This window comes from Aphelocoma coerulescens, chromosome 17 (genome assembly GCF_041296385.1).
Source record: "Aphelocoma coerulescens isolate FSJ_1873_10779 chromosome 17, UR_Acoe_1.0, whole genome shotgun sequence".
Classification (NCBI taxonomy): Eukaryota; Metazoa; Chordata; class Aves; order Passeriformes; family Corvidae; genus Aphelocoma; species Aphelocoma coerulescens.
Window position 1 is genome coordinate 5,405,055 of NC_091030.1, and position 123,073 is coordinate 5,528,127.

Below are 123,073 nucleotides of genomic sequence, written 5' to 3' on the forward strand. Positions count from 1 at the left end.
AGGCTAAATTTAGTGCTGGCATAAGCAGGCACAGATGCACCAACTTAAGTGGAGTTATTCCGGCTGTTGCTGGGAAGGAGTCTGGCTTGTGTGCAGGAATCAAGATTGCAGGGTACAGAGTAGGAGCTCAGCAGAACGGTTGTAGTGCTTTCACCTCTTGAGCACATGTGAGTCCATTTATATCAGAGCTGAGTGCAATGGCTCTTCTGAGGAATTTAAAATACGACACAATTAATAGTGAAGTAAGAGTCCCTAAAACGCCTGGTAAAGAACTCTTATAGCCATTTTACAGACAGTGAAACTGGAGCAGAAAGAGGTTCAGTGGCACCTCCTTCAAAAGCAAAAAGTCTCAGTGGAACTGAATCCTCCAGAATTTCAAATCCTGGCTGGGTATTTCCTGTGATTCTTCCCCTGACTGGTGTGAACCATCACGATGCCCTATAGAAGAGCCAAGAACATAAAAGCATAAACACTCCTGGGCTGGACTGATGGCCCTTTTAGCCCTGACATCTCTCTCTGATTAGCACAGGAGTTAATCTGAATTTCAAAAGTTCAAGTTTGGCTCCTCCAGCAGCAGCTGGTTCATGTGGAAGTGCAAGCAATGTCCGGATGTAACTCTGAGGACTTTCCCAGCCTGCTTCTCCTGCAGACAGGCTCCTTGTTTTGGGTCACTGCATGGGGCAGCTTTTCATGTGTTGAAAAACTAATACTAAATATTTGAACTCAATAGCAGAGTGGTTTTCCTAAGGTGGTCTTCATAGTTAAGATTTATCCTCTATAAATAGATCATCTTCAGTCATCATTAAATTATCTTTAATTGGTATGATTAGAACTGCCAAGGCATATTACTCTTTAGTAGAGGAGTAAATATTATGAGTGTGAATTAATATACAGGCTGCATCATCATAAAAATGCTAAGCACAAACTGCAACTTAAAAACTTTAAATAACTTGTTGGGAGAACTTAAGGAGAAAAGTCTGGGGTTTTTTGAGATGGCAAAGAGATAAGAAAACTGGAATTTAAGTATGTGAAACAGACCAAAATAAATCCATTTTTTTAGTGAGTAGTATGCAAAGTTACTGCAAATGTCGAGCACGTTCGCTGTACCGTGGTGCATGTCTGGGCTTTTTCTTCCCTGAGGACGAGAAAGGAGCAAACAGCTCCAGACAAGGACTGTTCTAAGTAACTGCACTTTGATCCTTTATTCCAATTTCTCTGGTTTGCTGGGGTTTCAATATATCAAAGGTATTTCAAGAAATGTTATGTTGCGCTTTTTTTCTGACCTGGCAGTATCAGATATATGGATGTTTTTGTCTTCACATCATAACACATCAGAAATAAGGCAAAATCGAGGATAAGTGGGGGAGGGCTGTTACTTGCCTGAGGCTACCCAGTCTCTCTAAAGTGGCTGCTTTTACTGTGCTGATCTGTGCTTTTTCCTCTCTGTTTCATGAGACAAAGTGTATGAAGTTTTAACTTTCACATAATGGAGCAAATCAGCATCAGAAAACAACAAGAGAAGGTTGAGATAAAGAGAAAACAAAACAAAAGCGAGGGGGAAAGCATCGGGAAAAAGACTGAGCCGTAACAAGAAGCTGCACGCTAGCGTGTGATCGCTGTGACCTGAGCAAAAGAAATACTCTGAGCTGCATCTCAGTAAAAATTTCCCCACTAGTGGGTGCAGTCGCTGCCCTCGATTTGTGATAAATGCAACTATTCAGTTCTGTTGAGGCGAAACAGCAGATTGTACCCGAACATGGAAAGACATAACTGAGCCTTCTCCTTTTACACCTTCCCCTCCACTCCTTCCACCCCAAACAGATGCGCGTAAAGATGAATAAAACAACATGCACAGATCAATCCGGCCGTGAGAAGGAATCTTGGACTTAGTCTGGCAGGGAGTGGCTTGACAGGGGATCGAAGACATTGCCTTTGGTGATTGATGACTGTTCAGAGGAACAGAACTTTTTACATATTCTCGTTTATTCAAAGCCAACCAACAAAACTCTTTAACCAACAGCAAGGGTTTGTTTCAAAGAATTGTCACTCCAGAACCTACTTGTTTCTCCAGCTTGTATAACCAGCAAGACCTAATTCTATTTCCTAATTGTTCCCTTCCTACCTGTGCACTGCTGAACAGCCCAAGGTGACAGATGTGGTCTGGCTGAGGTCTGGGTACTGAACTATTGCCTTTGCATTAACCAAAGGATGTAATCTGGAGTTTGAACTGGCTTTATGCTGACATTTTGTGCTTGTTATTTGGGTATGGACAATATCTGATCAGTTACTCCCATGTTTCTTTTTTGTTAGAAATTCATGATTTTAAAATTCACCAAATCTTGAGGGAAGTGAGGTCCCTACAACTGTCAGTGTTGAACCCACGCCCATGTACCCACCAGGTGCTCAGTAGCTTGATGAGGGTTCAGGTCCTCGTGTGGACTCCGTGTGTTACCTCAAGCTGTGTGAATCCCCCAGCTATTTCTTTTCCAGTGCCATCTGTAACAGGCTCATGCATTTTCTCTAAGTTGTTACCTCCTTTTCCCTGTTCCCCCTCCCAAATGTCCCTGCAAATACTGTGCCCTTTTTGCTTTGAAAACCTATTTTTCCATCTCAGCATAAAAAGTCAGCTCACTTCTGAAGTCCTGTTACACCAAAAGACATGATACATCATCAAAAGGATCCATCTCCATTAAAATCGTGATCTACTGTGCTTTGCAGAATTAGTCGGGGGTTCCTTATAAATATGGGTGTGGTTTCTTGCCCTGTACAGGTATTGTTTATCCCCTATTCCTTCCTTTATGTAATAATAAGACAAAGACTTTAGTCAAGTGTAACCAGACCAGGAAGGAGCAGGGGGGAAGCTCTGTGGCAGGTGGCAGCAAGTTACCGCCACAGGGGCACAAAGGCACTGCTGGCAGGGTTGGAATGGCAAGCAGAGCTGGCACGGGGCCGAGTGCCGTGGATTGTCCAAAGAGGCATCTGTGAAAGGCTCAGTATCCTGAATCCTGGCTGCCACGGTGCTCTGAACTTGGTGGCAGCTGGGAGTCTCTGCCTTGGGCAGGCGATTGCTGCTGTCAACAAGGTGATTGGCAGTGTCTCTCTCCTTTTGGTCTCAGCAGCCTCTAGTTCCTGCTGAGTTCGTAGCAGCACGTCCAGCATCTCACCTCAGAAATAAAGGTACAATCTGCTGTGCCACTTCTCACAGGTGCCTGACCCTTTGCAGTGCTGACAGCATGAAAGAAAACAGAGATCCCTTAAATTAATCCCATATTCAGTAACCATGCATGACTAAAAATTAGTTATCTGTTCTGTACATCACTTCATCATCTCATACTGTGTCTGTAGTATCTCAAACAGTTGTTGGAATTTTAACTGCTATGTCTAAAGCCAATGGCTATCTCAGAAAGCAATGAGGACAGATATTAATCTTCTAAACAGAACTGGGTCTCCTTTGTAAAAGTGTGGTTTCAAAAAAGGACATTCAGAAATAAGTTGTTACATTCCACTTGGTACCATCAGATTTGTGCTTGTGTAAAACAAGCAAGCAGAATTTGCATGGTAGTTCTGGGTTGCTCTTCAGAAATCTCTGTATTTATTTAATTTCAAGCATGCCACTTTCATTCCTTAAACATTATTTCTATGAACACTGAATGCTCAATAAATACATCTTCGTTTTACTGGGGTATGAATATGTAATTTAAGAGTGGAAAACAAAATAACGTTTCTACCACATTAGCTAATGCAGCAGGAAAGACAGATTTGCAAGGACTTATTTTACGGATATAAATTTTATCTCCATTTAGAGAGTTTGCATATTGACAGGTTGGTTAGACTAGCAAAAGCACTTACTGTGAAAGACACTTCTTAAACGGCAAATAAAAATATCTCATTTGATTTTTTTTTTTATCCCAAGTATAATAGGGATTACAAAGAATCCTGGAACGTATTCTACAAGCAGACAGAGAAAACTTTACAAAATTATGCACTGCAGAAAGATTATCACCTTCTCAAAAGCAAATGGAAGATGAAGGGAAGCAGAGTATCTTGTACAGACAAATTGGATATGTCAGTGTGAGTGTTTTAACTTCTCACAGAAAATGCCAAGTGATTTGTAATGATCACTTTCTTTTTATCGCCTCCCTTTATCTTGTAGCACAGTGACAGTCTGGTACTGAGAAATAACAGAATGAACCACCCATACAGCCCGTTTCTGTACCTTCTTTCTTCAGTATATATGTAGGGTTCCCAACACAAGTACTGATCCCAGTCCAACTTGAAAAAAAAAGAAGAGGGAAATCATGACAAAACAGGGCTTAAGCAGCATGAATGTGGCTCTCTCTGGAGAAGTGCAAAAGACAATTGCAGCACTTTCATGCTGGTTTTGGAACTCCATGTAGCCTAAGCCTATTGAAATATATATTTGTGAGCGGGAGTGGAGGGGAAGGAGGATGCTCTGGAATGAGGCCTGGAGCTGGAATGCTGTCGTAAAGGCAGCAGTAGGAGGGAGAGCTGTAAGCTGGCTGCAATCCTCAAATTTAAAAAAAGGTCCGGAAATATTTTAATGCCAAATTATGTGACACCTTTCATTCCTGTTTTTTCTTTTGTCCTTAGTTTTCCATTTAATTGACTGAAACTTTTCCTATTTATGCCACCAACTGTGTAAGCTGGGCTGACTAAAGGCATTTTTATTTTTCTCCACTCTAGCCTCACAAACTGGTTATGCAACAGCTTACACCTTTAATAACACCAATAAAACTGCATCAGAACTTTAAAAAAGGCCCAGATTTCTTAGCATCAAGGCCTGAGAGAACTTGCCGCAGTGCTAGGATGTGACAGGAGGCAATTTATAAGGAATTAACTCTGACAGTCACTTTATACAGCTGATTTTCAAAGATCTAGGCACTAAAGATGTGTTAATGAGGGTACTGAGGCTTCATAATTAATTATATTACCATCTCTTTGTTACTCTCTATAACAGTAGTGCCTGGTTGACATTTCAATGGGAGTCTGGTGGTGTTCTTTGTGATTATTATCCAGGAGTACAGTTATACCTTAGCTCCCAGAGAGAAACGTTGCATGTAAATGGCGCTGTGAATTGCAGGGGCCTTTGGAGCTCAGTAAAAGCCCTTGAAGGAGACCCCGCTGGAATCTGAATGGATGTCAGTAACATTTCTCTAGTCTGGAGTCTCTCTTCAGATATGGACTCTCCTCCCCTTTCCTTTCCCTCCCCCCTTCCTTCCACTGAGCTGGTCCTTCTTACAAGGCTTAAGAACAGCAACATCCAGCCCTTGCTGAATGTTGAGTTCCAGACCCCTAAAAGAAGGAATACTGACCTGAACAAAGCAGTGAACAAAGTAATCTGAAAATAGGGAATATTTTCACAGACTTGAATTTTCAGTGCAATAAAACCAGAGCTGCCAGAAGGAGTCCCAGAAGTGGTGAGTCAGATAATAGATGTACAGCTGTGGTGGGAGGGAAATGGTCTCTACTTTGTTTTATACCACCCCACCCCCCCCTTTAAAAAAGGCAGATGAAATTATTTTCCAGTCATACCACTGCAAAAACAAACATGGAGTCTAAAGGTTATTTCCTTTGTGTCTTTCTGAGAGACATTAATTTTGACTCCAAAGGGGAAAGGAAGATGTTTTGTCAATGACCTCAAAGTCTCCTCTGAAAGTTTTTACAGTATCACCTGAGGTAGCAGAGCTGCTCTTTTGTTTACTGATATATTCCACTTGTTTGCGTTAATTTAAAAAAACTTACAAAAACAAATTGTTGTTTTTTCACACCAGTTGCAGTTAGAACCTTGTCGTGGTTGGGCTCAGTTACGGGCACAGTTTGACAAACACCCCTGCTAAGTGAAACTTGTGCAGTCTATTCCTCACTCTTTCATTCCTGCCTTCATGGGTCTCTCTTTTTTGTAACATTGTTCCTGCATCTGCACCAGGGAACCAGATCAGAGTACTAGTCTGTGTTTTAAAAAAATTGTTGTGGGTACTATTTCTAATTGAAATCAGATTCAGATTCAATTTAACATGGGGCTACACACACACACACAAAAAAAAAAAAATCACTGGCACAATGCAGGAACAGTGTAAAGGGGAAGAGGGGAGGAATGCGTGGTGGGGAATGCATAAGTAGGAACTTTTACCAAAAACTAGTCTTGAAAGACTTTACATTCTTCCAAGCCAGAGCCACTCTTTCCTGTGTGTGCAGGTAAAACCTCACACAGGGATTACAGTTGCAGGACTCTCAGCGTTATTGTAATATCAAAAAATAATAACTGTTCCTACACACTGACACAATTAACCAAATTCCATTCACAGATCATTGTTGGCAACTCGTGCAGCATTTTATGTAGCTGAAGTTGGAGACCAGTTCTATTCCTGAGTTCCATCTCCGTCTCTAATGAGCAATAACTCTGAATAACTCTGGCATGCAGTTCACCTACCAGTAAAAGAATTACTTTCCTCACAGAGCTTTTTACATTTAACCAGATTTTTTTAATGAGCTTTGACATTCTCAGATGAAAAGAATAATGTGCACAATGTATTATTATAGCAAAAACTGTATATGACAGATTCCTACATGTTTTCCTGTCTTTTGTCTCACCTTTCCTGTCACCATACTCCTACACGGAATTCAATACACACCGTAAATGTTTGAGTAATGCCAACTTCAAACTAATGAATTGTAATTAATGTACTCATTCTTTGCTGAGCAATGTTGTGTGTGTTTATTTTTATCTGATACTTTTTGGATAGAGACAGAGGTTACTCCCCCTGAGAGTTCAAATATCAATAGTGCTCTACATAACAAGGGAAGTTTTTAATGATTCCCACAAAAACCACTGCCAGTTGGTAACAAGACCATGGATGAAATACACAGAGTGTAAAATTTTTGCCTCTAGTGTTATTCCTAAGGGGCCAAATCTAGAAGTGATATTCAACTTTGCCTAGGATTCAGCAAGAGTTTTCCAGTTGAGGAGATGATAAATAAGAGTTTTAAGAATTGGCCAGAGTTAAAATCCTGGAAAGCAAACATTTATAAACTGACTCTGTAGAAATGTAGTCTCCCTTTTAATTTCCCTATGAGTGGAGAAGATGGAGAGGATCTTCTATATCTCCTTGCAGAAGCACAAAGTATAGTTTTATCTAGTCCTCACCATGTCTGAAAAGCTTATGTCTCATGATCAGAAGTGTCCAAGGTTTCACTGACTTTCAATTTTATATTTTAAAGAGTATTTTGACTGCCTCTTTGCCTCTAGTATCTGGCAACAAGCACAGGTGTTATGTGACTATACATCTCTTCATGGATTAGAAGCAGGTGCTCTGGTAAGTTAAAGATGTTGGTGTAGGAAAAAATAAAAGTCAGGTTTAGCAGCTATGTCTAACAGAAATTTAATAAAAAATAAAAGTAAAAACTAGTACAAATAGGATTACTGTATTTATTCAATGACATATTGTTAGACACTGCCTGTTGTCTGTGTTACTGAATTGCTGTCCTGCTTCAAGGCAATTATCAGCCCCGAAATATTTTCATCCAAAGGTTTAAACTGCAACAACTGTGAGGACATGTGGAAGATTCTTCTATCATTATCTCACCCTTCAGTACTAACATGAGTTCTTGACTGGGAAGCTCTGTGGCTAGTGGAGATGAATAAACACTTGGAGCTGGTATTTGACTGGTTAATGTATGTGCTAAACTGTGTGTGTACTGCCTGGGAAGCTCAGCAGTTCCTGGGGGCTGTCAGACTGATCACACACAGCAAACCAGCCCCATGTCTCTGCCTGTGGCTCCCAGCAAGCCTTGATGTGCCAGTCAGGCTTTGCTATCAAGTACAAGCTTGTGTGTTCTTAAAATGTGCCTTCAACTCACTGGTGTACTCAGTAACTTGAAAGCTTTCATATACTCTAAAAATTTGTCTTGCACTCCAAGGGGGAATCTTTGTTCTTAATACAGAGCCCAAACCTGCAAGTTCTCTGTGGAAAACCAGGCTCCCAGCATAGATGTACAATTGTTAAGCAGCTGGTTGCATTTCAGCAATGGTAAAATGATCCTTGTTTTGTATTTCTCTACAATAATTTCTGATTCTTCGGGATGGAAGGCTGTGAAACCATGAGTTGCTATTAATTACATTAACTTGCACGATCGTATATATGCCCATTTTGCCTTGCAGAAATACTTAGGGCAAGATGTACTCTTCTTTTTTCACACATCATTGTATTGGAGAGGATTTAGCACATTTTCTGATTTCATTTGCCAAATTGGGAATTTGAATTTAAAATTTACAGCTGACTTGACATTCCGGAAAGTAAATATGATTACCAGTTATGTCTCTGTCTTGTAGTAATGTATCTAACCAAGGAAAGAAATACTGGAGATCTGAACTTTAACTTCAAGGACCAAATATGAGATTTCCTTTACAAAGACGTTTAGTCAATTTAAAACAAGTCTGTTTAGTCAATTATTGAGGAAAATGTACAGTTATAACTGGACATTTAAACCCGCAACAGTTATTCAAGGACTAAAACTACCTTAGAGGTTAGTTACAGGTCATGAGAACATTAGAAAGATGTGAAGGGAGGTAACCGAATATTTATCAATAAACCCTCTAAGTTTTTGGGGGTTCTTTTGTTACTGTTTCAGGGATATTAAAATCATTCTTTTAATATTTATATGTATCTATATTATTTTTAATATTTATATATAATCAATATGTCCTTTTTTTGTTGATAATAGCTAGTTTTAGGGTAGTAAAAACATATTGTAGAAATGTGTTTTTAACAGTACAGAAGTTAAAATTAATGATTACTTGGTTTTAGATATATCAGTGTATCACTATGATCATGTACTTCAGGAATACCTGGTAATTTATAGACTAAACAAGGGGTTCTAGTAGGGAACTGACAGGTGCTACTTGTTCCTGCTTGGAACTGGCTTTCAAACTTGCTATCTGTATTTCAAATTATAGACCTTCAAAGACTAATCTAGAGAAAGACAATATAGTAAATTACAGGTGAGAAAAGAGGAAAAAAACCCAAGCAGATACAGCAGCATAGTCAAGAGACCCAAACGAAACAGAAGGAAGAAAACCAAACTACACACGAGTTTACCTTGTCTGAATTGGAAGATATCAATCTTGGGAGATGCAAACAGAATATGAGAAGAATTATCTTGCTGTGATGGGCTTCAGGAAGGCCTTGAGGCATTCCGCCCCCCTGCCTTGGGAAGGATTTAATAATCTTGCATTTATAAAGTTGTGATGCTTTGCTTACCTTTTATGCCCAGCAGTTACAATTGCTGTATGTGAAACCAGAGAAGTAAGGGATGGATGGCAGCTCCTCTCTGCTGCTGTTTGTACAGGGAAGCCCAGTACAAACCCTGCATATGCGGCAGCCGCTGTGGGTGGCAGTGGAAGCAAGGACATGGCTGATGGGAGGTGACAGCTGGGAATACAAAAGAAAAAACAATTGGGATTTGGAAGCAACAGGTGGGAGCAGGATTCGGAAAAGTATAGTCAAGACTCCTGAGGAGGCAGGAACTAATCCAGGCCTCACGGAGTAGGTCCAGTAGAAGGGCAACTTGAAGAGGCAAAACAGGAAACGAGCCGGAAGAATATGCTTATGTGGTATGACTGGGAAGCAAATACAGGCAGCAAATTCCTACTTCATCAAAGCTGTACTTGTTTCTTAGCCTGATCTGTATCCTAACACTCATCTGTGAATGATATGCTGCTGCTTGTGATAGAAAAGAGTGAGTGATTCAGCTATTCCTTTAAGAGCAAACGCGGGTGAGCTGTGGCTGTGGAGCTGCACTGAGCTCTTCCACGACAGGTGGACAGGAAAGGGACAAAAAGGGTTATTTAAAGTCTGCCTGCTCTCGGTGCAGTGGCAGGTGTGCTGGCAGGCAGCTCTGTGACCTTCTGGAGTCGAGCTCCCCAGTAGCCGAGCTGGATGTGACTGACAGGGCTCTGTGCCCTCAACACAGAATGTCCCAAGTTATTTATATGGGTTTGTTTAGTCTCGAGGAGGCTCAGGGGGCACCTCATTGCTCTCCACAACCACCTGAAAGGAGGTTGCAGTGAGGTGGGGGCCGGTCTCTTCTGCCTTGCCTGCTGTGAGGGGACAAGAGGAAATGGCCTTAAGCTCAGACGGGAGATTCTGATATTTGAAATAGATTTTCCCCTGCTAGGGTGGCCATGCATTGGAATAGGAGGAATCACCATCCCTGGAGGTGTTCAAGAGGTGTCTGGATCTGGCACTGGGTGATGCGCTTTAATGGTTTGGGGGTTACAGTGGCAGTACCAGGTGGACATTGGACGTGATGTTCTTAAAAGTCTCTTCCAACCTTGATGATTCCATGATTGCTTTGTGCCACGTCCCAGCTAAGGTAGCAGTGCAGGGAGACGGATGCCACATCCCCAGAGCACGGCAGGCTGGAAACGCGACCTCACCCCCAGCACGGGAAGCGCTGAGGCTAGTCCCGGAGGAACGCCTCAGGCAGCGGGACCGCAGCCTTCTGAGGACCGTTTGGGGATGGATGGTCCGGAAATCCATTCCTGCCCCTCGATCTCCCCCGGTCAGGGGAGGGGATGGGCCCTGTCGCCGCCCGCACCGAGGGGTCGGTGCCTCCACGGGCCGTGAGGGGACGGGGCGGATGATGGGGGGGGGAAACTCAGGGAGCCTCGCGCGGGCCGCCACAGCCCGAGAGCGCGGGCACGTGCACGGTGCGCATGCGCGGCCCCCTGCTCCAACACACACAAACACACACACACACCCCGCGCGCGCCCCCGCCGTCCCGCGCGCGCCGTCCTCTGTGTCTCCGCGCCGCGGCCACGCCCCCCTAGCGCGCTCTGACCAATGAGCGCCCGGCTTGGGGCGGTCGTGGGGCGCGGCCTCTCTGCGGCTGCGCACGCGGGGTCTCCCCGGCGTGTGAGTGTGTGCGGAGCGCAGTGCGCCTGCGCATCGCACGGCCCGCGGCACAGCGCGCCCGGGGCGGGGGGCTCGGTGCGCACGCGCGATGGGGCCGCCGTGGCCCGGCCGGGGGGGGGGGGGGGGGCCGCGCATGCGCGCCGCGTGCCCGCCCCTCGCCAGCAGCAGAGGAGGAGGCGGCGGTGGCGGCTCTGGGTGAGAGAGCGTGAGGGGAGTGAGAGGTGCCGCTGCCGCCCCGTATCCGGCAGGACCGCGCGGAGGAGGCGGGAGCGCCCCGGCGGCGGAGGGACCTGAGTGACGGCGGCAGCAGCAGCAGCAGGAGGAGTCAGTGCCCGGCCCCCCCCCCCCGCGCAGCCCCGTTGCAGCCCCCCCTCCCTCCCGCCCTCCGCGCTCCGCAGCCACCAACATGTCGGCGCCGGCGGCCAAAGTCAGTAAGAAGGAGCTGAACTCCAACCACGATGGGGCCGACGAGACCTCAGGTGAGGCCGCGCCGGGGGCGGGACGGGAATGGCGGCAGCCGGCGCGGCCTCCGCCTCGCGCCGACCGCCATTTTCCCCCGCCGCACGGGCCGCGGCCGCGCCGGGGGCGGGCGGAGCGCGGGCCCGGCCGGGCGGATGTGCAGGCCCGGCGGCGGCGGGAGGAGGCCATGTTAGCGCCCTTTTGTCTGCGCTGCCGGCCCGGCTTCCCTCCCCGCGGGGCCGGGCGGGGGGCGCTGCGGCTCGGCGGAGCAGCGGGACCCCCCCGCCGCCCCTCCCGGAGCAGCATCCGCGGAGCCTCATTGTGCTCCGCCGCCGCCGCCATGATGCGCCGCCGCCTCCCGCGCCGGCCGCGGCCGCGTGGTGCTGCCGGGCCGCGCGGGGATGGAGCAGCGGAGACACGCGGTGCTAGGGCCGCCCGCGCCGGCCCCACGTGTGATCTCGGCTTTTAAAGGTCGGAGTTGGCCCCGGCCGCAGCGCCTTCCCCACGTGCGTCCCCCGCGCCCGCGAGCGGAGTGGAGAGGTAGAGCTGTCTCCCAGCGCGGGACGGACCGTGCGGAACGCGCACCGGGCGCTGCTCCGCTCCAGCCGCTTCCCGCTGCCGCTCATTCATCTCCCGCGTGGTGGGTAAACAGCGCTCCGTAACCCAGGCCTCGGCCAAACTTGGTCCGGGGGAAGTGCCCATTAGAAAATACCTCCCAAACGGCGGCTTTCGCGTCTCGTTCGTTTGTAATCGTCCCTTCGAACGGTCTTTTCGGTTTTTGGAAGGTGGCATGTGCCCAGATAGGCTATTTTTATTGATGTTCCAGTGCTCTGTAAATTACTTTACGTTCTTTCAAATGTGTTGGTCGTAGCAAATGTGGCTTCCAGCTTTTTAATTAAATTGTTATTGACTTACGATTTAAGTTGGCTTATAAAACTGTGTAGCGGGATGTGAGCTGTGGTTTCTAGGGCTGAACTCACTTTAAGGGCTGTTTTGTCAAACTTTGGTGCACTTCAACTGCAGCACACCCTGTAAAACTGGAGCTTTGAGGCCTTGTAACTCTTGTGACATTTAATAGAAATACCTGAGAACTTCTACAGTAGGTCAGTAGCTTCAAAGAGAAGCTCCAGGTGGTTTGTTGGGCTTGTGAATGAAGGAATATTGACGCGTTCTCATTTGTTTTTCAGAAAAAGAGCAACAGGAAGCAATTGAACACATTGATGAAGTACAGAATGAAATAGACAGGTAAACATTATCTAACTTTTAAAATATTTTAGCAGAAATTGAAATGTAACTGACAAAAGTGAAAGTGTTTAGTAAAGTGAGCATGCAGTAGTACTTACTGTCTTTGAACTCCACCAAGATATACCTGTGTTCTGACTTGATTAGAGGCATTAAAATAACAAAGAAGTGTCCTGGTTTCTTGCTTAATTGTGTATAATTAAAGAGGTAGAACTTGAGTTAAAAATTTTTAATTAATTGTGGTATTTTTGATAATATAAATTTATTTCCCACTGGCTTCTCAAGTTAATGTGTAAGCTATTTGGCTAAAGTATTTCCCTGTTAGCAAGTAGAACCAAACACTTGGCTGAAAAGTCAGCTTTTATTATACACTTTTATTATAATATTAATGTGCTGGTGCAGTAATACACAGAAAATGTCTCTGAGATGTTAATTTTGTATGCCAAAGCTCTTGGGGCTGTGGGTTCTGTGTCAGTCCCTGCTTGCAGGTTCTTTCCATGCCCACTGTCCTACAAGGAGTGCAGGTGACTGTTGGGGCTGTGACCATGTGACACTGTTGTAGTATCAGAGCTTTGCCTTTTTACAACAACGATTCAGTTTTAAGGCTTCAGATTTTACTTGCACAGGGTGCAGAATTGCTTTGCTGTAGCTTTGTTGCCTGCCCAGAAGTTAGAGGGAGCAGGTGGTAGGGCTGTGTTACCCATCTGCAGGTCTTATGCAGACAAAATGTTCAAGAGGTTAAACACCGCTTTGCTTTGCGTAAATAAAGGTCCATCCCTGCAAGATGTTCAAGGTGTTTAGAAGGTTCCATTCAGACCAGTGAGATTGCTTCTGGCAGAGTGTTTTCTTATAAGTTGTTACAGCTTTGAGCTTCTGGGGTTTTTGGGATACTTCATCTGCAGAATATGGCAGACTGGTCTTATCAAACCCTTTCATCTTTTAGTGAACTGCTCTGATGTGTCCTTAGATCCCAGTTCTCTCCCTGTGGTTAACATGGCTGTTTCTATTACAGACTGAATGAACAAGCCAGTGAGGAAATTTTGAAAGTAGAACAGAAATACAACAAACTCCGCCAACCATTCTTCCAGAAGAGGTCAGAATTGATCGCCAAAATCCCGAATTTCTGGGTAACAACATTTGTCAACCACCCACAAGGTATATTCTTAAGAGCCCTCTTCTTTTCCCCTGTAAATTCAGTGTTTGCTTGCTTGTTATGTGAGTGTCTTGAAGCTCTGAGGGTCTTATAGAGTTGTTACTAAGCATACAAAACACTTCCTTTCTCTCCTAGGTTGCATTTTTAAAGCTTTTTCTGTCTTGCACTTGTTGACCAAAGGAACATCTTGTTTACTAAAATACTTCAATCCTAAAAGATCTTTCTGCATTTTAAATTGCAAGTTTCCCACTTTATTCAATTCATTGGGAACTTTAAGTGAAAATAAACCAACAAAAAATTATTCTAGTTTGTTTTTAAGTGAGCTCCTTGGGACTCTTGACAATAAGCTTTCTACAAAAATTCGTAGACTGCTTAGACTGGGCAAACTACGTGCATGAAAATCTGTTTCAGAGGGAAGAGTGGGTATGTGTGGGTAGGCTGTTGGCTGGTAAATTGAGAAGAAAGAGCTGTGGGAAGTTGGCTTGGACAGATGTGTTGCTTTTTAGATCTTCCTGGCTATCAGTTTCCTGTGTTTTGCCTGCCTGACGCATGTTTCATGGCTTTGTTAATGTGGGATTCCTCCTTCTCTCTCAGTATCTGCACTGCTGGGAGAAGAAGATGAGGAAGCACTGCATTACTTGACCAGAGTTGAGGTGACAGAATTTGAAGACATCAAATCAGGTTACAGAATAGATTTTGTAAGTACTTTAAATGATTCCTTCACTTGAGATTTTAATGTAATTTTTTTAATGTAATTGCATGTTGGGTTGTAGTTTATAACTTAAATCTTTTCAGTTACCCGTTTAGTGCCAGGTTTGACTTGATATGTGCATTTCCATTCTGTGGGTTCTAACTCTTGCTTTCCACTCTGCAGTATTTTGATGAGAATCCCTACTTTGAAAATAAAGTTCTCTCCAAAGAGTTTCACCTCAATGAAAGTGGAGACCCATCTTCAAAATCAACTGAGATCAAATGGAAATCTGGAAAGGTCTGTACTGCATCTGGGAGAGCATAAGTGTGACCAAGTGAAAACATTACCAATTGCATTAGCTTGTCTCTTCCTTGGCCAGGATCTAGACTGTGTGTGTTGTTTACTTAAAAAAACTATTAAATGAGGAATTCCAAGGACAACAGGTTTTGGGGATCAGATAGCAGTGCGTGATCTTGTTTTACTTCTTCCTCTATTTCCTCAACTTCATTTCCAGATGCCACATCTTTTGTAGAATTTGCAGCCACAATAACGTGGGCATACCTGTCACCCAGGCAGTGTTCAAGCATCATTAATTTACTGCTGTTCATTTCTGTAAAAGTTAAAAGTACTTTGGTGTTATCCTGAAGATTCTGAACTGAGTATTTAAAAGTAGAGCTGAGGGTTGCAGTTACATTGCTGTTTGTTTTATCACTCTCAGACCAAGGAGAAAATGTAATGTTTTACGTATGGAGAACTAGAACTTTTCTACCAGAAATTGCATTCCTGTACAGACCAGTTGAGTGAGCTTTACCATACACCACTAAATCAGTGTGAATTCTGCTACTGTTCTTCCTTAAACAGTCTAAACCTATAAATGTTGTCATTCTGTCAGGAGAAAAAAAAAACCCTGGAAGTGTGGTGTAAGCATATGGCCAAAGAAATAATTTCTTTAATTTCAGACTTAAAAAAAGATTGTTGCAAACTTATTAAACTTCTGGGGTAAGGTGATAGATAGACCTTACATGTGTTCTTGTGACCACGTGTTTCAGTGGTTTGTGTGGGGTTTTTTTCCACTTACTACAGTGAGTGGCCTGAAGACTTCAAAGTGGGAAATGTTAGGCAAAAAGGCCTAGGCAGGTCTCAAACGAATACAGAGCTTAGAGGTGTGGAGACTTTCTTAAATTGGGTGTATGTAGTAGTTACTGCAATTACAGCTACTCTGTGTGGCATTTAGGCCTTGTGAGTTCAGTGTGTCATTAAACACTTGTCACACTTGTGTTTCCCTGAGACAGGGAAACGTAAATCAGATGTGAGATTCTGGGAATTTTCAGTGTCCCAGTGGAGGCTATTTCCAGTTGAAAGAAACAAGTGGGTTTACTGTTCTCTCATGTTGATGAGAAATGCAGTATCTTCTGTCAGTTGTTTGGGTTTGAGATGTTTTTTACAGACTTACCCTTGAAGAGGGAGGGGGAAAGTGACTTCTTAGGGTTGTTTAGGCAAGTACATTTTTAAATGGTGCTTACAGGAAAAAAAAAATGCCATAGAAAGATGACTTTAGGGAACTTGTTAACTTTCTTTTCAGGACCTGACAAAACGTTCAAGCCAGACACAGAACAAAGCCAGTAGGAAGAGGCAGCATGAAGAGCCGGAAAGCTTCTTCACCTGGTTCACTGACCACTCTGATGCAGGGGCTGACGAACTAGGAGAAGTCATCAAGGATGACATCTGGCCCAATCCCCTACAGTACTACTTGGTAGGTACAGCCCTGAGCAGGGCATCTGCACCCACAACAGCACTGGGAAAATAAGAGTGAATTTGATCACCGTAGTTGATGTTGCAAATGTGTCTTTAAGGTTCCTGATATGGATGATGAAGAAGGGGAGGGAGAGGAGGATGATGATGATGATGAAGAGGAGGAAGGATTAGAGGATATTGATGAAGAAGGAGATGAAGATGAGGGGGAGGAAGATGAAGATGATGATGAGGGAGAGGAAGGAGAGGTGAGTAATGTTGCCCTTCATGCCATTCATCTGGTGTCTGAGAGGGATCTTTATAAGAATACCAAGCCATTGTGACAAAGGTGAACGGGTTCTTTTCTGCACCCCAAGGTGTTTGGAGGGGAGAAAGAGAACTGTCACTACATTAACTTGAGTGGTTTCAGAGTAGTAATAAGTATGTTTGTGTATATGAGGGACAGTGGAAGTACATAGTTTCAGAAAATTTGTAGGGGAAGTGCTCTAGAAGAACTAGGATGTTAATGTGACAAAATTCTTAATTACTGAGGATTCTAGCAATGCTTTACATATAAATGGCTTTTGTTGATGCATCCAGTCATCCTTCCCACTTGTTGGTTTATTTCTGCTTATGGCCAGCCTAGCTAAGACTTTCTGTTGGGTTCAGGAATTAGAAATTTGCTTTAGTAGTAAGTGGGATTCCAAGGTCAGCATCCAGGCTGATGGGAACTTAGTTTATAATGTCTTTGTTTCTCAGAACTGGGCGTGGTGTGTTTGACTTACAGCAGCACAAACTACTCGCAGTGAGAGGAGGGCTGTTCTGGGCTCTATTTTGTAATCTAGAATTTGGCATGTGAAAGTTGAAGCATTTTGTTCTTCAGAGTTAAAAATGAGGGGGAAAAAGATGACCCCTTCACTTTCCACATGTTAAACTCATGTCAGTGCTTGTAGTGATTCTAAGTCATGGTTTCTCAAACCTCTGATGTGTTTTCCTTGGGACACCCAGGTAGTGAGTGATTTCTGTGTGGTTAGCTGGGCACTCAGGGCAAGTGTTACTATCATTTAGTGAAGAAGGGAAGAGATGATCATATAGCACCATGAGTAACACTGTAAAAAGGTCTGGTCACTGCATTTGCTGTCTGAAGTTTAGTGATTAGATATATTTAATTGTTGCTTATCTTTCAACAGGAGGATGAAGGAGAAGATGACTAATTGAACACTGATGGATTCCAAACCCCCTTTTTACCTTTTTAATTTTTCTCCAGTCCCTGGGAGCAAGTTGCTGTCTTTTTTTTCTTGTGCTCAGTCGCCTTGTTCTCTTGAGGTCTCTTTTTCTCTCCTCTACACCATGAATTCACAATTTATTTTGGGCAAATACCTTGAGCAGAATACAGTGGAAAAGAATCTACCAGTTTCTGTTTCAAGTTCATTTTTATCCCTTTCTGTCTCAAAACAAAAACTGTTTATGAATTCAACACACCATGTTCTGTGGGAAAAAAGAAAACCTTCTGCTCCCTTCACTCTGCTGGAAGCTGAAGAGTGCTAGGCCCCTGTGTAGTAGTGCATAGAATCTAGCTTTTTTCCTTCTTTCTCTGTATATTGGGCTCAGAGATTACACTGTGTCTCTATGTGAATATGGACAGTTAGCATTTACCAACATGTATCTGTCTACTTTCTCTTGTTTAAAAAAAAAGAAAAAACTAAAAAAAAAAATAAAAATAAAAAAGGGGTTATAGAAGGTCAGCCGGGGTGGGTTTCAGATGTTTGGGTGGGTTAAGTGGGCATTTTGACAACATGGCTTCTTCTCCTTTGGCATGTTTAATTGTGATGTTTAACAAACATCCTTGCAGTTTAAGATGACACTTTTAAAATAAAATCTTCTCCTAATGATGACTTTGAGCCCTGCCACTTGATGGAGAATCAGCAGAACCTGTAGGATCTTATTTGGAATTGACATTCTCTATTGTAATTTTGTTCTTGTTTATTTTTAAATTCTTTTTTTCTTTTTTCTTTTTTTTTGGTTTTGTTTTTTTTGTTGTTTTTTTTTTGGTTTTTTTTGTTTCACTGGAAAGGAAAGAAAGATGCTCAGTTTTAAACGTTAAAGTGTACAAGTTGCTTTGTTACAATAAAACTAAATGTGTACACAAAGGGGCTGGTTGGTCTTCACTGAAAGAAACAGTTTTTATATCCTATTTAGAACTTGCTGGTAGCTTCTTGGCATTTTTGGGGGCATTTGGTCAGTATTTCGATAGTGCAATGCAGCCTTGTGGTTGCGTGGACTGAACCAGTTCATGTAGTTTCTGCTTTTTCAGTACCTGTAAACTGTTTCCTTTGGCAGTTCCTACTGCACGCTGTAGGGCCGTGTGCTGTGTGTGAAGACACGGGTGTATATTCATGTTTTGCAAAAAGGAAAGTCACTTGATTTGTAGAATTCTTAGTAATTTGCAGTACTGTATCTCCATTATATCATTTTGCATGAAAATACCATGCAAGCTCAGAATAAAAAGACCAAGGGGTTGTCTTAAAATATTTGGGTGATTTTTGTAAGTCTTTCCAGTTGAACACAAATCTTAATTGCAAGCTAACTTGGGGGCTATTTCAAAGAGCAAGATTCTTAGTAAAGTTCATGTATAAAAAGTTGCTACTTCACTGCTTTTTTTCCTTGGTAGCAGCATGTATATGTGCTTTAGATACACTGTACTCTCATTTTAAGAGACTGCATTTGAGAAACTTGTAACAATTTCACATAAGAGGTTGTTGGAACTGGTATTCCACAAAATGTAATGGAAGTTGTTTTAACATGCTTTGCTTTTGAAATATTTAAAAAAAAAATGTTGTATCAGCTCATCTGAAATTCAAACAGCTCTTTGGATGTGTAGAAAAGACTGTCTTCTGGGAAGACTTTGTTATCTGATTCCTTTTCCTCACAGAATTTGCTGTAGTCAAATTCAGCTTTTTTTGATGCTTAAGAATGCACTTGGCAGAACAAGATCAATGTCTGGTTGAGACGTGCACAAATAACATGTGTGAGGGAAAACATTCTGTAAGTGTGTGGTCCAGCTTGGATTCAATCCAGTTATCAGAGACAATGCAACGTCCAGTCTCATGTAATCAATGCAAAAATAAGACAACCATGTACTTTATTCCATCTCAACAAAAGCTTCTGCCCTCATCCTGCTTTGCAGAGCCAAGTACAACGTTGATCAGTAATGGTTTCTTACCATCCATCTAGAGAGAGAAGGAACAAAACCTGTGAAGTCCTATAAATTTTAGTGTCTCTAATTTGATTCCTTTTTGTTGTAAGATTGAAAATAGCTTTCTGTTGTGATAGAGGGTCGATGTGCTGTTACTTGCCATGATGCCTCATTACTTAATTTTTATGTAGTCCTAATTGTAGTTCCTCAAGGAAAATAATCTTTTGCTAGTCTTGAATGCTTTAGGAAAAATATTGTGCCATTTTTGTTCCATCCCTGTTGGTTGCTAGCAGAAAACCTATAAAAACTGTTTTGAAAGTAATCAAAGGTTCAGGCTCTGTAAAGTCAAATACCAGGAACAAGAAATGAGAAGTCTGGATAATTAAATGCTACTTAAGAGATTTTTCTTGCACATTCTTTAGGATTTTACAGGGTGCCAAAATACTTGCTACTGTACTGATAATACTGAATTTGCTGTGAAACTTGAGGGTTTACTCCTGGCAATGGCTAAAGAGTAAACTGACATGGTAAAAGAATAAACCATATTAGTTAAGTGTTATTTTTTTTTTTCTAGCATGGAAATGATTAGGGATTAACACATTTCTCTGCAGTGCTGAAGAAGTACTACAGCTGGCCATCGTATGCTCTGACTGTTCACTTAATGTCTAATTTGGCTGAATACATGTAATGGGTGTCCATTTTTTACTGTTTATTTTATATGTGTATAAAGAGCTTTTAAAGAGACATCCACCTTAGATAATAATGGGAGATTCATTCTTATTAAATATCTGTCTATCATTAATTCCTCACTGCTTGAGCTCTTCACATCCAGTTAATCCTACCATGTGAAATTTTTCACAGGTGGAAGCTGACTTCAGGTTTTTTAGCCTGAATTTCCAGGGTTAGAACATAGAGTTGGCAGCAATTTAATAAAGGTGAAGCTGCTGTGCTGGGGCTATATGACCTAACTATCTCAAAGGTTATATTTAAGTTTAAAGTTTAATTGCTATAAAATGGAATCTTTTGTCTGTAATTTCTAGTGCCAAAGGAAACAAATACATCCATGTGTGTAAATACAGTTAGAAAGGTTTGGGGTTTTTAAAGAGATTATCTGTGTACTTATTCATACTTGTCAACATAGTTTCTGTCCCTGTAAACAAGCATTATCTGAATCGATTTCTCAGTCATTTATGACATTCATTTGAATCTGTAAGCTCTTTGTACCACACTAAACCAGGTGCATAAGGATAGTACTTTGTTTATTGGATACTGTTCCTGAATTTTGAAGCCATGTTGATTTTGGTTTGGGTTTTTTTTTTTGGTTTGTTTTTTTTTTTAAAGAGAATGAAATCAATGAAATAATTTCTCTGCTGTACCTTCAAGCTATCCTTCTGTTTGAAGGAATTAAAGTACATTTAACTGTTACTTGACGTTACCATTTCTAAGAGTCTTTTTCAAAACAATCAGTTTTTTAGTCCCAAACTCGGCATCATCTCTCATGGGTGAGGTGGACAGTGTTTGCCTCTCCTTTATGGAGAAGAGTGAGGGGATGTCACGAGTGACTAGTACACGACACTTGCTTCCTCCGGGAAACAGATATATGCTTAATGTCCTCCCTCTCCTGGATTAAAAATTGAAACTTTTAAGACTTTTGGTTATCACCTTCTCCGCGTGAATGTGCTCCAGGGGAGTGTCCTTTCTCGGGTATGGTGGAGGACAGGGGTTGCCGGATCAAGGTTAGAACGCACCTTAAGTCCCGCCTGGCTCCGGGAATCCCCAAAGAGTCCGCGCAGCTCCCGGGCCGGTGCCACTGCCCCTTGCCGGCTCCTGGGCAGGACCTGCGCTCGGCAGCAGGGGAGGATGGTGCCTTGCGGGACCCTGGAAGGGCTGGAGAGGCACGTCGTGGTCCCAGTTGTGACGCTTATCTTCCCGTGGGACGGGGGTTGCCGAATGGGCAGGAACTGCTGATCCCACGTACCGGCCCCCTCTCTTCGCAGGATTTGCGGGACGCAGCTGAACCACGCCCGGGGACTGGGCTGGGATGCTGAGGAGCCAGGGACACGTCCTCTGGGCTCACCCGGGAGCTGAGAGCCAGCCCTTTCCCTCCAGGCTGGGGAACTCCAGCTCCGCAGCATCCCTGACCTGCGCCCTGCCCTCCCTCTGCGTCCCCTGAAGGGTCTGAGACCTGAAGGAATTAAGGGGAAGCCGCTGTATGAGCCCCGAGCGCGTGGTGGGCAAAGGAGCCCTGGAGCCACCGTCCCAGCCAGAGCTGCCCAAGCACCTCCCCAACGACAGAGCCAAACACAGCCCGGATCCCGCCTGCTGGGCCGGATCTGCTGAAGGTGTGGAAATGTCCCTGCTCCTCTGGAACTCAGTCTACACTTACTAGTTTGATTTTCCCCTTTCCAGTATTTCCACTGAATGAACAGTCAAATTAAAATAATTGCTTAAACACTAAACAGGGCCTGGACCATGTTCTAAATAGCATCAGGTTTCCTGAAGGGTTTGTATTAATCAAATGCAGTTGCTTTATTAACAACAGGGGCATATTCAAAGGTTTTGTATTTGTTTAAGGCTTTATTAATTCAAGTCAGTTAAGCTAGGTCCAAATTTTTAATTTTCTGATGAGTTCCTTTTATTAATTATGCAGTTGCTTACAAAATGTTTAGGCTAGAAAAACTGTTCTAATTAAGTAAAAGGAACACACTTCTGTTTATTAGTGTATTTCTAAATTTGTATGTGGGAATACTATCACCTCCAAATGCCTTCTGATTCACAGTTGTGCACTGCTCCATGACTGAAAAGCATATTAGTAGGGTAATAACATTATGTAATACTGCTGAGGAACGTCTTTAAACACCTGAAAGCAATAAGTATCTTTTTAATTTGTTTTAAGCACTAGGCCTGTAACACACTGTTGGTTCCATGTGATGCTGTGGCAGTACTGCAGCACGGTGGTTTTTCACTACGATAGCTGGGGGATTGCTGCCAGCCTCGCCAATGCATGTGGGATATTTTTTCACTCAAATATATTCAGTAGAAACCCCAGATCCTGCGTGTGAAGGGGCAGTTCTGCAGGAGAAAATTTCCCCAGAGCCCAGCACTGTGACCGGCATCGCCCCGTTCCAGGGATGGGATCCAGGGATGGGATCCAGGGATCCCGTCCTAAGGAGAGCTGCACTTCGCTGGTTCCCCTACGGATAAAGGCCGGTCACGAGCCCATCTGGAGAACTGAAACCTGGGAACCACCCAATGGCCTCAGCACAAAGGGCCCCGGCCGGGGCAACCCGCGGGAATTTCTGCTCAGGGCTCCCAGAGGGACGGAGCGGGGGATCTGCCACTGTGCCTCCCGTCCCCTGCCTTCGGCACGGACCCGCAGCCTCTGTGCCACCCCGGGCACTGACCCCTCCAGCCTCTCCTTCCCCGGCGGGCGATGTGCGGTACCTCCGCGTCCGCGCGTTTCCCCTCGGGGCGCTGGTACCGCCTCAGCCGGCGGCTGGAGCGGCGGCTGCCCCGGGGCCGTGTGGGGAAGGGCGGCTCCCGCTCCTTGTGCCGCTCCCGCTCCCGAGGGCCGCCCGCCGGCGGCTCCCCAGGGCCGCCCCCGCGAGAGGGCGCTGGCGGCGGCCCCGGGACCGCCGAGTTTGAAAAGTGCCGGTCCGGGCGGAGCAATGGCGGCAATGGCGACCCCGCAGGTGAGCGCTGAGGGCTTGGGGGTGACAGCGGGGCGAGCTGCGCCTTGAGGGAGGGCGGCCCCCGCGCCCTTTGGGGTTCCCTGTACCCTTTGGAGGTCCCTCCATCCATCCCCCGCCGGGAAAGCACCGCACCCGGCTCCGCCCTTCGGGGGTCCTTCGTCTGGAAAGCACCGCTCCGCCCTTCAGAGGTCCCTCCATCCATCCCCCCGCCAGGAAAGTACTGCGGTCCAGCGCCCTTTGGGAGTCCCTGTGCCCTTTGGGGGTCCCTCCCTTCATCCCCCGCCGGGAAAATCCTGTGTCTCGCTCCGCCGGGAGCCCCCGCAGAGGCGGCTGCGGTGAGGGGCTTCACGCCGCTCCCCCTCCGCTGGCATGGCCGCGCCCCAAGGAAGTGGGAGAGGGTGTGGGAAGCTGGTGAGATCCCCTAAAAATGTCCCTCTTCGCCTCAGGGAAATGGAGTTCGGGCCAAGCTGGTGTCCGCTGAGGAAATCTCTCGGTGTCGAGGAGGTGTGGGAGGCGAGGCGGCTGCTAGGGCTGGCGCGGGGCCAGGAGGGCAGCCAGGCTCCGTGCTGGGAAAACATTCGTGTCTGGAACAAGCTCCCCGGAGAAGGGGAGATGTCCTGCCCTCTTCCCTTGAGACGAAAGTTTCAAGCCTAATCTGGGAAAGAAGGAACAGAGGGACCGACACAAAGAGCGCTGGCTGCCGCCAGACCGGGTTCTGCCCATTCCCGTGCTTCCTAGGCTCGCTGCTTCCCACCCTCAGCCTTGGAGCTGGGAGGGCTCCAGGCAGGACCACAAGTGCCCTTTTCCTACGTTAGCCGTGGCTTTTTCTTGTAAGGCATGAACGTGGCTGGCACAAGGCTCCCCGACGTGGGCCTCATCCCTACGGCACAAAGTTGCTGTGAAAGATGGGATTAAAGATGTCCTGGGAATGTTTGGGCTGCAGGGAGGATGGCATCCTCACCACTGGCTTATTAAATCAAATTATAAATCAATTTCTATGTTAGTAGTGAAAGTGTAAAGGCCAGGTCTGCTCTGGGCTTTGTGCAGGTGAAACTCATTTCCAAACTGGGCATAATTGATGGGATGGGATCTCCCTGGCTGCAATCCAAAGGATTAAGTGTAGCTCTGATACTGCTGGAATTTTTGCTAGTTAGAAAGCAGTCTGGACACTTCTGCGTGACACAAGCCTAGCAGAAGCCCTGGGTGAGCTCCGGCAGCCCCACTACAAATGCCAAAAGCAATCCAATTTCAGCTACTTTGGGTATTTCTTTGCAAGCTGTAAATGCGTTTCAGGATTGTGTTGGAGAATGATCTTCCCAGGGAACCCAAGAACAGCTGCAGCACAGGCTGTGGCAGTGTCCTGACACCCCACTGAAATTCCTGAGCCAGAAGGCAAAATGGATCAACCCAAATGCAAATTTGTCTTTCCCATGCTTCTCAAAAATGGAGTATTTTATCTTCCTGGTGCAAACAACACTGACGTTATGGCACCCTCTGATCCACAGAGGGGAAGATGGGGAAGTGAAACGTCATGGTTACATTCTAAATATATTTCGAAATTTAGCCTGCATTAACTGATATTCAGATTAGCTTTTGGCAGAGACTGATGGGGAGGAAAATTGACCTGAGAACTGCTGAAACTGTATCTGTTCTCTGAATCAATACCCACAGCTTCATATTCAGCACCTTTTATTGGTATTACTGTTGTACCACTGCTCATTCCTTTGCTCTGAGTGGATTCAGGGGGGGAATTTCTTACACCCATTTGCACAGTTTGGATAGAAGATGAATCTATGTGCTTTTATTAGTTATTTAAATGAGAATTGTGCCAGTCAAACTCCTTTTAGTAACTTGCTCCAGGCTGGATAAAGAACTTTTTGATTTTTCCAGCTTAGGGCTGGTAAAGGTTGCCTGTGACTCAGGAACTCCATGATTCAAGTTCTTCCTCACAAAACTTTGGATGTTTTTCAAAGCTCTGGCTTAGTTCCTGGCTTTACTAATTGGGCGAGAACTTCCTGGATTCAGGATGTTAATATGAACCTTTTTGTTTTGTTACCAATCTGATCAACTCCTATTTTGGCTATTGTGGCCAAAGCTTGTATTTAGGCCAACTTTTAAAATGGATTTTTTCCCTTTTTCTATGTGCTATTGGACTGAAATTGTAGCAAAAACTAATCAAGGATGTTTGGTTGGGTCTTTGATTAAGTAATTGTTTCTGGAGGAGGCTTTGGATGCACAGCACACTCTGTAAGTGTACTAATGTACGTGAGTAACACAAAGCCAGTGTGGTTTGTTGTTGGAAATGTGGTCAACCAGTGACACAGTGTGAAAGCAAGTCGGGGTTCCCGAACCCTGTCTTTAGGCACTGATGTGCTCTGTGATGTTGAGCCAGTTACTGTAGCAGTGCTTGACCATTTCTTTTGCATTTAAGCAATGGGTGTGAGTCATTAATGTGAGGTTATGAATGCCTTCATTGCTTTGGATGCCTTAGAGCTCCTCTTCCTGTTGAAGAGAGAAGCACAGGCTCTTGCTTGAATCTTTTCTGGTGTTGGGCAGCACCCTTAGGGATGCTTTGCAGCTCCTGTCTGAATCCAGTGTTTATTTGGGCAGTGAGATAAAACTCTGCTCTGCCCAATCTGGGTATGTCCAGAGTCTGTGACAGAGCAGCTCTGTCCAGAGCTGTTGCTGAGCCATATATCCCTAGAACAAGTAATATTGGAAATTATGTAAAACAAAGCCCAGGACAAGAGTGAATGCCACTAATGCTGCTCAAAATAATCAGTGTTTAACGTGGCATTTAGAGAACAGAGATCGAGATACTGCTCACCTTTCCAGGCACAGCAGACAGTCAGACTTACTCCTTTGCTTGTGCATTTGTAGAAACAGCTGTAGGGCTTGCATATTTCTTCTTCAGAGAGAACAGCTGAGGGTTAATACATGCTTGTGGCATTCCTAAAAGCTCTAACAGATTAGCTGAGATGTGTCTTTGAGCAGTCAGCATCAAGGCATAATCAGATAAAAATCTGTCTCTACATCATCATACTGGTAAAAGTTACTGTTGATCAGAACAACAGCAAATATTGGCTGGGCTTTGATACTTGAACAAAGATGTGTGTAGACATTAAATAACAAGGGGGACGAGTAAGATGAAGGTTTTTCTCCATTATGGTTTAAAACCAAATTAGGGCATGTTAAGATCAAAGTTGTGTTCTGTCCTCTGCAATTGAAATGTAGGTTTGTCTTCTTGAAAAATTGGTGAAAAGATTGACTTCAGAATTTCTGAGTGAAATGAAGGAGTGGAATCTTATGAGGATATTTCTGCTGTGTCATAAAAATGGTTGGCCACGTGTTATCTCTGAAATCCTCTTGCTCAATGCTCTTGGGCTGCAGGGCAGCTCTCTCTTGCAGCTGGGCAATGGAGTGAACTTAATGGATCCAAGCTTCCAGCAGAAACTGGAGGGTGAGAAGGAACTGCTTCGCCGGGCTATACAGAAAGAACTGAAGATTAAAGAGGGAGCAGAAAACCTGCGCAAAGCGACAACAGACAGAAAGAATCTTGTTCACATCGAGCACGTGCTCAAATCTTCCAACCGAAAACTGGAGCAGCTGCACTGGGAACTTCAGGAGCTCAATGCAAGGATTGTGATAACAGACAAAGAGGAGGGTACAACAGGTAGGTCTTGGATCATGATTGACTGGAAAATTCTGCTAGAGTGCTTCAGTCTCTATAGATACTGAATTGATATAGTCGTCTATCGAGGGCTCATGAGTAGTGGGAGCTTCTTGGTATTTAGCTGATGAAATAATCTGGGGTGTAAAAAGTTCAGAATGGGGCAATAAAGGTGAAAGGAGATGTAGGGAGAAAATCAGCTGAGAGTGGTGGGCATGGGCAATACTTAGGAGTAGGTTGTAGGTGGAATTGAGGTGATTTGAATAGAGTTTCTGGGCAGTTGAACATCCAAGTATTTTACAGGATGAATGAGTATAAAATTGGAAGAGTGCTTGTTAGGACAGGTTCACTGATAAATTAAGAAATATTTACAGATAGGAGTTTGAGCTTCATTTGAAAGTGTTTCCCAGTCAGTTTTGTAGACAAGACCTTTTTGTATCTTATTTTATAGCCTAACTTTCCTTTGCAGAGGAAATCTATAACCCAGTGAAATGAAACGAGACAAGATGACTAATGGTATTGATTGTGTTGTTTGTGCAGATGGATCTGTATCTCCAGATCCCTGCCTCTGGGAAAGAAACCCAGACCCCATGGCAAGGAAGGTGGAAGCTTTGAAAAAGCAGCTGCATGTTGAAATGAAAGTGAAACAAGGAGCTGAGAACATGATCCAAATGTATTCAACATCCAAGGTAAGCAGGAATAAAGAGCCATTTAGGAACATGGATTACTGGATCAGAATTTGTATTTAAAGTCCATACACAAATCTCTCTCCGATAATTGATGTGGGAGAAAAATTAGTTTGCAAAGTTTGTTTGCCTGAATCCTAGCTCTGTACTTTGATTCTCAGCATAATAACAGCACGTAAGGGTGGTATAAGAGGTACATGAAGTCACTGATGAGGAAAGAAAGCTAAGAAAGCATTGATGTTGTAACTGAGTTAGTTGGTGTGATGTCTTGATATCACTGAGTTGTTCAGGATAAAGCACAGCCTGTGGTATCTCTTTATGTGAGAAAAATTTTCAGAGGTTTACTGGATTCACATTCATCTCATTTTTTGAGTTTGGCATAATCATATTTAAAAGTCAAAAGAGAATTTAAAACATTTCAAATCCAAGCTTATTATGAAGCTTAATTCAGTAAGACCAGCTGTGTAAGAGGGCTGTGATATTTTTATTTGTTCAAAACCTCTGCTCACAGAACACTGTAAGCACAGTTAACCAGGGAATAACAAATCTCAGTGACTGCAGGGTTTGGTATTAACTGGGCATGTCCTTGACCTGTCCTTTCCCTCTGTGAATGGAGATCGCGATCTCAGAGTCCTTGATCCTCAGTGGTGCCTCCTTTACATAACCACTTGTGTATTCCATTTCAGAGTCAGTTATGACCCTTCATGCAAGTACCACCTCATCCTCATATGTGAGCATATCATCATCACCCATTTTTAGTGATCATGGTTCTCTCTCTGTATCTGATTCCTTTTGGCAGGAGCGGAAGCTGTTGGCTACAGCTCAGCAGATGCTCCAGGACAGCAAGACAAAGATTGAAATAATCCGCATGCACATTGTGAAAGTATCTCAGTCAGCAGGAGGGATGGAAGATACAGTGGATCCAGCAGGTAACATGCTTTAAGTAACTGATACAGCCCACAAGAGATGCAGACAGAGCCCTAAGATCCACAGTACTTGGTTGATTTTTGTCCTTGAAATGATGGAGCCCCTCCTTAACTAAAAACCCAATATATGCTAAACCATGACACCATGTTTTACCTCCCAAATGGCCAGTGAGGATGGGGACCACCATCAGTGCTTTGGAGCTGCGGATTGAGGAGCTGAGGCATCACCTGCGCATTGAGGCTGCTGTAGCGGAGGGGGCAAAAAACGTGTTGAAGATCCTGGGGGGGAGTCGGGTACAGGATCGCAAGTTTTTGGCTGAGGTAAGCAGACATTGCTCAGGCCTTCTTGAGAGGGTGGTTTCATGCCCCCACATTAGTGATTTAGCATGAATGAGCAGGGTTAATCAAGTTACTAATTCAGGAATTTCCTGTCTCTCTGTGGAGACAGACTGATTGGGATCACTTCCCTTCTAGGGATAGCATTCCTTGCTTTGGTGAAATTTCTCTGGAACCTCAGAAGTGATACTGATGGGGGTTCAAGCTCTATGGGAAAATATTTCATCTTTGTCCTGTATTAGCAAGATGTTGTCTTGTTGGGGTTTTTCTAAGCTTACTCTAGTTCATAAAGGATTAATAATACCTGGTCTGAGGCTCTACATGAAAAATTTCTGCCTGCTTTCTGTTCTCCTCCATACTGGTAGGCTCAGGGTCGTTTGCAAGAGTCCTCTCAGAAGATTGATCTGCTGCGCTTCTCCCTGGAACGTCAGCTCAGTCAACTTTCACCTGATCACCCAAAAAGAGCACTCATCAAACAGGAGCTAGTAAATACTTCCTCCCTGGGAGCCCAGCATGGCAGCATCCAACCCACTTCAGTCATCAAACCTACAGCCCTTACAGGTAAAGAAAACCTGCATGACATGTTGTTGTGAGGAGGACAGAAGGAAAAATGAATTCTATTTCTTCTCATCAATGTTATATGGACATTGGATTTGCTAGGAGCTGGACTTCTGTCTTCTGGGCCAGGCAGAGCTTTCTGAGCACACGGACTTGCAGTCTATTAATCTGGAGTCAATTTAAACTATTAACCATGAAATCATGAATCTGAGGAATTCTGGGACCTCTTTGAGGTCAGGCTGACTGGAATCACTTTATCTCTTACATAATAATATTCCTTGTTCTCCTAAAATTCCTCAGGAACACTGGAAGTGAGACTGATGGGGTGTCAGGATCTATTGGAAAATGTTCCAGGACGTTCCCGAATGACTAGTTCTTCTCCCATCTGTGGCAGCCCAAGCGATTTGAGGTCCCTTTCCCGGACACGAGTTGGCCTGGGCATCCATGGCCGTGGTGTTGCAGGAAAATACCGGAATGAAGAGCCATGTAGTGAGTACAGGGTTCCCTTTTGACCTGCTGGTGGCATATCGGAGCCAGGGGGCTTTTCACTGGGTCAGCCTGGTATGAGTGTTGTTATAAGAAACCTGATTGCTGCAAAACTAAGAGAGAGAATGAATTGCATTATGCCTGGTCCTCCCAGGACTCTCCTGGAAATTGGTTGGGATGTCCACCTTCAGCATGAGAGATTTTCTTTGGTAAAAGGTTATAATCCATGTTTCCTCCTTTGTCCAGATGAGGTCCTTGCTGTGCTCAAAGTGGACAATAAAGTGGTTGGCCAAACAAACTGGGGACCAGTTAATAATCAGGCATGGGACCAGAGCTTTGTCATTGAGCTGGACCGGGTAGGTCTACCCCAGATTCATGTGCTGTTTGTTTTTCCATTTAACCTTACCTGATTTGCTTGTTTAGCTGCCATTCCACTTAGCTCAACCCCGTATTGCTGCTGTCCCCGTGTCCTTTGATGTGCCAGTTAGCTCAGCCTTCCCCTGAAGGCAGAGCATCTCTGCTGGAGATTCAGCTTGAACAGCATCTGTTGTCCTTCTCTCCTTATCTGAGCAGTTTTATTTCATCTTATCAGCAAAATGGCTCTTGGGGATTTCTAAATGGGGAGTCAAGAGAGCAACCTCCAAGAAGGTCTATAGCTAAGATCAAAAAACATCAAAAGCAGGGAACAGAGGGACTAAAGAAGTTTTTTATGCATACTCTTTAGTTAACTGATTTTTTTTTTTTTTACAAATGCATGTGTCATTTCCAGAGCATGGAGCAGTATGTAACTATTCTGCCTTTGTTTTCTCCCCCACCATTCACTCATACCACCAGTCTCGTGAGCTAGAAATTGCAATTTATTGGAGAGATTGGAGAGAACTCTGTGCAGTGAAGTTTTTACGTTTGGATGATTTCCTTGATAATGAACGTCATGGGATGTGCCTCTCGCTGGAGCCCCAAGGAATGCTTTTTGCAGAGGTATAAATGTAAGCTTTGTTTCCTTTTCAGAGAATTCTGTCTGTTTAAGGTGTCTGCCCTGAAAGCAGTTTTTCAACCCAGAATACAAGGAATGGAAGGAGCAATAATCTAGAAGGGTAGAGTGATACCTGAAACCCTCTTGCATCAATAACCCATATAAGAATAAGGAACAACATGATATAATAGATGTGCATGTGCCACAGCCTGGAGTGACTCTTCAGCTGCTCTGCTGTAATTATGTGTGTGTGCTGTGAAATCAGTTCATTTTTATTTGCTTTCATTATGAGTCATCTGTGGCACTTTAATTAAATGTATGGCTTAATGGTCAGGACTGAATCAGAGGGACTTTAGAATCAGAGATCCAAACTCCCTCTGGCTATGCTTATTTTATCATCTTTTTGAGGCTAATAATAGTTTGAAGTACCATCAGTGTAGAGATCATCTTGATAATCCCTTAAAAGCTGCAGTATTTTCTCTTTTGTGTTGTGATGAAAGTTCCTGTGGTTAAGATTCCCAAGTAGGATCTGGACCTCATGTACCAAAATTTGCCTCCTCTCCCTGCCTTCTTGTTTTTTGTGGTTAGTTTGTGGTGGTTGGTTTTGTTTTTTTTTGTTTTTACTTCTGTGCCATGAACCACTATGTCTGTTATCCTACACATGGGTGTGTTCTGTATGCATGGCTTCACAAATTAGATAAAGTTTTTGGGGGATACAAATTGGTCTTAATTCTGGGATCCAGCAGGTAACGTGCTTTAAGTGATGCTGAGAGTTTTCTGAATTTCAGGTAGCAGATAATTCCAACCTCTAAACCCACAACTGAAGTAGCAGCTGATTATAGGGTGAATCTGTAATAGGAGAGTCTGGAGTCTGGGAGCGACTCAAAACTTACCAAACAGATAGGAGTGGAGAATTTGATGAGAAAACAGGCATGTGTGAAAACTTGGGTTTACAATTTAAATGGAGAATCCTGACAAATCCCTTTTGTTTCTTTGGCAGGTGATGTTCTGTAATCCTGTCATTGAGAGGAAGCCAAAACTGCAGCGACAGAAGCGCATTTTTCCCAAACAGAAAGGTGAGGTGCTGGAGAAGTGACTGTCCAGGGTGAGAGCAGGGGTTTGCAGAAGCAGGTTCTCCTGTCCTACTCAATCTGAGAGATATTAAAACTCTTGATAATTACTGTGTATGTGAAAGTTTGTTCAGTCACGAGGGCCAGGCAGTCTGGCTGCAGCACCATCTGTGATGTGGTATTGTGGTGTTGCTACTCACAATTAACATTGCTGGGAGGATTTAATTGCTAGTTATTTAACAGACTTCTTAGCTCTGGGGCCTCCAGCATAAGAAGGACGTGGACCTCTTGGAGCAGGGAGGGCCACCAAGATGCTCAGAGGGCTGGAGTCCCTCTGCTCAGGAGACACATTGAGAGAATGGGGGCTGTTCAGCTCAGAGAAGGCTCTGGGGAGACCTTGGAGCCCCTCCCAGTGCCTTAAAGAGGTTCCAAGAAAGTTGGAGAGGGATTTTGGACAAGGATCTGGAGTGTCAGGACAAAGGGAGGATGGCTTCCCACTGACAGGGCAGGATTAGATGGGATATCGGGAAGAAATTGTTCCCTGTGAGGGTGGTGAGGCACAGGTTGCCCAGAGAAGCTGTGGCTGCCCCATCCCTGAAAGAGTCAAAGGCCAGGTTGAATGGGGCTTGGAGCAACCTGTGATAGTGGAAGGTGTTCCTGCCCATGGCAAGGGGTTGGAATTAGATGGTCATTAAGATCCCAGTCCAAATCATTAAGATTCCAATCCAAACCATTCCACGATTTTATGCGAAGATCCAGGACTCAAACTGTACTAATTTAACCAGCCATGCTGTTACTGATGAACAGATGTTGGAAAGTTTTCTGGAAAACTCTGACTTACAGAACACTGTATCATGAACAGGCTACTGGCTGTCTATCAAGTTTCTAGAGCTGGCATCTCAGATTTATGAGATTTATGGACTGGAATAACTTGCATACTTTCTTATTTCTCTGCAAATTCTTTCTTGTGAAGCTGAATAAGGTGCAACTTTACACACTGAGCTTTCATGGCAGTGGGGATAAATGAGATTTTATATTTCTACTCTTCAGGATATAGTAGAAATAATGAAAATATCCCAAATGTTTTACTCTTTTTAACACATTTTTAGAAACTTCCTGTTAACAGGCTGCATCATTAAAATGTAGTGTTGAAAGAGAAGAAAACCTGACTTGAAGTAAAATCAATTTTTAAAGTTCTATTCAGTTTCAACTTGAGGATTGTTATGATATTATATGGAGCTGAACTTAGATTAAATAGCAGATCTGTTTCATCATCATCATTATAATCTTTATTCCCTGAATAAAAGCCCCTGCTCCCAAGGGTGAGATACCCTTTTGGGGTAACCTATGGGTGTTTGGTTGAAAACTACAGTTTAACACTACATGAGACTGTAATTTGTGTGTTGTAATCTCACTGGTGTTTTGACTCTGACTCCTCCAGGGAAGGAATTTCTCCGAGCTCCTCAAATGAACATGAATGTTGCAGCTTGGGGTCGCCTGATGATGAGTTTCCTCCCTCCCTGTAGTTCCATCAGCACTCTGAGTCCCCCGCTTAATGATCCCAATCACACAGACTTTCCTCCAGTTTCCCCACAAAGTCATGGTGATTCAGTGTCCAAATTGAGTAGGTGAGTGATGTCGTGAGTGTAGTTGTGTAACACTCTGGAATGGGTGTAGGGTAGATCTTAAAATTCTGTTGCACCTCACTGAGGTGGAGGAAGACACTGATGAGAAAAATGTATCTGTCTAAAAAAAAAAAGATGTACAGTTTCTGTGCTCTAAAGGAAAGAAAATTCCATTCATTAAATGTCTTCACCAGTACAAAGCTGATCTATGCCAGGTCACCATGTGATTGTTGTGATAAAAATGCACTCTGCTTTCATGAGTAAAGTTGCACTCAGAATGGACATAGCTGAGATTTTGAATGTGCTATAGAAGAAAATTTCCCCCAAAATAATTTTTTTTTTAATTGAATCAGTTGTTCTCTAAAGAGCTAATTCCCACTGATGCGCAGGACCTAGGAAAGAAAAAAAAAAGACTCAGCTACTGTGTTGCTATTAAAATCAAGATTTCCTTTAAATTCTTGACTTATTTCTATATACCTGTGTTTCATTAATTTTATAGCATCAGAGAGCCAGTATTGGAATGTGAGTCTAACCAACTTTTAGTTAATTTAGGAGAGAGTATGTCTTGTTGGCACTTCAGAAACTCTTTGTGTGAGTCAGGGAGTTCTGTTGTCCAGTGATTTGGACTGAGCTAACACAGCAGAGGTGATGCAAAGGTGTCTGTGTACAATGCTCTGCCCTAAGGCAAAATCTTCTTCAATTCTGTCTTACAAATGCAGTGACTTCCCTGTGGCTAAGCTTACATTTGTTGATGAAGCACCACCCAAGCCTCCACGCCTTTTTCTGGTGGCCAATACCAAGGAATCAACACCATCTCCTGCAGATTCTCCGGTAACCATCTGGGCTAATTGGGAGAGTTGTCTTTGCTGGCTGGTGTGCTTTCAAGGCTCTGTTCCTCTTTATTTGTTACTGAAGAAATTCACTACACTTTAGGCAGGTGCCTCATTAGCAGGCTGATCTCCAGGGATTCAGAATCTAGTGAGCCATTTTGGCATGGAGTCCTCAAAAAGAGTTGCGCTTTTTTTCCCCCCTCTTTTTTTAAAATTATAACTTGCTTTTCCTGGAGAAGCAAAATGGGAGGTAGGTCAGCATTGGGAGTTCAAGGCAAGAGTACAGAACAGACTGCACAGAGGAAGCAGGGAAGGAGGGTCAGCAGGCTTTCAGGAGCAGATGAGGTTCTTTGTCACTGGGCAAAACCAAGAGCAGCTCTACTTTTCTGACGGGAAGGAGCAGGAAAATTGATTTGAGCAGTAAAATGACCTGTTCTACCATATTTTACCCTTTCTCATTTGACTTTTGCGATAGAGGGAACTGCATTCTTTGATCATTGTGACTCTTGAATAGAAGACTTGAATAGAGTCTTTCTAGAAAATGCCATTTTCTAGGAAGGAAATGTTCTATCCTAGACTTTTAAAAGTGTTTGTTTTAAAAGATTTGACCCTATAAAAATTATTGTATGTGGAAGTAGTTTTGTGTGCTCATAGATAATCTCTTTTTATGCTACTTACCTCCAAGCAGAGGCAATGACCATCTGCAAGAACTAGTCTATGGTTATGCTGGATCCTGACAGAGGAGAAAAGTTGGATACAGGTGTTCGGGTTAGACTTGGTGATTTCAGAAGATGGCCCACTGTATTTTTCTTTCTCCTCCTAGTGCCTGAAGAGGCTACATGTTGAGGAGAAGTCTTGCAGCTCTCTTGTAACAGGATTTCCAATCCCAGCATCTCCAAGGTAACTGGATAGCATGGGCTGTCTCAGGTCACAGATTAAAGACTCACTGCATTGAAATTTTTGAGCATGAAGTCTAATTCTGCTCAAGGTGTGCTTTGGTTTCTCAGCAGCAAATTCTTAATGCTGAGTGTGGACAACACAATGAAAAATCTGCTCTGAACTTCACTTGTCTAAATGTCTGCCATGTCTTATGTCCTCATTAACCCGAATAGTGAGCCTATTGATAGATTGTGCACTGCAGTGTAAGAGGTGATTTAGTGGAAGATAAAGTAATTTAGCTGTCTTCAAGTGCTTCCTTGTGTTTGAAGTATTATGGTGTAGTATATTTAGATGTGTCTGTGTTCTAAGTAATACATTCCAGAACTACTTTTGGCATCCCTCACACTCTTCTATTTCTATTGATTTGTAATACATTGTCTCTCATTACGATGGGAGACATAAAACAGGAAGTTGATTATAATCTATGGTACTTATACAGACACATTTTGTATGTACAGGGATATACAGCAGTAAATATACCCAAGACAAGTCAAAAAACAGTTTACTATTGTTGAACAAAGACTGACTGAAAAAGCAGGAATGGCAAAATCTTCATCGACAGATACTCAGCTCTTCATTTCACTTACTGGAGGAGTATGGAGTGTCTGTTGCCTTTTAAAAATGATCCTGGGATAAAGCATTTAGTGTATGGATAGTTTTGTTGTTGTTTTTTTATTATTATTATTTACTAGCAATTCTCTAGCCTGAGTTTCCTTGATAACACCTTGTGGCTGACATTACATTCTATGGCATCTCTTTATTCAGCTGTTTTCTTCCAACAACATATTGTCTGTTGTCCCAGTGTGTTTTATTTCCAGTTCCAGTTTCCATTGAGAATGTCTATTCTTCTTACACCCTTGTCCTTCTAGCACTGTAGGCATGTTCATGTCTGATTACAGTTGCTGCTGAGCCTGCTCAAAGGAGCGTAGGTGAAACTGAGTTTTACTACCCCAAGGATGGGGGTGGAGAGGAACTAATCCTGTTATGGAAAGTAACAGAGAAAACAAGCCTAGAAGAGTCAGAATTGTTTCTCCTGTTGCTAGTACACATGGAGGTCAGACTGCTGCCACTGGGAGCACTTTCCTTACATCAGGGTTACCTTCTTCTTTCTTAAGTGGCAGAACAGCAGCACAAGCTTTAGTTGTCAGGACTAGGTGAGGAGTGGTTGGCACAGCTGTTTGCTTTCCTTCTTGCCATACAGAGCTTCTTTCCTTGATGCAAACACGCACTCCTTTGTTATCTGCTCATGCATCTCTTGGGTACCGTCTCTTTGTTTTTCTGCAGGAAAAGGACAGTTCAGCTTGAGGATTTTCACTGCATCGCTATGTTGGGCCGTGGCCACTTTGGAAAGGTAGTAGAGAAGTACACTGTGGAGGAGGGCAGTGGTTGTGACAATGGGGCTCTGCCTGGGGGTCTGAATAGAAACACTGCAGTACAGGAGAGATTTGTTGCAGTGCAGATACAGAACAAACCCAGCCCAGCCACACAAGCAGCTGATAACTCTTGTTAACCGTCAAAATTCCTGAAGATTTGTGACTTCAAAGCCTGGAGAAAGCTGTCCTGAGAGTGCTAAATCAAAGCACACCATTACCATTCCTTTCATGAGGATCACTAGTGGAAGAGCTCCATTCCCAAAACTGTGCATAGCTCCTTCTGTGAGAACTCTGAGGTGCTCCTAAAGCACTGGGCCAGCTGTGATAGTACTGTTTGGGAGAAGGACATAACTTACACTGACATCCTTCTGGACTGCTGCAGCACAAGGAGCAAAACAGAAGTGCTCCGTTTCTCAAGTTCCTTGAGTTTGGTTTTGAGGATGACTGTCTGGAGTTGATGGAAATAGTTGGCATCAATTAAAGTAATCCGATAAGGAAATACGAGATTGTTTGAAGTACAGCTTTTCTGTTGTCTTTCAGGTACTGCTGGCCCAATACAAGGCAACTGGGAAGCTGTATGCCATCAAAGCCTTGAAGAAAAAAGACATTATTAGGAGAGATGAAATTGATAGGTGAGCTTTGTTTAGAGATGGTACTATTGCCAGAGGCTACATTACCACAACTGTAATCAAATGTTAGCAGGTACAGTGTGTACTGGTTGTGGTACTCTTAAAGTTAAATGTGACCTTAAGACTTGGATAACTAAAATCAGAAATAAGGAAACTTACAATGGTGTCTAACTTTTGTAAGAATGACATCTGAACAACACTCTAAAACTCAGGGTTTGGAAGTGTGTAAGTATTATATTAGCCCTCCCTTTTTATTTCTCTGACTTAAGATGTGAAGATTTTCTTCTTGACGTCCTCTCTTTCTCAAAACAGTCTGTTGAGTCTGTTTAATGCTGACATTTTCATTCTTTGAATCCTGGCAGCTTGAACTGTGAGAAGCGAATATTTGAGGTGGTCAATTCTTCTGATCATCCATTCCTTGTGAACATGTTTGCGTGTTTCCAGACCCCTCACCACGCCTGTTTTGTGATGGAATACACTCCAGGTGGGGATCTGATGATGCGCATACACGAAGATGTCTTTCCCGAGCATATGGCACAGTGAGTTAGAATTAGTCTTGTCTCCAGGCACTACAAATTTTTAACTTGAATCTCATCTTATTTCCTGATAACTATTTCTGTCTTTCAGGTTTTATACAGCCTGTGTAGTCTTGGGGCTCCAGTTCTTGCATGAGAAGAAAATTGTTTATAGGTAATGAAGTAGAGACTCAAGTATAAGACAGTTCAGCAACTTGAAAGTTGTTTTTTCCTGTAGCTGTGTCTGGAGCTCACTCTCTTGCTGGGGTTTCTAATCTTTCTGCCTGCCTTTATTTTCACTGTCACTATCAGCATGTTCATCGTGTTCACAGTAGAGGAAGTCACCTAGAAGCTATTCATCTGGCATGTTGCAGGTGATTAATCCTCTGTGGCATGTCAATACATTCTGGGGGGCACCTGTAGGTCACTGCTTTCTTTTTCACTGGGATAGTCAGGTAATTTGTCATGCTGTTGTGGGAGCTCTTTTCCAGATGAATAATTCCAAGATGTTTTGTGAGCCTTTTGTTTAGGGGAAAATATTGATCAATTAATGGGATTCTTCCAAATAATGCACTATTAAACAAAATGTAGACTTTACTCAATCTAGATTTTATTCTCTTTATTAACATCTACCTTCTCCCTCTTGCAATAAAACATGTTGGGTGGCAATCCTCAGTCTTCATCCACTGTTTTCTTTCATCTCCTTTGCCTGCAGGGACCTGAAGTTGGATAATCTCCTTTTAGATGCTGAAGGATTTGTGAAGATCGCAGATTTCGGTTTGTGTAAGGAAGGTGAGTAACTGGGGAAGCTGAAATTGAGCCATCAGGATCAGTTTAGGATCTGGGCTTTAGTAGATGTTTGTGTAACTTGCATTAATCCTCATTTTAAAGATTAAAACAAAACCAAAAAACAAAAAAAAACCCTCACCTATCTGGCCATGATGAATTTGGGAAGAATACCTTGTTGTGTAATCTTCAGGAGACTTACAAAAGCATTTAAAATGTGCTTGTTTGTTCAAAGGAGCCAGAATAGAGGATAGTATAAAACATGTAGATGAGTAAATGAGCAGTGGAACGTGCAGGAAGTTCCCTTGGTTTTGCCGTTTGTTTAAGCATTGTCTGTGTATTTGTTATGTGGAGTTGTTGGGGACCTCAGGTTTCACACTTCTCACTGGCAATTCCCCTAGACCAGGTAACAACATCAGGTGACAAACTACAGCTTTCAGGAGGCTGCATCAGATCCATTCAGAAACGTGTACTGGATTTTACCAAAGTGTCCTTTTCCTTCAGGAATAGGTTTTGGAGACCGGACAAACACCTTCTGTGGCACCCCTGAGTTTCTGGCCCCAGAAGTGCTGACAGACATCTCGTACACGCGGGCGGTGGACTGGTGGGGCCTGGGTGTGCTCATTTATGAGATGCTTGTTGGTGAGGTAAGGCCACCTTCCCTCAGGGGATCTCACTAACCAGGCTTGGGGACCTGAGGTACCTGAGGTAAAATTTTGCTAAATGTAGCCAACTCTTTATCAGTACTTTAGTTACATTTCTCTTATTCATAGTGCTTGCCAAACAGTAATTAATCCATGCAACTCCCTGGTATTCTCATGCTTATTTAATAGTGAGAAATGGGTGCTATGTGGATTAAATAACAGAATGTCCCAATTGCAGTCACCATTCCCTGGAGATGACGAGGAGGAAGTCTTTGACAGCATTGTCAATGATGAAGTCCGGTATCCACGATTCCTTTCCACTGAAGCACTTTCCATAATCCGTAAGGTAAAGGGCTTGATGGGTCTCTGGGAGCCTGAGGAATTTGCATTTACTGTGTAAGTGGATCCAGAGGGACTTGACTAGGATTGTAGAGCATTTGTGTGTGTAATCTAGGGCTGCCTACATAGGCAAGGAAATATTTAAAATTTGCACATATTTTCCCTTCCTTCTCTTTACATAAATGTAATCCTTCTTTGTAAGGATGACTAAGCAGGCTGCTTACTGTTCCTGCTAAGTATGGCACAGAGAAGTGTTGATTCAAGGACAGGAATGTCAGAGCAATTCAGTGGAGATGGCTGGATTCAGTTTTTAATGTGACCCCAGAGTCACAGGTGCACAATTAAGCTGAGATGCTCCGTGCAGTTTATGTCAGGTATCTTATTGCTGTTGGCAAATTGTTTACAAGGAGCTAGGTCTGAGCTGTTCCTGGCAAATGATGACCTTGGTGCAAAGTGAGAATGCAGAAACACTGAGGGATCAGTCCACCTTTCTTTTTTCTCTCTGGAACATTATTTCTGTCCATTCTTGTTCCCATTGTTTCATTTTGAACTGATATTTCTGCAGCTGCTTCGGAAATGTCCAGAGCGTAGACTGGGAGCAGGGGAAAAAGATGCAGAAGAGATTAAAATTCAGCCCTTTTTTAAGGTAGGAACTTGCTTTATACCTCTCCCTTATTTCTTGTGTTTGAGCTGAGAGCCATTTGTTCTCTGTTGGTATTGAGGCTTATTTTCATTTGTTATCAGGGTATTCTTAATGATAGCTTCTGTTGCACCTCATTGCTCCATTCAGGAATATGTGTTTCAAGTCTTGCTTGAAATGACACCCCCCAAGTCTGTTTTCTGGGATCTTTATGCTTCCAGAGCCAGTTTATTTCTGATTGTGCTGCTTCTATGTACAAATATATCTTACTTCAGAGACATGAACAAATACTCCTTTTAAAATCAAACTGCAGCATCAAAGATGTTATCTAGTAATGACAGCAGCTGTCAGTCAGTCTTATTTGATCACCTGCATTTGCAGGATACACATGACTCTTAAGAGAAATGGAGGTTAAATTGCTTTGTGTCAGGGGTATGTGTCTGTTCCAGGTAAAGGTGCTGTCATCCCTCTTCATTATTGCTCATCTGCCAAAAGTTTTTAGCCTTATAACTCTTGTCTGGCTTTGCACTGGAGCAAGAAAAAGAACTTGGATGTCAACAGAAATTGCTGGGATCCACAGATCCACCTGGCCACAGCTGAGCTGTAGTTTTGTCCCTCCTAAATACAATTGTAGCTGTAAAATACACTGCATGGAATCTCTGCACTACCTCCTATGCTGTTTGTTTTGGGCCTTTTTTCAGTTACCTCTTTTTTTTTTTTTTTTCTTAATTAGTAGAAGTAAGACATGTTGCAAATTATCTGTAAGGGAGGCTGCAATTCTCCCTCTGACTTTCTCATTTCATAAATAATCTTTGTGTCAATCTGGCCTGTTCCCTTCCTGCTCTTACAGGGAATTGATTGGGATGCCTTGTTTGCCAGGAGGCTGAAGCCCCCCTATGTGCCCACGTTAAGAGGTCCAACAGACATCAGCAACTTCGATGAAGAGTTCACTTCCCAAAAGCCAATCCTTACTCCTCCTGAGGAGGTTTCTCTCCTAACCTGTAAGGAGCAGACTGTCTTCAAGGACTTTGACTTTGTTTCCAGACACCTTTTAGATGTGTGACTCCTGTGCTATAAAAACATGAAGAGATTGTTACCACCTTGAAAGAGCATAGAGAAGACTTTGCAGGGCCAGTGGAAAAGCCAACAGGATTTGTAGTACAGGTAGTGCTGATGGCCCCAGGATGAGGTGCCCTGCAAGCTGAGATAACCTGCCGTGGGTTTTCCAGCCTCATTTGTTGGAAGGATACTGGATGTCAATTACCTTTAAGGAATAATTAGTGTTTGACTGGATGTATCTTCTTCTATCATTGAATGTAGATGAAATTTGGAATTTAAGCTGGACTTGATGAAATCAAATCATCTCTGCAACCCAGGTTACTCTTTGCAAAAGCCTAAGTAAGTAGTGTGACTTCTGAAGTTGTAGCATAGTAGGGGAATGGCCACCTCTCACTCATTTTCTAGAGATGCAGCATTCCTTCCTGGTAATGATTTTATGCCATTTCCCACTCATTAAAATGTGTATGTCAGACAAGGAATGGATTTTAACACTACCGAGACAATGATGTTTGATAATGATCCAAGTCATTTATTGGAAGGAAAATAAGTCTTTCTACTCAAGGATGCCAACTTTTATCTATTGTTTTTAATGATATCAAACCCCACAGCTTTGCCTGTTTTTTTCTTTTTTGAAAATAAAGATACCTTTCCATATAAAAAATACTCAGCTTTTCATCTCCTTTGTGTCAGTTGAATCTTTCAGATCAGGGCTAACCAAAATGCTCAACAGGCAGGATTTTAGTTTTCTCCATAAATGCCAGTAGTAATATTTTCCTTCTTTCTTCCTTCTCACTCAGGTTGTCTGTGTACATATTGCACGGTGTCATCAGCTGTCATATACCAATGACTGCAGTCAGGTTATCTCTCCACAGATTTTATCAGTGTATATATCCTGTATCATTTTTGGGGACAGCTAAGTAATGACAGCCAGTATTGGAAAATCAATGAGTTAAAGGGGATTTCATTGCCTCGTAATCTATCTTGTAATTATACTTGTTAAGATACATTTTCATATCTTAAATTCATAATGTTAGCTCATTGGGCAAAAAGGGGAGCGTTTTTAGAGATAAGGCATCTGATGCAAACAAGGACACAATCATTGCTCTTTCACTTTGTCTTCAGATGGAGACAGGAGTGGGATTAAGGCAGCTGTGCTGTAGCTGGAGACAAGGATCTAGGGAATTGTTAAGTCAAGGCTGGTCCCAGTGCTTCAGGATTCAATGAGGTAAGAGCTCTGTTTGTGCAAACCAGGGATATTTCACACTCAACCCAGATTTCCTATTTTCAGAGCCAAGTATAGCTGCTTCTGAAAATTCCCATGTGCAAAGATCCTTTCAACCTCCCGCTCACCCTGGCAGTGCACTGGCCTGTTTGGAGCAGAATACACATTTTCCTCACTCTTGTTTGAGTGGTAGCATTTGCTGTTGGCCCCTATGGTGTGTTTTGTGGCTTTAGTTCAAGGCCACTGTGGAGTGGGAGGTAGCACAGTGGATTGTTAGCACAGGTAAACATAGAACTTGGGTTCAAAGAGAGAGGCATAGAGAATTTAAAAATGCATGTTTCATATTTTATTTATGAAATTTAATGTAATTTATGGTTGAGTAAAAAAAAAAAGATAAATTAACACCCAGGTGCATTTTAAAGAAATACCAAACAGAGCAAAACTGCTTTGAGCTGTTGTACTTGCTGATGAACTTTCACTTGACTGATACCTGAAAAACCAGGAATTGCAATGTGACACATGATCCACACTTTAGCAGGTACCACAGCAACACAAGCAAACGGCAGAATCCTTCTGAACAGTGTAGCAGTGTTACAAACACAATCCTTAGTGTTCTGATTTCCCTCTGACAGAGCTGCTACCCTGAACAAACCAAACTCTGCAGATTACAAACTCTGGAGCCGGTCAAAAAAGGGATCTTTTGCTGCACTTAAACTGCTTTGGGACTGTTGTGTGGTGCTAACTACACTGTCTTTTCATGAGTGTTCATCAGCTTTAAACCCTGAGTGCTTCTGAGTTGGTGTTAATTCCTGATCCAAGACAATTAAGGCACAAGATAATTTTAACTAATTTTGTTGTGCTGGTTTTTCTTGTTTTGCTTGGTTTTAACAGAAAATGGTCAGGACTAAAATTCACACCACAGCCTTTTTTGTTTTAAAGCTAAGATCAGTCATCCCAAACTTCCTTTTAGTTCCCCTTGGAAATCTGAAGTATGACCTTTTATTTCAATGGAAAACAAGTCTTCTTGCTGCTGTCCTGAAAGCTGTCAGCATTTCTCATCTCAGTTAATCAACCAGGACCTGGCAGCTTTCCTCTTGCATTGAAATTGTATTCTTTTATTAAAGTGTTACTTGAGTTAGGCATGAGGTACCCACCTCTGCTACTGCTTCTCTCCTGAGCTACAGCAAAGGCCTGAGCACAGTGCAGAAATAACTCAGTAGCCAAGGATTACTTTTCTGTCCAAAGAAAAGTGATGGTATCATTCTTCACTGACTTGATTCAAAACAGTGAATTGTTAGCAGCATCATCAAGTTAAAAAGCTGTGAGGAAGCTACTCAGGGCATCACAAAGTACAGGTTAATTATCTCATAAGTTTAACTGGGTGTCTTACAGCTCTTTCTCATGAACATTAACAGTATTAAGCCTCAAGTCTTTGTGGAAAGCATTAAGTTGAGGCATGTGGACAAAATAAAATTTGCTTTTGACTCTCTAAATGTTTACTCAAATATTTCTCTTACATGCCTGATGCTACTGCAGTTCTCACAGTCAGAACTAGGCTGAAAAAAGGCCACAGGAATTACACTGGTCCTGGCTGGTTTTATCTGTAATTGCTGCTGTTCCCTAGCAGCAAAAAGCAAGGGAGACCTTGGAGAAGAGAAGTGAACACGAATACTCACACTAATCTTGCATTTCTTCTGGAGAGATGTGAATGCACTTAACAAAAGGAAACAAATTTAGAGATACTTAGTCTGAAAATCAGCTCTTCTGGCTGGATTCTTGCTTTTAACAGTGTTATTTATATTTTAAAAATATCCCTGACTCTCCTTGAAATGTAATTTGCAGATGAACAGGTTGTGGAGCAGGTTGCCTAGTCCATGATGTATTAAAGTTCAGTGCAAGGAAACAGCAGCCATTGCATTAGCAAAGCTTTACCCAGCAACCTGCCAGGTGTGTTGGCACGCTGGGACTAGACAGGCTCACTGTTCTTGTGAAAATAGATTTTCTCCCATGCAGTGAGGTGGCGTGAACAGAAGAATCTCCGGAGATTGTGGATTATCCCTTGGTCAAAGGGGTTCTCCAGCTCAGAGTGCCGCAGGTAGGAGATGCGGTGGTGTGACATGAACTCCCAGGTCGTGGTGTTGCATGAGATCAGGTACAGGTGGGAAACAAGCAGCAGCAGGACCATAATGGTGAATATGAATATCAGAAGGAAACACACAAGGAGGAAAATGTTGTGCTGCAGCCACTCCCAAGATTGTTCAAAGTAGAGGCCTGACCTTTCAATTCAAACAGAAATAAATCTGCAGTTCACAGAATCACCAGGTTGGAAGAGACCTCTAAGATCATCGAGTCCAACCCATGCCCTAACACTTCAACTAAACCATGGCACCAAGTGCCACATCCAATCTTTTCTTAAACACATTCAGGGACGGTGATTCCACCACCCCCCTGGGCAAGACAATTCCAGTACTTCACCACTCTTTACATGAAAAACTTTTTCCTAATATCCAACCTGTATTTCCCTTGGTGCAGCTTAAGACTGTGTCCTCTCGTTCTGTCAGTTGCTGCCTGGAGAAAGAGACCAACCCCCACCTGGCTGCAGCCACCTTTCAGGGAGTTGTAGAGAGTGATAAGGTCACCCCTGAGTTTCCTTTTCTCCAGGCTAAACAACCCCAGCTCCCTCAGCTGTTCCTCATTGGGCTTGTGTTCCAAGCCCCTCACCAGCATTGTTGCCCTCCTCTGGACGAGTTTGAGCATCTCAATGTCCTTCCTGAACTGAGGGGCCCAGAACTGGACACAGCACTCAAGATGTGGCCTCACCAGTGCTCAGTACCGGGGAAGAATGACCTCCCTGGTCCTGCTGGCCACACTCTTCCTGATCCAAGCCAGGTGCCATTGGCCTTCTTGGCCACCTGGGCTCACTGCTGGCTCACGTTCAATCGGCTGTCAACAAGTACCCCCAGGTCCCCAGGTTTCATAAACTAAACAAACCTGATGACTTATTTAAGTTTGATTCATAACTAATGAGCTGCTGATAATCCTCTACTACAGAGAGTTAATATACTATGAAGTCCTGAGAGAGTGTGCCATAGGGATTGGAATCTAAATTTAGAAGATGCTGGTTCCCCTGGCAGCTGTGAGACACAATCAGCCTGGGTTAACTCCTCTCCTGAACAGCTGGAACCCTGTTGGAGTTTCCAGCACTTGAATAAGTAAACAAAGATCATGTTACAGTGACTGAAGCAAAATGAACAATGAAATCTAAATTATCAGATTCTGCTCAAGATTAGGGGGCTCCAGGATGCAAGAGAGGGTCCAAAGCCAGTCCAACCACTGCTATGTTCTATGCCAGCCTGAGGAGCACCACAACTTTCAGCAATCTCAGAGGTCCAAATGCCATCTCCCAGCCTTACCAAGCAACATGGCCTCCCCACAGCAGAACCACAAGCTGCACACTCAAGTAGACGATGAAGAGGGGGTGATTCCTTTCTCCTACACAGTTCTCAAGCCAGGGGCAGTGATGGTCGTAGCGCCGCACGCAGTGCTGGCACAGCTGGCAGTGCCTGGCCCGCAGGGGTTGCTGCAAAACAATCAGAAAAAGAATAAACTGGCTATAGTTCATGGCTGTCCCACTCCTCTTTGGTAGAAGAGAACATCATGCAAATCTGTCTTTCTCCACAATACTGTCCCTAAAACACTCCCTTGTGAGACAACAGCACATCAATATTGCTAAGACAAATCAAAGGGATTGTGATTCTCCTGGTCAAGACCCCAATGGATGGGAATCAAATTAAGTGACTCTCCCACACTCCTCTTACCTACACATTTTCTTTATTATCTACCTATTACAGGAAGTCCAGCGTGCCAAGGAGGGAGACAAAGCCAATCAGTGTAGTCAGGAAAGCATGAGCACAGCATTGAGGTGAAAAACTAGGACCACTACTATCAAACAAGAGTGGGCAGGGATGGGATGTTTTTTGGGGATGCACAGAGAAGTGCCTCTATGTGAGTACAAGATACTTGCACAGAAAACAGCTCAACTGCCAGGCACAGAGAAGGTGAAAGACCTGGCTGAGAAAAGTAGTGCTTCCTAGGATTTGTCCCCTGCAGTGTATAAATGCTTTGCCAGCTTTTCCTCTTGCAATAAGCTCATTCCTCCTGATAGATACTCTTCAGGAATTTATGGAAGCTGGGGTAATGCTTAATTTCATTAAACTGATAAGGATCACTCTGAAACCAAGCCTTTCTAGGCTTTCGGCAAACTATTTTAAGAGCTAATTTCATTGCTGTAATTTTTCCTTCATGGTGTCTTTTATCATTCAGGCCAATGTTTTGTTGTTTTAAGGCCTCTGAACAAGTTCACAGCAATGAGCAGTTCCCACATGTCACACTCAGCTGCCTTTCTGACTATCAAGGTATTTTCAAAATAACTTCTTTGACAGTACTGCAGAGTCTGGCTGACATGGCAGTAAGAATATGGAATACAATCTTCTCATGGCAAAAAAAAGATTCTTGTTTCTATAAGCCAGCAGGAACTTGTTTCAGCCTTGGTAAACTGGCCTATGTGCCAGTGTCTATCACTACTACTTGTGTAGCTACACAATCTGCCCTGCCTCCTCTGAGCAGCAATGACAGACCAGAAAAACACCAGCAAAAGCAGCTGAAGAACAATGTAAGCTTTCAAATCACTCATCCCTTCCTCTTCCAGCATGTTCTGGATGCCCACCTTCACCAGGCAGTAACCACAGCGCCGCAGCTTAATGTCACCTGGAATCTGAGGGATCACCACACCTTGTCCTTTATCCTCACCTTCCTACAAAAAAGAGAAAGGGAGGGACTGAGGAGAGTTCCTGGGCTGCTGTCTCGGCATGACTGAGCCATCCTGCTGCATCCTTTTACTTGACAGTTACACAGTGCTTGTTATCTCTCTCCTTAGGAAGGTTAAAGAAAATAATTCCTTAGAATTCCTACAGAAGCTGCAGACAGTTATGGTACAGTGAGAGAGAACAAGTTACTGTAACCCTCCAAAGAATGTTTGCACAGAGGCAGAAATAACTGTGGACAAGATACACTCTGGGACAAAACCAAGGTTACACTTCACTTCTAAACACAGTAACAGTGTCTTTTCAGTACGAGCAGTGCTACTCGGTCATACACAGCCAACACTGACATTAATGATGGATGACTAAGATTGATAATGCTTATTGTCCTACACAGTCTGTAAAGCAGTGAACCTCAAACTTAACTATCAGTTACTGAAACTTTGCATCTCCATTTACTTCACTGTAACTTGTTTGGGGACGTGTCCTCTGAGAGGGCAACAAATCTATAAAGAGTTCAATAAATAGAGCTGCAGAGAGCACTGTCTGCCAAGCCTGCCCTTCAGTTTGGGGTTTTTTTTTGCACTTGTAGCACTTATCAGTGGTTATCATAAAATAGGTCATGTATACATTCCACAGGGCATTGCAGCGTCTGCTCTAGGAGAGGACTTGGGCTCAACTGGCACAGTCACGTACAAGGGCAGTGTGGTGTGAAAGGCACATTTAAAGCCTGTAAACCCTACTGCTATTACAAAATACCAGTGTGAGACAGTCTGTCCTCATCTCCAGCGATCTGTGCATGTGTCCTTCATGCCATCACAACAGAAACTGTGTCAGATTGCTCTTATCTACCAGAGTGGAAAAAGTAGAAAAGCCTATAGACTTTACAGCTACTCCACTTTGTTCTATTCATGAAGGGATTTACCTTCACTTCCTCTTCAGGCTTAACAAAACCCGGATCCATGAGAGACACCTTGAAGTATAGCAGGACCGAGCATAAAACCAGCAAAACGAAGATCAGCGGCTGCAGCAGCTCCCCGCGCTCCTCTTGCTTGTGCAGATCTGAAAGGTACCCAAAAAAGACGGAGAGCAGCAGCTCCTTGTGAAGAGTCTGGGATTTTTCTCTCTGGCCTCAGCAAAAGGGTCCCAAATCTATGAAGAGGAAACGGGGAAAGACCAGGCGGAGAAAGAGCGCGGGGCGAGAGAGGAGAGGCTGAGAAAGGGCTCCCCAGACCCCCCCAGCCCTCGGGGCACCCCCGGGCCGCGGATCGCCCGTGTCCCGCAGGGGCCGCCCGGCCCGGCCGCGATCCCCATCCTCCGCCTGCCCCCGGGGGCGGAGCGGCCCCGGCCCGGCCCCGGCCGCCCCCTCCCCGCCTCACCCGTGCGGTGCAGGAGGAGCCCGAGCGCCACGGCCGCGCTGAGGGCTGTGTGTGCCGCCCGCACCCAGTGCCCGCCGGGGCCCATCGCCGTCCGGCTTCACCGGCTGCGGGGCTCCGCCGGCCCGGAAGGCCTCCGGGCAGCGGTGGCAGGGCCAGACGGGACACGGGCAGCGCCCCGAGGCGGGGCCAAGGCTGCCCGGCCCTGCGCGGGAGGCTCCGCGGGGATGTGCGACTCGCTTCGCTTCGGGCCCGGGCTCTGCTGTGTCGGGCTCGGCACACGCCGTGAACCGGGGCCACCCGGCTCCTTTCGTCCCCCACACCGCCCCGGCTTTGTTGTGCGCTGCGAGTCGGCCCTGCGGGGCCTTTCCCCGAGGAGTGTGTTTTCCCTGAGCCCTTCCCGCGTGTCCTCCCTCCCTCGCCCCGGGCTCTGGAGCGCAGGGCTGGGCAAACTGTCCAGATCCTCCGTTACACCGGGGCGGACACTGCTGCGTGCACGGAGCATGGAAGGGTCTGGCAGTGATGGGTCGGGCAGCAGGTGCCGTTCAAAGGCTCCTCGAGGCGGTTCCCGAGGTGCTGCGCTGCGTTAACTCTGCTCTCGCCTACGTGGTTATTCCATGGGTGGGTTTCCATCCCCCGGGAAGAAGCGCAGAGAGGCTGTGCCTGGCTGGAAGCAGCTACACGGCCCCATTAAGCAAACAGAACGTGGAGAATGTCTGACATAACTCGAGGAGGGATTTGATCTGGTTGGGATGTCTGCAGTCAAGAGGCTCCTGGCTGGGTGAGGTCGCTGAACTCCCCCGAGGGCTGCCGAGGGAAGCAGGTGTGTATAAATTCTTCTCAGCTGGAACAGCTAAAAGCAATTGAATTGCACCTGAGATGCGTTTTTCTCTCTTGCTAACAATAAAAAAAAGCCAAGGTGACTATACCACATACCTGTTTACACTGAGTGTCTAAGGGAGTTGAATGTCATCACAGGTCTGTAAAAGTTCCAAAATCAGTGCTTTCTCTTTTAACTCCTTTCAGTTTTAATATATATATACCTTGCTGCATTTGTTACCTTCTTTCCCAATAAAAGTTTGGAGAGAAATATCATATTCTTTATAAGTTTACCCTCCAGCACCTGACAAGTAGTTGATTTCTTGGTATTGTTTGCCCACAAATTGATTATTTTAGTCTCTTCACATAAGTCCACCTGCTGATGCCAGGAAAGCACCTGGTTGTGTGGGTCACTTAAATGGTTTACTGGGTTGAAATGTTAATAAAAATTGTATACTAAATTTCCAGCAATTATTCAAACCCTCTTGGTTTGTTTTTTTTTTAATTCTAGGTAAATGCAAAGCCGATGGCTCTCTTTCCTCAGACACCTCAGGCTGTACTGGTGCTTGGAAAAAGGTGGGTAATGTCTTTCCTTCTTCACAGAGAGGTGTAAATTTTAAAGCTTAATGAAAGCAATTTGGGTAGTAATAATATTATTCCCCTGAAAGTAGAAACATTTTGATGTTCTAGAATAATCTTTCCTAAGGAATGTATTCTTACTCTCTTTGTGATTAAAACAAATTGGTGCATCTTACTCTTTTTATCTTCTCCTTCAGCTTTGAAACCAGTCTTGCAGAGATCAGAGTTTATATCTTTCTCAAGGGTTTCAGCCTCAGTGACTGGTTGAAATTAGGCTCAGTTCCAGAAAGACTCTACTAGGAAGTTTCTGAGGGGAGTATCTTGCTTCCTATGGCATTCCAGCTAGGGATCCCATGCTGCTGGAAGGCTGAGGTATCTCTCTGTACAACAGGGCATGTTCTCACAGGCAGTTCCATTTCATACAAATGCTCCTCCCATCCTGTTCACCTTGCTCCTTTAGACTCCTCAGTGACCACTGAACTAACTGGCACTGAGCCCTTCCAGGACCAGGGTCTTAAGAAGAAAGTCACACTGGCCTTAAAGCAGATTGGCTTAAGTGCTCAGATCCTGCCCCTTACAAAGCCCAGGCTGTGCAGTGTGACCTGCAGATACATTACTGAGTTCAGAGCAATCTTGGCACTCAAATATTGTCCTGATTTTTTTCTCCTCTTGCACAATTTCCTAACAGTGCTCTCTTCCTCCCCAGCTTTCTTCTGCTGACAAGCAGTATTGTATCTTTTGGAGTGATGAAAGGCAAAGGCACTGAATGGCATCATCAACACGTGGTAGCTCCTTTCATTTTTAATTAAATATGTGACAGCCAGTGGACCAGTAATGTACCTAAATAAACCACATTCACAGAACAAAGGAAGAAGACACTCTTGAGCGCTAGGTTTAATACACAGCGGGTATCCAACGGATACAACAGAAAAGTTAATTCATTCAGAATTTTAAGGAAGCAACAGTTGTGCATTTTGATTTTTTTGCTCAGTTTCACCAGGTACAAACATTTGAACCAGGCCTCAGCATCAGGCAGGTCCATGGACAGAGTAAAAGGAGACACTTGCTCATTATAACTGAGGGTATTTTCATTGCAAAACAAGGAAATACATATTTAGTTAGCTTAAAAACCTTTTTTAAAACAAGAAAATAGTTACAGAGAGAATCAGTGACAATTATGTGAAATCAAAAGAGTCTGCTAAAGCAGAAGTGTTTCAGTTCAGCAGAATATCTCCCTCATTTCCTTAAGTGCTCTCTCCTCCTTCAGCCCCCATGTTGCTTTTCATCCATTCCTGATGACTATTGCCCTCTGTGCTTCATACACATGGTTGTTGTGGAGACCAGCTGTTTCCCTACTTTTAATTCTCTTTTTCCAGCACAAGCTGTCCTCTAACACCTGAGCTGTGGCAGACTCCTCCCTAAACAGTCTCAAGGAAATGTCTTTTCTATGGGTAGTGCCTGACTGCAGTGCCCTCTAGCTCTTGCCCTACTGGCAATTAATTGCCTTATTCAGGTAATGAGAGGGAATTGACTCACAGCTCCAAGACTTTTCTTCCCACTCATCTTTTGCAGAGACCAGTGACAGCAGCAGAAGCCCAGCCACGGTGACAAGCTGGGTAGGATTCAGTGCTGAAGAGAATAATTTCAGTAGGAAGGTGCAGGGAAATAGCAGCCATGGTGCAGATGAATTATCTGCAGTGTTCTGATTGCCACAAATATCAGTGCTAAACTTTCTTGGCTTGGTCTAGATGAGAAAGTCTGGTGCTGCTGGGTGTAAAACACCATCCAAGTAGATGCCAATCCTTATGAGCAATTCCTCCCACAGATCTTGTAAAATGGAAGCACTGGTGGGAAGTTGCTCACCAATTTGCCCTTATCTGCTCCAGAGAACATGGGCACCTGGCACTGCTGGGTCACTAAAAGGGCCACTGAAGGACAGGGCAGCCTCCAGCCAGGAAGGAAACCACGCACAGTTCAGGTAGAGGGTTCCTTTGTTGGCACAGTCTCTGCAGGGAGCTACTGAGTTGCATTCATGCTTTGTTTGCCAAGCTTTGGAACATTAAAGGAAATGTAGTAGTGAAAACATGAAGAGTCTGAGTGGGCCAACAGCTACTGAGCACAAGGAGCCCCTCTGCAATATCCTTACACGCTATGAACTTCTCTCCAGCTGGATTTTCATTTGAAAAATAGAACCCCATTCTGGTTTTCTGAGCAGGGCTGGTCACTGGCTGTATAATTTTGTGTGGAGTTGAAGTTTCCTGGCTTGTTCCTTTGATCCAGCAAAGCTGGAAGGCCTGAGAGGCATCCCTGGAGCAGTCAAGCATTTCAGGGTATCCAACTTCCCCTTTTACATTAAACCATCATAAAAAATCTGCCACTTTGCCCCTCCCTCCTTTGCAGAGCATTGATACAGTATCTGCAGGCCTGTTCTGTCCTCAGCTCTGGATCTATGGCACCACTTAAATCCTTGCCACCAAAAAGTGCTTTGCAGGTCATGCATTATGCCTGTTGTTTCAGTTAGGGAAACTGAGGCCCAAACTAGTTTCAAACTTCCAATTACAGGAATTCTTGGGTTGTGCTCAGAGGATACTTTTCCCTCTTTGCTCCTTACTGAAGGGAAAATGTTATTTTTCAGCTCACAAAATCTTGAAGACACTAAAGCTTGTAGGCAAAGCTCATGTTACTCTAACAGGGATGTTATTCCTTTTAATGTGCTGCCTCAGGCATTTACTTTGCTGGTGGCCTGACTCAAAATCTTATGTGAGGCTTTCTGCAACAGCCTAGTTACAGTTCCCTCTTTCCCCTGGGATTGGTGACAGATTTCAGCAAGCTGAGCTTTTTTGGCAGCCTGGCCTTGTTCCATTCATCTCCTTATTGCTGGGAAATTGAAATCTTTTTATCCTGGTTCAGGCTGAGGTACAGCTTGCTGAGGGTCTGTGAGCAGTGAGGACAGAGGTGTGAAACACCTTTACAGTGTGAAACAGCTTTGATGCAGTGTAGATCTTGTTAGTCTGGGATGCAGCAGGTGAGACTCAGTAACTGCTCAACTTGTGGAAGCACTGGTTTGGAAAACCCAAACCTTTGGGGCCTCAAGGCAGATAAAACCAAGTCATTGGTTGTTCATTAGCCTTGATGTACTTGTGCCAAAATCTCAGAGTAGAGCCCAGCTGCTTGGCTTGGATTGCAGTGAGAGGCTGGGATCTGCTCCAGCTGAGATGGGAGTTCCTCAGCTCCGCTGTCTCTCCAGCGTAGCAGCTGCTTTCTGGGGACAGGAGTTTCTGATACCTCACATCTGTGATGTGGCCCCTTCTGCTCTACTCCCACCTTGCCAACACAGTCAAAATCTTGAGTGCTTTTTGTCAGGTGGCTAAAGATTTTAGTGGCAGGAGCTTTCACTACATGGGCATTGGAAAGGAAGCAGACATGGTGAGTGGCACTGCCACATAAAACAACTTCTCAAGGACAACAGCACTAAATGGGGAATTAAAGAACAAAGCCTGACTCCCCTAACAACCAAGGCTGTATTTGCAGCCCCTCTTAGTTTTGCATCTAGAAGGAAGATGAGCAAATGTTACACAGAAAACAGATCTTGAAATAAGCTTCCCTATCTCAAAGCTCATAGGGACACAAATTCTTGGAAAACAGGAATAAGTGAGAGAGAAAAATACATTTCAAATGGCTGCAAAAAAGTATAATTTGTCAAGTTTTGCAAATCTTATGAAAACAATTTAAAAGTGACACAAAAATATATATAAGTTTGAAAAATACTTAAAAGAAAAAAGTACAGATCTCACAATACCAAAACAAATGACGTATGGTTAAAAAGAAAAAAAAAAAAAAAAGACATTGAATAACACCGTATTGGCAGTAAAAGTAAACCTCTCCAGGCAGTTGTGTTCTGTCAGTTAAAGTGTCAGTTTGTGGATCAAGGATCCGTCTCTTAACGTGTTCACAAGGACGACATGAACTCTGTGCATTAGCAGAGCCTCATAGCAGCGACTCAAATCCGAGAGCAAAGTGTAGGAGGGAAGAGAGCAGCGAGTTACTGTGCTCTGAGGCCTGAAGTGTCCCAGCCTGCATGGCCATGGGCTCATCTGCCTTCTACCAGGCACAAAATCTTTTCTGAATCCCTTCTAAGGGAAGATTTGTGAATTGGCAAAGAACTGTGGTGAGCAGTGGGCTATGATATGGACAGCTGTGCTGTTGAGTGCCTGGCTGTGAGGCAAGCCTTGGCCTTCAGCTTCTTGAGCCAGTCCAGGTTACAGGTGAAGACTAGCTCAGCAGGACTCTCACCTGTGTCCCACAGACTGGAATAATGCTGCTGATGGGAGAGGGACTGCACTGGTAAGTGCTTCTGGGAGTCAGATAGGAATAGGGCCTTCTGCTTCCGAGAAAAAGGGGAAGATGTTGGGGTGGAACAAAAGATGCTATTTCCTGGGACTGCCTGGAGACTCCCCACCTCCAATTTCAGCAGTTGTGCTGCAGTGAGCTTCCTGTGAAGGGAGATTGTGATGCTACTGAGCACAGCTTGTGATGACACTGAGAGAGCAGAACAGCTCCAGTCCCTTCCTGGGACTTGCACAAGGGGGTACAGCTGCTCTGGACTAGGGCCTAGCAGAGTATATTATGCAGAGGGAAATACTCTGATTGGCTTTGTAGCCCTTCATCACAAAATAGAACACAACTAAAAAAGGTGGTGAAGGACTGGAATGCAGATGTGTAGCCCTTTGTGAACAAACCTTGTGCCTTGCTGCACAGGCTCCCTTTGAGAGAGAAGCTGTGTGGCCAAGAACGTGTAACTGGTTTTACTGGTCACCCCATACCTTCTGAGGCTGGGTGGGCTGGCAGATCCTACTGTACTGCCAATGGGGACAAAACAGACCTCTTGAATTTACTGGGAATGTCTGACTTCCAAATGACTCACATAGAATTAGCAGTGCTTCCATGAATGTGAGCCTTCTATTAAAAAGCCCTTAAGGGAGTGAATTAGCTTGAAAGGTCTTCTCTAGTTTCTCCATTTATACATCTCCCTACAAGGTCAGTTCTTTTGGTCTGTCTCTCTTGTCCCCCAACCTCTCTAACCAAATAAATAACTCATCACTGCCTGTCGCCCCACTGAGCAGCCAATGCTGATTCAGGACTGGTGTTCTTGCAGACATCTCAGGACCTCATGCAGTACAGCAAAAGGGAATTTTCTAAAAAGTGGGAAATAGACATGTCACACTAGTGATCACACAACTAGGTCTTCAAGCTCATGGTCATTTGAGGCTCTCTGTGTGGTCTAAAATAAAAAGGTTAAAAGATACATAATGTAGTTGTCTTTGTTTTTTGTTTTCTTTTTATACAGAAATCATACACACGGAACTTCAACCTGAAACTTCATAACAAAAAAGTCCACTAAGTTAAGGAAAGCATTTTGTTGTGCAAAAAGTCCCTCCCCCCTCCCCTATTCACCTTCATCTACTGAGGGTCTCACACACACACATAAAGTTTCCTTCCAACGGGCGAGTTGGTAAGAAAGAGTCCTCCCTATGTACAGTGAGTTAGAGAGAAGCTGGATACAGTGCTGGCAAGAGGCATTGGGTGATTGCCTCTATCTGGAAGTGTCCATGTTCTCCTCCTTAAAGTTACTGCAGTGCTCTATAACTTTCCTATGGATAAAACAAGGACAAGGAGAGATGGTTTAGTTTAAAGCTTATTGCATCTCAGCTGTGAGACAGTAAGGTAAGAACTGTTCCAGAGTTGATTTCTGTGTAACTGTGTCCTGTTTGTATCCGAGACACAAACTGTGTCAAAACCAGTAAACTCCACAAACCAGTTTGGAAAGTCAAGTTATGGTAGTGCACATCCAGATTCAGTTGTGACCATTCATTCATCACCCCCATATTCAAAACCTTAGATGCCTTTAAATCCTACCAGGAAATCCATGAATACAAATGTTTGTCCTTCACTGTGCTGTCGCCTGTCACATCCCATGCACTGTGTGTAACTGTGACTGTCTTCTGCAGGCTCCAGTCCCCTCCAGCATTTAGCAACCCTTCAGCTGTGGGAATACCTGCTGCCCACTCACCAGGTACGTATTCCCTGATCTCCACCTCTCTCTTCTATTCATTCTGCAGGTATGAAATTACAGCTCTCACTTTGCCAATGATCAGAAACTGCATCTGGCTTTTACACCTCTGAAAGGATGACTCCAAAGAAAGGTGTCATTGCAAGGGTGATGGACTCTACCTTCTGAAAAATGCTCTCATTTTAACTGTGCAGTTGGCACTTCAGTGACAGGCCAGTATGATTCTGAAGACAGGGAGCCCACCCGAGTACAGGGAAAAGTGATATTGGCTTAAGAACTGCAATTAGCCATGTGGCTCCCTTGCTCAACAAGCCAATCTACAACCCAGTTACCTGGTAATGATCTGTGTGTACTGACCACCTATAAACATCTCTAGTCTTCTGTTTTCATCCTCTTTTTCCTCTGCTTCTCCTGTGTTCACTTCATACCTCTCATACACATCACTACAGGCCTTGCTTTGGTAGCCCACTTCATGTGGAAGAATTAAAAACTAAACTAAGGCTAAAATGAGAGTTTGTGATGGTGCACTGGTGTCCTACCGGGCCATTTCCTTGGTCTCTTGTCGTGCTGAGGCCATTTTAATCATGTCCTTCAGGAGAGGAATCCCACCTTCTTTGATCAGCAGTGGGCAGTACTTGTCAGCTGCAGAGAAATGAATAAAGCAGGTCCTTGTGAACCCTCACAACAGTGGTACAAAGGGTGGCAGGAGAGGAAGGAGAAGCATCAAGACAGTGAAGGAATTTCCTACACACCAAGTCTATTACCTTTGTTTGGCTGTGCTGCCTGGACATTTCCAAATCATTCAAAGAAGGTTTTCTCTACATACATCGTTTATCTGGGAAGGCTTTTTTCTGCTGACAGCCTCAGGTCCACCCCCTCAACTTCTACAGTGCAGGGAATATGATTTCAAAAAGAGAACTTACGGTAGACAGAGACCAGGTTATAGAGTGCCCAGGTGGCCCAGTGCTGGCTGACTGGGGAGATCCCTTGTGGAAGAAGTCGAAGGATTGGTTCAAATGACCTGCACAGAAATATTACAGAAGTTGTTAAAAATCCGAGAGCTAATTCTTTCAGCACCTTTGCCACTCACAGCAATACAAACTCTCTGCTCATACATACCACAGCAGTAAATCCATTGGCATGTCAAAGATTTTGGCACCAAGGCTAAGTCTGTGTCCCAGGGCAGTGCTGGCAGGATTACAGACCCCACCACTTCAGCACACACTCCCCAAAGAAATAGCTGCAGTGAAGGCAACTGAGCCCAGAACTGATTTCCATCCTCCATTAGGCATTTCCTCACAAGAGTTGAAATCCAGCAGCACTGATCAGTTTGAGGAGGGACAAAGCCAAACCATACCCAGGCAAAGCTGGCTGCACACGTGCAAGGGTTGCTATGTTTCTTCTGACAACAATACTACACTGTCTATACTGTAAACAGGCATTGGAATGCCAGTTCTGGATCCCTGCCAAGCACTAAGGGAATTCTGAGTACCTGATACCCTCTTACAGGAAGGGGTTTAGAGGATTCCAGCAGTTGTATAAGCCTTTGAAGGGATTTCTAAGTGTCTAAATATGCCCCAGAGAACAGTGAAAGCATGTGACTTTGGGAAGCAAACAGACTTAAAAGGACAGACTGCAAAGGATAGCAGTATCAGAGGAAAATGCTTCAGCAGTCCCAGACAGATCATGGTTTTCCTGAACTACTCAATTTCAGCAGAAACATACAGGAGAAATTCTGCTGGGCTGCCAAACTTCTCCTATAGGAATTGTCAGGTAAGGTGTCTAATTTCAGCATCTTATGTAACATGTTTCAAAGGAAGATGTAAAACCCTCACTAAAGAATATGTCCCTGAGGATGTTTCTCCTTCACTCTTAACAGAGTCTTCATACTGGGCTCTCTCTCTTCCTTTCTCTCTGTTGGTGTCTCCTTCTATGACAATCCTGGCTCCTGGGTGAGTGGGCCAATCTTTTCCATTCTTCACCTGTAATTGATATTTCTCCTGGAGTTGATATCCCAGCTCTGGATGGCTCCCCACATCCTCTTCACAACCTCCTCTCTGTGAGGCTCACAGATCCCCCAGGCCTCTGGACCATCAAACATGATATGGGAGAGCACTCCACAGGCATTATATGACACCTCAATCCCATCAGCTTTGCTCTCCAGGAGGTTGCTGCCAAGAGAAGAGATCACTTAGAGCTGCTGATGCAGGAAAGATTCACAAGTCTCCAGGTGGTTCAGGAGATGAGATCAGAGCCCAGCTGGTTGCCAGCCAGGCACTCACCTGAACACACTGATGAACTGGGAGGTCATGAGCTGTGGGCGGAGCTCCTTCACCTCTGCCACATTGCCCAGGAGGCCCAGCATGTTGCGGTGTAGCTCCTGTTTCTCTGGGAACTCCTGGCCAGGCAAGGAACAGGATTATACACAGGTAGGACTCTGGTGATGCTGAGAACAAGCAACCCTGGGAAAAGGCTGTACAGTGCATCTAGACAAGCTCAGTATTTTTGGGTAGTCAGCAATGGCTCCTTGGCAGGTGCCAAATGGTGCTAAAAGTATGTGTGAAAAGAGAGGATCAAAACCAGGCCCACTGTGCCCTGCTGCTCTGCTTGAGGGGGCTGAGCAAAGATGGGGAAAGGGGAAGATGTGTTCACTGTAAGTTTCTCTGTTCTACTGGCTGGGTGGAATGATGTGAGAAAGAAGAACTTGCACGAGCTTTTACTTTCCTGTTTGTGCAATGTAGGAAGTAATGCTTGGAGAGGAGTGGAGCCAGGGATGCTGCCCAGGCACCTGCATCTCCACTGCTCCTGTCAGCATCTCTCCAGAGACAATCAGACACTTACTTTCAAGCACTCCAAGAACAGTTTCATGCCACTGTAGTTAAGGAACATCTCGCAGTTATCTGGGGTCTCATCAGTGATGTTCCAGAGGGCACTCCAGGAGAACTCCATCACCTGATCACACTATAGGGAAAGGGACAGAATCAGAGCTTTGCTAATGCAGGAGCCTGGTGCAAACCAATCACCTGTTTCCTCTCTGGCATCACCCTAGATGACTTCAGAGGTAAGAAAACCTTGTTCACTTTCAACTTGTCAGTAAGTGGGTTTTTTGTTTAATGTTTTTGCTTCCTTGTCACATTCCCCTGCCCTCACCCCAGGATAAGAAATTCTACAGTGTCAGCTGAGATGTCTTGTGTTTGTTAGAGAAGCTGAGCTGGCAGTCTGGGCTGATCTCCATGCCTAAGTCAGACTGAAGAGAAAATATGTATATGGTGTTTTTGGGAAACACTCACCGTTTTATCAGCCAACTTCTTCTGAATCAACTTTAGCATTGTCTGTGGGCAAAGAAAGAGGAAGAGTGAAAAACAGTTCAAAAGTCATGGATCTAAAACTTAACCAGTCATGTAGTATCACAGCAGTTATGGCCAATTTTGATCTTTTGCAGAGAACCTACTTGGTATCTCTTTCTCTAAACCAGTGGGACTGGGTTATGTTCCAAGTTACAAGTATTCACAGAGCTGAACTATGCCACAGTCCCTGAGATGTTGAGTTTGCAGTTGAGTCAGTTTTGATCTGTATGACAAGGTATGGGATGTGGCATAACTGCACCATAACAACAGCCTCTGCAGTTCGTGGAAAAGATGAGGGATATGGGTTGAGTTGGGAAGCTGATGCAAACTTGGGGAGAAGGAGGACCAGTCACAAGGTGGCACCAGATCTGGAAATAACCCGATGTGGTGAGGTCAGGTGTAAGGTTACAGTGCCTTTCTGCCCTCACACCAGCCTGTCTCTGTGATCATAACTTCCAGTGTTGGTAAGCCAGTAAAGGGGTAGGTTCCAGAACAGGTCAGCATTGCTGGGACGCTGGTTCCCTCCAGTGATATTGCCAGGTTGGATCATGGCTGGAGGCATCTGATGGACAGCTGCAAGGGAATTGTACCAGCCTGGGTTATGGATAAGTAGACACCTTGGGACCATACCAACCATGACAAACCCCATCTTGCCCACAGCTTCTTTGTGGTCGTTGTCCACCTGGCAGACCAGGGCATTGCAGAGGTGCACAGCGATGCGCTGGATGGACTCGTCCTGCCGGCTCTGGTTGAGAATGTTCAGCAGCAGCTCGTTCACTCGGCGGTACTGGAACTCCAGCTCCTCAGGAATGCTGAAGTTACACAGTGTCAGGCAGCAGTTCCGCTGTACCTGGGTCAAAAGGAAGCAAACATTGGGCCAAGTGGCTACAAAATCACAGGCCCTACCACCTCATGTTTCCTTCCTGCTTGGTATTGGAACCATCTTCTTGCCTGATTACAGCTACTGAGATTTCTGTTACCCTCTGATCTAGTGCTGTACTTTAGCCATGCTTCATGACTGTCACCCCAGTCTCATAAGGCCACCCAATTATCCAGGGCCCATTGCTTTCCGAGCCACTTCCTCGCTGCCTGTGGGCTCTCTACACAGCTGATGTCCAGTACAGAGAATTGAGATGTTTCTTTCCATTGACTCAATACCCCCTTTACCCACGATTTCACCTCACAGTCAGTGCTGGGTGTCTGTGTGTCACATACACCCTTTGACCACTGTCCATGGATAAAAAGGAGCACCCTGCATCAAATCCTCATTGCTGAGTGGCTGAGTGGAGGCCAGGAGCAGACCTGGGCAGTAACTCCTCTGCCTTGTTTAACTCCCTGCAGGCAGAGGAAACCCAAATGCTGACACCAGGTTAAAGAACTGATCCAGGGAAAGAGGACTGTGGGAACCAAAGGAGCCTGGGCTGCTCTTACTGTGACCTCCTGGTAGGACTCCATGCCGTTCAGCACCACCTGGATGACCTGGCGCCGCAGCTTCACGCTCTGCTCCATGCGGTACTCGGAGTTGGTCAAGTAGAACAGTGCTGCACTGCCCGTCACCTGAATGTTTTTGTCATCCTTGTGGCACTTGAGGGCTGTGATCACCAGCTGCAGAGAAGCAATAGGAGCTTTAGTGCCACAGACTCGCTGCTAATTCTTGGAGGGACTGTTAGAAGCCCACAAGGAATGTGCGGCCCAGGCATTGCAGGAACGTGCTTAGGAAATGAAGGTACCCAGTTGCACTGCGCTACAGGAACTTTCTCTGGAATGGCCTGATACAGTGTCCCAGGGCGGAAAAAAGGACTGGAAGTGCAAAATTCCCCTTGTCAGGGTGAAGCCAAGGCTTACCTGGAGGGCTCTCAGCAGCTGGCTGCAGCGCTCGATGCGGGCAATGTCAAAAAGCAGGTTGATGGCCCGGGAAGTGATTTCCGGCCGGTGCTCGGTGTAAGCCTCAATAGCATTCAGGACTTGCTCTTCATTCTTGTCTCCACTCACCTGGTGTGGAGGAGCAAAAAGAGTCGGGAGAAATTATAAAGGAGGAAAACCAACATGAGAAGGAAATGCTGAAAGGTTGAAGAGTATACCTTCCCTCTGCCCTGAGAGTGGTTTCAGCCCAGGATGGGACAGAGGTTGAGTCACTTTTCAGTCCAGAGGGATGAGAAAAGGCATCTTTGGGGCAGGAGGATGCTATTCAAAAGTAGAACTCCTACTGTCTTAAATCCTTTTCTGTAGTCACAGACATCCTTCAGGCAGGATGGTTTCTCTATGCTTTTCTCCAAGAGGCGTTTTTTTCAACCCTTATAAAAACTACATGGGGTACAGGTCTTGCTTTCTGGCAGTTTTCTGGCATTATGAAGTAGTTATTGAAAGGTCAGAGCTCAGCTGTCACACCCAAGACCCAAAGAACTCCACTCTACTGGCAGCCAGTATTTTCATGTTCTTTCAACTTCTAACAAGTTCCTACTGCCAATATTCCTGCAGCCTCCTTACCTTGTAGGCTGGAATATGGGTCAGGCGGCAGAGGGATGTTTCAAAAAGGCCCAAGAACTGGAGTGGTCGTTTCAGGCCCCGGAAGGGAGCAATGCTGCTCTTTGCTGGCTCAATGCTGGGGTAAAAAAACAAGAGATTGCTCATGTTGGTACCATGTTTCTCCAGGTGTCTCCTGCCACAAAGATGGCAGTCAGCCCTCCATTCACTCTGACTGTGCTGTTTCATACCCAGAGAAGTAAAAGCTATGCTTCATTTTATACCAGTCAGCTGCTTATGAACATAACTCTAAATATTCATCCCAGGTGATCCTGAGTGAAAGGTGAATGTGTTGAATGGAACCAGCAGTAAGAATTGCTGCAGACAGGATGCAGCTTCCCCAGGTAAAATTTGTCCTGGAAATTCACTAGCTGGGGTGAAAATTTCCTCTTAAGGGGATGTGGATTTCACTCATCCAATGAATTTGCAATGTGACAGACAGGCTAAGTCTGCTTCTGTGAGCATGCACGAACACTGTTTTTGCTGCCATGTTCCTTGTTGACCAAGAGCCAGTGCATTTTCACCAGCTCTGGTGAAAAGGAGCCAGTACTGTCTCACTCCTTTGCTTCTGTTCAGTAAGTGCTTTATAGGAGGGCAGAGTTCTTGGCTGATCTGGAAAACCAGACCTCTAGGTATGCCTCTACTGAGGGGCACCAGGATTTCCAAGAGTTGATCTGCCCAGTATCCAGGTCAAATCTGAAAACAGGCCTTTAGATTCCAAGTTCCTAAACCACTCAGCCCTCCTATGAATGCTATTGTATTGACTCAGTGTATGAATGTTCTGTCAGAAGAGCCTGCATCTCAGCAAGGGTAAGAATATTTTGTGTAGGAAATGTGTAAGGCTTTGGAGTCCTTTCAGAAAAAAAAATCCTGCAGGAGATCCCTGGGAGAATGTGTGTGGAAAAGAACTGAAATATGATATGCATGGCAGGCAGATGGGATGAATTCTTTATTACTCTTACAAGTCCTTACATGTGTTGCATACAGCAATCACAGCTGATTCTCACACCAGTCTTTACTGTCAGGGGAAGCTGGCAGGAGTTGTATCCTGCTTTTTAGTACTAATTAGACCTACAGAATTTGGGAACTTAGAAGAGAGAACTGTTCTTAATTCATCTTTGACTGATCTATCCATCCAAACAGACCTCAGTAATTCTGTTCCCTTACCTTGTCTGGCCCATCTTCTCCTCCATGCTGGGGATAGTGCAGTTCTCCAGCATGGTGTGCCCTGAGATATCAAGCGAAGTGAGGTTCACCAGGTTTTCCACAAACAAGTTTAGAACCCGCCGGGTCAGCTTGAACTTGTAATAACTGGACAGATGGTCTCGGGAGATATCCAGGTGCCTGCAGGTGATAGAGAGCATCTCACAGCCTGGAAAGCATTAGCTGGGGTTTCTGCCTCCCTACCAGAGCCAAGTGTGATTATTATTTATCATTATTTCCTTCCCAAGATACAGGAATGTGGTTCTGTAGGCTCTGGCAGCAGCAGCTGGCCCTGTGTTCAACCAAAGCACACAGGTATCTGGGAGAGGGCTACTTGGAATGGACCACAGTGAATCATCTAGCCACACATCACAAAGGAAATCGCTCCAGGCTCAGAAACTGCCTTTTCCAAACTCCATCACAGCAGCCACCTGAGCATTTCTACCTGGAGATTAAGATGCACCAGAGGATCTGTGCATGCCCAGGAACGTATCTTGCCTCATCCCACAAATTAAGTTACACAGGTTTTTGTCTGCCTTCCCAGTCTTATAATTTTTCTACCCCAGGCTATTACATTATCCTGATTTCTTTCAGGTATTTAAATGCTTAAGCTTTGGGGAAATCTTGCTGCTAGAGGAGTGGTGGGACAAACCAACCAGCCATCGTGTGCAGGTGGGGTCCCTTACAGGGCAGAGAGACTTTGCTGGCTCTTGCCTAAGACTGGAGCCAACATCCCACTCATTAAAGTGTCTTCTACCTGTTGCACACCAAGTGGGGCGATGGGGTCATGTGTGTTGTTTTTTGTTTCTCCAATGGGAAGTTTCTGCTAAGTGGTGTCTTCTTACAAGCAAAATTCAGGCTGGCTTTAGACATGTCAGTTATGTACAGTGAGTCAATGAGTGAGCCTGTTCACAGGAAGGTTTATAAGCTGAACCCAGCAGTGGGTGCCTCTTTGGTAGCAGGCAAGAAGACCATTCCTGAAAGACCTTTCCCTATCAGAACAGATCTGCTGACCTGAGCTTGCGAAGCTGTGCGATCACTTGGATGTGCTCCTCAGAAAGGTCCATGTTGTAAAGCACTAAGGAAACCAGACTGTCCTTCCACTGGGTCAGGAATCCCACATCATTCAGCTGGATCCCAGAAAGGTCGAGAGCTGCAAGGGAGGCCAAGGGCCGCAGCAGTGTCTCCACGTTTACCCCCTCGATCAGGCGGCCCAGGTTCAGGAAGCGCAGGCGGCTGAAGCCTTCAAAAGTAAAGTCCTTGACCAAGACCTGGCGAGTGGGGTTCACCAGGCAGTCGTCCTCACAGCCCCCGGGGTTCTCCTCCTCATAGAAGATATTGCAGCAGCCAAAGAGGCTCAGGGAGATCAGTGTGTGGCTGAAGCTCACCAAGGTTTGCAGGCTCTTGGCTGTCAGCTTCTCACAGTTAGTCAGGTAGAGCTCAATGAGATCCTGAAAAAAGGGAAATCAAGGTTAGAGATATTTCACAGGTAAAGTGCCCACCCTGTTTGCTCCACACCTCCCACTGGGACAGCCTGAGACCACGTATCACCCAACTTGACCAGTCCTATGTCATTCCCAACAGTGGCTTTGGGAGCTGAGAAGGGAGAAGCTGAGGTTAGTCCAAAGAAAGCTTGGACAGTGAAGGATGGAGCCTTGGGAATCTCTGTGTGTCTGGGATTCTAGCCCATGCAGCAATGCTGCTACGTGATGTGGCAGCTGTCAGTGCAACACCACCTGCTTCCTGATGGCCTCCAGGTCCTGGTCCTGCACAATGTGTTCCCGCAGGTGGATCCGAGCTAGCCTGGTGCTCCGTGGGTCTGAGAAGAGGGTGAAGAAGCTCTCATGGGGTTCAAAGATGCTGTCTGTCTTCACCAGCTCCACGTACCTGTGTGGGGCAATGGTGTTAGCACAGGCTCAGCCACAGCTCTGGCACCCGCACTGGTGACAAGGAAATGTGACCAAGGTGTGAGCACACAGCAAACCCCCCCCACCCCCCATCACCCAGATCAGCTTTTGGGGTAAAGGAAGTCACCCACCTCTTCTGGCACAGAACTAACAATCCCTAGGAAAATCTTGGGCAAAGATTAGTGCAAGACTCTGTGTGTGGCAAGCACAGACTCCAGGATTTTTTTCACTAGCTGTTTAAACTTAGTAATGTGATTTTTTTTTTTTTTCGTTTTTCAGAAAATTAGCTGGCCAAAATTCTCTGCCAGACTTTGTGGGCACAAGTTCAGCCGAGAGAGACTGTGACAGCCAAATTACATAAATCCCTGGAGACAGGTTGCTTTATAAAATTATGGGAGCAGCAGCCTTAAAATTTAACACCTGTTAGCACTCCGTGCTCTCACTTCTCTGCTTGGAGAGAGTGTTGTAATACTTCAGTGGTGGGAAATGGGAAGGCTTCTTTGTTGCTCGCTGACGTTCTAGGAAGAAGTAGTGACTGTTTCACTCTGGTTTTACTCTTTTAGTTTCCCTTTTAACAGGATCTTGTTGAGCTCTGACTAACTTGGAAAGGGTGATTACCACAGAAATTAGAATGATAGCAGTACAAAAGGGAACACTTCCTTCTGAAGTTCATGCAAACCCTTATTTGCCAGTATGATCAATTGGAAAAACAGAGCCCTATGAATTCTTTCCCATGATTCTTTTTGGAGAACTATACTCCCACTTCTCTGAGCTCCCAGCTCCTTCCCAAACCAGGCCTGAAACGTACTCGTTGACAAGTTTGTCACAGATCTCGCTTGGCAGGAAGATGTCGGGATGGAGCCGGAGTGTTTCGTTGTCCAGGAGGTAGCAGAGAGTCCCCTCCAGGTTGCGAAGGCAGTAATCGGTGCACAAGGTCATCAGTGACTCGGGACTGTCGGATGCCATTTTGAGGGAAATTACGGGAAGGAGAAGAGCAGAAGGAAGCTTTTGATGCAGGAGATCCTTCCCTCAAATGAAGTTCTGGGATGAAGTTATGGGGCCATCAGGGCAGCTATAAGCAGAGAGGGGGGAAAAAGATGCATTGAGAAAAGCACAACTGCAAGTGTCCCACAAAGCTGCCACACCAGCAGGATGTTTGTTGTATTTACAGCCCATCACTTGCTGACCTCAAAAGGACCTGCAGCACTTTGGCCTCTCTGGCAGTGTGCCTTTAATTCCTTGGTATTCCCACTCTAAAGGGATACTGTGGGAATGAGTTAGTGTGTTGTGCTTGGAAATGAGGCTACACAGCAAAATGCTTCCTCATTGCAGGGTTATCTGGCTGACAAAGGCCCTCGGAAAGGGAAGTGGCAGAAGCCACATTGCTTGGTTTCCTTCAGAGCAGGCTGGATAAACCAGCAGAACATTTACTGTCAACTTAATCCTTTGTATGGCACCAGTGGGATCTGTGGCCCTGTATTTCCTGCCTGCAATTCTCTTTGCCAACATTCCAAGTCAAGTTTAATTTTCAAGCTCCATGTTTCTCTGTAGTGCCAAGCCAGAAGCTTCATGCAAGTCCTTGAACTAGAGCGTGAAGTGGATCAGAAGCCAGAGGGAAACACATGGACTGGTCTGGGAACCATTTGAGTGCAGTGTAATGCAAGGACTGTGACTGTGCTGGACACCTCTACATCCAGCTCACCCTCACGATCCCAAATCTGTCACAAAGGAGTACAAGTGACTAAACTGGAAAAAGGCGAGGTGCTTTTGCCCTTCTTCATTTTGGGAACAGGATAAAGGATGGGTGAGGCAGACAACTGGCAGAAACTATCCCTGTTTTCTGATTTGAAATGATCTGACTGCTCTGGTATCAAGACTTGCTCACTGGGACCTTGAGGGGCTTAGCAGAAGAGTCAGCTTGAAGACCAACAGTTACATTTCACTTTCAAAGGGTCAAATCACTTAAGCAAACTAAAACTTTTCTAAATATTTCCACAGACACAAAAAATTGTGTTGAAATGTTTATTTATGATATAAAACCTCTATCTTATCAATAAGTCTGTCCCTGCTGGCCCTGAGAACACTGGTGCTGTGGAGGTAGTTGTTATTCTCTGCACTACAGCTGAGCAGCCATTGCTGGAGAAGTTGTTGCAAAATGTCCTTAACCATATTCCGTTTCTGATCTTTATCCTGCAGCTGCGAATAGCAGGACACCTGTGTGTCACCAGCTCTCTGCTTCTCTAAAGCTTCTGCTGCTCGCTCTTTCATTCCTACGGTATCAGTACAAGAGAGGAGAGTTTAACTCCCATTCCTCAGCTTAATCACTCTAAAAGCTAATGCTGAGGCAAAACTCCCTAAAACCTCAGCAATCATAAAAATTATACTTTGAACTCTCTCCAATCATGGTGTAACTTGCTCTTCTGGTCACAGAGTGCTGAACTGGGGGTCACAAAAACATCTCAATAGTGCCACAATAGTTCCTTTGAGGTGCATGTGGTCCAGTCAATGAAAATTGAGGGTTTTCAGCTTTGAAAAAGGAGGAGCTCCACAATCCACAGTTCTCTCTTTTGGAGTTAAGTAAGGTGAGACGTCAAGGCTGAAATGGGCCACTGAGTGCAGAGTATTGTCTCACTGGCTGGGAGGTCCTGGCAAATGGAATGCAGGTGGGAGGAAGCTGTCCTGTGTCTGCTTTGGAGATAAATCTGCCTCACCTCCAGAACAAGTCCCTCTCACAGATTTTGCCTGAAGCTTGCTGGAGAGAATCTTTCCCGAAAGGCAAGACTGACAGGAAGATCTGAACCAGCTGGGAAGCATGTTCTGCTGTCCCTACCAGTTCCCCTGTGCCATCAGACAGAAGGTCCCTGCAGCCAGTGTTCTTCCACTGTTTATTACTGAGGGCCAGAGAACTCGAAAACAAGTTCCCATTGACAATCTATTGTCACGTGCAGCTGGAAACGGCCAGTGCTTGGGACTTGTCCAAGCAGCTCAGAGCACCAGAGGGCAAGGACTGCCTTCCTGTGGCTCTCTGACAAGCCTCTGTTCCCTCTCTGCTGAGGCCAGCACAATGCCGCCAGTTGATCTCAGCCCTGAAGAAATCAGCTGCCCTTTAACTTCTGAGCTCCCTGTGATCCACCAACACAATCCCATGCAGAAGTTTAATATCAAGAATGGTTAAAGTGTCCCAGTGAAATAAGACCAAAGAAAAGTTTTCATCCTCCTGATTTATTACAGGTATCAGAGCAGCTGCTGTGACCTTTTGTCCAGGACACAACACAAGCTGGCCTCTCCCTCCTTAGACTGAAGACATGACACCTTGGCAGCAGAGAGGGAAATAAGAGTGTCAATAGCTGCCCTGAGCAATACTGTCTCTAGTTATAACCTTGGCGTGTGACACAAAGAAATGAGAGGCTGAAAAATCATTAACATTTGTCTAATTGTTCTCCTCAGGAAGCTTCACACAAGCTTCAGGATCAAGCTGCCTAGTGACTGCCACCAGTGCTTTTCCAGCAAAGAGCTACCTGGTGCCATGTGGGTTTTGGTAGAGTTAAAGACAGATGCATGAAAGATGCTGAAAATTCAAGAGCAAGAATTGAAAAGTGACCAGAACTTCAGCTGCCAGTATTTTTTCCAATTTATTTCTCTGACAGATTTGCCTCCATCTTAGTGCACCAAGGAATTGAGTTCCTCAGAGCCTTGGGAGCAGGCGTACAAAAGCCCCTTCTGTGGGCACCCAGCCCTCTCTGTGCAGTAACAGCAACCTCCTGCCATCCATGGACCCAAAACCAGATGCAGTACAGGCAGCTCTACTTACCCCATTCCCAGCATCCAGGACCCACCAGCCTCTTTGCAAATATTGCTCATTTCCAGGCTGCATATGCATTGTTACAGCATTCCAGGCTGCACTGGCATGTGAGGCTCGGGACCTCTCCTGCCACTTCTGGGGCCACCAGTGCCAATATCCTCTCTCTTGGACTTCAGATCGATCATCTCTCCCAGCCCCTCTCCAGGCAGTGCCCAGAGCCAAGCCTGACTCACCGTGGCTCCATGCCAACCACATAACGTTTATGCTGTTGCTACAAAAATGATTGGCAAAGCTGACTTTTCCAGCATTAGGGACTCATCCAAGGAGAGGGCAAACAATATGCACTGCCACGAGCTGGTTACAGTGACTTCAGAATTATAAATGTAATGTAAATGCAGAGTTTGGCACGGGTTACACTCTGAAGGGAAACTGCACTGTCACTTTAGCTGGCATCTTGCAGCTGCAAATCACTGTGACTTTATTAATTGATGGGTCATGGCTGCCTGTGTGGGGACACACCATCCCTTCTTACACTAGGGAAAGTGAAGTAGGAGGAGATCGAGCTACACTCTGTCCCAGCAAACTCCCAACCCTGTCAACCAGCCAGGACTGACATCGTAAGTGAGACAGCTCGCACTCGCCGGGGAATGTGTTCATCTTTGTATCTGCCTGCAGTAAAGATGCTCCTTCAGCTCACTGAATTACATCATGGATTTTCATTCCACAGGTCACCTGCCCAAGAAGACGACCTAGAGCCCTTGGTCACGGCTCCCTGGACGCTGGGGCTCCACCAGCCCGCGATGGTCTCTATCAACCCCGCGGGCAGCGCTGGCCCCGAACGCGAGCCCTCCCTCGTCCCTCAGGCACTCAGAGGTCACCTCGCCGGGCAGCGCCGGAGCTGCTGCCGCGGCCCGGAGCCCTGCTCGGCGGGGCCCGGCTGCTCCTGGCAGTCCCCGGGAGGAGATGGGGACTGCGCCGGGGGCACCGTCCGGCACTGCCGGGGGCGGCGGTTCCTCCCCCCGCCCGGGCGGGCAGGCCCGGTGCCCCCGGGTCGGGCTGGGGAGGGGGGCACCGGTACTCACCTGGCGCCATGGGGGACTGGTCCTGGCTGGTCCCGGCTCCCCGGGGCGGGCCGGGGTCCGCGTCCTGCTCGGGCCCGCTCCCCCCGCCGCGGCCTCCGCTGTCAACAAACCCGCCGTCACTTCCTCCCCCCGCGCCGGAAGCGCCACCGACTCCTTCCCCGGAAACACCGGCCCGGCCGGAACGCTCGGTCAGCGGGGACCCGGCGGGGACGGGGACGTTCCGTGACGTCACAAGGCCGTGACGCCACGCGGCGGAGGCACTGACGTCACTGCGGGGGGCAGAGCTTGGCCGCGGCGTCCCGGCCGGGCCTCGCCGGGAAGGTGCGCGCAGCCCGGCCCGTCCCTCGCTCAGGGGCCGCGGCTGCCGCCACCGCAGGGCCAGGGTCCCACCGCGCCCCCTCACTGAGGGGCGCCATTCCCGCGAGCCCCGCTCACGGCTGCCATAGGCACGGGCTAGAGCGTACCCGGGACAGCGCGATCACCCCGGGGGTCTCCTCAGTGCTTGGGGGACCGGCTGCTCCAGCCCGCGGGGTCTCTCCTGGCGCTCGGTGCCTGGGGAGGGACCCAGGCCGTGTCCCGGGGGGCGCGGGGAGCAGGAACAGGGCAGGGAGCGGGCCCGCGGGGCTCCAGGAGCGCCCTGAGGCGGCGAGGGGGCGGAGCTTACCGGGCAGGGGCGGGGCTCAGCGGAGAGCGAGCGCCGCGGGGGCGGGGTCCGCGCGCGGGGCGGGGCGGGGGCGGGGCTTTGCCGCGGGAAGGGCGCCCTGAGGCGGTGGGGGCGGGGCCGTGGGGCCGGGGCCGTGTGGCCGCGCCCTCGTGGGGCGGGCCCGCCGGGGCGGGCGGGGCCGGGGTGGGGCCCGTCCCGCATCCCCCTTCCCTGGGCAGCGTTTCCAGCCGGAGTGTTTATGCGGCGCGCGGGGAAGGGGCGCAGGGGCCGCCATGTCGCGGCTGCACCAGAGCAGGTCGGTGTTGGGGTCTGTGTAGGAACTGTGGTCTTTCCCCTCCCCACCTTGCCGGGGCTGCGCTGGGCGGGGTGGGGGCTCTCGAGAATCGGGGGCTCTGAGGGGTTGCGGGCTCTGGAGGGTCTCAGGTTGCCCGTACCAACCCTGATGACGCCCGCGGCTTCGCTCCCTTCAGGATCGCCGACTTCCAGGAGGTGCTTGGCGAACCCACGGTGGCTCTGACCAAGCTCCGCGAGCTGTGCTTCAGTGGTGAGTTCCGCGGGGACCGGCCCCAGGCTGGGGAAGGGGCTGCGGGCACCGCGGTGCCCCGGGCTGGTGACACGGGGAGTCCCCGTGGGAGACACTGTGGATAACCCCGGCAGCGTCCCAGGGGAAACTTCATGCCCCTCGGGGAGGAAAAATGTTGCCAGGCCTGTTCGTGAGGTGACATCAGCAACCCGCGGTGAGAGATGGGCTAACGTGGTTCTTTCTTTGCCTGGTATTCCACAGGAATTCCCTTTGATGGTGGGCTGCGCTGCCTGTGCTGGAAGGTGCGTTTTGCTTGGGGTGCTTTTCTTTCTTGCGAGGGATGCTTTGGGTTGGTTAAGTACACGTAGCATTGTTTTTTGGTGCTTAAAGTTGTAAACAAACAAACAATAAATCCAGAGCTTAAAGGGCACTAGAAGTCAGCAGTAATTTGTGGAGATCAGCATTTTGGATGTGAACAGCCTCAGTTTTAAGCTAGCAGTGCATTTCGGTCAGGTTAGCTATTGATCAGTCCTACAAATAGTTCTGTGTTGAAAGCCAGTCCCTGAAATATTCCTGACTGTTGCTTGGCAAAGTACTCGGCTTTCTGGAGAAACCTCCCAGTATTTTCCAAAAGCCAGTTCGAGCCACTGTGTTTGCTTTGCTCATCTTGCAGGTGTAACAGCTCATTGAATACTAATTCCTGTTCACCTGTTTCCTGTGCAGATACTCCTGAACTACCTCCCTTTAGAGAAAGCCTTATGGAGCTCTTTGCTGAAGAAACAGAGGTGAGGATGTTGGTACTTGTCCATTTATTTCTAAAAATATCTGCAGAAAAGGAGAATAGTCTCTAAATAATTAAGTACGTTCATAAAATAAATTGTTCTTGTGTGGAATGTGCTGTTCTCACAGCTGCCTGGTAGATTGACTCCTTCAGTTACACTGAAGAGAAAATCAGATGCCTTCTGGCTGAGCAGGGTGGGACAGAGAGATCTGTTTGAACTCTGTGTGCTCACCTTGACCTTATCTTCCTCATTGCAAATTCCTCTTTTCTTCTTTAAGGGATCTGTATTCCCAGTTCCTAAAAGAAATGATTATCCAGCCTGGGATCGCCAAAGCCAACCTGGGTGTTTCAAGGGAAGATGTGACCCTAGAAGATCATGTAAGTGTTGTTAAGCCTTTGTGCTGCAGAAAATTCCTTGGGGATTTTTCTGGCCCCCTGGGCTACTCCTGGCTCTGTTCCCAACTGTTCTGCCCTGCCAGAGGGAAGGATGGTTCCCAGGTGCCAGCCTGCCACTTTTGTCTTGGTAGCCTTGAGTGTGAATTATTGACAAAGCACCAATAGCTCTGTAGAGAGCTGTTTCCAGCTGTGCACTTTCCTTCTCCTGCCTTTTGGGACTACCTGCCTGGGCTGTGGGTCTGTAGGGAAAGGGAAAGGCTCACAAGAGGTAGCTGGAGCTATGAGATGCTTCCCTGGGAAGTAGGGTCCATGAGTGCATTGAGCAGAGGATAGAAAAGAGGCAGGAGAGTCAGGCTGGACTGTGGTGTGGAAGGCAGGAGAGCTGATTATTTCTAGTAATGCTTCTGGGTTGTTATGGCAAGCCTGCATGCCTTGGTTTTCTTCTTCTGTGAGAGTGCTTTTAGGAGTGTGTGTGTGGGAGGAGTGAGTGAAGTAACTGATCAGAAGAGACTGTAAAATGATACAGCTGCTCCCATGACCATTCTGAGCGTTCACTCCCCTGCAGTCACCTGCCCCACTGTGATCTCTGGAGCCTTGGTAGTGTAAAACTGGCATATCTGTAAAGCCACACAGGCGGGTCACAATGATCTTTGAATCCCTTGGAATGTAGCTTGTTGTTTTTTTCTTGGTTAGTTGTTAACTTTGTGGGGATCTTGGTGTGGAGAGAAGAATGTGTGTGTGTAGGGGGGAGTTAAGTTTATCATATTGGGAAACTGGTCTGATACAGCATAGGTTGTAGTTCATGGAATACACATTTCCTTTTTCCTGGGTGGTGCTTAATCAGCCATAGAGCTAAAATGGAGTGGCTACTTAAAAATCATAATCACAACATCAAAGTACTGGGTGGGTGGATAACTCTTACTCCAAGTTCAAATACCATATCCACATTTGGAGCTGTAATCTGTCCTCTGTTAACAAGATTCCTAAATACCTGATTTGGGAACAAATTCTTGAAGAGGCAAATGAAAAGGAATTGAAAATGTGAGAGGAAAAAATGACCCTGATGTGCTCAGATTGTGCTGGTAGCAGAGTGACAGCAGAAATGTTAAATCACTGTAGGTTTACTGAGGATTTTGATATGTGTGAAACACACTTGTTCTGTTTCTGTTGTTTCTCTCTTTAGCCCCTCAATCCAAATCCAGACAGTCGGTGGAACACTTACTTTAAGGATAATGAAGTGCTCCTCCAGATAGACAAAGATGTCAGGTGTGTGAGGCAGAACGACTCAGATTTCTGAACCCAAGAGGTTTGGTCAACAAATTGTACTTTGAAAACGAAGTTTAATATTAAACTGAGCCTCCCACTCAACATGGGGCACATACTTCCTTCTTGTCCCTGATTTCCTTCTGTGTCCATCCTAGGAGGCTGTACCCTGACATGGCGTTTTTCCAGCGCCCCACAGATTATCCCTGCCTGTTAATCCTGGACCCCCAGAACGAGTTTGAGACACTGCGCAGACGGGTGGAGCAGACCACGCTCAAGTCGCAGACGGTGGCACGAAACCGCAGTGGGGTGACAAATGTGAGCTCTGGGCTGGGGCTGGCCTTGTCACAGGGCAGGGCCTTGGATTGGGAAGGGGAAGGGTGATTCTTGGACTGTCTCTGTTTCTCTTCCTGCTTGTGCAGTGGAATTAAGGAAACACCCCAGCAGATACTGAGCATTCTTGGGGCTGGACATTGTAGAACCAGTTGAAGTGCCTGACAGACTGTAGTGAGTTATAGGTGCATTTAATTTTAAGGATTGTTTTTACCTGACTTCTGGTAGAATTTGGAGTCACAAGTTATTTTATGCTTGACATACGCCTTCCTGTATGGGAACAAAACACTGAAGAGTTAATTTACCATGAATTTATTACAAATTTCCATAGTCCTCCAGAGCTGGATTTCAAACCTGGAATTAGGAGAAGAGCTGAGTATCTGTTAAAATGTGTTGTCTCTTTCCCCTTTCACGAGCGTTATAGCACACGTGCTGTTGGGGAAGGTGGCTTCTCCCACAACCACCAATACCCTTCCCTCATACTACTAACGAAGTGGAACTGCTGTGGGTTTTGCTGTGTGAGATCATGTGGTACAATGATTCAGAGGGAACTGTCTGTTGCTGCACAGACGTTTTTCTTCAGGGACAGCCAGCACCAGGACTTCCTTGCCTGTGTGCTCCCAGAGTTGCTTGTCTTGGTTTATGTGGTATAAACAGCCCAGATCTTTTGGGGGGCCTATGTGTGTTAAAAGCCAACCTTGGCACATGTGCTAAAGGATCTGTGCCAGTTGGTTATCCTGATTCAGCCTTGTTTTCCAGGTGAGCTCCCCTCTTAAAAGCACCCCCAGCTCTCTGAGCGAGTACGAAGTTCTGCCCAATGGCTGCGAAGCTCACTGGGAAGTGGTGGAGCGGATCCTGTTCATCTATGCCAAGCTGAACCCCGGGATTGCCTATGTCCAGGGCATGAATGAAATTGTGGGGCCTCTTTACTACACCTTTGCTACAGACCCTAACAGCGAATGGAAAGGTGAGGGGGGCCTTTTGACTGCTCAGCAGTGGCTGTGGTACTGCGAGTTCTCTGCATGGCATGAGGAATTTTGGGGAATTGGTAGGAGCTGAATGGGCTTCGAGTGGTGAGGACATGAAAAGTGATGATTTTTGAGCAATTTTTGTTTGTTTAACTTAAAATCCCTTTAGAAGCTCTTGTTTCCCTGTACTATATAGAAAAGAATGGAGAGGGAGGACTTTGCCTGTTGCTTCTGCTTCACAGGAGCTCTGAGGGTGTGTGGTGGTGGCAGCTTATGTTGTTGGGCATAGATAACTGTTTTGTGACTTCATGTCATGAAGACCTTGTGTTGCACACAGGGTCAGTATCTCCAGTGGCTCTGTAGATGTTTCTAGTTAAAAAAAAAAAAAGAAAAAAGAAAAAAAAAGTTTGTCTAGCCTTAACCCAGACAAAGCAAGCCAAGATCTGGTGATCTGGTGGGACCTACTCCTTAAATCTAATACAGCAACTAGATTATGGAGTAATCTAGAGATTATGGAGCAAGGACAGTTTTACAGTTCTGTACCTCTGTCAGTGATGCTTCCTCTATTCCCCCATGTTCTTACTTTCCCCAGAACATGCTGAAGCAGACACGTTTTTCTGCTTTACCAATCTAATGGCTGAAATTCGGGACAACTTCATTAAGAGCCTGGATGATTCTCAGTGTGGTATTACCTACAAAATGGAGAAGGTGTACTCCACCCTGAAGGAGAAAGATGTGGAGCTGTATTTGAAACTGGTGAGGAGCCAGGTGTTTCTCTGGGTCTTGGGTTGGATGCAAGGAGTGGCTTAACAGTGCATGTGAATGTCAGTTTTGTTAAACTGTGCTTGAGGGGATCACAGAGAGTGTATGAAGGGCTTTGCCTGTGGGGCAGAGAGACTCTTATCTGTGAGCTGAAACAGCCTCTCCTTGGAGTGAGCCCAGAGTGAGCTGACACAGCAAGGCTTCCTCCCCTGCCTGGCTCTCAAAACAAACTATGGTTGTTGCATAGCTGCCAGCTGGGAGTCTGAAGGGACTTGGCCACAATCCTTGGTCACCTGCATAGCTGGAGCTAGAGTCTTTACTGTCTTGTAGTCATCAGGCAAAACACAGGTTTTGCTGTAGAGCTTTTCAGCATCCCAGGTTACAGAAATTGTTTCTGCCTTTAAGAGCAAAACAAAAAGCATCCCCCACGCTGCACACACACACTTCTGTTGCCACTGGGTGCCCTGACATCACTGACTTAAACTGCGTGGAGCTCGTTCCAAAGGAAAAATGAAATCAAGTGAGCTGGATGATCCCACCAGCCAAATTAAACTGTTCCACTTCATCCAAAGGTTTTCAAGTGCTTTGGGTTTGTGTGAGTTTTGTAGAACATGTAGAAGGCAGCTTTCATTACGAACATCTTCAGTCTTACAGGCCATTTGGTGTGAAAGTCCAAGGAGACTTTGGAAGGGAAAGCAATTCTTGTTACTGCAACCTTGACCAAATCACACTGTGATCTCTTTCCGTCTAGAAAAGTCTTTTATAATCCAAAAGATGGTTTGTCAGCACAGTGACAGAGCCCACAGTGTTGGCTGGTAGTGGGGAGAAAAACTGCTTAATGTTTGGCTGGCAGGAAATGGTCTTGGCCGTGCAGCAGCTGGTCCTTAAGAATATCAGCAGAATCCTGAACTTGTCTGACCTTGAATAAACTTATGCTACCTTGGATTTAACATCAGAAAACAGGAAAGGTTCAAGTTAAAGGTGCTTACAGCATGTTTCACTGACCATCAGTGTGAACTCTATTCCATCTTTGTTTCTCTTTGTGAATAGTAAACCTTTTGATAAATACAAGGGTTCTGGAAAGGAGAGGAAATCCTGACAAACAGTGCCTGTGCTAGCGGGGGATGGCTGCAGCTTTGCAGATAAAATGCTGTTCAAATGGGAACTTTAAAATTACTTGGCAGGTTTAACGGAACACAGATAGTGCCTTTAGGGAGAAAAGCTTCCTTTACTCCCTGTTGGGGACAGAGGAGCATTTTCTGGCTTGGCTCTAGGTGTGGAGTGTGGGTGCACTGAAAATCTCTCGGTCAAGGTTGAATGGGAGAGTCTCCAAAGGATGCAGGAGTTTTCCTGCTGCTGCAGGATGAGCTTGGAGCTTAGAGCAGTGTTGGGGAGGAGACGGGGATGGAAACAGGGGGGTGCATCTCTTGCCTGTAGGGAACTGGCCAGGAGCACGTATTCATTGTTTGCCTGGTGCCTGTCTGACAGCAAGAACAGAACATCAAACCCCAGTTCTTTGCCTTCCGCTGGCTGACGTTGCTCTTGTCCCAAGAGTTCCTGCTGCCAGATGTCATCCGTATCTGGGACTCCCTCTTTGCTGATGACAAGCGCTTCGATTTCCTCCTGCTCGTCTGTTGTGCCATGTTGACGTAAGTACACACATAGCCTTCCTCTTCTTCTCTTCCGTGGATCCAGGAGTCTTCTATAGGCATGTGTTAGGGCATCTGGTGAAGAGGTTACAGATTTTAAAGTTTCTTCTTAAAGAGTCAAAAGTAGCTGGAATAATTTCCATCTTTCAGACTCATCCGGGATCAGTTGCTGGAAGGAGACTTCACTCTGAACATGAGGCTGCTACAGGTAAGAACTAAATAGAGTGGGCACAGAGAGCAATTGGAAAAGTCTTAAAATAGTACTGTGAGAGAGGATGACAGTATGTGAGAGGGTGGGAGGGTACGCCTGGTTCAAGACAAGTACCACATTTGTGATGTTTGCATGCAGGAAAATCTGCAGGGATTTTACAGCACCCTCATTACTGGAAGTGGGAGTCTTTTGGACATGCATCCTTTTTACCCTACAGAGAAATTATCATAGATTGGAGGTTTCTAATGTTCCTTTGGTTTGCAAAAAAAATGGAATAATTTCAAGCAAAGATGTGAAACCTTTTGTAACACTGCTGAATTTTTTTGCCAGAGGGTTCTGTTTAGTTCTGAGATCTGTGAGAGCCTTAGGTTGGAAACGCCTGCACTGCACAGTTGGATATCTCACATTCTGCCAGTTCCTGCTTTGGGCTTTGGAAAATACTGGTTTTGATAAGGTTCTCTGGCATGAGGAGAGCCCTGTGGCAGGCCAGCTTACTGTGCCCTTGGAGAACAAAGTGAAAAAAAACAACAAACCCTCTGGAAGGGTATTGAGGTTTGATCAGTTACAAAACAGGAAACTGTAGCTGTTAGAGGAGTAACTGAACATGGCATTGTGTTATAATAGGCCAAGAATGTTGTTTTCAAGGTTTGCCTTGCTTAAGCAAAACAATCTGGATCAAGAATGCTGGGAAAGTCACTGAAATCACTTTGTTTCTTTGCCATAGGATTATCCTATCTCTGATGTTCATCTAATTTTGAAGAAGGCAAAGGAACTTCAAGATTCCAAATAGTCCATGGGCCTAACAAAAGGTGTCCAAAAACTGTGTGGCAGTGGATCCCAGGAGATGGCCCCTTGCAGTGTGATGCACTAAAGCTCCTACTGGTCTCTGCAAGGCTTCAGGTTTTGTTTGGGCTACTGGCCACCTTGAAGACTTCCTTCTACTCTATTTATTAGGTCAAGGACTGATTACTTCCCCATCTACTTGGGTCGTGCACTCCAGATTTTTCCACATCTCAAATGCCTCTCTGCTGCCAAAAGCAGTTCTTTGTATCTTTTTTTAATGACTTTGAGTTTGGGGAGAAAGAAACCTTCTGTCTGCATATCCCAGAAGGGATGGACTCCTGTATCATGGAAGTAACACATGGAGGAACTTCTGGTGGGAAAAGGACAGATTTAAGTCCAGTGAGTTTTGGTGGGTGAGGATAGAAGGATCTTCCTCCTGTGAACAGAATGTATTCCAGTGAAGTCACACATTCTGCCATTCAGGTAGTTTCTGGATTCTCCTCCCTTGTGTCTGCACTTGGCCATCCCTGAGGTGTGTGAAAAAGAAGAAGAAGATTGCATTAGTTTCTGGTGAAGGTCACCTGGCAGTTTGCACTCCTTTGACTGGCAAAGAGTCTTGGGAAGCTGAGGTGGGAGGACACCGTGACAGCTGCTGGCTTTGTGCACTCAAACTGCCTGAATCCAGAACCGCCTTATCAGCGAGGTCTCCTTGAAAGCAAGACTGTGGTGGTTTTAATCCCCCAGGGAAGTGTAGTTCCAAGTCCAGCCTTAGTACGCACAGCCTTAGAGCAGGATTGTTGCTGCAGGGAGGCCTCACGCTGCTTTCCTGGCTCTGAACTGGAGCATATCCAGCTACAATCAGGATTCCGAAACAAAAGAAATGGACACCTAATCATGTGCAGTGAAGACAGATGTATTTAGGGGCTTATGCAGGTACAGAACTGGAGTTTTCTGCCTCAGTGGCTTAAATAATACTACTCACATTAAGGTCTGGTCACAGTAACCTTGCTATTGTCTCACAGTACTTCTTGTCAGAGAGACAGTTCTGAGCTGCAGTAAGAGTCCTTCTCTAGCACAGTCCAGCAGACATACAAGCATCTGTCATGAGCTGACTGCTAGGGCTGATCCACTGTTCTGTCCTGGTCCTGTTGGAGCCAACAGTCCTGAGTTGGACACTTGTTCCTCCTGAGAGGGAAACTGCTGCACTTCAGATACAGTCGAGTGGGTTCAGGTAAACAGGGACTGAGACAAACCACAGGGAGAACTGCTGACCTGCCAGTGTTGAGCTGAGCAGAAACCCTAATCCTCAGAGGGAGAAACTGCTAGCACCCAGGTGCTTGTGTGGTGCAGAAGCTCTTGAGTGAACACTAATCCAACGTGCTTTTCCCTTTCTTTCTTTGCTGTGCTGGCTCACCTCTGCTGTTGGACGCTGCAGTTTTTGGTATTTATGGGTGTTGATTTGTTAAAGGTCAGTCAGTCTTTGTAAGACCTGCTTAAGCTGCTGCTGGCCTAGACTTGCCCTAGCAGGAGGGATGCTGGCAGCCTTCAGCTTTTTTTTACTGGTGTTATTTTCTTCACTGAAGGCCTTCACAGGCTGCTGTAATTCTCAGCAAGGTGTGTGGGGAGATGGCAAGACACGTTGGTACATGTACCCATGTTCTTATTGGCAATCCCAAGCAATCTCTGCCTCTTGAGAAGGTGCTCAAGTGCCACTTGTGCAGCCACATGTTGCTGCTGTGTTGCAAGAGCAATTGAAGGTTTAAAGCAATCTGTAATTAATACCTGTGGCAACAGAATCCCTCTCTGCTGCAACCTTTCCTTGAGGGTAAAGTTTTCCTCCAAGAAAAATGGAACAGGTAGACCAGGACAGCAGTGTGATGAAGCATCCTGGCTGCTCTAGTGACTGGATGGATGTTCTTTCTGAGCTGTTCCAGGTGGTCTTATGTCTCAGCTCTTGGGTACTTGCACTAGGGAAGCTGTTGGCCAGACCTCATGTGGTCAAACAGTCACCTGGGAGGTTCTCTACAAATGTAGAACCAGAGGGTCACACTCCTAGGCAGAATTGTACCTGTTCCAAACGTTTCTGCCTCAGAACTGCTATAAATACTGCTGTAGTTTTCCCATTCCATGCAAAACTCTGCTCTCATCTCCCTGAATACCTGTGCTGGGCTGTTCATTCCAGGTTCCTCTGGCAAGTGCAGGCTTTCCTTATGCTGGAATTTCTCACTGGCAACAGGGCCATCCATGAGTGTTCCTGCTCTGAGCAGCTGGAAGTCTCCTTAAAGTAACCTGAGGAGGCAGCAGGCAAATCAGGATGAAAGCATTAATTGGAGATGACCTTCTGCACATTTTCAGCATAGCTTTGGGCCCTGAGGGTGACCTTCCCTGCTTGGGGAAGGCATAGGGGAGGTGGCAGTACAGGTGTCATGCTGTCTTCTCCCTTCCTAGGTGTCCATGGCTCATGTTATGTCACCTTGCTTCAGGGGGTGACAGGGAATGCTTCTGAAAGGAGTCTGCAGTGGTTTAAAGGGATGTGATGAGAGATTTGGCTGCTGGGAAGGATCTCTGGGATAAATTCTGTAGCCTTATCCAAACTATGGCTGCCAGACCTATTGAGTTCTTTGGTGAGAGCTTGCAACAACTTTGAAACATCCAGACAGGCTGTTCCATACATAAAAAGCTGTTTTATATTCCTGCTTATTTCCTTCCTGTGTGGTAGAGATTCTGTCCTGCTGTTTAAAGGAGTGGTACTTTTCATTGTCTTGGGACATCCATTTCTTTATTCTAAGATTTTCTCCTTTCTTTAAGAGTAAAACCAGATTTTTTAATGGGGCAAAAGAAAGTCTTAGCCTTTTACCAGCTTTTGAATCTCCTCATGTTTCCCTTGGCTTCATTCCTAGAAGGCTTTTGGTGATTTAATTTTGTTGTTCTTTAAGTGAGATGGTACTTAACTGATGTTTCCTTGCTCCTGTGGCCAAGTAACACCTGCTCCAGCCTTCAGATGTTTCCACTTCTGGTTTCTTATAATCCTTGCAAGAACAGCGAGGTTGGCTGAAAGAGCTGATCTTTGAGGTGAGAGGTGTTAGTCTGGGGTGCCTTGGGGGACCCATTACCTCACAAGGAACAGGGGATGTTTAAATGGCTCTTACCGTGTGTTCCTCATAGGCAGGACTACTGCCAGGCAGGGGACAGGGAAATCACCTTCAGCTGGGAGGGAAAACAGGACACTCCTGGTGTGTGGGAAGAGATGAGCCTTCCCTGGGAAGGAGTGGTCTGTTCTACCTGCAACTCGCTGGAGTTCAAGCTTCAAGGAATTTTGTGGCTTTGCCAATGGGGTGGATCAAGTTGGTGGGGGTGGTCACTCAGGAGACTGATTCTGAGTTTGGATTTTGTGACCTAACCTAGAATTATATGCACTTTGGCATTGAGTAGAATGAAGGCCAGAAGTTGTTTTAGGGGAGTCTGCGGTGTTTGGGAATCAGAGGCTGTTTTCCCTTAAGGAATGTCAGTGACTTTGTTTTAGCTGTTCGGAGCAGTCTTCTAAAATGCCCTTTCCTCAAAGAAAGGAACAGATAACACTTTCCCCCCCCCACTTTATTTGGGAAGAATTGCCAGAAAAGGGTGTAGTGAACACTTCATCACTCTAAAACTCCTTCTTTTATGCTTCTTTTTTAAAACACTATTCTTATAACGTTCCCTTTAACTAAACGGATGTCTGTGCAAACCTCTCCTGTTGGTGTGATTCGGAGTTGGGGCTGCTCCAGGTTCCAGCTGCGGTGTCCATAGCTGTGAGAGCAGCACAGCGAGCTGCGGAGAGCCCTGGAGAACCAGCCTGGCTCTTCCACCGCCATCTCCTTTCGGCGATGGTTTTGCTTTGCCTTCCCCCGCTGCGGGAGCGGTGCCTTTCCCCCAGGAATACCTCGCACCGGTGCTACCGCACCTGCGAGCGCTCTCGGTGGCGGTGGGAGCGCGCGTCCCCCCGCCTCGCTGACCGCTCTGTCCCTCTGCCCCGTGTCCCGAGCGGCCCTCTCGGCCGCGGGGCCGCTCCCGTCCCGCCATTCCCGAGGGGAGCGATCCCCGCTCCCGGTTTGTCCCGGGATCGCGGTGTGCCCGCCCTGTGCGCGCTCTCCCTTAAAGCGGCGATGCCGCCGGAGCAGCGCGCCCGCCTGAGGCTCAGCCGCGGCCCGTTGAAGGCCGCGCCGGGCCCCACGGTCGCACGGCCATGCTGCGGGCCCGGTGGCTGCTGCCGCTGGGGGTGGGCGCGGGGCTGGGGGCGGCTCTGGGCCGCCGGGAGCACCGGGACCAAGGCGATGCGGCCGAGGGGCTGCTGGCCCGCTTGCCCGTGCTGCCCGCCGTGGCAGCGGCCAGCCTGCCCGCGCCGCCGGGCTCGGGGCGCACCGAGCTGAGCAAGTACGGGCTGCCCGGGTTGGCGCAGCTGCGGAGCCGCGAGTCCTACGTGCTGTGCTACGACCCGCGGAGCCGCAGCGCGCTCTGGGTCATCGAGCAGCTCAACCGGGACACGCTCAGCGGCGCTTCGGACCGCGCCGCCTGCGACTTCCAGGAGGACGACTCGGTGCACGAGTATCACCGAGCCACCAACGCCGACTACCGCGGCAGCGGCTTCGACCGCGGGCACCTGGCCGCCGCCGCCAACCACAAGTGGAGCCAGAAGGCCATGCGGGACACGTTCTACCTGAGCAACATCGCCCCGCAGGTACGGCTCGAGGCCTGCGGGGAAGCCGGAGCTGCCCGCCTTCAAGGGCAGACGCTGCTCCCTGCGGGAAACCACACGGGAGCGTCGCTGTGTTTGTGCCTGCAGCAGTTCAGGCAGAGAGGGGCCAAAGTGAGTCGGAGGTGCTATTTCCTCCTGAATTTGACAACAGAAATCTTGCAAATGCACCGCCTGTATGTGCCTCTCAAGCCATGAAAGAGACCCCGTTCAGTGCAGCTCCTGTCAGGAGCAGGTAGACAAACACTTCCAAAAAATTGTGGCCTCAGGCAATGGGTTCTGTCCTGGGCATACAAACCAGGCCATCAAAGCTCCCAAAGCAGAGGTGATAGTGGAGATCTCGTGTGGAAAGTGCTTGGGGTTCTGTGAGATGTGTTACAGAAAAGGCAGGTGGTGTGAGGAAATACCCCAGCAACTGACTACTGGTTGTTTTTCTAGAATCCTCATTTAAACCAGAATGCCTGGAATAACCTTGAGAAGTACTGCAGAAGCTTGGCAAAAAACAACAGGAATGTCTATGTCTGCACAGGACCCCTCTTCCTGCCCAGGTAAACACGAGGGCTGAGCTAGACTGGCACCCAAAAGATGTATTGTGCTGGCAAAGGAAAACAGGCTGAGGTGCTCCCAGACAGGAGAGATCTGCTAAGGGCCCTCTCAGTAGGTAAGACCAGCTGAGCATAGAGGTTCTGTGGAAAGGTACCTTCTTAGGATTAGTTTATGTATTTCCCGTCCAGATGGTTATTTCATGAGTAAAGTGGGTTTCTTGAGCTACAGCAGAACCAGGTTGTTTTTGTTTGCAGTCCTTAACAATTTAGTAGATAGGAGATTACCAGATTAGACTGCAAACCCCATCCCTGCAGAACAGAGCTTTCAGGTTCAATGTCATGGACTACTTTTCCACTTAAGGACATGACTTCATTTTCAAAGATCGCCATGTAGCAGCTCTGTCTCATGTTGAGATCTCTTCAGCAGCAGGAAATAGTTTGGTAAGCAGGGAGGGGATTTGGGAGCAGCCCCAATGCACCCTGTCACATAGCCTCTGCTCCAGCCATGTTTTACAGCTCTGCTGCAGGAGCAGAGCTGCTGCCTGCTGTGGGTGGGGGCTCACTTAGGGGGTGTTGGAGGACTGAGGGGGTAGAGTGACACCAAACTAGGAGATAACCTGGGATGTTGCTGTTGGTGCAGGATGGAGGCCGATGGGAAGATGTATGTGAAGTACCAGGTGATTGGGAAGAACAATGTGGCCGTCCCCACCCATTTCTTCAAGGTGCTCATCTTGGAAAAGGAGAGTGGGGAGATTGAGTTGCGCTCCTATGTTATGCCCAACAGCCCTGTGGATGATAAAATCCCCCTGGAACGGTTCCTGGTTCCCATCGAGAGCATTGAGCGAGCCTCAGGGCTCCTCTTTGTCCCAAACATCCTCAAGAGAACAAGCAACTTGAAAGCCATCACAGCTGGAAAGCACTGAACCCTGACCAGACAAATCCAGGTAACCCCTGGCAAGGGACTGGCAGTCACCTGCAGAATCACAGTTCCTTGTGCAGTTGTAAATGTGGAAATTAAGAATGAAACGTGCTTTTCTCTACCCTCCCCCTTGTGGTGTCTGAAACACAGACACACAACGGAGTCTCCAGGGGGGTCCTGCAGGAGCCTCAGGGGCATCTGACACTGTAGCAACTCTCTAGGATTTGCCCCTAAGACACTGCTGCCTTGGAATTGTGTGAGGCTCATGCAGGCACAAAGTGAAGTCACTGCTGCTGTTTAGCAGGGAAGGAGAGGAGAAAGATGGGTGCTACGGGAGAAGTTCCTGCCTTCCTGTGGCCAAAGAATTGTATTATGTTTTCTTTCAGAAGATGGTTTTAGCAGTAAAGCTTTGAACACCCACGGTATTGGTTGGTTGTTTCTTATCTGCTCTCACCAAAGCTCTAAGTATCTCAGCAGGAGGAAGGGAGGATGGAGCCAACTTCTCCAGCTGCTTTCCTGTCTGAGCTCACTGTAGGCAGAGCTTAAAGCATCACAGATGGAGACAAACTGTAATGAGATGATGTGTTTTAGTGCTGAGGGCCAGCTGAAGTTCCAGCCCTTCCTGCTGTTGGGAGGGATGAAGCCTTGAAGGGGGGCTGGGGGAAGTCAGGCTGAGGCAGGAACAGGTTCTTGACATAAGGATTAAGTTCTGACTTTCTTTCAGTCTGAAGGCCACATCGCTCCAGAGGCACCAACTGTGCCTAGACCAAGACACATCTGGAGTTCACAGCAACTGAGGTTCCATACTGCTTTATTCCCACCCCAGATGTCTGAGCTGCTGAGACCAAGTCTGGTGTCCAGCTTGTCCCAGCTGCTGGGAAGCAGCAACCAGTCCTTGGCTGGACCATGCAGGCAGGAGGGCACAGACTTGCTGCTCCCAGCAGCAGTGAATGCCTGGTTGGGCAGTGCTGCCAGCTTCACACTGTGCCTTGGTCCCACCAGGCTCCTGGAGTGACTTGCCCAGCACCCTACATTTGAAGAGCTGCCTCCCCAAGGGCAAGGTCAGTGGTTTCCCTTCCCTCAGCTGTCTCTGGGTGTCTTCACAGCCTCCTCAATGTGGGGTCTCAGCGCAGACAGAGAGATCAGCAGCGCTTCCTGCAGCAGAGCCAAGCCAGTCAGACCACACCTGGGCCACGTGTGTCACTGCCACAGGCAGACACACCCAGCACTGCCCTGTGCACACCCAGCACCATCAGCCCTACCTCTGTCCGGATGGTTCTGCTGCCTTGGCTGGGACACGTGTTCAGGTAGAAGTCAAACAAGACACTTGGGTCAGTGACCTCCAGGTTTGGGTCCACATCAACCCCAGCTTCCAAGCCTTCAAGGCCTCCAAATACAACAAGGGCATGCCTGGGGAGAGCACAAGGACAAGGTTGAGAGGGAGACTGTCTAGGTCTGTGTCCAAGCTCCTGTGTGCTGCTGAAGCATGGAGCTGTGTCCATTGCTGACAGTGCCCACTGCAGCTGCCTCCCTACCAAAGCCCCACCGCACTTGGCCAATGTGACAGTCCCTGCTACCAACTCCAGAGAAACAGGGAAAGAACTGGCCTTGTCCTGGGGTATTTCCCCTGCTTTGCTGCCTGCAACAGCTTCACTGGGAGCTCTGAGTGGGACCAAGCAGGCAGGACACAAACCTGAAGGAGGGAAGAGTGACCTGGTCCACGGAGCTGCCCCGCTCTGAGGTCCCAATAGAGAGATCGTAGCCTTCCTTGAACGGGCACTCAGAAAAGACAGCACCTGGAAAACAGAGTTTGGGGTTACTACTGCCATGTCCTCACCCATGTGCCTTCTGGACAGGCTAAAACTCTCCATGGTTGAGTGGTGGCAGAAGGAGTTGCTTTCAGTGCCACAAGTGTATCTGGAGACAGAATGATTCCTCTTTCCCACATAATTCCCTTGCTGCAAGTCTCCCACACCCTTTTCCTCAAAGCTCAAGATAGGTGCCGGGAAACCACCCCCTACTAGCCTACAGTCTTCCTACGAGGTCCAATCAACCAGAAGACAGGAAAAGAATTTTCCAGGGCTCTTGAACTCAAATGCCACTGGCAGCTCTGATGTGAATGAGTGGGATGCAGTTATCATGGAAATGAAGAAGAGCGCCAACTCATCTCTTGCTGCTGTGCAGCCATTTGGAGCAATGGGTGAGTGGAGGTACAGGGCAGAGTCCTGGAGTGATTCATGCCTTGCTTCAGCCCTAAAATTTGACTGCCACATGGCTGCTGGCTGCATGTGTAAGCCGCCCGTCAGACACGGAGATTTCTAGGAAAGAGCTGTGTGCAGCCAGTAGGCCTGAGACTGGAAGCCCAGGCAGAGAATCCCTGCAGATACTCACTCAAGCAGGAGGCCAGGCGGACGCTGTAACCCCAGTACAAGCCTGAGACTGTCCGAGGGTGGTGCGAGGACACCACGGTGCCTTTGCGCACTTTGGCTTCTGAAAGAAAGCAGAGAGGTTTAACAGCCCCTGTGGTCTGGTGAGATTTGACCAGCCACAGACAGCAGTTTCTCCAGGAACAGGGCACTGACTTGGTGTGCAACATCACCCTCCCTTTTTCCAGAATGTGAAAAAGTATTCTGGAAATTCTGTGAGTTCTGGAAAGCATGTGTGAGTGTGTTTGGGCTGTTTATTGCTGGTCAAAGAGCTGCTAGTTCTTTCCAGTTATCGAGGGAGGCATGGTAAGGGTGTTACTAAATGTGTGTGTGAAGGGAACATGCAGAGCTGTTGGGTACCTTCAAACCTGTCATAAGGAAGGACCTGCTCCTGCAGGACGGAAGTTCCCAGATGCTACTGGAGCCATGGATTACCTGGATTCTGGGGCTCCTCCAGGCGCACAGTGACTCGCAGACCGGGGTTCAGCTGTCTGTCAATCTGCACCTCCTGCAGTGACAGTCACCATCAGCACCAGACATTCTGGAAGGGCTGGGGAAGGCAGGGAAGGAAGGGAATCCTTTGAGGAAGTGGGGGTCTATTCTGGCCTGGAGCTGGAATGAGGAGCTCTGTGGCTCAGGGGCTTGGTCATTAGTCTGAAGCTTATTTTGCTACTCAAAGGTTCAGCTGCAGCAGTAAAGCAATTATGTGCTGGAATGGGCAGGGCCTGCCAGGGGCTTGGGAAGCCACAAACACTGCAAAGTCAGAAGGAACAAGACAGCAACAGCCTTAAACCCCCACCGGCCCACTGCAGCCTTCAGACACCCAGCAGTGCCCACCCTGCCTGCTTCAAATCTGCCAGAGAGACAAGGGAAATTGTTGGAGCATCTGTGGGTAACACACACCTTCCTCATCCCACAGTTAACAAAAGAGCCTCTGCCTGGCTTCGTTGGCCGGTCCAGCACAATGCCCTCCCGGTACTCCGAGTCCTCGTCCACCCGCATGTGGTGGGGGCTGTCCAGGGGGTTGAGCAGCCCTAGAACAGCACAGAGCAAAGAGGTGCTGAGGGGAAAACACAGGTGCAGGTGTTGCCATGCTCCTTCCCTCCCAGGTCCAGCGCTGAAATGGGGAAAAGTCCTGGTTGTCCCACACATAACGGGCCAGAGCTCAGGAAGGAGAGAGACAACTGGATCTTACCTGCAAACTGCAGATCCTCATGTTTTGGAAAAAAGGATTTCCTCAAGTACCTGTCGCCAGAGAAAGGTGAAATGTGAAAAAGTATTTTTATGGAATCTGTATTTCAATTCTAGCCCTGTTCTGACTCAAAGCAGCTGAGTATAGAGAAAAGCAAACTTACTGAGGGCACTCCAAGTACTGCAGGATCCGAGCCAGCTGCACACAAGCCTTGCCTTTTCTCCCAATTCCTTCAAAATCCCCTTCCACGCTCCTGAAAGTGAAAGCAAGCAGCTTGTGAACTTGCCATGAGATTGGTCAGGTCTCCAGAAGACCAAGCCTTGCTTCTTAATCTGAAAATAGCAGCACATCCCTCCAGTCTAACCCTTGTAAAAGGGCTGCTCCAGAGGCAGTTTGTTAACAAATCATCCTTGGAACTATTTCCATAAGCCAAGTATCTTTTTCAGTTTTGTTTTTTGGTCTTTATGTATTAATCTGACCTGGCAGTTGAATGCTACTGAGCTTGATGCTGCAGGATTGCATGGATTGGCCAGTTAACCCAGGTACAGGTCCAAGTGAAAAACTGAAGGATAGGAAAGCATCTTCTCTAAGGATACAGGAGTGTCCTGTCCCTCCTCAGCAAGGTTTAAGGGTACAAGAGAACTTGGCCTCCTGTTGCTTTGTCAACCCCATGCTGGGATAAATGATCCGAGCTGCCAGGGCAGTTAAGTCAACATCTTTTTCCCTGTGGTACAGTGGTCCCCATCATCCTGGCACTGGGGAGAGGTACATGCAGTTTGTTCCTGGCCTTAGCTTAATAAAAGAGTGAAGGAACAGAAAGCTGAGAGGAAATATTGTGCAGAACAAGATGGCTCTTCCTTCAGAGAATCACAGAACGGCCTGGGTTGGAAGGGAACTTAAAAAATCATCTTGTTCCACCCCCTGCCATGAGCAGGGACACCTTCCACTATCACAGGTTACTCCAAGCACTGTCCAACCTGGCCTTGGACACTTCCAGGGATGGTGCAGCCACAGCTTCTCTGGGCAAGTTGTGCCAGGGCCGCACCACCCCCACAGGGAGGAATTCCTTCCTAAAATCTAATCTAAGCATGCTCTCCTTCAGTCTTATTCATACTTCACATCCTCTCCATGTTCGTCGAAGACCACGATCTCATCCACGCAGAAGATGGCGCAGGCCCGGGCGATCTGTCCCGCCAGGTACGTGCGCAGCTCCAGCGACTGCGCGTTGTTCAGGATGGAGCCGGGCAGAGCCACGCTCAGCGTGTGGTGACGGCCTGGGGAGCAGAGACATGAGAGAGAGCCGCGGCCTCATAGCTGATGTACAGCGTCACATTTACTGCTTCAGCTGCACTCGTGGTGGGGGAAAAGCAACCTCTGTTTCTTAGATTTAATCACAGGTTTTCTCTTAAGGAAAGATCTCTCATGCAGTGATTGCTGCACCATGTTCGTGCCTGTTTGAGCATGTGGACTGATCCATATCGGATCGATGAAGTAACACCTTTCCTACCGACAGTAACACTGACTGCCTTTTAACAGCCAGCTTTTCTTGCACTTTCCACCCAGGTCTCCCCACCGAGTCACAGCGGCATCACCTCTGTCTTCCTTCTGCTCCTTCTGCTTCTGGGCTTCTTGTTCTGCCAGCTCCCGCATCCGCTGTTTCTCCAGTTTCTTTAGCAGCTTCATTTCCTTCCATTTCTTCTTCTCTGCTTTCCCTGGGACGGAGAACAGCGCCTGGCGTTAAACACCGCGCAGCGACCGCCCCAGCCCCCGCGTGTGCCCGGCCTTCCTTACTCTCCTGCTTCCAGCGCCGCCAGTCCACCTTCCTGTCCTCAACCTGCGGGGGACAGCGCGCGTTACCGCCGGGCTGCCCTCAGAGCCGGACCCGAGGCACCCCCGGGCCCGCCGCCCACCTGCGCGCCCCTGCGCCGCTTCCCCACGCCGCTCTCCGCGTCCGCCATCTTCCCCGCGCTCCGGGCCGCGCCCCGCGCTGCTGATTGGCCGGAGGGCGCGGGCGCCGCCCGCGGGCGGGAGCAGCCCCGGATCGGGGGCTCGGGGCTCGGGGTTCCGGTTGTTCGGTGTTCTGCGCTCCGGTCGCTCCGCGCTCCGGTTGTTCGGTGTTCTGCGCTCCGGTTGTTCGGTGTTCTGCGCTCCGGTCGCTCGGGGCTCCGGTTGTTCGGTGTTCTGCGCTCCGGTTGTTCGGTGTTCTGCGCTCCGGTCGCTCGGCGCTCTGCGCTCCGGTCGCTCGGGGCTCCGGTTGTTCGGTGTTCTGCGCTCCGGTCGCTCGGCGCTCTGCGCTCCGGTCGTTCGGTGCTCTGTGCTGCGGTCGTTCGGGGCTCTGCGCTCGGCGCTCCGGTCGCTCGGCGCTCTGCGCTCCGGTCGCTCCGCGCTCCGGTCGCTCGGGGCTCCGCGCTCGGTGCTCTGCGCTCCGGTCACTCCGGTCGCTCCGCCCTCTCTCCGTTCCGGCAATTGCGAGTCTCCTCGTGTTTGGCGCACATATATCGGTGCAAAAGGGCTTTCAGCAGCGCCCTCACCCACCCAGGCTGTGCAAGCAGGTGAGATGGGACACCAAGGAAGGCAGGTGGGGGTTTGCCTCCTTCCCTCTCTCGCTCCAAGGGGATTGGTACCGCCAGACGCAGCCCAATGTGGAAAACCTGCAGAGGTCTCCCCACCAGCCTGAGACAAGCAGCCACTGCCTCAGGATCCAGCACAGGTGAGGCAGCTCTCAAGGAGAGCTCCATCAGTCCTGCAGTCATTACAGAGACATTTACTCTTCCATGATTGCAGTAATTCCACTTTAATAATTTAACTGCTACAAACACTCATCACAGTCTGTTGCACTGACTCCCACATGGTTGATGACGGTGTTTTACACTCTTATCCAGGCTGAAAATCGACACTGATGCAAGAATTACCTCTTCAACACCGCTCATGTTACCCCACCAGCCCAGTGGGTGGGAGGTTGTGGTGGTCACCCGCAGCAGGAGCAGCCAAGGCCACGGTGCCTGTCCTCCCCTGCCACTGTGTGCACTTGTCAAAGGCCTGAAGGTTTTGCTCTGCAGCCTGGACAATGCTGCCAAGCCCTGAAAAAGTTCCAGGAGTAATTTGGAAGGTTTGACAATAGCCAGGCTACTGGTGAAAGCCTGTTTCCTGGGGGGAAAACAATTGTGTGGTCATCTTGCCCAGAGATGCACAGAAAAAAATAGTGGGAAAATAGTTTATGATGGGAAATGTCATTTCACTGGGTTTATTACAGTTAGGATCATAGGATTCACCTTACTGATGGCTGGTGATACTGTCCACTCCTGTGGGAACATGAGTGCCAGTGGAAATGCTGCCCTGAGTGGGGATGTGGAGCAAGACAAGCCATACTAACCCTCCAGCACAGCCTTAAAGGTAGGTCCTGAAACACCTTTTCAGAATTTGGTGGTGAGACAGACCCCAGGAGCCATCCTTACCTTGTGTGTTGCTGGACACATCCCAGAACTGATTAGCAAAGTCTTTACATGTAAGAAATGTCAAATACTGTCAGTGCACACAAAGTCTCACTTCTTGCAATCATCTCACAGTGACTGAAAGCGTCCCCCAGGCCCTGGGCCTGGAAAAACTTAACCATTTGACAGAAAATGTTGAAAGCACAGAAGTAAGAACATATCAACGTTTGTAGACAAGTGAAGAAGAAGAGCAGTCAGGGCAGATGAGGACCAAGGAGAGTCTGGTTCTCTCTCCAGTGTATTCAGGAGCTGGTTTTCTCCTGTTTCCATTTTTGCAATATGTCATTTGCTGCCTTCAGTGTAGCTTCCTCCTAAAAAATACCACAGGTTTGGTCAGTGGGTCTCAGCCAAATCCCACTTCCCTTCACTGCAGCCATTGTTGGTACAAAAATCCTGTTCTCATTCCTGAGCATTGCAGGTTCAGTGTGAGACAGACACAGCCATCTGTGGGACAGGCACAGCCACTGGGCAGCTAAAGGGACACCTAGAAAGTCCCTGCCTTGGCCAAGAAATGTAGGATACTGATAGGACAAAGTTTAGGGTGGCCCTGGCACACCTGCTGCCCCAGCTCAGCTCATGTGTCTGCAGGAGGGGTTGCTCCAGCTGCAATGCCATGATGGGGCTCCAATACCCAAAGCATCCTGCATTTCTTCTTGGCATTTCTCTCATTAAACCAGCCCTGATTATTACTCCCAACCTTGCCTTCCTTTGTGCTGCCACGTATCTCACCTTTGCAAAGCAGAACCGGATGAAATTGGTGTAGTTGTTCTTGTGGGCTTCGCTGTAGAAAGCGGAGAGCGGGATGGCAGCAAGTCCCTGGGAAGAGGAAGCATGTAGAGCAGAGGTTTCTGCTCTGGGGCTGGCCTGCAGCCTGCTGTGTCCCAGTGTGGGTGAACTCCACACCCCCCAACCATGAGCTTGGGTGGGCACAGCCAGCACAGTGGGTACAAACCCACCCAGGGCAAAGGCAGCAGGAAGAGCCAGGCCCATTTACCTTGTTCTTGACCATCCACTTTGCAAATCTGTAGTCGTAGGGCTCATCTGAGTTGGGGACTTCGGGGACATCAGATTCTGGAGGGGAAGCGCAGCAGGACAGAGGCTGGGGCAGCTGCCAGGTGCCTTAGCTGAGTCCCAAACCCACATCCTTGCAGCTTGGATGGAGAACATGCAGTCCATCCCTGCTTTGATGATGATTTATGCAGGTTCCTGTCCCTGCCAGTAGTACCACACCCAGCCCACCTGGGCAGGACTGCAGGTGACTCACTGAACTGGGAGATGTCTGCCACCAGGAAGTAGGTGCCCTCAGGGATGATGGGTTTCATCCCCACACCATCCAGGCTCTGGACCAGCCAGTCTCTCTTCTGCTGCAGCTCCTTGGGCAGCTGGACAAAGTAGCTCTCTGGTTTTCCATAGAGCATGAGCTCCCTCTGGAAACCCTGAGCCACAGCCTCCTGTAAGGAGAGAGGAGCCAGTGCCCAGTGGGAAGATGGTCAGGGCTTTCTTGGGAACTGAAGTTCCTGCAATTCACAGAGCTCTCTGCCTCCAGCCCCTCCAAACTGCCCCTTAGATTTCTCAATGCAAGATAAGGAATATACCCCAGGCAGGCTGGACACTCCCCTTTCTCCCTGATATGGGGCAACTGTAGGCAGAGAGGACCATCTCTTACCCCTGCTCTGGGGGTTTGGGAATTGCAGGGCCAGGTGCAGGGAGCTGCCTTACCTGAGCAATTGTGGCACAGTGGTACACTGAGTTCTGGTGCACAGTACGGAGGTGCTGCAGCAGCCTGTTGGGTCCCACAACCCAGCCCACCTGTGGCCAGGAGAGGAGGAGGAAGGTGGTGAGTCTCTGGGTACCTGCTCAGGCTCCCCTTTCTTTGCCTGTGCTGGTTTCATTGTATTTTCCAGACAGAACTTCTATAAAGCACCTTTGGTACTTTCAGACCCTGAGGCTCAAAGCTGAGCAGTGTCCCTGGTGCTGTGCTATGGCAAAGGGGCAGGGATGGGGACAGAACGAGGTGCCACAGGGGGTGTTCACCTTCCATCCAGTGGCACTGAAGGTCTTCCCAGCACTCCCGATGATCACCGTGCGGTCCCACATCCCTTGCAAGCTGGCTGGCAATGAAAGGAGAGAAATCCCAATGGCAGAGCTCAGCATGCTCCTTTCTGGGCTGCATTAATGGCACGTGGGAGCTCTCTGCCCACTATAATCCATGGTGATCTCTTGTGTTCACAGCACATCTTTCACCTGGATGAGCCTCAAAGCACATCCCAAGCAGGCAGCCAGGTTTCTCAAGAGGATCTTCTTTTAATTAAACATTTTCACAGGCATGTACTCAGCCCCAGGGGCTCCTGGAGATGCCAAGCACCATCACCCTGCATCAAGGTGATGGCATGTTACTGCAACTGGAAGAACAGGCTGAAATCGTGTTGAAATGTATTTCCTGAAACTATAGACACTCAGAAAACGGTGGCTTTACAAAGCATGGGAAAACCATCAGTTTCGCTGGAGCCAAGGGGCTTTTTGTTCTAGATCTCCCCTCTTGACTGGCTCTGAAGTCAGGGCTTCTATTTAGGACCTGGTTTGGAGGCTGAGATTGAAGCGCAACAAAATACTTCCAGCGGGGATTCATGCCTAGTACAGCTGTGCATGCAGGCAGCCCCTGGGATTTCCAGTGGGTTGCAGTGAAATCCCCACTCCCTGCCCCGAGCAGCCCCCAGCCCTGCCCTGCCCGGTACCGATGCGGATGTGCTGCTTCCCGTCGTAGACCAGCCACTCGTACACCTCGTCGCTGATGCACAGCACGTCGTGCTTCACACACAGCTCTGCAACCAGCCCCAGCTCCCCGCGGCTGAACACCTGCAGCAGGCACAGAGTGCGGCACAGATACAGCACGGGCATTTCTGAGCCCCTGCCTGCCCCTGCTTGTCCCTGAAGGTTGTGTATCCTCCTGGCACCATCTCCCATGCCAGGGTGGGCAGGAGCTGGCTGCAGTGGTCTAAGAGGGCAAAAGCACTGCTGGCACAAAAGGCTCAAAAACACCAGGCAACTGAGCACAGCGTGTGGTGCCCCCACAACACCCACTTTCCTCGTGTGCAAGGAAAGTTGAGTCACTGCTGCACTGCAAATGTGGCTGCAGTACCCCAGCAGCTTCCAGGGCCCAGCATGGCCAGTGGTGTTACCTTGCCCAGAGGGTTGTTGGGTGAGTTCAGGACAATGGCTTTTGTCCGTTCACTGAATTTAGAAGCCAGTTCAGCTGGGTCCAGCTGCCAGTCTGCACTAGACATCAATTTTCCATCTTTTGGAGGATTCTAGAGAGAACACAGGGGAATCTTGATTTGCTTTGCTACCTCTGCACTTTGCTTACCACTCACTTCTTTGCTGACTGTGCTGTGACTCTTCCCTTCTCCACCCACTCACCGGTCTCAAAGGGACAAACACAGGTGTCCCACCAGCCATTTTCACCATTGGCTCATAGCAGTCGAAGAAGGGCTCAATGATTATCACCTGGAAGAAAGGGACATGTCAGCATCCTCCTGGTCCTGCTCAGACCTTCCCTGAGGAGTGCAGAGAGCAATGGGAGGGACAGGACATTTTAATCCCTTAATTACTGTAATGGAGAACCTGCATTGTGGGGAGTGTCAGGAAGGACACCACCACTCAGGACAAAGGGTCGTTTTGCTTTATGCAGAAATGAAGCAGTGCTCTGCAGCAGATTTCTTCTTTTGGAACCTCAAGTACTGCAAAACTGGTTTTGCTTTGGAAAAGGACAATAAAAACCAGCCTGCTTAAATCTTGGCTTACCTCATCACCTTCATCCACTAAAGCCTGGAAGCAGCAGAACAGGGCCTGGTATGCCCCCACAGTCACCATCACATTGGTCATAGGATCCACGTCTCGTCCAAGCAGCTTCTCAAAAAACTGGGCTAGGACCTTCACCAGAGGTGGGTGGCCCTGTGGGGTGAGAGGAGGGTGGGAACTGGGTTGCAGAAGACTCCTAAACCAAGGACAAACCCCTGGAAGGAGGCTGGGAAGCCAAGAGCCCTGTGAGACATCTTCCAGCCCAGCTGCTTCAAACATCCCAGTAAAGCAGGGAGTTACAGCCCTGGGAACAGTGGGCATGGGTCGAGGCTGGATGTGTGTTTTGCCTCATGTTTCTTCCCATTTATTGCTGCCTGATGAGCTCTGAAGCAGCCAGGGCTGATGGGGAGTGAGGGGGTAGTGCTGGGGAGGGGGATCTGTCCACGCACAAAGGCACGGGTGTACTGGTGCAGCATGTGGTTCCCCCCGCCGAGGGCTCTCGTGAATGCCTCTGTCAGAAAGTCTGGTGCAGGGAAGTCGGGGAAGCCCTGGCCCAGGTTCACCTTGGAGTAGGTAGCAGCCAGTTTTACAAACTCCACCCTGGAGAGAAGGGAAAGAAAAGCACTTTCAGAGGGTCTGGGCAGTGTGCTGGCACCGGGTCTGCTTGCAGCATCCCTTTGGAAGGGAGTGGGGTTGGTGTCCCTCCTGCAGAGCCATCCTGCTGCTCACAGGCAGGCAGGACCAAGCACAGGTCATTTCAGACCTGTTGCAATTAAACCAAGGGTGATGAACTATTGCACTGGGGGAATGGTTTTAATTTATTCTCCCAGGAAACAGCTCCAGTGGTCAGTGTGTAGTCACAGCTGAAAGCCTGTGGTGTTTCTGATCACACTGGACTGAGCAGAAGGGGACTTGGAGGTTTTCAAGTTCATACCAGCTCTGCAAAATTTAGCAACTAGACACTGTGAAGGCCTCTGCAGAGGGCAAGGTGGGCTGAACTCGCTGCTCAACTCAAACCTAACAAGAGGAAGCTCACTGGCAGTTTGTAGCTCGAACCCAGGCACAGCATGGAACTTTGGGAAAGGCCGTTTAAATCTCTTCTTCCAACATGCAACTTTCCCAATGCCACATTGTGTCTGGCAGGATGGGAATGGCATTTGCAGCAGCCCTTCACCTGCCTCTCTGCTTGCAGTGCCCCAGGGTGAGCCTGGAGCAGGTGCCAGGCTGCAGCCAGTGTGCAGCAAACACTTGGCTCAGATTTGGGTGCCACTGGGATCATTTGGGTGGATGAGTCAGAGGGAGGGTGATGCTTCTGCCTGCCTGGTATTGCAAAATACCTGATATAGCATAAAGTGAGAGCAGCAGGTACAGAACTGACTCAGGGTAAAGTCTTCCGGGACAAACTTGCTCTGATGTGCTTCCTGAACATATACAAAGCAGTCGAGGGAAACTTCTGCTCTGTGCTGTGTGGCTGCTGTGGTTTCAATCTGATTTTAGGATCCCTAAAACCACATCTACCACCTGGGTAAACCAGATATTCTTTTAACTCACCAGATATTTTTATCTATTCCCTCCAGCCTCCGAGCTTGCACTGGCCTGGACATTTTTGCCTGCAGAGAGAAAGAAAGCGAGTTTGAAGCTTTTACTCATGTCAAGGAGGCCATAAAGGGGCTGTGGCGTCTCTAGGGAAGTTTTTCCCAACAGAAGGTGTGCCTTTCACTATTGTTTCATGGGCTGTTCCTGACTGACCTTAGAGCAGTAATGCTGTTGCAGTGGTTTCTGCTTTCACTTACAAGTTTCAACAAGAATTGGGAAAAGAGATGAACAAAAGAAGCTTTTGTACACTCACTAGGGAGGTGGCAATGCCTTAAACCTGCTGGGATTAGTCATGGGGTCAAGGTCAGCCAGGCTGTAACACCCAGGCCAAGGACCCCAGACCTTAGGCTTTTACCTGCCATAACCTCTCCATCTTCATGGGAAGGACCTTTTTACTCTACAAGCCATGAAATGGCCCCTTTTCCTAGAAGAACAAACTTTATTCCATGCTGCTCTATGAAATAGCAGAAGTAGATACTCTTCTGTCCCAATGAAGTGCTTGGTGAGGGGGCTTGCCCTAGATGCTATAAAATGTGCAGGGTTTTGTATTTCAAGTTCATGTCAAACCCCAGAAGTAACTAGGTACAGGCAAGAGAGAGCCCAGCCCAAAGGTCAGTGTGATGTACAGAGACACTGAGGTACCATGCCGTGACTGGTTTGCAATTTCCATGTACATCATGGCTCAGGGGAGTGTAAAGAAAGACAGTAGGAAACATTGAATGCAAAACCCTCCTTACAGATGGATAAGCATAGTGGGAGAAAGTTAGATGTGCTTGATGGGGAATTCATCATGAGGATGATGAAAAGTGGCAGAGGCAGAGTTTAATAACTCAGCAGTGCAGGAAAAAAGTACCCAGACAGGGAAGGGGCTGGAAACTGGAGACAAATGATGCTCAGTGCACCACGAAGAGCCAGTGTGGGGGCATGAGGAGGGCAGCCCTAAAGCAATGAGTCAGAAAACCATTGTCACCACAGCAAATAAAATACATTTGAACTGAAACAAGGAAGGCATATGAAAGCAGCTGAGGTGAGATGGAGAGCTGGGACATGAGGGGGTCTGTGCTCTGCTGTGCCAGGATGGTGGGGGGGATACCAGGTCAGCCTCCTCCCAACACTCAGCTGCAGCAGGAACTCCCCACTTGCCTGCTCGCCTCTGCTGTTCCCACAGCACTGCACCTGAATTTGGGTAGTGCCCCAAGGATGTTTTGTGCTGAGGTCCTTAGATTTTATACAGCTTCAGGCTTTACTGGGGATCTTTGCAAACACCCTGTTGAGGAGCCAGAGCCCTGTGTTTCAGAGGGCACCAGGTGGACTCCTGTCCACCGTGGTGCCAGGCAGCCAGCCAAGGGCAAGCAGAAGTCACTGGCTCCCGGGCAGCCTCTCTCCTCTCCCTCAGCCCAGCTTTGCTCTTTTTGTACAAGCTCATGGCGGTTACAGTCACAAGACCTGGTGCCTGAGCTGATTTGGGTGGGAGCAGAAGGATTTGTGGCTTGGGAAATAAAAGACAGCTGGAGGTGAAATATTAACAGCTCCAGTGCTGTTCTTGCAAGGTGAGGCTGCTGCAGGCCACAGGCCAGAGAATTTAACAGATGAACAAGTGTCATGGGGATTGGTGGGAAGAAGGTGCCTCAAGCCTTTAAATTCCCAGTTCTGAGGAAAGGCCTTGTCTGCTTCAGGAACAGAAATAACAAATACTTTCTTTTTCTGATGTCCCCTCCATCCCGTCCTATCCCCAGCCATGATGCTGCCATGGAGAGCAACACAGGCTCAGGACCATGCAGACCTCAAATCTGTTTCAGCCTGTTCTGGTCCCCAGATAGAAAGATGTGCTTCTCCAGGTGCAGTTTGCCTGGCAGCCACACAGGAGAGCTGAATGCCAATGCAGAAGACTTGGCATCCATGATCTTCCACCACTGACTCTGGTGTCTGTGTGTGACTGCCTTGCTCTGCATGTTGGGATCTCTGAGTGGGATGCTGATATTTTCCAAGTACTTTACGAGCCAAGAGGCTCTAATCGAGACCATCAGATGAAGCAACCCCACAAACAAGGAGCCTTCTCCTCTATGAATGATATCCCCTTGCTTATGAGGATCCCTTAAACACGCTCCCCGGAAAAAAGCAGGCACAGAGGAAGTTGCACCCAAGTGGCTTTTCCTGATGTGCTCTGTCTGCTCTTGCTGCCAAGGTGAGTGGCCCTGGGCAGTTTGCCAGCCAGGAACAGTCCCACTGGGCATTCCATACCTCTCTGGAGCACGATCTATGTCCAGCGCTGCTGTTCCTCTCCAGCAAGAAGTGACACAGGGATGGTCCTGCTCTCCTGAGCATGCCACGGCTCCTGCTGTCTCACTCCTATAGGCACAGACCTGCAATTCCCCGGAGACAAAGGAGAGGGCTGAGACAACTCTTGAGGGCTCAAGGGTTAAAGAAAACGTGTACCTGGGATGGGGCAGGTCCAGACCCAAAGTGGAGGTTGTTCTGCCACAGAGAGGAAAAGGCAAAATGAGCTGCTTTGTGTGTCATCACTGCAATGTCCAGCAGTGCTGGGGCTGTACTTTGTGCCCATGACACACAGAATCAGGATCACAAGGCCAACCATGACTTCTGCCTCCTCTCTCCCAATCCACGCTTCCCCCACTTTCCTCTGCCCCGAGGAGAGTGGTACGGACACCAGCAAGAGGGCATCCTCTGGGAATTTGGTACTCAGCATCAGCTCCCCATCCAGTGTCATTGATCCCAGGAAATTGCCTCTACCCTTCCTCCCTTGCAGCACCTTTACCTTCCTGGCCCATACGGAGAATCTCTGGCCTCTCAGCTGCTGCAGCTCTGATTTAGTCACAAGTTTTATTCCAATTAACAGGGTGTCACCTTCTATCTCTAAAGTGATTTTGGTGATTATTTTTCCTTCAAGGCCCCAAACAAGTTAATTTCTGTGTCTAAAATGCAGCCTCTTCCTTCACCTCAGGTTTCTTCAACTATTCTAATGTTTAAGCATCACTTAAAAATTAAAAAAAGTATTTAAGCTAAAATAAGTGACTCTCTTGTTAGGTACTTGAGATAAAAGCAATGAGGCTGGAGGATGCATGGACCTTTATTATGACCAGCCATGAATTAATTTACCCATGTGCCAAAAAAATTAATTAAAACAGGTTTGAAGCTGACCAGCCCACAGATAAGCTCTCAGTACTCCTGAGGGCACTGTCCATGCTTACATGCAGGATGTGAGTCCCCAGTGTCTGCATTTTTTGTTATTTCTAAAATAAGTGCAAAGCAGCTGCCAGCTGAGACCAGTGGGGTTTTACATCTTTTTGCCAAGTGGGAAAAAATAGCACAATATATGGAAAAATGGGAAGCCAGAGCATCATATTGCTCATGACTGTGAAATCTCCACCTTGTGCTCGCATGACACTGAAATGTGGGGGGACATTGCTTTGAGATGCAAAGCAAAGGAGTCCTGGAATGAGGGGACCTACCCTGCAGGGGACAGAATCAAAGTGTGGCAGTAAAAAAGGCTTTATCAGATAGCAGCAAACTACAGAGCTGTGTAAGAGCTGTGCACAGGGCTGGGGGCAGCACCAGGGAGCAGCCGACCGGGACACCGCTCACTCTGGAAGGCTGCACTGGACTGAGCAGAGGATTTTGGAGGTGACAACCGGAAGGTCACCTCGGGGACTGGTCACTCACCACCTCCAGCCCGCGGGTCGCAGCCGTCTCCTCCATCCCGGTGCTCCCCAAGCCCCCCACTTGGCAGCTCGGGGGTGCACCCGGGAGGCTTTGGGGACACGGCTGTCCCTGGATGTGCCCAGGAGGGGTGCAGGACCAGGGCGGGTGCAGGGCGGGAGCAGCAGCAGCGCCAGCAGGAGCTGACACTGGGGAAAAAGCAGCTGCCAGAGGGAGAGCGGGGACAAAACCAACTTACATCGAGCTGCGCCGCGCTGCTTTACGCTGCAAAGCCAGGCAGAGCCGCCCAGGCTGCCCCGGCACGCATTCTGCTTTCCCTGCCCGAAAGGCTTCATCTGCCGCTGGGACTTCCTGGGAGGAGTCGCGGAGGCCGCAGGAAGGCAGGGTTGGAGCTACAGCGCTGGTGGGGAAAAGCGCACCGGGAAAGGCTCTGTGGGCTCCGAGGGCTTTGGCTGCCTGGGGAAGTATCCCAGCTTGTTGTTCAGGTGGAAGCTCATGCTGGCATAACTATAGCGGCATAATTTTTGTGGTTTGGCTGTAAATACTTTAGCATGGCAATGGCAGGGAATTTCCTTTTGAGTGAAGCCTTGGGTCATATTGAAAAACGAATTTTTAAGTCAAAATCCTCTCAAAAATTTCATCCTGCAGACTTAATACAATTAGAGAAGGGAAGGGATAACTGTAAGGTCCATCAGAGGGTAAAGGCCTCCTGCCACGACACAACCTAAAGCAGATCCTGCAGCACTGCCCGACCCCTGGGCTGTGGGTGGGCAGGGATAGCAGATTTCAGTGCGGGGATGCCGGAGCTGAACTCTCCATCAGTGTTTGAGAGCTGACAGTAGCTGCAGTGAGGTGTTGAGAGAAAACTGCCCTCTCTTACTCTTCTTTCTGTGACAGGGCTTTACCTGCACCGATGAGTCAGGTCGTGTAGGTCTCCTGAGTGAGTAATTTCTGTCTCCCTTTCACAGCAGGAAAAGGTGAGCCATGGGGAAAGGAAGCGGATGCATCTGCTATGCCAGAGATTCCCAATCCCAAACCGACATCCCTCAGGCATCCCTGAGGTGATTAAGCAGGAGGGAATGTCTGTGCAGGGAGAAGAAAACTCTGTTTTCTAAATTCCTTTTTAACTCAAACACTGAAACAAACAGATGGAAGGAAAACTTGGTTCTGTAAGAATGTTCACATCACATCCTGAGCCATCGAATGGCTCAGTGGCATTTTTCCTGTGTTTTCTTTGCCCTGTCCTCCACCAGCATTGTGCCTTCCTTGGTTGTTGCTTGCCCCTGAACTGAGCTCGTTTGATTAGATATATTAGCAAAAAGCCAGTTTGGCAGAAGAGTGGCCAATTTTCTGTCGGGTCCATGAGTTGAACTGGCTCAAGGAAAAAGAGATGTGGGCAGGGAGGAGCAGGGAAGAAGGGGGATGGACATAAGCCCTCACCTTCTCTGTCAGGATTTAGACTTTATACTGGTCCAACAGTATCATGAAACTTCACCTTAATGCCCTCTTGAAATTCAGCAAAAATTTCTGGATGAGGTCACTGATGTAAAGGACACATCTGACCTTGTACTTTTTACTGTAAAACTCAAGGAAAGTTACAACCCTCTTTTTCTTCAGGTCATTTTAATTTAACAAGTGCATCTGGACATGTACAATTCTTAATTAGAGTTGAGTTTAAAAAAAAATTAGCTGTTATCAGCACTGGGCTGATAAGAGTCTACAGCACTGTGTCCTGGCACTGGGATCCCAGCCTGTGGCTGCAGGAAGTTGCCAACACTTATTCTTAGAAAGGCACAGATACACTTATTTTACAGTTACAGACATTACTGGTGTATACAAGTTAAAATTGGCTGCGCTTAACCACTCAGAACCGCTTCCTGTATACTAATAAAATTACAACGAATGTCTTTGAACCATGCTTTGTGAATTTAAAAAGAAATTATGCTGCCCAGTGTCTTCCATTGCGTCAGACAAGTAAAAAAAAAAAAAAAAAACAATGAATCACTTTTTTCAGGCACCACAGAATTCCCAGCAGCTGAAGGCGCTCGGCTCCGGCCGCAGATGGGGCAGCCCCTTTAATCCTGGCGCCATTTTGAGCGCTGCCCGGCAGCAAGATGGCGCCGCCGCCCTCACTCCCCCCCGTTCCCGCCCACTCCCCTCTGGAGCGCGCCCTGCACAAAGATGGCGCCGCGCCGGTGTCGCCGTGCCCGCTCCCAAGATGGCGGCGGGACGGGGCGATGGTGGCAGTGCCGGCCGGGTGAGGTCAGATCCGGGGCGGGGCTGCTGCGGGCAGGGCGGACAAAAGGCGCCGGAGCGGCGTGAGGGAGGGTGGGGGCCGTGGGCAGGTGGGTTTCCTTCCACGTCCGCGGCGGGCAGGTGGGTGTGCCGCGCTCCCCTCACGGCACGGGCGGGCTGTGGAGACGTGTCCCACCGTGGGGCGGCGTCCCGGAGGCAATGGGGTGGGGCGCCGGGTCGGGGGGGTCGGCTGGGGGGGCTCGGGAGCGGCGAGCGGAAAGGATTTGCTGAGTAATTCGGCAGCAGTTCGATTCCTCCGTGTCCCGCCGTCCCTGCTCTCACACCGGCCGGGGCAGGGGGCTGCTCGCCCCGGCTGTGGGGGCGAGGCAGGGCCGGGGTGTGCGCAGTGTCCCCCCAGCGAGGGGAGGGCGCCGCTGGTTGTTACCTGCGGACGGAAGCGCGGTGCGGTTTATTTATGTCTCCCGGAGGATGTTCCCGTCTGTGTCCGGAAAGCTGCGGTGGAGTAGCGGGGGCTGGTGCCGAGGTGTGCTGGGTTGGGGCTGGTGCCCATTGCCTGTAGCGGGGAGAAGGTCAGAGAGTCCTCTCCTGGTGCTGCCTTTGCGGCACTGTGGTACGGCTAAAATGCAATAGCTTTGGTTTCCAGGGTGTTGCTTCAAAATCTGTCAGCCCGAATGGTAATTTTGGGACCAAGGGGAATGTACCCTCGGACATCTTCAGCATTATGGGGTTGGACTTTCTCTTACTGATGTCTGTTCTTTTTCATTTCCCTCTGTTGTTGACACAATGCTCTCGGATGTTCTGCAGTCCTCTCCTACATGGCTGAGAGACTGGGTGCTTGAGAGATCCCTCCAAGGATCTGCTCCCTCGCCTCTTTTCCCATGCCCTGTGCTGACATGCAGGAAGCAAGGAAAAAAACTAGCCCTGTTGTAGTTTTTGTTGATGGTGCTAAACTGCTGCCACTTCTAGAAGGTCCATGTCGTGAGGGAAGGGGGTAGTTGCTTGAATCTGGAGTGGATTACATAGAAGTGTGACCTATGCTTTCTGATAGTCTTGATGGTAACATTTAAAGTGAATCAGGCTTTTCAGATTAGAAAATAGGCAGTAATGTCATCCCTTTCTTCATCTGACAATAATTTGTTATTCTGTCTCTACCTGTGTAGGCTTAGCTATGATATTAGTATTCAGCGTCTCTTTTGGCTGGGTCTGCAACACCTGCTTTTTGGTAACTTCTGTTAGAATAACAGATGCTGGAAATTCCTTCCTGCTTAAAGTTTTACTCGGCTCCTAGTGTTCTTGCCATCTTTCTAGGTATCAGCATGTCTCTTTCTGGCACCCAGTGATCCTCTGAGTTGTTCGTTGCTTCTTAGATACTGCTTACTGAGCTTTTACATGTCTCTCTGAACTCGATCCCCTCTTTTTTGCTGATAATCTGTGTTTCCTTTCAGGGAAGCTGTTCCCATGGCTTGTGGGGAGTGCAGCGCTTCAGCACACACTTGGGATCCAGCACGTAGGAATATCAGCCACTTCCAGCACAGAGAACTGACGTGCAGATAGCAGAACTCTGCTACAAGGTGAGGGCTCTGGGCCAGCTCTGAGTGGTCAAGAAAAAAAAAAAAAAAAGACCAGGGTCCTGCTTAACCACAGAAGCAAAGTGCAGCACATGAGATAATTGACATGGAGGAAAGGTGGTTGGTCAGAGGGTGGTATGGGGAGACTGGTGGTATTTAATTGTGGTGGTGTTAATTAAATTCTGGGAGCTCTTAGGCAGCTTGGAGATGACAAAGGAACTGAGCCTTGTCCAAAGTAGAATATAACTGTATATAGTCACCCATAAAACTAACTCCTGGCCGCATAAACCCTGGCTTATTACTGCACTTAACAGTAAATACAGAGGCTGCCCAGTAAATGTTTTGGTGACTGCTGCCTAAAAGGAGTCCAGCAGAGAAATAGGAAGAGCTGTTTGGTTTGGGGGGTGCCCTCCCTTTCCTGTGGGGTAATGTTTGTCCTCCTGTATAGGCGTCTCCAGGCAGCTTTTCCCAGTCACCTGTGTGGGTGTCAGTTAGGCAACGACAGAAACTAGTTGCAGGAATCTCCCAGCTTCCTTGGTTCTGCACTGGGACAGTGATTAAAGAGATTGCACAATTCTGTGCTCAGCTTCATGATGGGAAATTCTGTCTAGCTTGGCCGTGTTCTGAGCAGGGATGTGCAGTGTGTTGATTCCAGAATAGAAGAAACCCTTAAGGCTTGTCTGGTGTTCAGGCAGTTCACTGACTTTTTTTGGTTTTATTTTTTTTTACTAATCTTGTCATGGTATTTGGAAACCCTTTTAATTCTTGGAGGTCAAAGACAATGTGCATAAATATTTCCTTAAAGCATGCCAGAAGCCATGTGTTAAAAGATAATGTTTCCATGCTTGAGATGTGAGTGCCTGAAGCCTTCCAGTGGTGACTTTCTGAAGCTGGTTACATTCTAGTAACTGCTGCAGGCAGTCAGAGAGATGGTCTGTGGTTTGGGGTTCCCTGATGCTATTTTTAAAAAATTTTAAATAAGCCGTGGAGGTCACATGTATCAAATTATTGCGGTATGATTAGAGCAGACTTTTTGGGAAGCTTTCATGTGCTTCTCCCACATATTAAAGAAGGATTTTGTTCAGTAGAGTACTTCAGCAGCAAGCCTTTTTGTGTTGAACTGAGTTTAACTGGTATCTCAGAAGAGTTTTGAAGAGTGTATCTTGAATGCTTCCAAGCAGCTTTTTTCCTTAAACAGCTGATGTGGTGCATGTGTCTTGTATTGCAACTGGAAATCCAGTTCCTGTAGCTGGGTTCTATCTGCCCTTCCTGCTGCTGTGAAACTGCTTTTGAAACTAAAAGCTATTCAGTCCTGACCCCCCCCCACCCCCACTGAAGTAACAGTGCTGCCTTCACTTTGTGTACCAAACATTGTTAACGTCTGCTATAAAATTACCTTTGCAGTTCACAAAGCTCCTCTGGTCACTGCTGCTCCTGTAGCTTCACCCTACTTCTGTGCACAGTAAAGGTGTGTGCTGGACTAGTTAACAGGCTCTCCTTTAGAGTTGCAGTTTTATCAGGCCTTGATGATGAGGGGTGAGGTGGTCTGTTCTTTATTAATTAATACAGTCAGAAAATGTTCTGAGCTGGAAGTCATAGTCACAGTTTTGGAGCTGGTAGTCCTGAGGGCAAGGCCTGTAGGTTATAGGGAATTTGAAATATGAAGAGGTACTTGGTCCTCTTTGCTCAGACTGGGGCAAAATATTCATGTGCTGATAGTTGATGTCTTAATTGTCTTGCATTGCTCTTGTCTGTGTTGTCTTTCATCCTGACTGGCTCATCTCTTGGAGCTTGAAAATTGCTGTGGCAACACCCATGGATTTGTGCATGTTGAGACAGTCTGTCAACAATGAATTAAGTTATCCTTGCTTTTACTCACTTTGAATTTAGTGTTGATTTCTTATCTGTTAGTTATGCCAGAACTCTGCTCTGTCTACCCTTCCCTCTGAGAACAGCTGGTTCCTCCAGCTCTCAGTGCTGGAGTTAAGTGCTGAAAAGCCCTCTCCTGCATCTGGTGAGGTGCTTGGAACTGTTCTGGTTTTCTTGAGTAGTTACTAGCAGAATTAATTCAATCACTTGTGTTAGGCAGCACAAGGGAGTGCTTCATTGTGTCCTGTTGGAAGAAGCCTTTTCCAAGACAGCTCCAGTGCCCTGTCCTTGAAACATCTTTGTTATGGCAGAGAGAAAATTAATTTTGAATAGGAAGCCTGTGGCCACATACATTCATAATTTATAAGCTGACACAGCTGTTTTGCTCTGGTTTACATCAGTGTTGCAAGTCATCTGATGGCACTTAAGTTTACAACACCAGCAGACAGTCCCTGCCCCAAGGGTCAGTGATGCTGGTAACTGCAGACTGTGCTCAGTTCTGTGCAGCTAGGGCAAAACACTGTCAGGTGGCAGAAAATGTGGCAGGCCAAGCCAAGTCCAGCATGGATTGTTCTTTTGGTGCAGCTGTTCTTCCCTGTACTTGTCAGGACACACGTGGTTGTGTGATGGTAAACAGGAGCTGTTGCACTTGACTTAAGACTGACAGTCTTGCATCTGACAGGAAAAGTCAACTAATGGGTAGCTGTAAAGATGATAAAATACTACCCACAGTGTAGGTGGATTATTCTTTTTAATAAACTTCAGTAAAGACAATGTGATGCAGTGGGTTCACTTCATCCTGCTGTGTCTTGTGGCTTGGGTGGGGCCGAACATTGTGAAAACCACCTTACCATGCTCTCAGTGTTGGGTTCACTGCCTGTTCCACTGTGAGGAGTGTAAGTTCTGGCACCTGCTGTTCCACCACTCTGCTTGTGTAAATGATAAATAACCCTTTTAACTTGACATAGAATCATAGCGTGGTTTGGGTTGGAAAGGACCTTAAAGATCACCCAGTGATCGTGTTCACTTCTCTGCCTCAGAAGATGTTTTGTCCCACAGGACGGATTTATCTTTTTAAAGCAGAAGGGGCCTGATATAGGTTTAACAGTTACTTAGAGCTTTGGCATCTGGCTTCACTGCTGTTTGTTCTAAACAGCAGAGGACAAAACAACCTGAGTTGTTCCATCTCATGTCTTGGGCTTTTCCAGTTGATCACGTGGCTGCCCTTGAGCTTAGAAGGTTTTCTGAGGGGTGCCTGAAAGCAGCTCTGTTTTCAGCCTCCTTTTCCCCCCCCCCTTAATTCTGGACCTAATAAACATGGGGGAGGTGACACATAAATTCCCAGTCCCATTTCTGCCCAGTAAGCTCTTGCATTTCCTGATTTTTGAACAAAGAGCTCTGTGTCATGTCCTTCTTTAGGATTTCAGGTGGCAGCATGCTGGGGAGGGAAGCTCTGCTGTGTTGAAAACTTACTGTAACATGTTGTAGCTCGTCAATAATCAGGGCTGTAGTCTTGAAAGCATCAAGACTTTTATTTCCTTTATCCACCTCTGATGCTGTCAGCACCTGAACAACTCTGTCTTTCTCTGGGCTTCTGAGAGGTAAGAAATCCTGTCAGCAGGGTTTGACTTGTGCTTTGCAGTCCACAATCTTAAAATTAAGTCAACTGGTAATTAAAAATATGTGTAGAGGAAACTAAAGGGTTGCAAGATTCAACATAAAATTCATCCATGTCTACTTACCCAGAACTGTTTTGTGAGACTGATTCACTTGAAAGCTGCATGCGACTAAAGGTGAGGATTTTCTTCAAATCAGGGAGGTTTGTGCATTCCTCTGTGTGTCCTGAGGTTGTGCATGTAAGTGCTCTTTGGCCACTAGCTTTGTTAATAACAGAATGGCCAACAGAAAAGAGGAGGAAAGAGGAGGCTGGATGAAGTATTCAGCAATGATGAGTCAAGCTGACAAACTGGCCAGTGAAACAGAACAGTGATGTTGTTTCTGTTCACTCTCTCCCGAGCTGGATGTGCTGGCCAACAGCTGCAGGCAGGAATTTGAAGCACTGTTCAGCTAGGTGTCTGTTGACAATAGGTCGGTCTTCAGTTTTTTAGATTAAAGAGTTTTGGATAGAGGAATTGTCTAAATCAGAGAATAGTTACTCTGTTAATACCTGTGGTTTGTGGGAAGCATTCATGCTCTGTCAGCCTTTAAGAAGGTACTTGCTGCTTTTATGATGTCTGTTGGCCAGATACATTAATCTTGTTTCTGACTGGTTTTGCTGTGTAGGTGTGGCTTGCTCAGAATGTCCCTGTTATTCCAACGTGAGTGATTATCTTTCTCCTCCAGGTGTGTCTGGTAAAACATAGGATTAATACTTGGTGATGCTTATGGTTGGCTGAAGGCTGGGTAGGTTTGGCAGGCAGGTTATATAAGTCTGAAACTGCTGTTCCTTCTCTTGGATCTGCCTGTTCAGCATTAGTGGGGAGGCTGTAAGTTTGTGCCCAGCAGGCTGAGGCAGGAATGGTTCCTGGCAGGATGCAAACCTGGGTCCAGGTGAATTTGCAGACCCTGAAGAGGTATGTAGTAGCCAAACATGGAATGTGTAAGTATTTCAGGAACATATTTATGTAGGCTGGATTGATCCTGTTGTATGCTTTAGCATACAGATCTTTTACTGAACAATCTCAGATGTTGCTGATCTAAACTGTCCTGAGGTGGTTCTATATTGGATATAGAAAAGCTCAAAGTAGTGTTGCTTGATGTAGCTGAAACCCTCCAATGTAAAGTCATTTCTGAGGGGGCAGGGGCTGAGGGACTGCTCGGGGACTCTGTCGTGGCAAGGAAAGCTCTGTGGAATGCAAAACTTGAAACATCTTTGAGACAGCCACTTGTAAGATTTCTCCCCTTTCACTCCCTCCAAAGCCTGTCTATTTAATTTTACCTTTGGAAAACTTGCTTTCTTATGTGTCTGATAAGTTGATCGGAGTTTAGACAGAGAAGATTTACGTATCAGCTTATGCAAGTTTAGTGAAGTCAACTTGTCCTTAAACTTAAGCACTCTTTCAAAATCTCGGTATTGATGACTTCCATGGGGCAGAGGTAACTACACTGCAAGTAAATTGTCTGTTGCTGAGCTCCAACTGGAAGGTTCTGCAATTTGAAGTATATATGAAGGAGCTTGGATCCTACTTCACCAACACTGCTGTGACACTGAACTTCCTTTTCCGTAGCTGTTCCTGTCCATAAGCTCAGTCACTCAGTCCAGGTGTTCTGTGCTCAGCCCTCGGTGAGGCTGCGTGATTGGCAAATAAAGCTTCTCCGCAGTGAATACTTTGCTGCTGACAAAGCATCCTGGAATCCAACTCTTAAAAAGAGTCGAAGCTTGAAATCTCCCATCTGCTGGTCCTGTGGATCTTGGTCTGCTCTTGGTCACAAGGGAGGTAACTTTATTTCTGGCCAACTCCCTTCATGCAAGGATTGCTCCCAGTCCTATGCCAGAATAATACCCTCCATGTAAATCCCTCTGTTCTACTGCCCATGTAGGGAGAGTCGGTGTTCCAGCTACCTGCGTGTTTTCTTCCTGTAGAGTGGTGGAAATCCCAGTCCTTGTGGGAATAATCCTTCTGTGCATGGGAGAATCAAGTGACAAAGATGACCCCTGAGAATTTGACTTTTACTCTGCTGTTGTCATCCACCCCAGCAGCAAAACTGCTTTAATCCAGCATGGAGAATGTTGCAACAAGAATTGTGTTCTAAAATGATTACAAGATGGAGTTCACAAAACAAAGATGGCATTTGATGACATTGTAGAAACATCAGGAATTAGAATTGGATTGCATGCATAGGGAATCTGGGTGAGGAGGGATGTGACTTTCCCCATCTACTTTCTCAAGTTTTTGCTGGGTACTTTTCCCTTTTACTGCAGATGCTGGGAATAAGGTTAGATAAGACATATCAAATTCCAGCTCCTGCAAAGGTGGCCCCTAGTTTTATTGTTCCTCTTTGGGACTTGAATGGGGTCTCCACTGCTGCCAGAAGTGGGAATTTGCTGTGAATGTTCTTTTCTTCCTCTAGTGCCCCTGTCATTGTTCCTGGAAGGCAGGAGATTTCCTGTTCCACCCTGTTAATTGCTGACACTGAAATGTAATAGATTCTCTTGGGATGCTCATGGTTTGTTTTTTTTTTTTAGCTGTCTCATAAGTTCACAGTGTAAAGGGGATTTCCTAGGCTATGTAACTGGTAAGCAGAATTAGGGAGCCAGCTGTGCTAATTTCTTTTTGGTTTCCTTCCTACTTACCCTGAGCTACAAATCAAAGTGAGTACAAGGTTCATTTCTTGTGAGAAAAAATTAGGCATTTTCTGGATTGAGCAAAGTGAGTAAACCCATTAGACTACAACTCTAGTCTGCAAATGTCATGAGACCCCAATTCCTGAAAAGAGATCATCCCAGTTTCATAAGCCTACTCTGAAGTGTCTGATAATTCCTACAAGTTTCTCTCCCAAGAAGGATGAAGGAGGAAGCAGGAAGGATCTTTGAGGAGAAGTGGTATCTAGGCAAGAGGAAAGAGATAAACATATTTTTTTCCCGTGATATGGAGTAGAAGGAGTAAGTTTTCATGAATAGCTGTTTAACTGCTGGACTCATTTCAGCTGTTCTGGTGTGTAGAGAGAGCTTCTGTACCCTGCTTTATCCTGGAATTATTATTTCTGTAGTATGTACAGACAGCTCTTCCCAAATGTATTCTCACACGTGGGCTCTCTCCTCCCTGAGGCAGATGTATTCCGAGGAGGAAGCTGAAATACCTTGCCTAGGGCTTGCAGCACGGTAGTCACAGGGCTGGGAAGCAGGCTCTGAACACCTTGTCAGTCTTCTCTGGCTGCTCAGGTGCTGTGCAGAAGAGGTTCAGCCTTGTCTGCTCCCTCCCCTGTGGATGTGCAATACTCCTGCTGTGTTTAGTGCAGTTCCTTCTGCAGAGGTGTGTCAGAGGTGTGCAGGGGCTCTTCAGTCCTACAGAGCATTTTTTTCCTCTGACAGTGCTCTCGATGGCTGTTTTCATCCCTTGTTTGTGACTTTACTAGTTGATCATTAATAGATTTGCTGTTCCTTGTTTTACTGAGTTTCTAGCACAGGTAATGGCACTTTGTCTCTCAAAATTACCCACTCAAAAAAAAAAGTGGCATTTCCCCAGTCTCTTTTGCGATGGACTAATGTAGTGTTGGATCTGGATTAGAAGGAAAAACATTACTTCAGGAATGGTTTTCATCTATCAATCTATCACCTGTAGTTGCTTGAAACCTTCCCAAGTAGCACTGAGCCAAAGCTGTCATTAGACCATTTATTGTTGTAAACAGCAAACCAAAGAATAGAGTTCTGTATTTAGTGTCTCTAGGGAATGTGGTGCTTTTGAGTTCATGTTAGGAATGGCTTTCTTTGCAGTTCAGTGATGGAAGTCCATTTTAAATGAAAACTTGAATTCTACTAAAGCAGGCGGTGTGGGCACCCCCCTTGTCACAGAAAGCTTTGTCCCAGCCAGTGATATTGAGCTTTCAGCCCCCCAGGACTTGTTGGACTGTCTGCACAAATGAAATCTTACAGCTTGGGGTAACACGACTGAATTTTTGTTTTCTCCTTTATACTTGAATTGTGTGAGTTTCAAAATGACTGAAAGATGAGTGCTTGTCCTGCTCCCGAACTTTGCTAGAAGGATGCTGTGGTATTACTGCTTTTTCACCATCATTAGAATGAGTTACAGTGACTTCATGTTCTTCTGTGTTACCTGTCAAATAGGGGAGTTTTGTGAGCTCCATTATCCATGGATCAGTCAGGCTTCAGGGCTTTCTATGGCTTGTTGAAGAGCATGCTCAAAGTTTCATCTGGAAGTCTGAAGGACACAACAAGCATTGCCATCAGGCCTGTGCTTCCCAGAACCTTTTGGTTTCCTTTGTGACACTTAAATCCCCGCTGGGATGAACTGTAGGTGGGAGTGGCTGGTCAGAGCAGAAAATTCTTTGAAACATGTTTCCCCCTTCCTCTGTTTTTGAAGTAAGTAAGGCAACAAACCCAGCTGCTTACAGCATTTCAGTACTGAATTTATCAGATGGCAAGTAGCTAATCTTTCCTTGGAGAGTTGACCCAAAGGAAGGAAGCCAGAGTTACTTACTTGGAAAAGTCATGATACTGAGAAATGTTTCTTCTTTTCCAGTTTGCTTTATGAATGTCATAATGAGTTGCATCAATGAAGTGGTTATGGGAAATACAACGGTATTGTACATAGATCTTTTTCCTTGCCCCTTCAATCTGACAACCAGCCATATGCAGAATTTTTATGTAGAAGCAGTAACAAAACAATGATAAATAGGCTCTGTGTGTAGATTTTATCACTTCTAATGGTGCTGGCAAACTCCTTCATCCTGGAAATAAAATCCCTAGATAAAACAGTAAGTTTCCAAATAGTGGTCTGGTCAAGGGAGTTAAGTCTGCCCTGTGAGCTTTCTTTAAGTGTATCTTGCCCTACAGACTGCTAACAATAAGTACCAGTTCTGAGGTTTTGTGACAATTTGTTTGTCAGGGAAGGCTGAACAAACTTCACTGCCTGGGCCATAGCCAATGACTCACAGGCAGCCTCATTCATTTTTCTCAGTTACTTGAAATTGCGTCTCAGCTAATTCCAGTCTTGCTATACCAGCACTTAACATGTGTTTTCTCCTGCCCTCTTGAAGAGCATAACAAAACCCTTTAAGCTGTTTCTGGTTTTCTTCCAGGTGAATCATGATTCCAGTCACTGAGCTGCGCTACTTTGCTGATACTCAGCCAGCCTATCGCATCCTGAAGCCGTGGTGGGACGTCTTCACGGATTACATTTCCATAGTGATGCTGATGATCGCCGTGTTCGGAGGAACGCTTCAGGTCACCCAGGACAAAATGATTTGTTTGCCCTGTAAATGGGTTACCAAAGACTCTTGCAATGACTCTGTCAGGGGATGGACAGCGGCAGCCCCGGAGCGTACCTACTACAACACTAGTCTCGTTCCCTCTGCTGATTCCGGGCCTACAGGGATCCGATATGATCTGGACCGGCACCAGTACAACTACGTGGATGCGGTGTGTTACGAGAACCGTCTTCACTGGTTTGCCAAGTATTTTCCTTATCTAGTGCTGCTACATACCCTCATATTTCTGGCTTGTAGCAACTTCTGGTTCAAGTTCCCAAGGACCAGCTCCAAGCTAGAGCATTTTGTGTCTATTTTGCTCAAGTGTTTTGACTCTCCATGGACAACGAGAGCATTGTCTGAGACAGTGGTGGAAGAGAGTGATACCAAACCAGCATTTGGAAAAATGAATGGCTCCATGGACAAGAAATCCTCCACGGTCAGTGAGGATGTGGAAGCCACTGTTCCCATGCTGCAGAGAACAAAGTCTCGAATTGAGCAAGGGATTGTGGACAGGTCTGAGACTGGTGTCTTGGACAAAAAGGAAGGTGAGCAGGCCAAAGCACTCTTTGAGAAAGTGAAAAAGTTTCGTACTCATGTGGAAGAGGGAGACATAGTTTATCGCCTGTACATGAGACAGACCATAATCAAAGTAATCAAGTTCATTCTCATCATATGCTATACTGTGTACTATGTCAACAACATAACATTTGATGTGGACTGTAAAGTGGACATTGAGAGCTTGACTGGCTACAGAATGTACCGCTGTGCTCATCCTTTGGCCACTCTCTTCAAAATCTTGGCTTCTTTCTACATCAGTCTGGTGATTTTCTATGGTTTGATCTGCATGTACACACTGTGGTGGATGTTGAGGCGGTCACTCAAGAAATACTCCTTTGAGTCCATCCGGGAGGAGAGCAGTTACAGTGACATTCCTGATGTGAAAAATGACTTTGCTTTTATGCTCCATCTGATCGATCAGTACGACCCCCTCTACTCCAAGCGCTTTGCTGTCTTTCTGTCAGAGGTGAGTGAGAACAAATTGCGGCAGCTGAACCTCAACAATGAGTGGACTTTGGAGAAACTACGCCAGAGGATCACCAAAAACTCTCAGGATAAGCTGGAATTGCATCTTTTCATGTTGAGTGGCATTCCTGACACAGTATTTGACCTCATTGAGTTGGAGGTCTTGAAGCTGGAGCTTATCCCTGATGTCACTATTCCCCCCAGCATTGCCCAGCTCACCAGCCTTAAGGAACTGTGGCTCTACCACACAGCTGCCAAAATTGAGGCCCCAGCCCTTGCCTTCTTGAGGGAGAATTTGAAATCTCTCCACATCAAGTTCACAGACATTAAGGAGATTCCTCTTTGGATTTATAGCCTGAAGACACTAGAGGAGCTTCACCTGACAGGGAATTTGAGCGCTGAAAACAACCGGTACATTGTGATAGATGGCCTGAGGGAGCTGAAGAGGCTGAAGGTGTTGAGGATGAAGAGTAACCTCACCAAGCTGCCACAGGTGGTGACAGATGTTGGTGTGCATCTTCAGAAGCTTTCCATCAACAATGAGGGCACCAAGCTCATTGTCCTCAACAGCCTTAAGAAGATGGTCAACCTGACAGAGCTTGAGCTGATCCGGTGTGACTTGGAACGCATTCCTCACTCTATCTTTAGCCTCCACAATCTGCAGGAAATAGACCTGAAGGACAACAACCTAAAGACCATTGAGGAAATCATCAGCTTCCAGCACTTACATCGTCTCACTTGCCTTAAATTGTGGTACAACCACATTGCCTACATCCCCATGCAGATAGGCAACCTGACCAACTTAGAACGCCTTTACCTGAACCGTAACAAGATAGAAAAGATCCCTACCCAGCTCTTCTATTGCCGAAAACTTCGGTACTTGGATCTCAGCCACAACAACTTAACTTTCATACCACCAGATGTTGGACTTCTTCAAAACCTGCAGAATCTGGCTGTGACAGCCAACAGGGTAAGTGAGCAAAGAGCTGAGTCGCTGTGTGAGGAAATAGCACTGGCACATCTGTTATCTGTGTGATTAAACGTGCTACAATGGTCTGTGGATACGACTGGCACTGCTTTTGTATCTCGCTGAGGGGTTTATCTAAGGCAAAACATTGCAGTTAGCTCCAGGGCAAGCCTGTCTTCCAAGAGCCCTTGTTCTGTTGCATTTCTTCTCTTAATGGTGAGACTACTTCGAGTGCCGGTTGGAGGCTGTTTAGAAACTCTGCAAGTCAGTTGTTTCTCTGCAGTTGGAAGCATGTAGTCTCTAGATTGATACTGATTTTGGGCTTAAAATGGAGATCTGAGAAACTGTAGTCTTAATCTAAAACCATGTGCTTAAACCTGTCTACTTCAGACATGTATGTACACTATGGGAGCAGCCATGTGGGGAATGTATGTCTGTGGCTTACAGCTTTCCTTAGAGTACTTTGCATTTGCAGGGAGTACTCCATAGTTTGGTCTTGTAAACATGTACTTTTTGTTTCAGTCTTGAGTGCAGGGCAGATTACAGAGGATGACCAAGTGTGCTCTGCTGCCTGGTTACCGTAAGATGTTTCTTGGCTTGTGTTGGAGGGTGTTTATTTGCTTAAAGCAAACTATACCCATGTCAGGTTTTCTGTTCCTTTAAGGAGACTTCATTTACCATGTTTGACAAAGTTGAAACTTTCATTAATTCTATCTGCAAATTCCTGGGAGACTCTCTTTTTCCCTTTATTATCGCCTAAAGTTGAAAGAGCCTCTAACATAAGTACAAATTGCGAACAGACATAATTAGGTGCTTCTGGGTTCTTCTGGGACCAAGCAGAATTGTCCTGGAGCAGTGCTAGTTTTCACTGTCATATATCAAGGTCCTTCCTGCTATTGGCAAGATCTGTTCCTGGCTGAACACTGCCAGTTTGCTTGTGAGAGACACAGAGCAACTTGAGTGTGGTTTGGCTTTTCACAGAAGTGCTCTCAAATCAAGTATTTAATTGCTAATGCACTTCAGTATTAGACAGGGTTCCTAAAACTGCAGCCACATTTTGAGGTTAGTGTCTGAAAGCTTGTTGTGCCTCTGCAGCATAGGGGCAGACAAGGGGCAGTTGTTCAGCAATTCCAGCTGAACAGCTGCTCACTGGGGTTTCCTGGCACTGGATGGTTGTGTGTCTGTTTGTGTGGGTGGCTGAAGCTCTGGTAAATTTTGTGGTATGTTACTGTTCAGAACTCAGATAATTCTGCACCATTTGCCTTCTGGCAGCCTTCCTAGCACAGCTTCCCAAGGGTTAATCTGCAGTATATCCTCTGCAGTTTTGGGGTGGAGCATTTCTTGGATGAGAGGAGTTAGAGGCAGCTCCATTTTCTGCAGCACAGTGTGGCACCACCCATTTCTCTCTGGAAAAAAAAAAACATGCAACAGGAAAGATGGAGCAGCCTTTGCTCCGATGTGTTCAGAAACAAAAGGTGATGAAGACCCAATGGAACAGCCAACCTGTTTGTGTCCTCTGCCAGTACCTGGGCAAGCCAGAATTACACTGGGGCTCTGACAGCCTGGTTATTCCCAGTAAATGGTGACAGCAAGAAACACAAGAACCGGTAGACTGGCACTTCCCAAGGCCAGGAATTAACTCGAGTGTCCTCTCCTAGCTCAGCAGGCTTAGTAAATAGAGGCTTCTGGAGCTGGCTGGTGCTACTGTCCCATTCTGGAAAGCAGGCTGTTATAACACATTGCTTCCTTCCTAAACCAATACTTGTCCCTCAAATAACTCTATTATTTTCAAGAGTCTGTGATCATATGTTGCTATTTGCAAAACACTCCAGTACCAGTAACAATGACTGCATTCAATTGTCTCTAATTGGTCTGGTTTCATCTTGGCTTTTCCTTGTTCAGAATGGATTACAGGCTAATTTAGCCATGAATAGCCATAGTTTGAGTTTTAGAAAGGTCGTGTTTGCTTTTAAAGGCAAATGATAGCCTCCAAGCTGAGACTTTGTATTAAGGGGAGACTCCTGAGTTGCTACATTTGGTTTCTAGCCTAGTGTTTGCTAAACCTTAGCCATAGAAAGAAATTCTTTGGGAGGACTGGACTATGACAAGGATTTGCTAGAAATAAGCCTTATTAAATCAATGATTCATGGTTACCTGAAGGTGGTGCTGGGAAAGCTAACAGCTGGTGGCTTCATTTCTGTTGTTGTTTTATTTTGGCACTGTAAAAAACCCCTATGACTTGGAGCCTAGAAAGTCTTTGCAACGTTTCACAGCCCTACAGAAATGATGGAAGAAGATTCCCAGTTCTCAGGGCCTGGAGGTTGTACCCATGTAGCCTCTGCTCATCTTACAGCCAAACTAGAAGTCCTGTGTAAATCCAGTCTTTGTTCAGTATAATGTCAACTGTAGAATGGTTTCTTAAAGCGAAGGAACTAAGATCCAATGACAGAATAAAGGATTTGGGATGGAAAGAAGCCAATACAGATGGAAGCATGTGACAGCATAGGCCAGCTGTGAGCAGGTTTCTGGTCCTCTAATTCTGGCCTTGGAGACAATATCTGTTTTAGCCACCATCACTGGTGATCTCTTGTAACTAGTGCAGTGGAATCCATAAAATCATGGTGCTGGAAGCACCCAAAGCAGTAAGCTCAGAAAGCAGGAACTCACTCAAGGGAGAAGTGGATGATTAAAAACAGTGACTGTAAACCTTGGAGCTTTGTGTGTTGGCTTGTTGGTCACTTGTGAACGTGTCTCCGTGTTTGCTGGTGACTTTGCCTATGATTGGTTTCTTTTTTTCAGATTGAAAGTCTCCCACCAGAGCTGTTCCAATGCAGGAAGCTGAGAACCTTGAACCTGGGAAACAACGTGCTGCAGTCGCTGCCCTCCCGGGTGGGAGAGCTGACGAATCTGTCACAGATCGAGCTGCGAGGGAACCGCCTGGAGTGCCTGCCTGTGGAGCTGGGAGAGTGCCCGCTGCTGAAACGCAGCGGGCTCGTGGTGGAGGAGGACCTGTTCAACACCCTGCCCTTGGAAGTCAAAGAGCGCCTGTGGAGGGCAGACAAAGAGCAAGCTTGAACCCCCGAGAAAAGGGAAAAGCCTCTTATCAACTAGAAGGAAGCAAAAGGCCATTTCAGTCCCCTTTCACCCAGATGCTCCCCTTTCTCCACTCTGATCACTATCAGACTGGCCAAGGAGTCCTTGACAAACATGACTCTGAATGAGTCAGCTTCTTGCCTCAGATGCAGGATGGGGGAGGCTTGGGATCAGGATGAGGATCAAGACAGATTAATTGGCCTCTGAGCAGGGCCTGGGGGGATTTAGAGGTGTTGCTGTTCTTCTGGACAGGACTTGGGGTGAGGTGGATGGTGCTGGTGAGAAGAAAAGATGTTTGGAGGAGAAAATGAATGTGGGGATTGCTGCATTGCTCCTAATAGGGCTTATATGTGTCAGGGAGTGAGGGAGTCCAGTGTCCTGCAAGCAAAGATCAAGACAAGGAAACGTCTTGAACCTCCATCTCTGTGACACCTGGTACTGCTCCCCTCTGACTCAGATTCAGTCAGTGAGGCCCCAGATTGGGGTGGGATAGGACACAGACAGCTGATTTTATCTAGATGCTGGCATTAGGATTTGGGAGATAAACATCTCACAGCTGCTTGAAGGCAGAATTTTTTTTTTTTTACTAATTTTCTTTCCCCTTTGCACACTCCCCACCTTCTCCTCTGCTCCTAGAGAAGGAACCAAACTATCTGCTCCTTTAAGATTGCACTACTGTAACGGTTTCAAGTCACTTGTTTGGGTGAGTAGATCACAGCATCCTTCTCCAGCTGGTGTCCTGGAGGCACTAACTGACACAATTCCAGAGCTTTAGCCTGTTCTGAAATGGATGGTTATAGTGTAAGTGGGAGATCTGGATAAAAAGCAGTTGGACTGTCTAGCCACTTTCTTGGAAGCATCGAGTTGCTTCAGGATCTGGCTTTTAGTTCCAAGCTACTTTTGAATTGCTGGTATTTTGTTGCATATCAAGTAGGAATGTACAACTGGCCAGTGTGTCAGGGGCTCTCATGGGGTTGGAGAGGAAATTTGGATTTCCTCTGTATCTCTTGTCCCCCATCCTGCCTTCCCTTGTTAAATTAAGTTGTTCAATGCTCTGCCAGTGTTTTTCATGGATGCAGTCTAGAGAGCTGCTTGATTGTTCTCTTCTGTTGTTGCCCTCACTTTAACAGCTGTCAGTTCCTGTTACACCTCTTGACCTAAATAAGAGGCTAATGCTGATTGAACCTGGTGCTGGAAAAGAAACCTTGTCCTCCTGTTTCTTCCCCTTTTCATTCCTTTGGTGTTAAGGAGGAGAATGACAATCCTCTGTGGACTGAGCTCTTCTGGCTTCCTGGAACAGAGCAGCCTTTACTGAAACAAGTTTGACCTGTTTGGCAGTATTTGACAAAAACCCCTCAACCTTCTGGGCTGGCAGAGGTAGATAATGTGTAACAGTTTTACTGATAATCATGTCCTTAAGGTGGGGTGGTTAAGATGCCTCCAGGACACAAAGGTCTGTGCTTTTCCATCAGAAGGAAGATGAGGTGCCTGGACCTACAGGTCCTGGTTGTAACACTCTGCATCAGACCAACAGGTCAGCTCCAAGGTGCAGCGCTGCAAGCTGGGGCATGAGAAGTTTGGAGGCCTCCCATGTGTACAAAGGGGGAAGCTACATCCAGCTCCAGAGTGATTCCTGACAAGCTGCCAGCAAGTGCCCTGGCTTAGTGGATGATGGTGATCCCATGGATGTTGGGGCAATAAGGCACAGTGTGGCTCTCTTCATCAGATGTAAGATATGAAATATATATATATATATATACTAAATATGCTGAAACCATGAACAATGTTAACTGGACTCTGGATTTATTGATGTTCAGATGCTTAAATAAAGCTACATTAAAATCAGGAGATCTGTTTATAAAACTGCTTTTAAGAAAAATGTAAATCTTGCTTCCCTTATTATTATGAAAAGTCCATTCATTATGAAAAGTCTAAACAGTCCAGGGTATAATATAATTAAATCTCTGTCTGGGAGGCAAGGTACTGTAAAAGCTTTTCTGGCTTCTAATAGGGTTAGTGTCTTAAAATTGTGTTAGAGCTGGGGCCGCAGCTAAAAGGATGGGGAAGGACTATGCTGATTGGATTGTATTTGTATCTGCCCGAGCACTTTGGATCACAGAAAGGACAGAAATTGCTAGGTGGGCTTTGCTTCTTGAGTAAAGCAGGAATGGCTTCAGGCTTAGCTACAGAAATGCTGTTTTCCAGACAGTTCCCTGTCATGGATGTGGGGCCTGTTTGGATGGTGAAGGCAACTTTTTCCTTAGTCTGTGCTAAAAGATAGCACTGGAGAGTAATGGCCACTGAATGGAGACTTGGACTCGGTTTGCTATTCAAGGCCACTGGGTGACTTTTATTACACATGTATTTTAGACTAGGCAGGGATGAAAGGGCAAAGCATCTCCTGGCAGTTTCACCTGGCTCGCAGGAGCAGTGAGATTCCTCCAGGATGCCTTGATTGGAGATGAGTGCTTTGACTCTTGATTCCAGGTGTGGTCTTAGTTATACAACCTAAACTTTGCACAGCTAAGTTAAGAGTTTCTATAAGCAGCTCCTGAACGTGTGCTGCAGTGCTTCTAGAAGCTTGCAAGCCTCCTGAACAGCTCTGTGTCCCAGCAGGATGGGTGAACAACCAGTTTTGCCAAAGGGGAGGGACTGCCTCCAACTCCTGATCAAGTCACAGTGCTGTGCTCCTGCTGCTTCCTGAGTAGAGACTGCCCTGGGCCTGAGGTGTGCAAAGCAATTGTAAGACTGACTGGTATTGTTCATGCATGAAAATGCCAGCTTTGTGCTGCTTTTGCAATTGTCCAAGCTTAACTCTTTTGGTTATGGCTGCTAGGGCTTGAGAGCTCCCTGTGTGGCAAAATGGGGATGAGCAGTCTGATAACGTTTTGTACCAGAAACAGAGGTGGCACAAATACATTGTCACTCAGAAAGATGGCACTATGTATTATTTACTTCTGATATGTGCTGCTTGGTCTCCCTTTTGATTCCAGAGTGTCAGTCTTGTATGATGAGATGGAAAAAGCTTTAAAACATCCAAGGATAGGATGTAGACCACGAGTCCTAAACATGTTTATGACAGAGGACTGCTGCAAAACTCAACCCCATAGCAGAGCGAGTCACTCACTTCCCAAACTTTTCTGGATTGCTCATTCTGTGAGGGATGACCCTTACATCAACAATCCTTCCTCACTTGCAAGTATTCAATCCATGAATATTCTGTATTTTCCTTTTAAGTTTCCATCAGACTGAAGCTTAGGGGGTTTATTTCTGACACAGATCTGTGCATTCACAAAAAGCATTCAGTTTAAGCAGTCAGTCACTGCCCTGGTCAGTGTCTTGTTCTCCTGACAGGCTTTTCAAAACAGTAGCAAACCAGATTATTTATTAGCTGCTAAACCATACAGCAACTTGAATTAAACCCACCTGTTTCCTTAATAGCACTTCTGAGCTGAACAAGTTCTTGGAGATCACAAGGACGCTCGTCCCATGTTAGGATTGAAGGTTAGTGAAATGCACTTTACCTTTCCTGCTAAATACCCCAAAAAGTGATAAGTTGCAATTAATTATTTTGAACCAGCTGAAAGGCAAGGAATACCAAGCCTATTAAATGTGTAAAATTGTGCTGTACTCTGACACTATGCACTGGAATGTTAGCTGAAATTGTTCTGTGTTTCAGATTGCTTTCTGATTTTATTATTTGATTTCCAGTTAATTCAGCACCTGGAAGTAATTTACTCTGTCAGTCTGAGTGGTTAAATAGCTGTTACAGGTATCTTTCATGATGTGCTGTTCTTTCATATTAATTGTCACTTCTTTTTAATATCCTACCTCATTTTTTATTTTTTCTTAATTACCATTTATACACTCCATTTAGCTCACTCCATTTTAATTAAAGTTCTTGGTGTTCATTACCGTAAATAGTATTAAGTGGTTTTGTGTTGCTGAACCACATGAAGTCCTCTTCTTCCTTTTTTTTTTTTTCCTCCTCTTTAACAATTGATTTTAGGAATTTTGAGAACAATAACACATCCTTTACAGAGGATGAGTTGTTCGGAAAAAAGTTTCAAATTGTATTGATTCCTAGGCTGTGACATTGTTTCCTTTCCTTATCTTTTTTCCTGCTTCAGAATGGAACTCAGATGGTTTGAGTTCTTTGGATTTTTAACCTTTTTTTTTAGTCCTCGTTCAAGGGAGGAGTAACTGTTTTCGCCCTCATCAATAGCTGTGATTTCTCTAGAGATCTGTTAATGTAACATCTCCCCAGAGGCACTTGCTCCCTGGAGTGTATTTGTAGCAGTGCCTGCCTGAAGCCAACTCCTCCCTTGGATGCTTTTTCTTTCAGCAGTGGAGAGATTTCTTAACTTCTGGGGTGACTTCTCACTGCCAGACAATATTGTCATACTGTTCTGAAAGTCACCTAAGGTAAGGCTTTAGGGGTGCTGACTTAGTAAAATTACTGCTTAAACTTCACTTTTTAAATTTGTCTTCCATTTTAACCCTACTGTTTGGCCACAGTGGATAATGTACTTTTCCTGAGCATGTGCCAAAACCGAGTGAGTTTTCTGTCCTACCTCGTTCTAACTGTGTACGAAGCACAACTGGAATGGGGCAGGATTGTTAAAGTTTGATTCAGACCTTCTCTCTCCAGTGGGTTAATATTTCTACTGCTTTGGGAGTACGAAACCCTTCAGAAATCTCATCTCTAAAATCCAGTTTCAGAAGTAG

The 123,073-nt window shown here is 46.7% G+C and overlaps 9 protein-coding genes and 1 long non-coding RNA gene across 11 annotated transcripts; 6 read left to right on the forward strand and 4 right to left on the reverse strand.

The window, feature by feature from the left end:
- The first annotated feature begins 11,067 nt into the window (after nucleotides 1-11,067).
- SET (SET nuclear proto-oncogene) lies at nucleotides 11,068-18,739 on the forward strand. The gene is given in 11 exon segments (XM_069031774.1): nucleotides 11,068-11,130; nucleotides 11,133-11,169; nucleotides 11,172-11,267; nucleotides 11,270-11,413; nucleotides 12,581-12,638; nucleotides 13,648-13,790; nucleotides 14,383-14,486; nucleotides 14,663-14,776; nucleotides 16,062-16,232; nucleotides 16,333-16,479; nucleotides 17,401-18,739. Coding segments are annotated over 11 exon segments (1,101 nt in total). The 3' UTR covers nucleotides 17,425-18,739.
- A 4,211-nt stretch (nucleotides 18,740-22,950) lies between these two features.
- On the forward strand, nucleotides 22,951-41,924 carry PKN3 (protein kinase N3). Its single transcript, XM_069031889.1, has 22 exons — nucleotides 22,951-23,098; nucleotides 26,489-26,771; nucleotides 27,309-27,457; nucleotides 28,254-28,383; nucleotides 28,550-28,701; nucleotides 29,082-29,277; nucleotides 29,575-29,763; nucleotides 30,007-30,116; nucleotides 30,595-30,738; nucleotides 31,734-31,809; nucleotides 33,245-33,431; nucleotides 34,148-34,259; nucleotides 35,082-35,158; nucleotides 36,482-36,548; nucleotides 37,111-37,202; nucleotides 37,562-37,738; nucleotides 37,827-37,889; nucleotides 38,430-38,506; nucleotides 39,005-39,147; nucleotides 39,383-39,490; nucleotides 40,049-40,129; nucleotides 40,974-41,924. The coding sequence occupies exons 1-22, from the start codon at nucleotides 23,075-23,077 to the stop codon at nucleotides 41,184-41,186; spliced, it is 2,850 nt and encodes a 949-aa protein (XP_068887990.1). The 5' UTR covers nucleotides 22,951-23,074; the 3' UTR covers nucleotides 41,187-41,924.
- Nucleotides 41,925-42,727: 803 nt separating this feature from the next.
- ZDHHC12 (zinc finger DHHC-type palmitoyltransferase 12) lies at nucleotides 42,728-49,191 on the reverse strand. Its single transcript, XM_069032038.1, has 5 exons — nucleotides 48,604-49,191; nucleotides 48,150-48,286; nucleotides 47,131-47,217; nucleotides 45,818-45,984; nucleotides 42,728-44,680 (listed from the first exon to the last, which is right to left on the reverse strand). Exons 1-5 carry the CDS (start codon nucleotides 48,686-48,688, stop codon nucleotides 44,371-44,373), a joined length of 786 nt encoding a protein of 261 aa, XP_068888139.1. The 5' UTR covers nucleotides 48,689-49,191; the 3' UTR covers nucleotides 42,728-44,370.
- A 15-nt stretch (nucleotides 49,192-49,206) lies between these two features.
- LOC138119833 (uncharacterized) lies at nucleotides 49,207-56,601 on the forward strand. 2 transcript variants are annotated; one of them, XR_011155636.1, is made up of 3 exons: nucleotides 49,207-49,578; nucleotides 49,931-49,995; nucleotides 56,118-56,601. It is a non-coding gene; the product is annotated as an uncharacterized lncRNA (long non-coding RNA). The 2 variants fall into 2 exon arrangements; XR_011155637.1 differs by lacking the exon at nucleotides 56,118-56,601 and adding an exon at nucleotides 50,705-50,787.
- On the reverse strand, nucleotides 50,875-70,574 carry ZER1 (zyg-11 related cell cycle regulator). The gene is made up of 16 exons (XM_069032032.1): nucleotides 69,933-70,574; nucleotides 65,857-66,120; nucleotides 64,878-65,028; nucleotides 64,156-64,592; nucleotides 63,106-63,282; nucleotides 61,903-62,017; nucleotides 61,261-61,407; nucleotides 60,847-61,020; nucleotides 60,050-60,265; nucleotides 59,359-59,400; nucleotides 58,910-59,029; nucleotides 58,351-58,466; nucleotides 58,051-58,239; nucleotides 56,992-57,089; nucleotides 56,608-56,710; nucleotides 50,875-55,649 (listed from the first exon to the last, which is right to left on the reverse strand). The coding sequence occupies exons 2-16, from the start codon at nucleotides 66,012-66,014 to the stop codon at nucleotides 55,592-55,594; spliced, it is 2,301 nt and encodes a 766-aa protein (XP_068888133.1). The 5' UTR covers nucleotides 66,015-66,120; nucleotides 69,933-70,574; the 3' UTR covers nucleotides 50,875-55,591.
- A 209-nt stretch (nucleotides 70,575-70,783) lies between these two features.
- TBC1D13 (TBC1 domain family member 13) lies at nucleotides 70,784-80,955 on the forward strand. The gene is made up of 12 exons (XM_069032034.1): nucleotides 70,784-70,891; nucleotides 71,067-71,140; nucleotides 71,381-71,421; nucleotides 71,843-71,904; nucleotides 72,179-72,278; nucleotides 73,480-73,562; nucleotides 73,718-73,877; nucleotides 74,652-74,859; nucleotides 75,453-75,616; nucleotides 77,111-77,271; nucleotides 77,422-77,479; nucleotides 78,207-80,955. The coding sequence occupies exons 1-12, from the start codon at nucleotides 70,869-70,871 to the stop codon at nucleotides 78,270-78,272; spliced, it is 1,200 nt and encodes a 399-aa protein (XP_068888135.1). The 5' UTR covers nucleotides 70,784-70,868; the 3' UTR covers nucleotides 78,273-80,955.
- A 1,134-nt stretch (nucleotides 80,956-82,089) lies between these two features.
- ENDOG (endonuclease G) lies at nucleotides 82,090-84,881 on the forward strand. Its single transcript, XM_069032037.1, has 3 exons — nucleotides 82,090-82,979; nucleotides 83,433-83,542; nucleotides 84,180-84,881. The coding sequence occupies exons 1-3, from the start codon at nucleotides 82,488-82,490 to the stop codon at nucleotides 84,460-84,462; spliced, it is 885 nt and encodes a 294-aa protein (XP_068888138.1). The 5' UTR covers nucleotides 82,090-82,487; the 3' UTR covers nucleotides 84,463-84,881.
- A 371-nt stretch (nucleotides 84,882-85,252) lies between these two features.
- Nucleotides 85,253-91,175, reverse strand: SPOUT1 (SPOUT domain containing methyltransferase 1). Its single transcript, XM_069032035.1, has 12 exons — nucleotides 89,987-91,175; nucleotides 89,868-89,910; nucleotides 89,669-89,788; nucleotides 89,191-89,350; nucleotides 88,240-88,329; nucleotides 88,080-88,129; nucleotides 87,788-87,918; nucleotides 87,320-87,392; nucleotides 86,850-86,948; nucleotides 86,152-86,254; nucleotides 85,721-85,868; nucleotides 85,253-85,613 (listed from the first exon to the last, which is right to left on the reverse strand). The coding sequence occupies exons 1-12, from the start codon at nucleotides 90,032-90,034 to the stop codon at nucleotides 85,539-85,541; spliced, it is 1,140 nt and encodes a 379-aa protein (XP_068888136.1). The 5' UTR covers nucleotides 90,035-91,175; the 3' UTR covers nucleotides 85,253-85,538.
- Nucleotides 91,176-91,276: 101 nt separating this feature from the next.
- Nucleotides 91,277-100,999, reverse strand: KYAT1 (kynurenine aminotransferase 1). The gene is made up of 14 exons (XM_069032033.1): nucleotides 100,878-100,999; nucleotides 99,203-99,324; nucleotides 96,917-96,975; nucleotides 95,815-95,965; nucleotides 95,369-95,518; nucleotides 94,985-95,071; nucleotides 94,747-94,875; nucleotides 94,303-94,423; nucleotides 93,602-93,678; nucleotides 93,287-93,376; nucleotides 92,832-93,018; nucleotides 92,562-92,638; nucleotides 92,297-92,383; nucleotides 91,277-91,878 (listed from the first exon to the last, which is right to left on the reverse strand). Exons 2-14 carry the CDS (start codon nucleotides 99,284-99,286, stop codon nucleotides 91,810-91,812), a joined length of 1,368 nt encoding a protein of 455 aa, XP_068888134.1. The 5' UTR covers nucleotides 99,287-99,324; nucleotides 100,878-100,999; the 3' UTR covers nucleotides 91,277-91,809.
- A 1,966-nt stretch (nucleotides 101,000-102,965) lies between these two features.
- LRRC8A (leucine rich repeat containing 8 VRAC subunit A) lies at nucleotides 102,966-120,190 on the forward strand. Its single transcript, XM_069031524.1, has 4 exons — nucleotides 102,966-103,015; nucleotides 104,341-104,466; nucleotides 113,092-115,255; nucleotides 118,052-120,190. The coding sequence occupies exons 3-4, from the start codon at nucleotides 113,099-113,101 to the stop codon at nucleotides 118,325-118,327; spliced, it is 2,433 nt and encodes an 810-aa protein (XP_068887625.1). The 5' UTR covers nucleotides 102,966-103,015; nucleotides 104,341-104,466; nucleotides 113,092-113,098; the 3' UTR covers nucleotides 118,328-120,190.
- Nucleotides 120,191-123,073: the final 2,883 nt, after the last annotated feature.

Excerpts from the sequence above, each read along its gene's own strand:
- PKN3 (XM_069031889.1), top strand. The coding sequence starts at position 23,075 with ATGGCGGCAATGGCGACCCCGCAG. Across the intron at positions 26,772-27,308 it reads CAAAGAGGAGGGTACAACAG|ATGGATCTGTATCTCCAGAT; the intron begins GTAGGTCTTGGA and ends TTGTTTGTGCAG. Across the intron at positions 40,130-40,973 it reads AAATTCAGCCCTTTTTTAAG|GGAATTGATTGGGATGCCTT; the intron begins GTAGGAACTTGC and ends CTGCTCTTACAG.
- ZDHHC12 (XM_069032038.1), bottom strand. The coding sequence starts at position 48,688 with ATGGGCCCCGGCGGGCACTGGGTGCGGGCGGCACACACAGCCCTCAGC. Across the intron at positions 48,287-48,603 it reads GCTCCTCCTGCACCGCACGG|ATCTGCACAAGCAAGAGGAG; the intron begins GTGAGGCGGGGA and ends GGTACCTTTCAG. Across the intron at positions 47,218-48,149 it reads AGCCTGAAGAGGAAGTGAAG|GAAGGTGAGGATAAAGGACA; the intron begins GTAAATCCCTTC and ends TCTTTTTTGTAG.
- ENDOG (XM_069032037.1), top strand. The coding sequence starts at position 82,488 with ATGCTGCGGGCCCGGTGGCTGCTGCCGCTGGGGGTGGGCGCGGGGCTG. Across the intron at positions 82,980-83,432 it reads TGAGCAACATCGCCCCGCAG|AATCCTCATTTAAACCAGAA; the intron begins GTACGGCTCGAG and ends TTGTTTTTCTAG. Across the intron at positions 83,543-84,179 it reads GGACCCCTCTTCCTGCCCAG|GATGGAGGCCGATGGGAAGA; the intron begins GTAAACACGAGG and ends CTGTTGGTGCAG.
- SPOUT1 (XM_069032035.1), bottom strand. The coding sequence starts at position 90,034 with ATGGCGGACGCGGAGAGCGGCGTGGGGAAGCGGCGCAGGGGCGCGCAG. Across the intron at positions 89,789-89,867 it reads GCGGCGCTGGAAGCAGGAGA|GGAAAGCAGAGAAGAAGAAA; the intron begins GTAAGGAAGGCC and ends TCTCCGTCCCAG. Across the intron at positions 85,869-86,151 it reads GTCACTCTTCCCTCCTTCAG|GCATGCCCTTGTTGTATTTG; the intron begins GTTTGTGTCCTG and ends TGCTCTCCCCAG.
- LRRC8A (XM_069031524.1), top strand. The coding sequence starts at position 113,099 with ATGATTCCAGTCACTGAGCTGCGCTACTTTGCTGATACTCAGCCAGCC. Across the intron at positions 115,256-118,051 it reads TGGCTGTGACAGCCAACAGG|ATTGAAAGTCTCCCACCAGA; the intron begins GTAAGTGAGCAA and ends TCTTTTTTTCAG.
- KYAT1 (XM_069032033.1), bottom strand. The coding sequence starts at position 99,286 with ATGCTCAGGAGAGCAGGACCATCCCTGTGTCACTTCTTGCTGGAGAGG. Across the intron at positions 96,976-99,202 it reads ATAGATCGTGCTCCAGAGAG|GCAAAAATGTCCAGGCCAGT; the intron begins GTATGGAATGCC and ends TTCTCTCTGCAG. Across the intron at positions 91,879-92,296 it reads TCCGGTTCTGCTTTGCAAAG|GAGGAAGCTACACTGAAGGC; the intron begins GTGAGATACGTG and ends GGTATTTTTTAG.
- TBC1D13 (XM_069032034.1), top strand. The coding sequence starts at position 70,869 with ATGTCGCGGCTGCACCAGAGCAG. Across the intron at positions 70,892-71,066 it reads TCGCGGCTGCACCAGAGCAG|GATCGCCGACTTCCAGGAGG; the intron begins GTCGGTGTTGGG and ends CGCTCCCTTCAG. Across the intron at positions 74,860-75,452 it reads CCCTAACAGCGAATGGAAAG|AACATGCTGAAGCAGACACG; the intron begins GTGAGGGGGGCC and ends TACTTTCCCCAG.
- ZER1 (XM_069032032.1), bottom strand. The coding sequence starts at position 66,014 with ATGGCATCCGACAGTCCCGAGTCACTGATGACCTTGTGCACCGATTAC. Across the intron at positions 58,240-58,350 it reads CAGTTCATCAGTGTGTTCAG|CAACCTCCTGGAGAGCAAAG; the intron begins GTGAGTGCCTGG and ends TTCTCTTGGCAG. Across the intron at positions 57,090-58,050 it reads AGGAGAAATATCAATTACAG|GTCATTTGAACCAATCCTTC; the intron begins GTGAAGAATGGA and ends ATTTCTGTGCAG.